At 42.8% G+C, this 144,179-nt stretch overlaps 4 protein-coding genes and 1 long non-coding RNA gene across 13 annotated transcripts in view; 3 read left to right on the forward strand and 2 right to left on the reverse strand.

Moving 5' to 3' along the window:
* Nucleotides 1–36,391: 36,391 nt before the first annotated feature.
* Nucleotides 36,392–42,780, forward strand: PCBD1 (pterin-4 alpha-carbinolamine dehydratase 1). Its single transcript, XM_050959780.1, has 4 exons — nucleotides 36,392–36,511; nucleotides 40,867–40,998; nucleotides 41,470–41,550; nucleotides 42,058–42,780. Exons 1-4 carry the CDS (start codon nucleotides 36,509–36,511, stop codon nucleotides 42,154–42,156), a joined length of 315 nt encoding a protein of 104 aa, XP_050815737.1. The 5' UTR covers nucleotides 36,392–36,508; the 3' UTR covers nucleotides 42,157–42,780.
* Nucleotides 42,781–43,892: 1,112 nt separating this feature from the next.
* On the reverse strand, nucleotides 43,893–96,781 carry SGPL1 (sphingosine-1-phosphate lyase 1). 2 transcript variants are annotated; one of them, XM_050959476.1, is made up of 14 exons: nucleotides 96,764–96,781; nucleotides 77,765–77,930; nucleotides 70,830–70,897; nucleotides 68,790–68,937; nucleotides 64,704–64,783; nucleotides 62,536–62,664; nucleotides 55,743–55,831; nucleotides 54,050–54,155; nucleotides 53,322–53,420; nucleotides 52,033–52,182; nucleotides 50,664–50,902; nucleotides 49,191–49,337; nucleotides 47,278–47,398; nucleotides 43,893–47,153 (listed from the first exon to the last, which is right to left on the reverse strand). In XM_050959476.1, the coding sequence occupies exons 2-14, from the start codon at nucleotides 77,910–77,912 to the stop codon at nucleotides 47,013–47,015; spliced, it is 1,665 nt and encodes a 554-aa protein (XP_050815433.1). In that variant the 5' UTR covers nucleotides 77,913–77,930; nucleotides 96,764–96,781; the 3' UTR covers nucleotides 43,893–47,012. The 2 variants fall into 2 exon arrangements, with proteins under 2 accessions (XP_050815433.1, XP_050815432.1); XM_050959475.1 differs by lacking the exon at nucleotides 96,764–96,781 and adding an exon at nucleotides 96,244–96,317.
* A 4,484-nt stretch (nucleotides 96,782–101,265) lies between these two features.
* LOC127054093 (uncharacterized) lies at nucleotides 101,266–120,330 on the reverse strand. 2 transcript variants are annotated; one of them, XR_007775169.1, is made up of 4 exons: nucleotides 120,249–120,330; nucleotides 107,325–107,410; nucleotides 104,408–104,614; nucleotides 101,266–103,308 (listed from the first exon to the last, which is right to left on the reverse strand). It is a non-coding gene; the product is annotated as an uncharacterized LOC127054093 (long non-coding RNA). The 2 variants fall into 2 exon arrangements; XR_007775168.1 differs by lacking the exon at nucleotides 120,249–120,330 and adding an exon at nucleotides 115,179–115,454.
* Nucleotides 115,757–136,158, forward strand: TBATA (thymus, brain and testes associated). Of its 5 annotated transcripts, none has more exons than XM_050959609.1 (11): nucleotides 115,757–115,854; nucleotides 115,956–116,104; nucleotides 118,788–118,844; nucleotides 122,146–122,393; nucleotides 123,010–123,180; nucleotides 125,019–125,110; nucleotides 126,460–126,624; nucleotides 130,306–130,387; nucleotides 131,610–131,775; nucleotides 132,329–132,378; nucleotides 134,982–136,158. In XM_050959609.1, the coding sequence occupies exons 2-11, from the start codon at nucleotides 116,088–116,090 to the stop codon at nucleotides 135,059–135,061; spliced, it is 1,128 nt and encodes a 375-aa protein (XP_050815566.1). In that variant the 5' UTR covers nucleotides 115,757–115,854; nucleotides 115,956–116,087; the 3' UTR covers nucleotides 135,062–136,158. The 5 variants fall into 5 exon arrangements, with proteins under 5 accessions (XP_050815566.1, XP_050815569.1, XP_050815567.1 ...); XM_050959612.1 differs by having other exon boundaries at nucleotides 123,010–123,090; XM_050959610.1 differs by having other exon boundaries at nucleotides 115,959–116,104.
* A 2,795-nt stretch (nucleotides 136,159–138,953) lies between these two features.
* The window catches only part of LOC127053919 (microsomal triglyceride transfer protein-like), a 40,059-nt gene continuing 34,833 nt past the window's right edge, over nucleotides 138,954–144,179 (forward strand). For 2 of the 3 annotated variants that reach the window (XM_050959338.1, XM_050959339.1), the window contains exon 1: nucleotides 138,954–139,527. In XM_050959338.1, coding sequence (XP_050815295.1) covers nucleotides 139,461–139,527 — 67 coding nt within the window. In that variant the 5' untranslated portion in view covers nucleotides 138,954–139,460. The remainder of the gene's footprint in view (nucleotides 139,528–144,179) is intronic. The other variant, XM_050959340.1, reaches the window with a different exon arrangement.

A 144,179-nucleotide genomic window follows, 5' to 3' on the forward strand; every position in this document is an offset into this window, starting at 1 on the left:
AGAATTATTTGCAGAAATTGTACAGCAAATAGTTCCTAATAAAATATTTGATGACATCATGATTGACTTATGTACAGTTCACCCACAGAAAGAGATTAAATTAATCAAATAAATTAACGATAACAGTTATTTGCCCGGCATACATGGCAACCATGTTGCCCCTGAACTCACTTTCTGAAAGCATCTATGTGCTAATCTGGAATTGACTCTGAATGCAGTTCTGGAGAGGAGGAAAGGTCTGAGCTGGAATTCTGTGCTCATCTAGAATGGACTTTGGTGATGTACCTGCAGCACAGAGGGAAGGGAATTCTATGACCAAATGATGACCTGAAAAAGCAACTTCCATGCTATGGCAGCAGGTTCCTCTCTTTATAACAGAAAAAGCATTCCACGCAGAATATGAAAAACGCAAAGGGTGAACTCACAGCATGGTGGGAGGGGAAGCTAAATTAAGTCACCTATGTGCCCTTCTGATCCTGGGCTGCCCTCCAGTCAAACGGGTGGTGTTGTTAACAATAGCTGAAGCGAGTCCCATCACTTATTCTTTGGCTGGAAGAATAGTAGATGCCACTGAGACCATGAAGGTTGAGAAGTAAAGTGGGGACAACTATGGAAGGATTTTCAAGCTTTATCATAGGTAGAGGGGGAATCTAGAAGAATATTCAGTTAAGAATTTTTTTATTTTTAATCACTATCTTAGTCTGCCTGTGTAGACCAGAAAGAGACAACTCCACCAGACACACTTAACACAGTGAGTGTTTTAGATCTCAAACAAGTTTATCTCTATGAAACTCTGAAGCCTGCTGAAATAGATGTTGCAGCACATAAACATGGCAATGAGAATTTCAAAGAGCCATAGGTCACAGCTCTTGGGCAGACACCCTGCAATATGCATATAATGTTACCTCCTCACCAGAGAACTCCAATGAAATAACCACAGATTTCTAAATCCTTGTAGCCACCAGCAAAGAGAACTCAAATAGCCCCAAACTCTCTTGTAGCTGTGGGCAAGTGAGTCACTATATGTATATTTTCTGAGACTAACGGCAGTTACAAACATTTTGGACACGTATATAAAAGGTGACAGAAAATCTGACGTACAACTGGATTTTTTAAAGGACTATTATATTCTAGAACATATGTCCTCAAATCTGCACAACCTCAATGAAAGTTTTTCATGCTGCTGCTGTTACCAGTAGCTAGGAAATGCATTCTCACATTACAGCACACAAGAGAAAACCCTGCAGTTACAATGAGGCTAAGCAAAATCTGATATGTATGTGAGATGGAAGACATCACAGCATGGTTCAGATACTCCCTAAGCCAGCGTGAGGAGCTCTGGGCCTCAGCCACTGGCTACTTGTAACATGCAAGAAAAGATGAATAACAACCTTAAGTTAATACTATATTGTAATAGAACTATAAAGATGTCAGTCTCTTTTAGATACTTAGATAACTGCACACTAAGCCACATATAAAAGTTCTGCACCAAACACCTATGTACCTGTCTATGTATAAAAACTCTACACTAGCTACTTGTAGCTCTATCAATCTATTTCCCCATATACATGTTTTCTTACCTGTATATAATAATACTGTGACTGAGTGCCCCCTGGGCTCCCAGCAAGCCACTGCTGTGTTCCTGGACAGGTGCAAAAGACAAAGAGGTTTGTATTCAAGCGAGGCACCACTTGCAGCTGTCTTACTCAGCACCACAGGTAAATCACTGGTAGCAAATCTAATCATAGTCCCACATCACACTGGCCTCCTCTCAGGAAGGCAACAGCCTCTAGTCACTTCCTGTCCCCAGCCAGGCTTCTCTCAGTGACAGCCAGAGGTCTGCTTTTCTTCCCAGCTAGCGCTCAGCTGAGCTCTCCCCTTTTAAATCTTCCCACTGAGCCTGGCACCAGTGGGAGTGAGGTGGGCCTGACTGAGCCAGGGTGAGTCTGTATATCTCGTCACAACTATCCTACCTCAAACCTGTGTCTTTTATATGACTTGCGTGTCTGCCTGTTAATATCTCTCTAAAGCACCAACAGTTCTGAAAAAAACAATAGGAAAATATAGTACCACATATTAGAGGGCTAGAGGTGCCCCACAACTCTGACTATTAAATTATTGTTTTAGTATGTCTCCAAGTAGAAAAGTGGTATTTTTTTTCAGCCTGCACATCGTGAAAGGACAGACCCACAGTATAGATAGTACCAATCAAACTGATAAACATTTACTAGAAGAGCAAAAACTAAAAAGAAAAAAAAATTACAGGAGTGGCAACAAAACATTGTGCATTAGTACATATTGGATAGAACCACTAGTATTCTGAATAGACTATTTGCATTTCCCAAATCCCAAATGGATGAATGACATTCACTTGTCCTGAAATGTTTTCCCCAAATGGCACAGTCCCAGAGCCTCTGGGGGACCTAATCAGAGAGTACTAGTCACACAGGAAATTAGGAAAAGTTTGCCTTCTATCTTTCAGGCTTTGTGGATGCGGGTGTCTTGGAGAGAAAGTAATGGAAGCCTACATGCATGTATGGTGAGTGACCATGTTTACATGTATGAATGTAGCAAAGAGTCCTGTGGCACCTTATAGACTAACAGATGTTTTGGAGCATGAGCTTTCATGGGTGAATACCCACTTCGTCGGATATCTGTAGTGGAAATTTCCAGGGGCAGGTATATATATGCAAGCAAGAAGCAGGCTAGAGATAACAAGGTTAGTTCAATCAGGGAGGATGAGGCTCTCTTCTAGCAGCTGAGGTGTGAAAACCAAGGGAGGAGAAACTGGTTCTGTAGTTGGCAAGCCATTCACAGTCTTTGTTTAATCCTGAGCTGATGGTGTCAAATTTGCAGATGAACTGAACCTCAGCAGTTTCTCTTTGAAGTCTGGTCCTGAAGTTTTTTGCTGCAGGATGGCCACCTTAAGGTCTGCTATTGTGTGGCCAGGGAGGTTGAAGTGTTCTCCTACAGGTTTTTGTATATTGCCATTCCTAATATCTGATTTGTGTCCATTTATCCTTTTCCATAGAGACTGTCCAGTTTGGACGATGTACATAGCAGAGGGGCATTGCTGGCATATGATGGCGTATATTACATTGGTGGACATGCAGGTGAATGAACCGGTGATGGTGTGGCTGATCTGGTTAGGTCCTGTGACGGTGTCGCTGGTGTAGATATGTCTATACCAAAATACACAACCACCAGCTGAAGACTGTTCATTAAACTCCCACCTTCCAACTTTTTCTCCAAACCTTTCCCAACACACATGCCCTGCACCTGGTTATCTTCCAGGGATATCTTTATGTAATGGTTTAAAAATGCCATTTTGAAATTTCAGAAATGGTTTGGTTTGTGCTAGTGATACAAATAAAAACATACATGCACACACACAAGAGAGTGTATACTCAGTCACCCAGATCTTGCATTTCTGGGGCAAAGAGTAGTAGTGCCTGGTTCTTCATAAATTGTCTGTGGCAGAGGGCTTGAGTTTCACCCAAGCTGTACTCGCAGCAGAAGTGCTAAGAACTCTGCTATTACTGAGACATGTCCACCAGAGAAGAAGAACTCAGCTATGACAACAGCATTCTAGTGCCCCTCCCTTTCTTTGGTACTATTTCTTATAATTTTTATGAAAATTAAATGAAAAGGTGAAAGGGAGGGAGGGTACAATTCCATTAGATTTCTCTGCTCCAAAGGCACTTTTGCATGGTACCATTTGCCTGCAGGCAATGATAAAGCTACTGATTAAAATTTAAAGGGACTGTCTTTGTACCAAAGGAGAGCTGGAGCAGGAGGGGATATATTATTTAAGTGAGGGACTATGTGTTTTCCACCCCAGCAGCGGCTGTGGGATTGCTGGGCTGCACACACTGCAGCAGAGTCAAAGAGGCAAGTGCCCCGAGACAAGCATTACACTGTAATATATGCTTGAATCACCCATTACTGCACCCTCTGATTGTAACTTTAACAAGGCACAGTTTTACAGCTAATATTCTGGAAAAAGAGTAATATTTTTAACGGCAAGCTGAGAATCCAGCAATAGAATGAGGCTCACCTGAGTTTCTTACCTCATCCATCAGAAGACTAAATAGATTTTCCACATAAAAATACAGATCACATGGTGCTAGAAAAAGATGCAGCTGTAAATGTCCCAAATTCATTTCAACAGATAAAAGACTCCTAAGGAGTAGGAATGCATGTGGTAAAATGGCTAAAAATGATCAATTTTACACCTGCTTGGAAAGTTCTTCATCGTGGCTACATTTGTGGATATGCTAATGGCACCTCTCAGGTGCTCGACTGCAGCTGAGTTTTATATATGTTGTGTTCAGTGCCCAGGTTTTCTAACCAACTTTAGAAAAAACAAAATTAAATTCTAAAAGGATTTCCAGTCGGTGAAAGCCTGGGCCCATTGAAGTAAATGGCAAAATTCCCAGAACATGTTCCTGTTTATTTTATTAATTTCAAAATGTCTTTGAAATTGAAAAAAATATTGACCATCTCTATTTCCAAGGGATCAATCACCTACATTTAAAACTCAATTGCCAGTGGGAAAAGGTATCATGTGAACACTCTGTGTGGTATGGAGACGTGGCTCACTCTGATTTATGAACATTCCATTTAGGTGGAGGGAGGGAGTTGGTCTTATTTTGGAGCTAGACAAAAAGTTCAGATATTGGTGTCATCTTGATTATCATCAAAACCAAAAAGGAGGACAGTAGAATGTCATTGTTGCATTATCATTTCTCCAAAGTTGTTCTTCAGTGCAATAACTACTTAGAATCTTTTCGGTTTTGGTAAATGTTGTATCTTCCCCAGTAATCACAAAGAGAAGCTGCTGAAGGAACTGGGTAATACACTTCTTAAAGAGCTGCTGACATCTCATGGGAAACTTTTACATTTAGAAAGAATTCTCCCCACATGTAGTGTATTTTCTGTGGTTCTTAAACTCACTTTAGTATACAGGAACATTTGCACGAAAATAGCATCTTAAGGGTTTCTTATGGGTAACTTGCAATATATGTTTAATTTAATTATAGTCATGTGTTGAACATCCCAGATTGCTGGGTTACGAGGAGAATGCAGCACATAACTGACTACAAATATTTTCTGTTCATGTTAGGTACCCTAACTGTCTCGATCTCCAGATGCTATTCAGAATGGCATTCCTGGATGCATTAATCTGTTGTCATTATGACTCCCTTGAGACAAGGAGCTGCCTTATTAAGGATAAGGCAAGTGACTTTTTTAATGGTTTGATTATTTATCCTTCCTCCCTATCTGCATGCACCTTAAGAACAACACGTCTTACACATACTGATAATGAACTATCACAAATACTCCTTCTTTTATTTGTCTTTTCCTCAAAAGCTTGAAAAAACAGAACTTGCTGTATGGCAGAGGTTAGTAGATTCCATTGCACTGAGAAGGGAAAGCAAGTTCCAAACAAGTGGATCTATCTATATATATATCTATATATATATCTATATATAAAATGCCCTTTCCCACAAGCCCCTTGTGTTTAAAATAAGGGACTGGCCACTCAAGTACCTTACCTGATCTGAACTATTGAAGTATCATACAAAGAGAAAGGTGATCTCCTAGGATAGCTAGGTCCCAAACTATTTAGAACTTGATTAATTCAATATCTTAAATTGCACCTGGAAATAAACCGGCAACCAATGCAGATCACAACAGAGTTTCAGTGTACTTCATTTAGAAATAAGTGCCACACACATGGGCTGCCAAATTGTATACTGGCTGAAGTTTCTAAATGACTTTCAGATATAGTCTCATGTAGAGTGCATGCCAATAATCTAATCTTGGGGTGACAAAGACATGGTCCACATCCAAAAGAAAAGGCTGCTATCTGGTACCCAAGCCTTCTTTGCCAAACCTGTGTCGCAAATGGCATGCAAACCTCCAACAAAGGAATCCAATTCTTCTGCTTGTTTCCCACTAGCGAATAAGCATTATTTCAGTCATGTCTGGACTGAGTCTCAACCAGCAAGTCCTCATCCAATCCACAGGCACAGGATAAATCATTCAGCTGTACCAACTGGATGCTCATATAACAATAATGCTCGTCTGAGATAAGGTAGCCTATATTTCCTCACTGAATCATAAGTCACAAACCAAACTTCTCCTAGCATCTCAGAACTTTAATGACAGCCACAGATGAAACTCAAGAAGAGACGACTATATTTAGGGAACAAACATGCCTCTGTTGCTCTGTGATGGAAAGCTAAACTGTCTAAAACTGTCATCAGGCAGGTGTGAATCTGAGTTAGAGAATCCTGGAGCAACATACACATTGGAGAGGTGATTGGATCTGCAGGAAAGTGATGTAATTTACTGTAACTTAGATTCCATCTAGACTTAGACACCTCTGAATCAGGCCCTGCTACCAAATACAGTAACCCCTCACTTAAAGTCGTCCTGCTTAACGTTGTTTTGTTAATTAAGGAACATGTTCATTTACAGTTGTGCAATGCTGCCTTATAGTGTTGTTTGGCAGCCATCTGCTTTGTCCACTGCTTGCAGAAAGAGCAGCTCATTGGAGCGCTGGTGGGGGCTTGGAACCAGGGTGGACCAGCAGCCCCCCAGCAGGCTACCAATTGCCAGCAATTCAGCTGTCCCTCCCCCTACTGCCATGTGATGTGCTGCTCCTGCCCTCTGCCTTGGAGCTGCTCCCAGGAGCCTTCTGCTTGCTGTACAGGGGAGGGAGAAGGAAGGGGGCTAATGTCAGGGTGTCCCCTTCCCCCCACTTCTGCCCCCTGCTTACCCCTTCTCCATATAGAGCAGGGTGGGGACAGGACAGGGCTCAGGATGGAGAGAGCTGGCCACAGCTACTGTCTCAAGTTTCTGATTTTTTTTAAAGTCAATGTACTTAGAGTGGGGTGAGCATACTTAAAGGGGTAATGCGCATCTCTCTCACACACAGGGTGTGTGTCTCTGTCTCTATCTGCCATGCTGTCTCCCTCCCTCCATTCGTGCTGCCTTATAGAGTGTGAGGCTACACTCATTAACAATGTGTTAACCCTTGAGGGCTCAGTCGAATGCTAGTTCATTATTTAGCAGTAAGGCATTCCCTGGGAAATATCCCACCTTTTGACTTCACCACCTCAACCAAGTTTCACAATCACCATTGCTGTGTACAGTATTAAAATTGTTTGTTTAAAACTTATACTGTGTGTATATATATATATCGGTTTTTGTCTGGTGAAAAAAATGTCCCAGTAACCTATTTCCTCCCTCTCCCCCCCCCAGCCATTTACATTAAATCTTATGGGGAGTTGGATTCGCTTAACATCATTTCGCTTAAAGTCACATTTTTCAGGAACATAACTACAATGTTAAGCAAGGAGTTACTGTATAAAGAGCCTTCACTAACTGGATTATTCATCATCTAGGCAATTCTGTAGACTGAAATTTTACAGATGCTGTGTTAGGGGAGAAGAAACTTTTCTGCATCTCCTACACAGCCACTGGTTCAGATTTCAACCATGCTTTATACTAGAGTCAGTCAGGCGTGGAACTAGCCTTTCATCATGGTTACTCCAGCCATCTTCCGTTCCCATTCACTCATTGACTTCTGGGGATCACACTACTGATGATGCAAAAGATGATGACTGTGTTTTACCAGACCACCAATAGAATAACCAATGCCTTGGCCACTCTTCCCTGGAGTCATCAGACACTGAACACATAATACCACAATGAGCCACTGCTCTTTGCTTTAAAAAGTAATTATTAAACATCACTGTAAAACTGCAAGTTATGGTAAATAATGGCATTTACCAGACCAGGCCCTCCCATCCCCCTAAAAGGCCAAGTCCATGTTTCAGAGAATTTCCATGCTGTTACAATAGCGAATGCTTGGAGCAGGAGCTGCAAGTCTATGACTTCTGGAGAACTGAAACAAAATAGTGATAAGTTAAAATGATAATCTTCAATGAAATCTGGCATTAATTAAATGTACCACCTTTGACCCTGAAGACCACTACAAACTACGCAGAGGAATCGCTTCACCTGCCAGTAAACAGTCTCCTCTGAGGCGGATCTCAGGAACTCTGTGAAGGCATGCAATGAGACTAGATATCAGTTTAGCAAGCGAGGTAGAGAAGAGTGAAGAATCTCATTGTAACTTCTTGAGGAAACAAATAGGTTAACTGTCTGTACCCCACAGTGGCATTTGGGAATGTAATTACAACAGGGCTGAGGTTTTTGAAACCACTTACGGAATCCCAGATGAATCCTCTAGGTGGTTTTGAAAATCTCTGGCCATAAAGCAATTTGTCCAGGACACTGGAGCCAATGCGTCACTCTTCCTGTGAAAAGTACCGTAGGATTTATTTTAAACAGATGCCATAGCATATTTAATAACTACAAGTGGTCAGAGCTTCTATTTTATGTCTCATCCAAAATACTACATAATGTCTTCAACAGAACAGTGCCTGCTAGTATGATGTTGGACCTTCACTTCAGCAGTGTCTCAGAGGGAAGACGACAGTAAGTCACCGAACACCAATTCTAGCAGCATCCCACCCGAGAATAAACCAGGCCTGACACTGCTTAGCTCACGAGCACTGACAAGATGACATCCTGAGGTGGCACACGGGAAGATTTTTAAAATTAAGATCTATTAATGAATGCCTCACTTACCCCAGCTATTTGGAGCATTCAGCGCGTCGTCATACAATTAATTCATTTTAAAAATAACCTTAGGTTAGGGTCACCTTTAAGCAACTTGTAAGTGGTTATTTTCATGCAAACGTTTGTGTATGTAAAAGAGAGAACAGAACTATGGAAAGAAAATTCATTCTAAGTAGAAAGTTTTTTTCATGAGAGATCAGCAGCTTTTCAATAAGCCTATTCCATGGTTCATCAGCTACTGTCTGTTATTGCAAGGGAGAGGGGAAAGAAATTAAAGAAAAGAGCAAAAGGCAGCAACTCACAAGGTGGCCGATCATGTGACTCCAAAACACAATTTTATGTAGCCAAAGTTAATCATATGACCCCAGTTTTATGGCTGGTGCCTAAAGACAGCCAGAAGATCCAGCCCATGAGATGTTAGATTCTCTCTCATCTCTGCTTCATCAAAGGTATCAGACTTCCAGAGTACTTGCAAGACCATGGTTAATTAAATCAATAAACCACAAGTGAAAGTCTGGCCCCCGGCCACATTTTTACTAACATGTTGTTCAGGATGTTGCATTAACAGCTGTTATTGTATCTGTATGGGGGAGGACAGGCAAGAAGATACAAGGAGAAGGAGAGGAGCTGCTGAATGAACAGTGCAAATCAACTGATTTTCAATTAACAGCTCAAATAAAAATGAAATGCTTTTAGTACTCAACCTCCAAAGTCCCAATACCCTTAAATAACTCAGGTACCTGGCCATTCTATAGATCCATTAAATCAACTTCATTTGTTTTAAGCAAAACTGAACCAGGCTTATTTAACAAGCTCTTCTTCACACTGGGAGTTATCATTTCAGTATATAGAAAGTGCTGTGTAGTGATGCTGGCAAAACATATGTCCTCTCAGACTAGAAATCACTGAAGCTGTTTCTCTTCCGCATTAGAGAGTTTAGAGATAAGCAGCAGCCATGAGATTCAAACTGGGGTTCCCACCTTCCAACCCCATCTATGTAGTGATTACCTATGTACTGGTGTCATAGTTATAGGGCGAATTGCCCTGTAGACCCCTTTTGGTTCTACCACTCTAGGGCTGGACCTTTGGGTGGCACCTCTAGGGAACTGACCAGAAAGTTGATTAAAATGACTCAAAGACAGCATCTTCAAAACAAGACATTGCTTATTCATTCACCCAGAGATATAAAGCACACAGAGCAAAGGGTACAAAAGGTCCACCTCTACCTCTGGGCTGGGAGAAGCAAATGGTGCCCAGCTGTTGTCTCTCTCTCTTTCTGTGGATGTGTCTACACTGCAATCGGAGGTGCCACTGCAGCTCACATAGAGACACCCAAGGTAGTTTTAATCTAGCTACCTCAGGTCCAGAGGTGGGAAGCTGCAGCAGCACACACTTCACTGCAGACTAGTCCTGTGAGTAATTAGGCAAGGTTCTGGGTGGTCTTGAACAGTCTGTGCTGAAACACATGCAGCTACAGCTTCATCACTCCATTACCAGAGCTAGCTAGACTGAAACTAGGTTGGGTGTGTCTACATGAGCTGCAATCACCCCCATTGGGTCTCCTTGCATGCCTATCAGCTCTCATAACACACTCTGACCAGCCTCTCCCAACTCATTCAACCCCCCCATCCCTTTTCTAGGCCAGGAACCTTTCATGGTGCAGGACCATCCTTGATCCTAGGCTTACCCTTGGGAAGAATAAACCACTCCAGCCTAGATGGAGCCAGGTAGGGTGTACTTCCCAATAAACTGCTTCCCTACTCTGATCTGCCTCATTGTTTTGCCTTTCCTGCTTGATTCCTCTAACAGCACCTTTTGATCTAACTCCATAGCAACTAACCCATCAGAAACACACAGAGGCCTGAACTATAGTAATAAAAATATAATATAAATATTTCTAGTTCATCACAGTTGGTTTCAAGGAGACTCCTGTGTTTACCCTTAGCAGTGGCAGTTTCAGGCACCAGCACTCCAAGTGCGTGCCTTCGGCAACTTACCTGCGGGAGGTCCGCTGGTCCTGCAGATTCGGTGGTAATTCGGCAGTGGGCACGCTGAAGCCGCAGGACTGGCGGACCTCCCACAGGCAAGCTGCCAAATCCGTGGGAGCAGGGACCTCCCACAGGCAAGCCACCGAAGGCTGCCTGACTGCAGTGCTTGGGGCGGCAAAAAAAGCTAAAGCCTCCCCTGATCCTTAAATGCCAGATTTCTTGGGAATGCCAAAGGTTTTGCTTATGCACCATGGAGGAGGAGTAAAAGGAGGATTGTCAGTGTTAGGCCATATAATCATAGGCATTGTCTCACCGGATTTCAACATACTCTTTTGTAAGACAGGACACAAATCTGCAGGACTGCCCTGGATGGAAGCATACCACAGCTAAACTCTCATCTGTCCAAGAATGGCTAAGTTAAGGTGCATACGAAAGTTGTTACTACTTCATCTGATCTAAATTTAAAGCACTTAAGCTAACAGAGTCCAAAACCTTAAGTTACCATTTATCATTTCCTCCTGCCTCAGAATTTCTACATTCTGATCTTTCTAAGCGACTGCTTGTGAGATCTGTGTATGTTCAAGCAATGACCCTTCATGCCTGATTTCACACATATTCATGTCCAGTCTAAGCCCACGTCCAGACTAACCCGCGGCATCGGCGGGTTAAAATCGATTGCTCGGGGATCGATATATCGCGTCTAGTCTGGACGTGATGTATCGATCCCCGAGCGCGCTTACATCGATTCCAGAACTCCATCAACCCGAACGGAGTTCCGGAATCGACATGGAGAGCCGCGGACATCGATGCCGCGCCGTCTGGACGGGTGAGTACCTCGATTTTAGAAATTCGACTTCAGCTACGTTATTCAAGTAGCTGAAGTTGCGTATCTAAAATCGATTTTAATACCCTAGTCTGGACATGGCCTAAGGCTATTTGTGCCCTGTCTAAGAACCCCCTCTCCCGATCAGTCTGTGATACAGCCAAGTTCATTCTAAGTCTTCTTCATGTTTAGCTTGAGGTACTTCTTCAAGGAGTCTTCTATGCCCAACATCAGACTCCTCTGTGGGCAATCAAGACACTTGTGTGTCGAGTCTGAAGCATTTCCCCACATTCAAAATGATGTTTGAGCCATACCTCTCCTGATATATAAATAGGGAAAGCAATCATTGTAGAAAAGGCATATTTCAATAAAGACCATAAATCATGTCTAATGCTCCCAACACCTGTTGGCTTTCTTTCCTAGGATATTTTTTCCCCACAATGATGGGTGTCATTCTCATGGTAGAAGTATTTTGAAAATACATTTTCATGTCTCCTAAAAATAATCAGTCTAATGTTCTCTCTCCTAGAGTACCTAGTGTGACTCCTTGTGCTATTCACACCAATCCTTAGCACAAAAATCATCTGTTGAAGACTGAGATGCAACAACTAAGACAGATTTTTCCTTTGCAAAAATGCTGATTGAAGAAAAGCAGGATTATCATTATTTTTAAAAGCTTTAATAAAATAGGAATAAACTTAAGAATACAGGTGAAAGCCCATCCTATATAATAGCATGGTACTAAAATTTTGGAAAATAGTTCCAAATCTCACCCATAACCAGTGTAGTCAGAAAGATAAACTATGACACTGAAAGGGTGGGGAAGGGGGGCGGGGATTGCACCAGGCTCAGGATACATATAACTACTTCTCATCTGCCCCCATCCTTATATTTTTAAGCTCTTCCTCCTTTTTGTGATGTTCATTGTTAGCTCAATGTACTAACTCAGCCTTATGTTTCATGTGCACTATGAAACATGTCATTAACATGAAACACAGACACAAATTGGGAGCATTTGGGCAGTGATTGTCTCACAGAGGGATCCCATTGTGCTTCACAAACCATGCATCTTGAGCAGTGGTTCTCAACCAGGGGTACACATACCTCTGGGGTACACAGAGGTCTTCCGGGGGTATATCAACTCATCTAGATATTTGCCTAGTTTTACAACAGACAACATAAAAAGCACTAGCAAAGTCAGTACAAACTAAATTTTCATACAGACAATGACTTGTTTACACTGCTCTATATACTATACACTGAAATGTAAGTATAATATTTATATTCTAATAAATTTATTTTATAATTAAATGCTAAAATGAGAAAGTAGGCATGTCATAAACAGATAGTTAAGGGTTAATGCCTCTTTTACCTGTAAAGGGTTAAGAAGCTCAATAAACCTGGCTGACACCTGACCAGAGGACCAATAAGGGGACAAGATACTTTCAAATCTTGGTGGAGGGAAGTCTTTGTTTGTGCTCTTTGTTTTGGGTTTTGTTCGCTCTTGGGACTAAGAGGGACCAGACGTCAATCCAGGCTCTCCAAATCTTTCTAAACCAGTCTCTCATGTTTCAAAATTGTAAGTAATAGCCAGGCAAGGCGGATTATTTATTTTTGTTTTCTCAATTTGTAAATGTCCTTTTTTTTTTTGCTGAGAGGATTTTACCTCTGTTTGCTGTAACTTTGAACCTAAGGCTAGAGGGGGTTCCTCTGGGCTATACGAATTTGATTACCCTGTAAAGTATTTTCCATCCTGATTTTACAGAGATGATTTTTACCCTTCTTCTTTAATTAAAAGCCTTCTTTTTACGAACCTGATTGATTTCTCCTTGTTTTAAGATCCAAGGGGTTTGGATCTGTGTTCACCAGGCAATTGGTGAAGTCCCTCAAGGCCACCCAGGGAGGGGAGAGCTTTTAGGGGACAGGATGTGCTCCAGACACTAATTTCTGGATGGTGGCAGAGTTACCAGATCTAAGCTAGTAATTAAGCTTAGAAGTGTCCATGCAGGTTCCCACATTTGTACCCTAAAGTTCAGAGTGGGAAAGGAACCTTGACAAGGCACTTTTTCAGTAATAGTGTGCTTGACACGTTTGTATTTTTATGTTTGATTTTTGTAAGCAAGTAGTTTTAAAGTAAGGTGAAATTTGGGGGTATGCAAAACAAATCAGACTCCTGAAAGGGGTACAGTAGTCTGGAAAGGTTGTGAATCACTGACCTAGAGCACCAAGGAAGTATTAACAAATCCATAAATAGCCTCTCATCAATATATATTCAAGCAGGAATAGAGAATATCATAGCAGTGGGCAACATGCCATGAAGACAGCAGCATTCTGCCCCCATCCCCTCTCCACTGCATCGTCTGCTGGCTGGGGAGATCAAAGTCATTCAAAGACTCATCCCCTAGTTGCCATCCCCCAAAGGGCTCTTCTACATAGTGACCTTTCTGTCAAGAATGGGAAATATGCCACTCAGCCTGGAGAGGAAAGAGCCACGCACTTTGTACTAGTGTGTCGCTGCTCACCCACCCCACTGGTGGACACATCTGATTTCCCATGTGACCAGAGGGAAAGTCTTTTCAGGGTCCTGGTGGGTTTCTACTGCTGCAAGTTATATTACAATACATCAGAGGGCCTTGTTCTCCACATGCCAACTATTCTTCCACTTCAGAAACAATACACTGAAATCAGATGTGCTGTAATTATTATTTTCGGTCTCAAAACCAGGAGGCACAGAGAAGGCTAAAAAATGTCACACAGACTTCTTGCAAACATGACACAAACTGGCTTGGGGGCAAATTAACACAACTGGAAGAATTTGCTTAGTCTCATCAAAATAATGAAATGTGATGTCTGCCAGAAAAGGCAAAGGCAGAAACACGTCCCACTTTGTGGTAGTAGCAACACCCTTTAGACAAATGACTCCCTAGTTTATTTCAAACTAACCCTGGGATGCAGTGCGTTTTATAGGATAGGATAGATCTGTAGCCATATAATTAGATTCATTTATTGCAGAAGAAAGCACAGAAGTCTTTTTTGTCCCCCTTCCCTCCTCCCTGATGAAGTATTGCTATTATCATTTATTTAGTGCCTATGGTATAGTACTGTAGACTCATTGTAGAATAGAAGACTAAAGGGCCCTGCTCCAAAGCATTCACCCCCTACTTAGACAAGATACAAGGAGAGGTTGGGCTGTAACAGAAATCACTGTGACTGAAGAGAGAAGTGTAGCATAGTCATGTTAGAGCCAGGACTTTTGCTTAAACTGGACTTTCTTTTGCATTCTTTCCTTTCTCGTTTAGAGAGCTCAGGTTTACAAAACTCCTCGAACCAGGTCTTGGCCCCAAACTCCATTCCCTTTTTGCCACTCTGACAGCACAGAGGCCATGGGGTGCTCTCCTGCCACGGCTGTTGAAGATTCTCCTAACAATCTTTAACTATCTTAATCAGCTGTCCACCATCTGCTTCTCCCACCTGGTGTAGGCTGCCTTCCTGAGTGGAGAGAGGGACTGGCTGGAAAGCAGTAGAACCAGTCACTGATGAACTCCAGTGATCTCTGGCAAGTGGGTTGGTCCTGAGGGATTCCTTAACTGGCCCTTAGCACAATTTAGAGCAGCTCAGTCCTCTAGTTGTGCCTACAAGCAGAAAGGTGGCTTAAAGCACCTGTTCTTTCCACTCACACACACCCCTACACCCTTGAGATCCTGCACCAAGCACAGTGCAGCCAGACCCCAGGACCTGGCCCTGTGTAGGAGAGTGAGACAGAGTGGTGCTTTAGTCTCCAGTCTAGCTTTATTTAGGATATTACAGTTATGGAAACATGTTTATTGATTAGATGTATGAATTAATAAAGAGGAGCCAGTCAATGTATAATCACAAAGCTGAGTCTGCCTAGAAAGTTCAGTCTCAGCTTTGATCTCCAAAGACAGACCAGCTCAAATATCAGACTTTCAGATCAAGTCTGTGCTCCTCATTCTCTTTTGAAAGGTTTCTGTTGTCAGGTATAATGGTCTATGGTGTATATAACTTGTTTTTTAGATGCATTAAACTCAATTATAAATTATCACCCTGTAACAGGGTTAGCACATGCCTCTCGCAAGTGGCCCCTTTCTATAGCCAATAGTGCCTGCAATCTCTGTTCTTTTCAGCGGGGTGGCACCCACCTCTCACGAGCACCCCCTCAGGCCAACGGATCTCTCAACGGGTCTTCAGTGACTCAGTCCTCTGGCTGAGCCACCTACACTGTCTCCCCTTCCAAAGTACACTGTCTAACCAAGCGTATCTCAAAGCCCTCAGAAATGTCCTGTAGCCCTCCCCAGGCTCCGGCCCTCAGGCTGACCAACAGGGCCTAGCTGGCCAGCTTACATGTGAGGGTTCCTGCTCTGTGGTGGAGCAGCACCTCTAGGGCTTCCTTCCTGGAGGCTCTTTGCCTACTCTTTAGTTCTCTGAACCCAGCTCTCCAGCTGGGTCAGTCTAGATCAGCCCCTCTCAGGGGGTAATAGTTCCACAGATAGTTCCTTCCCTGGGCCTGGCTTAAGTGAGTCCTGGCAGCCAGCCAGAAGCTATTCCCTCGCTTCTCTGGTCACTGCCAGCAACTACCTGCCTTAGCCTTTGCAGCCAGCCAAGAGCACCTACCTCTTGCTCTCTCAGTCCCTGCTAGCAAATTGATCTATCCCTGCCCTTTCTACTCCTGCAGCCAGCAAGGAACACCTCTTGTTCCCCCAATCCCTACAAACAGACAACACTCACTCTGGTCCTGCAGCTCCTTTCATATGAGCCTCCTGGGCCCTCTGGCTTGGAGAATAGTCTGGTCTGGACACCCATGCAGAATTCTCTCATTTTATGGAAACAACAAAAGGAAACCAGCTTTGTCCTAGCCTTTCCTTGCCCCATCCTTATAGATACAAATCCCAGAACCTGTGATATGATATGCATGAAAGAGGAAATTAGCTGAAAAACTTGCTGGTGACCTAACCCTTGCACATTTTTTTCCAGTAGATTTCACCCACAATTGACTCTTCCTTTTTTGGTTCTATGATGATTCCTGGGTTGCTTAGAAGCCCTTCAATCTCTTTCAGAGCTATGCGCTTAAAAGAAGAAATGATTGAAGATGATTTTTTTAAGTATTGTTGAAAGATTACCAAAGCGTCTACCATCTACATTTACCACTAAGAAGCCCACTTTACTCCTGTAAAATTAAAAATATCAAAAAAGTGATATTTTCTCCCCATATTAAGAGCTTAGAAATTGTCATATTGAATTAGACTGACTGTCCACCTACTCTGGTATCCTGTCTACAATGCTCACTACCAGATGTTTGTTCAGTGCTTAATGCAAGGTGTCCTGGTCTACAACTAAGGCAATTAGATGCTACAATAATACAAGTAATAATAGACAACAGATGCTACAACGGAATTTGCAAAACCCCCATAAGTGTCAATTATGGTAAAACTTAACCACTAGGTAAAGACTTTCTTATTCTCTGGAGTTGAGAATTATAGACTATCAGGATTGGAAGGGGCCTCAGGAGGTCATCTAGTCTAACCCCCTGCTTACAGCAGGACCAACCCCCAACTAAATGTTTATGGGTTTATGTCCCTTGTATTTTTTATTGTATTTGATGTAATTGCAGATGTTCTTGTTATTTTTCAGACATTCTTACACTCAGTGATAACTTGTGGAACTCCTTGCCACAAGATAGTGATATAAAAACATTTCCTCTAATCAGTTTTAAAGCCGTTGCCTTTCAAATTTCATTGGATGTGTCCTTGTTCTTATATTATAAAAAGGATTAACAGGGATGCTGATTAACCTCACCTATAATCATTCATTAGCTTCTGTACCTCTGTCTTGTCCCCTTGTTCTTCTAGTTGCTCAACAAAATAATCTTAGTATCTTTTAAATTTGTCCTTTCTTAGGTTTTATTATAGTGCAGTCACTGTAGAATTGAAGTCTTCCCTTGCCTCTAATCATTGTCATGGCCCATCTCTAGACACTCGTTTTTGCTAGATCTTCCTGAGCTCTTTCCCCCTATACATTGGAGATTTTTATGGCAACATTTCCCCCATAAGCATATTTTCATCCGTGGCTTTTAGACCTCCCTTTAGTCTGTGAAAAGAGAAGTTTATACAAGGACAAAACTTGGTGAGGTTTTCCCTGTGTAACTCCTTGGGCTGCAATGGAGATTCACTAGGCGGAAGGCAGGCCTGGGTGTCTCACATATCATTAGAAGAATGTATGGAAGAAACTGCTAATATGATGTCACTGTGACCCCGTGGGAGAATGGGAGTTGGAGATTGTCTTGGGCTGGATTGAAGATTTCAGCTTTCTTCCCTGACAGGGAAATTTGCAATGTAGTTAAAATGAAATGTTGCTGTCTACGTTCCATGTTGAAATATTGATGTATGGATGCATAAAATGTTTTTGAATACATGGTTCCATTCTGTGATTTACTACAACTAAACAACAACACCTCAGAACTTACTCACTAATTGAAGAGCTGAGTGATTGGTTTTTTAATTTTGTAAAACAAGCGAAGAAGTGGGACTGAATTAAACACAATATATTCAGAGATAGTCCTTTGTACCGAACTTTACAGACAGCACATACTTCTTTGCATGGTGCATCAGGAAACCTCCACCTGGGACACTGTTCTAGACAATAAAACAAGCAAACTACTTGTTTTTCCTATGCCATATCATGGAATACTGAGCAAGGTGGTGCAGAATTATGTAGTCATGGCACCCTGCAGTGGCACACAGTCCAGTAGTAATTCCCCGCTTCAACCCAGGAGATGACTACCCCTGAGCGGTACGATGAGACAGGTGGGATGGTGGAAGCATGTGCTAATCCCACCACTTAGACAAAGGTAGATTTTAAATTAGAAGCCACCACCAGATAAGATTCAACCACAGGAAAGTCTAACAAATTCTTGTTTAACAAGGGGGAAGAGGGAACATTCAGAAGGATAGTAGGTGCTGGAACTTTGGGTGCTGCCGCATCCACTGGCTTGAAGCCATAACAGCAACTCAAATACATGGTTTCTGCCCTCAGCACCCCGACTATAAAAATTGTTCCAGCACCACTGATCTTAATTATCTAATTACAGCACATACTTGTACAGCAGCCCCTGCTAGAGCTGCAGTGAGGGCAGGAAGTAGTTCTTCCTGGCACATATTCACCACAGGTCTAACCCTTCACACAAGCAGGGTCCTGTTAGATGGACTCCCAATCTCAAGTTCTTTAAACTAAGGGCCAAAGACCTGACTTCAGTGTCTATTAACTAACAGTTTATGGGCAGATGGAACAGCAGGGACAGCATGGAGGAGAGGACAGTAAACACTTACAAATGAGAGGGAGGGCAGATGCTTCCAAGGGACAAGATGACAATGTAAAGTTCCATTTCTCTGTCATTTTCCTTTTTACACTGTCAATCAATTAACAAGCTGCAGTGAGCAGTCGGGCACTTGATAATACATTATTAGTGCTGACAAGGGTCAGGCAGGGGCACTGACCCTATGACCCAGTCAGCTTCATACCTCTTACAGAACATACACCATTTTCCCCTGAAAGTCAGTCTCACAGCCATTCACTACTCTTTTTCCTCTTCTCCCCCTTCCCGCCTCCCGATTCTTCATCCCCTTCACCCCCGGTTCCTGTGCTTCTTACTTGTATTACCTATTTTCCCATCATTACCCCTCCCCATCCATCTCAGATCCTCTTTCCTTCCCTCTGCTTCCCAGAATTGTTAAAGCAAGAGAAAATTTCCATAAACAAACACACAGGTTAGAAGTTTAGTAAAGAATGTGAGCTTGCGTTGAAGGCTGGGGATAGGGAACCAGGAATCCTAGGTTCTTCTCACACTGTGCCATGGACCTGCCTTGCAAACTTGGGCCAATCACTTTAGGTTATTTTCAGAATTGGTGACTTCTTCTAGGAGTCTCAGATTTTGTGCCCTTTGAGCCAAACTCACCATTGAAGTCAACAGAGTTGCATCAGAGTATTTAGCCCCTGCCCTGGTCTCAAATTGAGTGCCCAAAAATCCAATGGTTTCTTTTGACCTAAGCTTCTCTGTGCTTGTTTACCCATCTATAAAATGTTCCCTCTCTCCACACATGCCAGACCTGCAAATAGCCTGATAGCTGGAGGTTGAGTTCTGTTCTATTTCAGCCACTGTCACTGTAAACAAGATTTTGCAGAGTTTCTTTAACAATCCTGTTGGTCATGCAGGAGAGGGACTAGAATCCCTCTCACTCTTCCAGCATGACGTCACTCCTGTTAGCAATGCAGAACCAAAGAGAAAAGAATAATATAAAAACCTGCTCTCATCAGTAAAGTACTGTGAGAAGATTGGGCACTGAACACACACAGGATGTCAGATTCTGTGTTCCATTGGTGTTCTGCATGGAGCACAGAAGCAAAACGCAGAAGGAACATGGGTAGCTCTACAACTAAAGTCACTAAATCTCCCTACTGCTAAACGTAGCCTCCCAAGTCTCTCATGGGGCGGGATTGTCCCACCAGTTCCCCCATGTTAGGAGAGTGGGATCCTATAATGGAGGGTAAATCTCCCCTAAAGTCAGAAGTCCAAGAGAGGGGACAACTTGGGAGCAACAACCCAGTGCAGGCTCAAAACTTGTCAACTCTTGAAGCCGAGCAGCAGCACAGTGGTGGTACAGAGTTCCTTCATCCAGAGCAGGTGCCTACTGCACCTCAGTGCTCCTACTGTGAGACGAGCAGGTGTCAGGGGCTGGAAGTGTGTGTGTGTGCGGGGGAGGGGGATGGGGTAGACCTGGTGAATGGTAGACTTGGGCTCCTTCACAGGGCCATGACCTGGAGGCTATAATGTCACATGGTTCTGCTACCTGATCCCCAGACATGTTCTCCATGCAGGCAAGAAGGCCTTTCCATGTTTTGCTGCCCAACAGTTAGCTCCTGCTCCTCCTCTTGGTAAAGGCCATGCTGCTTCTCCCAACGTCATGTCATAAGCTCTCTCAGGCAAACAGTTCTTATCCTCGGAGCAATTCTAAAAAGTCCAGTGGATAAAAAGAGGATGACTGCTTTCCCACTCCAGGTTTAGGCCACTCTTGTTTTCTTTACTAGCCCACCACTTCTTCCTTCCATCTGTGATGTAGCTGGACACATAGAACCACCGTTCGCTAGATGCTCATTTGACTTTTCATTTTAGAGCTCTTTTAAGAACCTCCTTTCAAAGCCCCTGCATACAAAGCACTCACTCTCGGGAGAGCAAGAACCCGTATCAACTGGAAGGAGAGAAACTGCATGCCTTCCAGAAGTGACTGAACAGAATAGACTGCTTCCTCTACCTGCTGCCACCAATTGCCATAATTGAGTGCTTGCTATACCAAAGAGTAATGTGCGAGGCCCCTCATGTCCTCTCAGACTATATTGTTACATCAAATATATCCAAATCTGTTCTCACCATTCACGTAGCATGGTTGAGGGAAAGGTAGCCATACTGTCCAAGAAATCCAACTGCTCCTTCCCTGGGTTGGCAATGAGCACCAGGATCTGCCAGCCTGCAAGGTGGATTCTGATAAGCAACAGAAATACGTTAATTTTTTGTCTGGAGGAACATAATTCAGACATCAATAAAAATTGATCTTCCTTCTTGACCTGGACAGACATTCTTATGTTACTGACAAAATGAGGGCAATTATGCATTATTTATCTACTTTTAAAAAGGATACAGTTCTTTTTTTCTTAAGGCTGTACACTGAAGTTCTTTGGGGAAAGAGAGAGAAGGCAGAGTTACTTATCCCCTGTCTCCTTCTTAAAAACATACAATAAAAAAAACCCATCAGAATGGTCAATGTTCATTCAGAAAAAAAAACAAGGAAGGGGCGGGGACTAGGAAAGAGACTGACTTGTTTCTGTCACTCAAGTCACTCTTCCTGGTGTTGAAATCAGATTTAATGAAGACAGATGGACTCATCCATGCTGTTAGTCCCTGGATACTAATGAAAATTATTTAATGGTCAAGAGCTGTCACTGGGAGAGTTGATTAATTAGCAAAGAAAGGGAGGAGACAGAATCTAATGGCATCCCAACTGCTACTAATAGAGTCAGATACCATAGCCATAAAGATAAGGAGGATGTAACTGCAGGATTACAGCTCACCTTCTCTACAAGTAACACAGGCAACAGGTCTGTATCTCTCTGACCTCCTGCTTTAAAGTGATGTGCCCAGGATAAATTGCTACCTCCCCTGCAATTAATGTGGAGTTTGGATCTGGGAAGCTATATGCTCAAGTGCTTAGAGGAAAGGGGGTGGGTGCCCAGTTTCAGTGCTGGGGCCATCCCTGGATGCTCTAGGTTTAAGCACTCAACTGCGTTCTGACTCTGCTGGTAAATTGGATAAAAGCAAAATGAAAGTTTAAGGAGGAGTGGTCTTGTGGCTAAGGTACCTGACTGGAGATCGGGAGACCTGAGTTCAGTTTCTGGCTTTGCCTGTAACCTGAAGCCCTATGTGAGACAATTTCTGTTTCAGCCCCGCACCCGTAAAGTTTGGACAATTGACAGTTCCTTTTTTCTACTCTGATTTGTCTATTTAGATTATACACTCTTTGGGGCAGGAACTTTTTCTGTTTATGTACAGAGCCTAGAGCAACAGGGCCCTGCTCTCCACTGGAACCTCTATGTGCTACTGCAATACACGCAAACAATGAAACTGAATTCCTGAGAAAGGGGTGCTGTATTTAAGGTGAGCATCCCTAGGAGAACAGACAACAAAATGTCTATGTTATACACACACACACGCACTTGTTAAAACAAAGACCACACAGATGGGAAGTCAGGGACCTGCACACCAATAAAAAGTATTATAGGGCTATTTCCAACCACTAAAAATTGTATTGGCCCAAGATTTAGGACTTGCTGTATTTAATCCTGGGCCAGTGCTAAAATCAACCTGCTGGTCTGATGGACTGGGCTAGTCAGATTCAAGGTCTGATGTCTCACTGATGCCTAGGCCAGAATCCAATGCAATATAGTAACAGAAAACTGCAGCGAGGGAGTTTGGCCTCCTGCCCTGATCAGAAGGGGAGAGACCCAAGATAGCCCCCTGGTGGGCAGAACCAGGCCACCAGTGGCCACCCCACTAGAAACAGAAGGGCAGGACAGGAAGCTGGACTATAAAAGGCTAGTTTCCTAGCTCAGTAGCGATAGGGTTGCCAGAGGAGCAGGATGTCTCTCATTGCTGCTGGGGTCCGGAGCTGAAGGAGATGGCTTTCTGACCAGAGGAGTTACCTGAATTGCTGAAGACCAGCAACACTGATGGACTGCTGCTGGCTGTTTACCCTGGGGAAACTGAGGCTGACCCAGGTACCCCAAACTGGGGAGGGTAGGAAGGAGCCCAGGGATGCCGAATAGGGTTTGGCTGTGGAGTTGTTGTGAACTGGCCAGCGTGTTGTGGGTGGATCCCTGCTGATGGCGTGGTGCAATACCCTGCCATTAATAGGGCCCTGGGCTGGGATGCAGTGGAGTGGGAGGGCTTGCGTTCTCCTACCATAGGAACCCCACCTGTGAAGGGTGGCTACCTGGCCAGGAGGCCTGAATTGGTCTGGTGCTTGCTGGAGCTAGGGCACCAGGTGCATTTGTTGTCGCTCCCTCTTGGAAGCTAATTCCCCACCCTGAACTGCTGGGCTGTATTGGATGGACTCTGCCTGAGATTTGAACTGCCCTGATTGAGGGGCAGAAGGCTAATTAAGGCCTGGGATGATTGTTGACCAGGCCTGCTAAGTGCTCACTGCCCTGATTGAGGGAGTGGGCAGAAGGACTAATTGCTAATTGGACCAATCACCAGGTGGACTCAAGAGCTGTGAGCTGTGCCTCACTTGAGAAGCAGTGAGAGGGCATGACCTCTTGTCTTCTCAGAAGGGAAGAGACCCACAAACCTCCTTATAACTGATTTATCCTCAGCATTCCACTGGTACACCGCACTTATTTCTAGTGTTAGTGGCTTGTGAGCTATCAGACAAACTAAACTCAATATTCTCCAAATGAGAAGAGGATAAACAGAGTTCACCGGTGTTTACTTTCAACTACACTACTGATTTCCTCCTCTTAATTTAATTGGGTTGCTGCTGTACCAGAACAGAACTCATGCAGTCTCTCAAATTTCACTAGGAGAACGTACCTCAGAAGCAATACAAACACCGCGTCAAATTCATATTTGGTACGAATCCTTTGTTTTCAACAAGTTGCATGTAAAATGTGGCCCATTAATGTATCCAACCCTTATGGCACTATCGAAAGCTTTTCAAAGTTTTAATATTCGCATTTTAGGAATTAAAATTTATTGTAATAAATTCAGTGTCACTTACACTTTGGAGGTCAAGAAACAATTTGGCAGAGCAGTCAGTTTTATTAAGCACTAGTCCCCCAGATCAAGGGTCAGGGAGAAACCATTTTTATCCCAGGCTTCATTATATATCCGTTCTGACACTGTGAGGATGACACTCACTGTATCTCTCTAAAAGATCCCATTTGCCATCCATTTATCCAGATCCCACAACTTGGAATCTGCTGAATTTAACTGCACCTTGAAAAAGTTAATGAAACATTTTCACAAACTTATTGCATTTTTCCATTTTTCCACCCAATCTGACATTTGTTTACAAGATCAAAAGGGATGTGAAATTCAATAGCATCTCTTTATCTAAGTCAAGGCACTTTGAAGGATCCATGCTAGTTTTATACTACAGTCTGTATGCCAAGAAATAACTTTTTGAAAAAGCTACTTCCAGCTTAGCACTAATGGAGCTGCTGCATACAGAACATGGGGAATCCTAGGTCAAATTTGAGCTTTGGGCACACAGAGGGCAAATTCAGCTGCAAAACTGAGGACCTGTCTCAAAGGAGCTAATGACCCACAAATTACTTAAACTGACAATTGTAATTATCATTCTAAACTGAAATCAACTTTGCCAGCTTGATCACATATTGAAAGCAAAGGTTGAAATGTTGTACGACACATGCTTGTATGGACATAGATAGATGGGTACAGACGGACATTTCATCAATATCTATTTCATTTACTTTTTCTACTGATCTATTGCAGATTATCGATCAACAGCTGGTTACTGAAGACAGATACTCCAGACAGGAGTGGGAGCTTCCACACTGTTTATTGAATGATGACCCTGACCAAAGAGCGGTCATCGTTAACACTGCTAAAGTGTGAAGAACTTGCTCAGAAATGCCATTTCTATTATTTCAAATACCAGGAAGTTCCCAGTTAAGCTGGAACAGCTAGTGTGCCAGCATCTCAATCCTGGACTCGCTGCTTTCCTAGATCTGTGCCGGTAGCTGCTCTAAGAGTATATAATCTCTCATTATCAGGCCCCTCTCCTTTAGCTCTGTGATCCTTCCTTTCCCCACCAGCATCTCATATTACTGCCCCTATCCTCTCCGAAAGCTCCATTAAGCCCACTTCCAAGGCATGCCATCCTTTGACCTCTTGGTCCCACTGCTGACAATTATGTGGAGAAGAGTAAGTGAAGTTGAATTAGACAAAAATACCCACCCTTTCTTTCACAACCTGTCAGAACTATGCCTTGTGCCTCTCTTGGCAGGTTGTCAGTCTGTGGCCTGATCTAGATTAGAGTTAGATTGACATAAGGAAGTTTATATTGACCTAACTCCAAGCATCTACACTAAAATGTCACTCCTGCTGATGTAACTCGCCCACTACACTGATATAATAACTCCACTTCCACAAGAGGTAGAGAGTCAGTGTTGATGTAGCTAGGACAACGCAGTGTCAGTATAGACACTGCACTGCTCACATTAACTTAAGTCAACATAATTTTGTAGTGTAGACATGCCCTGTGTATGACAGAGTTCCCAAGATGATAGTAAACCATATTTCTCATCTGCTGATGGGTTTTGGGGAGGGCTTAGCAAACTAGTAAGGATCTGATTCCATTCCTTTGGTGTCAGTCGGGCAGCAAAGAACCAATGGAAGAAATTCAGCACTGACCTTCTCCCCTTTTAGGCACTAACACCTCAATCCATGACTTCTAAAGCTGTCCAATAATCTGGTTAGCCCACACTGAACCCTCTGCGCTATGTACATACTCTGATTCCTCAACCTGAAGGCCTGACAGGGTGGATAGCCACAGAAAACTACTTAGCAGTTAGGAAAATTCTCTTCCCAAAGATGCTATTTATCCCTATATCCTTTGGGCAGCTTCTATGTCAAAGGGCCCTTGGAATTTCACCTCCTTCAGCACTAAGCGAACCACCCAGGGAATCACCTCTTTGTAACTAGGGAGACGCTATTTCCCAGAACTATGGCTTCTAACACTTTCTCCAGGGTCTTGGCTTGTATTGTATATGGAGAAAGCTGCAGTAACATACAGCAAAAACTATTTCTTTACAGCAGGGCCTTCAAACCAGTAACAAAGATTATACTCCCAAAGTCATATTTAGTATAGAGACAACAATATGGGAGGCTCTATTGCCACCTAGCTAACTCCTGAGATAATTCTTAACACCAAATATTTTCCACTCTGCTAAGTATGTAGCACTCGAAGCAACCATCACCACTACCACCCTTTTGAATAGTTTAACTTGGTAAGGGCCTTAGTCCAAGCTATCCAAAATAAGTTTCTACTATTAATTCATAACACAGTAAACTCAGCATACAGTAAAGCAACCAGGGGTTTCATAGGCATTTACAGGCCTTGACAATCTCTAGTCCAGAGGTAGGCAACCTATGGCACATGTGCCGAAGGTGGCATGTGAGCTGATTTTCAGTGGCACTCACACTGCCTGGGTCCTGGCCATTTCCGGGGGGCTCTGCATTTTAATTTCATTTTAAATGAAGCTTCTTAAACATTTTTTAAAAAAACTTATTTTACATACGAACAATAGTTTAGTTATATATTATAGACTTACAGAAAGATCTTCTAAAAACATTAAAATGTATTACTGGCAAGCAAAATCTTAAATGAGAGTGGATAAACGAAGACTCGGCACAGCACTTCTGAAAGGTTGCCAACCCCTGCTCTAGTCTGTACTGATGCTGCTCAGGATTGCCCAGTGACTGGGGCTCTGGTGTAGGATTTGGGAGAATGGGGTTTAATTCCCTGGGTTGGAACTTGTCACGGCCTTCCTGTTTGGCCTTGGACAAAGCTCTTAGTCCCCCTCTGTGCTTCAGTTTCCCATCTGTAAAATGGAGAGAACAGTATTTCCCTGCCTCACAGGGATGTTGACAAGAAATGCATTAAAAATGGTGAGGCACTCAAATACTATGGTAACAGGAGGGGAGGGGGTACCTTAAATCGGTAGAAACTAGCACAGCACCACTGTGCTGTAGAAGGTAAGCACATTTCCGAGTCCATCTAGAGAATCAATACTATGACGACTCTGTTGCCGGTGGAAGGGTACAGTTTCTAATTCCTCCTATCTTGTCAGACCTGTAGAAGGGCCTTTTTGTCCCCATAATCTGACATGGGTCACTATTTACTTACTGTACAACCCCTAACAGCAAAGTTATACTGGTATTTTGGATTCTTAGCATTACCATATGTATTTTACAATTTACTTTTACCCTGCTTTGGACAAACAGTGGAGGCAGTGTGGTCCGCTAATACTAATTGAGTTTGTAAAATGCAGCATAAACTCACTAGGACAGGGTAGAAATGGAGCTATATTCAGCTATTGGGCACTACCTTGGCAACTATTGCCAACTGGAACAATTCAGAGCAGCTCCCGGGCTCCTCTTACCTACTGGACAGAGAATCTGAGAACCATAACGAGCTCCTCCTTCACATCACCCCTTGCTGCTTTGCCACACAATCTCAGCAAACCAGAGACTTGGCTTTGGATCTGGATGTAGTTGAGGCCAGGGAAATAAACATGGGACCCCAAGCTGCCATTTTTACTAATGGTGAGCACCTCAAGGTCAGCCTGATATTCGGAAGAACTCAGACTGGATTCTTTCTGCATCCTACATCAGTCTCAAGCAATAAAGCTTTGGAAAGTAGAATTTATAGGAAGATGATATGGCAAGGCAGATTAGAACTGATTTTTGAACTACTACAGCTCTATTGTCTCCACAGTGCTGATAGATTAAAATTTTTTTTTTTTTTTTTTACTACTATCAGTCACTAAAAGAGATAAGACTTAGAAGACACTTTGGGAGCAGATTCGGGCAGTAACAAGGGGCTGTTATCACAGCATTAGTTTTCTGAGCATAACTACTCTTTAAATTCTTAACTGGACTGGTAGAGTTAACTGTCACTTTTAACATGAAAGCTGCACTCTGTTTCTTAAAACTGCCTCTCTCTGCACACATACACCACACACAATTTCAGGGAGTTCTCCGACTTCTTAGCGTTTTTCTGACCCCTTGTGACAGGAAGAGGGCATTGCAACACCTAAATGAACACTTTTCACAAGACAGCCTGCTACATTTCTTAGACTTCTATATTGCTACTCATATTTACCTTTACCGATGGAGTGAGGAGACATACTAAATCCCAGCACTCAGACAAGTGCTACCTTCACAAATTCTGTTCCTCTAATCTATGATCTCCACAGAGAACAGCCTGACATTAAGCAAAGGCCAAATATCAGAAAAGTCTTCCTATCAGTGTGGTCTATTAGTTTGTGTTGTAGTCTCCCACGGGAAGCAGAAGTCTTGTCATTTGAATAATTTAAAACTGGACATTTTTTCTTCAGTCCCACGGAACAAAGATAAACTATATGACGTAGTGGACATTTAGTCTGGCTTGGCTCATCCTCATAAGATTTCAAAACTCAGTTTTCTGAGTCTTAGACAGCAACACCCTGGCTAGTCTGTGAACCAGGGTTATCTAGAGGAGGTGGGAGAGGAAGGCAGACCTTGTGATCTCACCAACAGGCATTCCTACACAACTCAGTTTACCTTTGGAAAACCCCTAACAGTAGCCAACGCCACCTCCACCAGCATTCACATGTTGATCAATGGATCCCAAAAGGGGGAAGATGGGAAAATACACCCTGATTTTACAAATATCTTTTGTACAAAACAAAGTATACCAAACAGAGTGGCATTTTGTGGGCAGCAAAGACTGAATTGAGGGCACCAAAGTCCTTCTCACGCCAAGTCTTTGAAATATGGGTGTTCTAGAAAAGACCCATTAGAACATGTTATCTATGCCCTGCCTGGGCAGGAATGGCCCTTTCAGTATAGTCGTAGGTGTGCTGGAATGGTGCTTTCACCACTTCCTTTGGAAAACTACTCCACTATTGAAAAGTAGCTTCCCTTCTTCACCCCCCACCCCAATGTTCTTTCTAGATTCCTTGGCTTCATTTCATCTTCTTACTCTTTATTATATCCCTTTTACAGCCCTAATCAATTCCTCTCCACTCTTGGTGTTAACGTCCTCGACTCACTTGCAGCTGTATTCCCCTTTAATGCAATATATTAAATCTAGTTTTGCCCAGGGGAAAGACAAATTGATGCTGTGACCCCCGGCACTACCAAGCCCCCCGTCTGAAATTAACACACACGTTGTGTGAGTTGACTAGAGAAGTCCCAGTTTGTATCGGTCTCCAATCTGTTTTATTCATTGCTCTGATGTGAATCCTGAGTCCTCAATGACTTTGGTGAAGTGACTTGACAAAAGAGTGCCTCACAGGGAAAATTAACAATTAATCTCTGTTTATCTGGCCCCCTTGGTCAGTGTAAAGTTGTCACAACTCCCATAAATCCCCAAAGCTAAAGAAGTCCTCCGATTAAACCTATTATATCCCAGTTACAAATACAAGCAGAGGGGTCAAAGGTAAATGCACCTGGAGATTAAGCTATCCACACCTCTCTAACAGTAGCCCTTCCAAGTCGGTATTGAGGTATATTAGGGGGCTAGTCTGGGGAAGCTTGTATCTTTGCTGACTATGCTGTGCCTTAACTCTGATGGCCTTAATTCCATTATACGGACATTGATTGATTATTCAAAGATCCTAATATAGAAGTAACTTTTGAAAATACATGCGTGCACACAATACAGTTCTTGAGACTCTAGTAGAGGTTGTTTATCTGCCTGACTAAAAACTCTCTTCTCCCCTCAACATGTGAGCTACAATCCCTCAATGGACAAACAAAAGGCAGAATAGAGTCCTAAAAATCAATCCTTTCCTCCCACCCAGAAACGCACTCCCCCTCTGTGCACAGAGAATAACCCCACTGCCCTCACTGCCTCCGCTAGCTCAAGGCCAGTGATTGAAGCAAAGTGTGATTATTATTCCACCTCACAAAATGGAGGGAATTTGAAGGGGGGTGGTGGTATACAAACATCATCTACTAGGAAAAGAGTGACAGTCTTCAAACAAGAACAGTTTATTCAAATTTGAACAGCAAAATACTCCACGTGATCCTTAAACCAGGATTACAGATGGAAAGTGGGTAACTGATCATCTTAAATATTGGGGCCTCTTTCCCTTTTACAAATGTCATTTTCCAGGAAGAGAGGTGAGCCAGGCATGCCCATTTTAATTAAAGTATTTGATTTCAAATACAATTTATAGTTCATCCCCAGTAGAAAGTGCATGTCACCTCACCTGGGAGCTTTCACAATGGGGAGCTGAGCTAACTAGTATGACAAAGTCCTTCCCCTGTTCCGAGCTTCATTGGAATGCAGTGTGAAATATTCATGCATCTGAAGAAGTGGGTATTCACCCACGAAAGCTCATGCTCCAAAACGTCTGTTAGTCTATAAGGTGCCACAGGATTCTTTGCTGCTTTTAGAGGTACTGATGTTCACAATAACTCATTCACCCCTTCAGGTCTGGCAGATGTCAACATCAGTGAGTATGGATCATGTTACAACATCAGAGGAGGGGATCCTGTGGGAAACTGGCAGAAGTTCTATCCCTATAGCAACAGCAGCATCAATTGTATATTACTTGGGGTTTGAACTAGTAAAAATTGCCATTTTCATCAGCACTTGGGACTATGTTATGCCAGACAGGGGCAGGCCTGTTGGATGCCAGGGGGAGCTCTGGAAGGCATTGTGCATCAACCTTTCCTTTGGTAGTGGTAGATACTAGATGGAATTGTCAGTAATAATGCAGAAGAGGCAGACATGTTCAATAAATATTTCTGTTCCATATTTGGGAAAAAGGCAGATGTATTCTATCATGCAATGAAATACTTTCCGTTCCAACAGTAACTCAGGGAGATATTAAACAGCAAGTCCAGATAACTTGCTGTCAAAAGTTGTTTTAAAAGCTGGCCAAGGAGCTCTCTGGACAACTAGTCCAGATTTTCAGTAAGTCTTGGAATGCAAGGGAAGTTCCAGAGAACTGGACAAAAACTAATGTTGTACCAATATTTAAAAAGGGTAAGATAGCATAAGCCAGGTAATTATAGACTTGTCAACCTTACACAAAAACCAGGCAAAATGATACTACAGTTGCTATAGGACTCTGTAGGAGTGTAACTCACCTCATAGTTGGGCATGACGTAGCCAGCTGTCCTCCAACACTCACTGTGAGCAGCCCTTCCAGCCCTGCAGTGCTCTGCTTCTTCTCATGATGCAGCCCTCCATTCAGGTCACATTCATTCTCACCTCTTCTGAGGTGACAGAGTCCCCTGAATTATAGTCCAGTGATCTTACATCAGGTCTTCAGCCCTCAGCTCTGGACCCAGTCATCCTTACACCCCTGGTCTCTGTGCTTTCAATAGTCCTTATCCCTCGTAACAAGGTGTTTCACACCACCCTCCTCAGCGGCCATTAGGGAAAGCCAAGCCCTCCCTGTACTCAGGTTCCCAGTCCAGGGACGAGTAGCTAAGATCTGTTTCCTCAGACTCCTTGCTGGACTACTTCCTACCTAGCCTTGTCTCTAGGCCAGTGGTTCTCAAACTTTTGTTCTGGTGACTGCTTTCACACAGCAATCCTCTGCATGCAAACCCCCCTTATAAATTAAAAACACTTTTTTATATAGTTAACACTATTATAAATGCTGGAGGCAAAGCGGGGTTTGAGGTGAAGGCTGACAACTCGTGACCTCCCATGTAATAACCTTGTGACCCCCTGTGGGTCCCAACCCCCCGTTTGAGAACCCCTGCTCTAGGCCCTTTTCTCCAGACCCTTTGTGGGCACTTTCAGCAAGCACCATTGCCGAAGACTTTTCCTGGAGAACCAGTTCCTGACTTTCATGGCCCACCATACAACTTCCATACCCAGATGTGGCCCTTGGGCCAAAATGTTTGCCCACCCCTGATGTAGACTCTATGTAGATGCACTCAGAGCAGTCTGTGGTGGGAGACAGTAATCCATGCGGACACTAACTCAGCATCCCATTGATTTCCCCATGAATTCTGCCCCACTTCTAGCTGCTGGCAGCCACAAACTTTCCCCATAGAAGGAACTGCAGATAGGCAGTTAAACTTCAGATAAGGGTGTATTTTCCAAGCCCATCTCATAGACTCAGACTTTAAGGCCAGGAGGGACCATCGTGATCCTCTAGTCTGACCTCCTGCACATTGCAGGCCACAGAACCTCACCCACCCACTCCTGTAATAGACCTACAACCTCTGGCTGACTTCAAATCATGATTTAACAGCTTGAAGTTACAGACAATATACCATTTACATTAGTTTAAACCTGCAAGTGACCTGTGCCCTATGCTGCAGAGGAAGACTAAAAACCGCTATAGGGCACCAGCCCCCTCCACTGGCCATAAGTTTGAAAACCTCTGTGGCACATGTGGGTGGCTTGCCATCGGAAGCCTGGAGTAAAATATGCCATAATTCTAAGGTTCCTGAATAGCCACGTCCTCCAGAATGTGGAATGCCCGAAAATATGGAGAAGGCTTTGGTAATAAGTTCACCCCTGCCCAGAGATTTCCCGCTCAGCAAAGCTGGTCTTCAATTTTAAAACAAAGCAACAATACATTTTAAACTTAATATTTTTGTGCATTCTTTTCACTGTGGTTAACTCGGGTGCATCCACAGAGCTAGTGGGAACTGAAGCGTTCCTCTCAGAGTACACTGAAGCTCAGTTTTATGGTATCATTTTTTGGCCTTGAGATTCCCCAAGGCACTTTTGTCTGCAGATGCACAGACCTGTTTTGAAGTAATTGAGACACTAATGCACTGTTTGATGTCTGCATTTAGGCTTTTTGACCCCAGCTGCATCGGCAAACGCCAGCAGCTCCCTCGGATTCAGAACTGTTACGAACCGGTCCTAGAAGAAGTGTTTCCATGATGAACTTCTGGAGGACATTCTGGACAGGGCCAACAAGCAGGTGCAATACTACAGGAAGAAGGATTTGCGGCCTGTGGAAAGGCAGAAACAGGCTGCAGAGCAAGACGATGGAATTGCAGCATGAGGGGAGGCTTGTAGTGCAGTTTCTGGAGCAGGAACATCAGTTGAGAGAGGAAGATAAAGTGCAGCAGAAAGATCTGTTTGAGAGGCTGCTTACACTTATGGCCACGAGCGTTCTGGCTCCTACTGCACCTACACCATGGCCTGACTTCCAACCATGGTACCATGGGCTGCAGACCAGGAATACGCCGAACAATTCCATGGTTGGGTGGCCTATGCAATTGAGACTTAGGAGCTGAACAGGGCAAATATATCCCGTGCAGTCCTCCAGCCCAGTGCAGGCCCTCACACCTGTGGAGTGGCACTGTTTACAATAAATGTGCAAGGAAGAGAAAGGAGAATGGGGACACACAAACATTAGGGGATGTATTTGTTGGCACTTTTCAATGTTTGATTTATGCACTTTGTTTTATTAATGGTGTTGATGTTGATTTCTTACTGGTGTTTTGGTGTGGCAATGGTAGCTGGCCTACCTGGCAATGGTTTAATATTGAGTTTGTTTGTTTTTAAATACATCCACGTTCACAGATAAAGACCTATTTTATTAAAGATGTTTATCGTCGTCACATCACAACGTGTATTTCAAATAACAAAGAAACATACAGTAAGGGACAGCTTGGAAGAAATAGCCAAATAATTTCCAAGTATTTTTATCTACAATCAATAGTGTAAATCCACAGTTTTTGCCACATGTCCTCCTCCCCACTGCATAAGTGATCGTGTTATCCACAATGACAATGGATGACAATGAGCCTCCCTCCCCTAATACACATACATTCATGTTTATAAAGTCATGTCATCCATAAGTATAATGCATGGCAATCAACTCTCCCCACCCATTTTATTGCATGATGTGGCCTCAGTTACTGTAAACATTGCAGTAACAATCCTAAACATAATATTCTTCCCTCTACGATTGGTCAATGCAACTCCATAACGTGGGAGCACAGAGCATCCCTGATGTATGTTGCCCAGGTGCATCCTGCCCGAGCTATGATGGGTGCACTTTCTGGCTGAGTGTAGTGGTTCACCAATCCTTTGCTGTCATAGCTCCATTTCAGGGGCAAATAGCTCACCTTTGGATTCACAAAGATTGCAAAGAGCACAGCAAGCCACAATAATACAGACGGCATTGATGACACTAATCCAAATAAGTCCATTACCAGCGCCATTCTGAACCTACTGAGAGTGTAACTGCACCTCTTGAGATCAGGATATGGTTTCATAAGTCAATGTGAAAGGAGGTACATAGGGTCCCCTCAGGATAACAATGGGGACAGTAACTCTGTTTATGACAAGGTCCTATGGTGGGAAGTGTCCTGCTATGAATGTAGACAATCATCAGAAACCCCCTAGTATCGTGAACTTTTCCAGTGCAGCTCACGTTGGTGTCTGTAAATCAGCCTGTGTATACAATGGAGTAGTGTCATTTGTGGTTTATGTGCTCATGCCCTGATATAGTTTGGAAACCCCATTCTCTCAAAACCAGCAGTTACTTCAAGGCTGTTGTTTATGCCCACCATCTTTGGTGGAATCACACACCAGATTGCCTGAGAAACCTCCTCCACCATCTTACCCTCAGCTGACTTTCCAATGCCAAACTGGTTAGCAAGAGGCTATTAGCAGTTCAGGGTAGACAATTTCTAGATGATAGCAACCCACTTCTGGACTGATATGGCTGCCCTCATGTGTGTCCTGATGCTGGAAAGTCAGGGCAGGCTGGTCATAAAGGTCCAAAAATGTGGCTCTCTTCATGAAAAAGTTTTGGAACCACTGCTGGTCGCCCCTGGTCCACATGATGATGAGACCCCACCAGTATATGCATATGGCAGTGCTACAGAAGCACCAATCTACATCTGGGGCATCAGCAGTTATACCAAGAGTTACAAACAGCATCAGCCAGTTCCAGTCTTCCATGCCTGTATTATTCTTATCTTCTGTCAGGAACCTTTGGTAGATCAGAGGCGGCCACTGGAATGTCCACCAGCATCTCATGGATGATCTGCCCATTTCCTGAAACAGAACTGGAAAGCCCAAGCAAGAGAAGCCCTCCAAGTGGTGACTTCTCCACGTTGCTGGCTCTGGTAGCCACAAGCGTGCAGATTCAAAAGGGGTTAGCAGGATGTGTTGGCAGCTTGCAACAATTTCCTGTAACATGCAGGATGGAGAGTCAAGTTTTCCTACACTGCACCAGGAGCCAAGGCCTACTGAGACCACAGCAGGGGAGAATGCCAGGAAGCCTGGGATATGGTAATTTGACTTGGATCTGCATGGGGATCTGGAGCTCAGGTCTGGGGGCCAGGTCCAGAAACTGTAAAACCTTTGATCACCAATGAGTGGATATGCTCCAGTGCTGAGCTTACAAACTCAGAGTCTGCAGACTTGAATCTCACTAACCCTGACATACCCAGATGTCCCAACTGTCTTTGTCAGAAGTTCCTCTGCATTTTTCACAAGAGCCAGATTTTAGCCTTGGTCAAATCTAAATGTGAACAATTCCATTTTGTTTCAATAAATTCCACCTACCACCTAATAGGATATTGTATTCTTTATTTCCTGCCTACATCATCATATAACATTGCTTTGTCCAGTCAAACACTTGCAGCATTATACACCAGGAATGACTGCATTTCAGGAGTGGGCGATGTAATGATTAACTCAAGCTCTACTTTTTCCAAAACACACACATTTACTTGGGGGATAGGGAAGTGTTTTAAGTTGTCCAAGAATGTTTTAGAAAAACTGTGCAGTAAGTATACACATAGCTGTACATAAAACTCCAAGACTGTTATTTTTATTTGTATTTCATTAGAGCCTCAGTGGCTTCAGCAACACTGAGTTAGAATAATTTTCAAATGAACAGATTGTGAGACTCTTGTTCGTGGCTCTGCCAAAACAAGAGCATTTGAAGTTGCCATTGAAGGATCTGTTGAGATCACTAGTTGGATAAAGTTGAGTGCATATAATTTCAGTCTCTATTGGTGATGGAAGTGAATGCCTTATGGATGTGTACTATTCACCCTGCAGACTCTTCCCTTAACTTATTTACATGTTTTTAAAGAGGTTGGGTAGGCTGGCCCCTATTGCCATCTGAACCGTCCCCCCTGAAGTTTTCATTTGTGTTAATTTTCAGAAACTGTATTGTGCAATCCCAGGAGAGAAGGGTAAATAAGATGTTATCACACTATCTCGTGATCAGTCAAACCACCCTCTTATGTAATCATATGTATCCCCACCAACAACTGTACATGTAAGCTTTCTGTTTTAATCATCCTGTTCTTGCTTCTTCTGTGATGGCAGAAACGGTTAGTCTCTGTCTGAGAAAGGAAAGGTGGACATAGACTGTTGATGCTTCTACAGAAAAAAGATGCAAACACAGGGCAATTTAGCATATCTCAATCGCCAGCCAATAGGTCCTGTTGTGTCCATGACAGAGTGCGGAGAAAACAGGCAATCTCTGCCCTTTGATTCTGCTATTGGTAAATCATTAGGACCTGGGCAGCAGCTGCAGCTGTTTGTAGTGGGTGGATTTAAAACACTTACCACGCCTCCACTCCCCCCCCGCTCCTCCTTACCATCTGCAAGAAGAGCTCAGACACAAGCTGTGCCTCTGCCTGTTGCTCATCTGGTCTTTCGTATATATACACATGCATTTGCTACATCTGAATACCAGTTACTGAGTCCACAGGCAATCTACAGCCATGGTAAGTCACGGCTTCAAAGGCCAGACTTTGCTTTGCAAGTAATAGCTATGCTATTTGGAAAGGCGGAAAGGTTTAAGCCAGCTGCTCTATTGTACAAGAGGAGGGAGAAAAGAACAAAGCTTTATTCTTCAGTAATGACTAACGCAGGCAAACCTATAGGCAGCTGCTCCAGTACTAAGTGGTTGTTCACCAATGGGAATCTCTCGGGGGGGGGGGGGGTGTTGTTGGGCTTCCCTTTCTGCAAAGCAGTTACGAATAGGAGTACTCCCCATTAACACTCCATCAGAGATGCAGCATTCACTGCAATCACTTTATCTTGTGAACCACATTGGTACACATTTATATAACACAGCTTGGTTCACTTATATACAGTCCCACTGACTCTTGCATAGAAAACCTTTGCATTTTTTTCCCAGATGCATAGGGCCCGGGCTCTGGTACAGCTAAAGCAGGGATGCTGCAGGTTGGACTTGTATCTTATTAACAGAGCTCCATGGGATCCCAGACTTAGAATACAGAAATTGCAGATCAGGGCTAAGGGGAATGGGCAGAGCACTACAATAGCAGAGGATGCTGCATGTCAGGGTTGAGATGCACTGCTCTGGTCACATTGGTCATTTACAGCCCTGCTTGCAATATATCTACCTCTAGCCAGTAATATTGACTTCTCACTTTCATAAGCACCAAGCAAACTCTAAAAGGAAATTGCTGGATTTGTGTATGTCTTTTTTTCTTCTTCTTCTTAAGGTTCACGTGAAATTGCAAAGACTAGTCGAGTTGGTTTCTGTGCACCATTGTGTGGCAAGTCTGCTGTTTCGGATAAGAATAAACAACATGGCTGCTGGAAAATCCAGCAAAACATTTTAAGATTTTTTAAATTAGCTGTAATGGGAAACACGTTTTAACCAGTGAGAGCATGTGGAAGGCATTAGCTGGCAGTACTGACAAAGAAGCAGCCTAGTGGGGCCAGACTTCAGGACAGACAATTAGGACACTTCTAATACTGTCCAAGGGAGAGAGGAGGCTGCACAGGAGCATTTGGGTTTAGAGAACTCAGGCAGCTTTGGTAAGTAGGAGGACGGCAAGTTTGTGTGCCTGTCATGACGGGAGGCAGCAGGAGGATTCAGAAGCTAAAGGTTACTAGGACCAAAGGCTATGCCCTATCCTATAGCAAGTTCTAGCCTTGATAAGGGAGACTGGCTTTAGTGTTTTGCCTCTTTGCCCAAACCTGCTATGGCCCCTCACCCTTTGTCTGGGGTACTCCCAATTGTTAAGCTAGGATTTAGAAAATCCCATAGCTTCATTACAGCCTTAATTCAATAGGGAAGTAAAGCTCCGTGCAGAAGCAGCTGGATTCAGAATCACAGGTGAAGGAGGGTGAACTGCCTAAGAACTGCCAGGCTCAGATATACCGGTAGGCCAAGGGAAAGTCAGCCAGTCCTGTTGGAACAGGAACACGGTTCATTTCGGTATAGGCAGCTAGGACATACCTGCAGAACTGAGGACCTGTCATCCACCACAGTGCATTTTATGGTGATGCAGTTTCTGTTACAACAGCTGCTGTTTTGTAAGAGACTATTGCACAGTGGGGGACGGGAAGCATGGGTAAGGAGACCATAAGGGTCACGTTCCCATAATAAAGGGGAAAGTACACCTGTACCCTGCTTAGTCATCACTAGCTTATCTTGTTTTCATCATAGTCCCTCCCCTCTGTACCGCTTGTCTAGAAGCCTGACGCACGTCCATAGTGACAGAGTGACAAGACTATAAACCTGTTCGCAGCTGTTCAGGCATCCAGGTGTCTCTAGCCATTTTATAGCACACAAAGAGGAAAGCAATAGCCTAATCAGAGCCACACACTGGTCAGACAGTTCTTCCTCCATTGCTGCAAGTCAGATTGGAGGAATCGTACTTGCACTCCTGCCTGGCAGCCTGGAGCCCTAACCACTAGATTACCGGGCAGCCAGAAAACATTTCAAAAAGTGTTGAAATAACCTAAGTGATTCTCCCCCTGCCTCACTCACAAACATGCAGCATATGGGGTGTGTTAACAGCTTTTCCCTTCTAGCTAGTATCTATGCCGCACAGGAGAAAGTGTCTGGTTCTGATGGCGTTATGGTAAGTCAGCTTCCACCCCGCTTTATCCTGGTTGCTAAGATACCTAGAATAAGCTTATCTAGAGATCACACAAAGGACATTGGCTGAGGTTTTACTGTGCTGAGCAGTGTTTACACTGCATCTTCAATAATAATAAAAAACAAATCCCTGCCTCAGACCACACAACAAAGCAGCCTGATGGGGGACAGGGCTGAAGTGAGCAACAGAAATACAGGGCTACCATTAAAAAGTAATGCTTCTGTGAGCAGGGAGAGTGTTTATAATTAGCTTGTTGGTAGACAGGTACGAGGAATGCTTTCACAAAATACATTTTGAATGTATCACACACTTAAATTGTACCTGACATTGATCTGTATCTCAAGAGAAGTTATGAAATAAATTCAGTAGCATCACATTTAACCTAGTGTTTCATCTTGCATTCTCTCTGATACAGTTTATCCATAGCCCATCCACTGGTTTTAACTTAAGTTTGGGTCTCACTATAGGGCACACATACCTGTACCTCATCATAACTGGTTAGTGGGTACATTTATGATAAATCCTGTCTAGTAGAGGATTATAGTGTGCCTTTGCCTACATGCAAAATTATAGTCCAGTGTGCTTAAACATGGGCATTCAAAGCGTTTCCATACAGAATGGCTTGTGGAGCACAAAAACACCCTCCAAACACACACACACACACACACAAAGAGAAACCCACAATACTAGAGAAATAGTATCTGCTCAGTGACTAGCCTTTTGGGCTCTGCATCCTCAGACTATCTGAATCAGAGAAAACCATGGTTCTATTTGTGCAGATGATTCAGAAAATAAATACTAGTATAATTGACCAAAGACTAAGATGACAGAGGGGAGTTTAGACTGAATAACACGCTCCAAGTAGCACACACAAAATGCACCATTTTAAGCAGCTATCAAAAGTTTGAGACTCTCTCAAGGCATCCTGGCTATTCACCATTTAAGATTCCACAGCTTACGTAAGTATGTATATGCAATTCCAAAAATACATCAGCTTCAGCCCCAGCAAAGCTAGGATTTTTAAAAGGCAAATTATAAAACAGAGCGTCATCTAATCTGCAAGGATTTGGGTTGCTGAAATAAGGCTCTGACACCAGCTCACCTATTGCTCCTGCCCTCTTCAATAGGCCCAGAATAGGTGCTATTGGGCAACTCCCACGTCTCCATTTATGCTCATCTTAAACTGAAGCACGCTCCAGCTTATCTTGGCTGACTTACTCCACCCAAGCGTGATGTGTTGTAAAACTGAGTCATGAAGAACGGCAGTATTATTATAAAAAACAGGAATAGCTCTAGCCAACAATAATGAAAGACAATGCAAAATAATCACTCCTCCCTCCAAATTTTGAGTCACAAATAGCCTCCCTTTATTTACTGGTTAGATGGAAGAGGCATTCTGAAACTTCTGCTGTAATGTAGGAGCATAATATGGAAAAGTTTAAGCACTGGTTTAATCTGACCAATCACAAAATGTTCCTCCCAAGATCCAAAGACACCCAGGGAGAGCAGAGTGGGGAAAGCAATCACTTAAACATTAACAGAGCAATAAAATCTGTTACTATGAAATGGTTTTTCCATTCATGCAACTTTCCCTATACCCTCCTGGAAGGAACACACTGCAGTTTGGGTAGGATGGCATATTGCAGCCAGCTTTCAAAGTAAATAAATCTTGGTTAATTTGAGAATTCCCTCTCCTAACTCTGAAAGGGGCATTCTGTACCAAAGCTGCAATCTAGATAGATCCTTTTGTGGAGAGTGCTGGATTGCCTTTTCTTCCCTTCTGAAAATTTTTTAGTTACAAAGAACTCGTAAATATCTATCCCGCTGGATAATTTAGTTTTAGTTTAGTTGAAGTTTAAAGTATATTTGTTTGGGAGCCTCTCAGCAGTACATAGAGATGGTTCACATCATACAGCCATCACTCATTTTAGCCCAGTTTGTAGTACATGGTGAAGGCAAGCTCAGCCCTGAAATGACTGGAGTGCTGCAGGTCGTGACCAATAAGCATTGGTAACCGTAAAATAGCCTAAGGGGCTTAAGTTACTAGGTGGGTGCTTCAGCTCATGACAGAAGTAAGGAAATATACTTTATCTGTGCCTCACTGATTTGAGCACCCACTTTCTATTTACTCAGAGAAAGGAAGTCTTAGCTCTGCTCAAGCAAATGTCAACAGCCTGTGTCTTCTTGGTCCATTCTTCTACTTTTTCTCTCTCTCCTAGGCAGGAAAAGCCCACAGGTTGAGCACTGATGAGAGGGAGCAACTGCTGCCAAACCTAAAAGCTGTAGGGTGGAATGAGGTGGAAGGGAGAGATGCCATCTTCAAAGAGTTCCATTTCAAGGACTTCAGTCGGGTACAGAAACTGACACCTACATTCATACTGCCAGTGGTCTGCATGTCAGTTTAGGGATCCCACCCAGGAAGTTAATGCTCATTTTATTTAAACTGTTTTCATCTGTTCATAGATGTTTAGACCAGAAGGGAGCATTCTCATCTGTTCTGAACACCTGCATAACACAGGCCATAGAATCTAACCCAGTAATTCCTGCATCCAGTTCATAAGCTTCTGGCTGAGCTAGAGCATTGATTACTGAAGATATCCAACTACTCAACCAGACAGCCAGTCTGTTTTTTGCAGAACTTTTCCCACACAAAGAGGTGGACATCTGTGGAAATCTTAGACAAAGGCAATGTAGTGTTTTGTGTTTGCCTGAATTCCCAAAAAGGAAAGTTAGTTAATTCCATCAAGGATATGCCAATCATAAATGTGAGCCACCACTAGAGTTGGCTTACAACTAACTTGTCTTTTGTTCCTTCTGGGCAGGCCTTTGGGTTCATGACCAGAGTCGCTCTGCAGGCAGAAAAACTGGACCACCACCCTGAATGGTTCAACGTTTACAGCAAGGTAAAAGATGGCAGTGGGCAGTTAGATCTTGTAACATGGAAGGTGCTTCAGGTTTAAGAATGGATAAACAGTATAACATTTTTTGTTTGTAGAACAATGGGATGCTGGGCCATGACTCAGGCCCTTAGGTGCTATGCAATACAAATAAATAACACTTAGCAGTTCCTTCTGTTAAGAGTGAGGAGGTTGTTTACATGTAGTGAGGCAAAATATTTCTGCGCTCTGTCAGACAATTGTAGAAGTCATGCCTATCCTCAGTAATAGTATTGTGGTATCATAATGAAGCTCTAGTAGTGGATCCAACTCACAGAAGCTGGAGTGCCATGAAGTTTGCACCCATCTCTTGTTTCTGCTGTCCCACTATTAGAGATTTTATGGGTACTGCTGGGGAAAACGTAATGGAAGTACTTAACACTGCTTCAGATAGACAATCATTTACAATGTTGGGATAAGTTTAGAATATGGCTGCTTTTTCCGTCAACTGCAGGTATTTTTGTTTTGTTTTAGGTTCACATTATCCTGAGCACACATGAGTGTGCAGGCTTATCAGAGCGGGATATCAATTTGGCCAGTTTCATAGAGCAAGTTGCAGCTTCTCTGTCTTGAACAAGGCTGGGAGTACATAAGCCTGAATTGGCTGAACCGCCACCGTCTCCTCTCTCATTCTTAACACTGTAGTTAGAACCACTTGCCAGTTCCATGCAGTTCCTGATCCAGGCAGAAGACAATGCTATGCTCAGCTCCTCTTCCACCACAGCTCAAAGTTTCAGAGGGAATAAGCTGTCCTAGTGTAAAAATACTTCCTACTTTTCAGTCACCAGGAGCAAAGTTGCCTTTTTTTTTTTGATCTAGTGACCACCAGTGTAAAATTGCTTGACCTCTGGCACTTTTGGCATATCTGGCCTTTAGCGGAAGAAAGTAATATTATACAACTGTCAGTGCAAGCAGTTTGAGTTTACTGTTACCTAGTCAGTTGTGTGCTTGCTTCTTACTTTACAATTATACTGTTGTTCTTTTTTTTCCTACAGTGAAGCCTATGTCCCCCGGTCTCATCTGTTAGCAGACCAGTGTCTGTAATGTGCAGTTTGGTTACATTTGTAAGCTTTGTTCAAATATATAATATCAGGTATGTAGGGTTACCTATGTTGCAACCGGCCATAATACAGAGCTGGGAGCCAGGAATGTCAGCTGAAAATATCTAAGTGTTTACAATAAAGTTCTCATAACATACCAGTTGTCAGACTGACTGAACAAACTAAGTTGAAAAAACTAAGCAAATTGTTCATATTTACTCTCTCTTCCCATTCCTCCTATAATTCACTCCACATGTCTCCAGGTCATTGCACGGGGAAGGCTTCCTGAGGCATAACTAACTTCTGGAGCAGTTGCATGTGTTTTTATATGTCTGTACCTCAAAGCGAAGTGGTCAAAAAACTACAGAAAACAGGGTCCAGAAGGGGACATCATGAAACGGAGCTGGTAAAGCTAGTAGTAATATTGTAGTAATATTCAATAATTCTAAATAGGGAAAGGTATCCTTGGCTCACAGGGTTTGAAGAGGTCAGTATTCAAGATTGTAGTGTAGGTGTGGTAGGACTTTGAAAAACAAGAGAACACGTAAAAGAGCACAGTGTAGTGTTAAGCATAAAGGCACTCTGCCTTTAAGCCAGAGTATGATGAAAGCAGTTTGACTCTAAGGGTATGCCTACACAGCAATTAAATCCCATGGCTGGCCCAGCTCAGCTGACTCAGCCTGGCGGGGCTCCGGCTGCAGGGCTGTAAAACTGCTGTGTAGACGTTCACGTTCAGGTGCTGCTGTCCAAGCTCTGGGACCCTGAGAGTGCGGGAGAGGCTTTTATTCCAGCACAGACTTCCCCTAAAAGGTATTTTGGCACTGTAGTACTGTCACCTCTCGTGGATGCAACAACATTTGATTTTGTCAAGGCAAAAACCACAAGATCAACATTCTAAGAGGAGCTCTACAAGTGGCTGACTCAGGTCTAACCCTTATATTTGTCTAACGCCAGAATTCACTATAGAAAATCCACAGCTCCTTAATATAGCCTTCCTTTAATACCCTTAAACACCACATGTTAAGAGCAGTCAGAGTCAATGCCCTTATCTGAGCAGCAGGAAGAAAAGCAGTTGCAAAGCTGTAATTCACATTAATGAACAGGAAACCACACCAATGCACAAGCCAGGAGCAGTGGCCTAGGCTATGTACCAGCACTGAAAAGACACCACATCCCTGCAAAATCATGGCTGGATCACCAAGGATTCCGGCGAGTGGTTTAGAAAACCCTTCTTCAATAAATACAGTGGGCTTGGATAATTAAGTGAACCATTTTAATACAAAAAGGGCTCTCCACTACAACATTTTGCCATCTCTTCAATAATTTCAGTCTACAGAGTTTTAACCAGTAATAGGTGAGAGTGAATGTTACAGAATATCAAATGCTGCCCTGGAGGCTCCTTAAAAACAATGGGTGCATATTTAACGTGTGTCATATTCTCATTATATGTATTTTAATCTTTCTGAAAGTATCAAGAAAGCGCAGATGGAATCAATGGCTCAGCAGTATCCACTGCACCCTGACGCTTCACATAGGATATAGTGTTCCTTTTGGCAAATAGAGGTCAAATATCTGCAAGCAGCTACCTTCCTTATGAGCCCTTCACAGGCACATTAATTCCTCTCCACCCTGAAACATTGCCAGTGTTTAAATACCTTGTTTGGAAAACAAAAACAAAAACACACACACAAAAAACACTTACAGGAAGATGGAATTTGATATTTTGGGAACCTCCTGCCCCTAGAAAGTACCATCAAGTTTCAGATTACAATCCACTCTGTAGAGTTTAAAACCCAGTAAATAATGTATTAATGTCACCATTTTTCTAAAAACAGTATGCATGATAAAGCAGATACAGATTCTATATTAAAATGACAAAGGCAAATAAAGACTGCATATTAGTAAAATACAGTGTGCAGAACAGATTACATTTACAGTCTAGATCAAATGTACATAAAACATAGTCCAAGAGTCACAACAATTAACAGTACGTGGAGCCCAGAATGGAGTACACCGAGACAAATAACTCTTCAAGTACATCCAAAAAAAAAGAATTGAAACACTGATTTGTTAGCCCCATGTAATTCCTGGGGAAGAAGATGAGAAGGATTGGAGAGGGTTTTTTAGAACTGTTTTTCCCTTTTTTTATGTCTGGGTTGGAAGTCAACTATCAAAATAGCTGGGAATTTATACAGAAGATCCCTTTCCAAAGCACAGTATCTTGTGAAAGATGTAGTGATCCTCAGATGGCAGGATGCTAATTAGTAGGTCCAATACATGTTGACTAAGTCAGCAAGACACAAATGGACTATCTGGCAATTTGAATTAACTGTTTCAAGAAGAGGCTGAAAAGAATTCTCTGAGTAAGTAGGTATGTGCCCACCTTATCTTACTGAAATCTGTAAGATGGCTAAGATGTACTGACTCAGAGCACAGAATAGTAGATATATTTTAAAAAGAGAATATCCTTGTCCACAGACTTTGAACCTAGCACTAAGCTTGCTTTAGCAATGGCTTGTAATTCACTCTCACTTTGCACAGCTACTGTGCGTTTCAGACACGTTGAGTCACTTAGGAGCAGTTTGGATGCAAGCAAATCCAGTACTGGAGGCAAAGGGGGCCCTTCTTTAAGATTTACAGCCCCCTTCTTTTTTTTCTTTTTTTTTTTTCCGGGAAGCATTGCATAATGCAACCACCTCTTTTGAGAGTTTGCATGTGAAGTGCCTAGAATATGCAGAAATGGCTCAAAAGAATGAGTATTGGAAAATGCACTCCACTCTAATTATAAGGCTCTATAGGGCTAACCACACCAACGATTAGCATCAAAAGCTTTTCTAGTTTGTTCAGGGGGCTGCAACCATTTTACAAGGCTACTCAATGCAGTCTGCATAAAAGACAAAGTAATGCAAAAAAGTAGGGAAGGTGGGGCTAATTCTTGATAGAGACCCCCTCCTTAGAACCCAAGAACTTCATACCTTCAATATTAATTAGATACCACCGTAACACCTCACGCTCAGCACTATATCAACACCTTTATAACACTGAAAACACTTGGCTCAATAAGACTATTAGATTGAGGGTGGAGTGTACTGTACCTGAGTCCAGTTTGCTACGGATTATTTTCAACATAGTACCATAAGGACATGACCATGGCAACATCACAGTCAGCAGCTGATCCATCATACTCTTCCTGAAGTCTCAGGAAAAGCTAGAGCAGTATCAAGGCACACTGGTGAATGCCCGTTGAAAATGTGCCTTAAAAGAGAGTCAGTGCAAAGAGCAGACAGAAACCACTACTTTCTTTTACAAAAGTCATCTCTTCATATTAAACGATGGTGTAAAAAAAGTTAACTTTGGTGCCATATGTTTGCACATAAATCCCCAGCCATTACACAGAGCAAGGCTCAACTGATTTCACTGCAGCATTTTAGGATAGTGCAAAACCTTCAAGTTACATACAATAAAATTATAATTTTGCTCTCCTCCGGAGTTGTGCAAGATACAACAGCATAGGTGGTAATTTAAAAGTTCTAGAACAAGAAGCAGGAGAGCAGTGATACTGTATAAAGAGTACCTTCAGACTCTTTTCCCTATCCTACCCGTTTGGTTTAAAATGAATTTTCTACTTCTATTGCAATTTATATAAGACTCAGGAAGAGTTGCTTACATTAAGAAAGTCATCCAAAGAAATTACTATTTATAAATTGACAACTGTATCTAACTGGATCTCCGTATGTAGAGAATTCAAAGACTGGATTGGTGAATCAATAAAAGGAAAGACGATTATGTTCAGAGTTAGCAAGATATAATCCCCCATGACACAATTTGGTAAACACGGTTTCCTACAGTAGTTAGCAGTATGGTTGGAGGAGTCATTGAATACTTGTGTTCAATTCACTTTCTACCTCCAGCTTCTGGGGAGGTTGCCTCAGTGTCTCTATGTTTCAAACAATTACAGAGAACCCAAATCCTAGTGGGGCATTCACTATAAAAAGATCCACAGCTTTTCTTCCAGGAAAAGAAATGGTACAGAACAAACAAAGACAGAATTCCTGAGGAGTTAGGGGGTTGTGGAATGGACATTCAATTGCCATAACAATGCCATTCCACCCAAGCTTTTAGGACTAGTCTTGGTAGCTAACTAAGGTGATACAATAGAAAAAATAAACCTAAACCAACTATTGAGAAGTGACAAAGACAGTTTAAATTACTCAAAAGTTGATTTCAGAAAGTAGAGGGATGAGACAAAGAGAAAGGGGAGGAAAGTTCAGTAGAGAAAGCTGCTCCCTGCATTTGCAGGATCAAAGACAGTAGCTTAGTATAATCTCCTTCCTCCAGGAATTCAGAATACCACCTCAGAGCTGGCTGGCAAAGCACCAGTTACTACATTCAGGAGTGTCCAGGAGAACCGTTCATGTGTTTGTCACTGGAAGGGATGTCTGTGCTATAGAGGCAGTCCAAATATGCATGAGAAATCTCTGATACCATGTTCCTGTCTGGGATGGACTGCGCCATTCCATAGATGGCACCCTATGGTTAAATAAACAAAAAAAAAAAATTACTACACAGGAAAACTTTCCCAACAGGGATGTGTGAATTTGGAGATTTAATCATTTCAATCCAACTTCACTCTTGTTGTACAGGATCTCCTTACCATGCCAGTGGTCTTGGCTTTAGGGTCCTTCATGATCTCTAAGACACAGTCTCTGACATCCTCCAAGAATTGTTCTGCAATGCCAGGTTTTGTGTGCAGCTGCGTAATGCAGAGATGGATGCTAAAAGCAAAGGGGAGAAGAAAGACAAGCCATTTCACAACAGAAAGGGCAGAAAACTATTCCTTACATTTTCAGAGTAACTAGGAGGGTTTAAGTCATGCTACTCCCCTTGGCTGATGAGGCCTCTTTGAAAATTTAAGGTATAACCTGTTGGGTCTGCCATTACCCATACTTAGGTGTTCTAAAGAATAATCAGGCTGATTGATTTTCAAAAAGGAAAAGCAGGTAACTCACTGCTATTGCCCCTTCAAATATAATAAATCCAGGGAGTTTCCCGGACTTTTGAAAGCTGAGCCCTTCTTTACAGAAATGGCAGTCACACCTCCCTTTGCAACCTCATCACATGTTAAAGACCCACGCATCTTAATGCATGTAACTATAACATCCCACCCTTCTCTAGCTAATCTTTCATCCTTCCCCTCAACACACACACTTTAGGAAATGTTTGTGTGGATCTTCATAATGTATTTCCCTCTACTTTCTTACATACTTTAAAATATTTTAAAATCTCAACTCGGATAACTATTATTAGTATCTGAGCTAACATCCATTGAAATGAATGGGGCAGCTCACACCTCAGAGCTATTGTTTCAGCTTCTCTACAATCTCACCTCTATCATAGCCTCATGTTTTGAAGGTTTTCTTTAAAAGTGATTTTTTTTTTTTAATTGCAAACTGAGAATCTGGAGAACAAGTGAGATGTCTGTCCTTGCCTCCCCCCTCAGGTAATGCTTCACATCCTCGAGAGGCATGTGCCCCACCCTTTGGGAAATACTCACCAAGTTCTAGCAGATTGTTGTATGTAATTAACTTTTAACACAAGCTCCCTCAAATGCTCTGTAATTAGTGTGCATTTTCACTAGGAAGTGTGTACTTACCTTGTGTTAGCCAATACATGTTAACTAACGTGAGACAGAATTCTAGCAAGGACAAGAAAGTTTGTAGTTTTCACACATGAGCAGGTTGAGGTGAAGAGTAGTAGGAAGCCCAGCGTTTTCCTTGACCTAACTCATGTTCGAGCTATGAACTGCCTTGGCTTCCTTAAGATTTTAATGTCCATGCTTTGATGAGCAGTGAGGACAAGGCCTAAATGTAAGTTGTCAGCAGATGTGCATAACCAACTCTTGACAAAGCAAGAGGGGCCATTTCATACATAGGACATAAAAAGCAACCGTTTTGTTTACTTGGGCTATTCAGACAGTTCAAACACAGTAGGCTAAATGGGAATATTTACATACTGTAGAAATCCACAAAATTTTGCAACTTTCTAGGCTTCCAGAAAACTCTAGGAACTAGTATAATTTAGGTTCCCCTCCAACTTTGCACCTCAGTGAGTTTTTTTCTCTGTATTGTGCAGTTTGTTTGGTTGTGCTTGTTTTTTTTATGAACACATTTTAGAAGTCTGCTTTCAGAGACTCTTGGCTAAGGACTATAGACAACTACAATCTCCTGAAAACCAGAGATCTCTCTCGATAGACAGTCAACATGGTGTAGAGACACATACATGTGACTGAGTTTCAGGAACTCTGAAATTCTAATCCAGACTGCCATTGACTCACTGTGCGGCCTTGGGTAGCCACATAACCTCTCTGACTTGATTCTCACCATCTGTACAGTGAGGGTGCTACTTATCTACCTTCTGCACAGGGATGTTGGGAGAACTGGCTATAAGAAGTGCTGTAAAGTTGCTCTTCTTGGATCTAAAGGTATTTCTTGACCACAGGTGTATTTGTCCATCTGCTAGGCTTCAACTGGCCTAAATTAATAGTTCCCATTTTGGCAGTCAACTCACCTTGACGGGAACTGCAGGACATTTAAGTTCCATCCTCTAGTGCTTAACAAATTTGACAGCCGATAGATGTCAAAAACATCTGATCCAATAGAGATGACAGACACCTCAGGTTTCCCAAAGATTTGGATGTTGTCAATTTTCCGCAACCTTGAAACAGTTAAAAGTGATTTATTTTCTCAATAGTAATAGAAGAAAACTATTTTGTAGGCCTTCTCAGGTCCAGAGGGAGGGAATTCCATAGTGCTGAAGCCATAGAGTGAAAGATACAGATAGTATCCATGGCACCAAATCCCTCAGGAATGGGTAACGGTTCAGGGAGTCAGTATGTAACTAGGACACAGCCTGTTAGCCTAAACTTAACCTATGCCCACAAAAGGTAGATTTAGTGATCTACATTATCAAGTGCTGCTAATAAATCCACTAGAATAGAACCAAGATTATCCAAACCCCGCTCATCCAAAACAATTATGTTTCCCAAGAGTCTCAGGTACATAACGATGACTATCTCCCTGTCACTTCTTGTGGGGGAAAATGAACTTGTGTATTTACGATGTTTACTGAAGGGCAAACATTTCTCTCCCTCCCTCCCCCTGCCCAAGCTTTCTTATCAGGGGAGCCAATTCACTATGGAAGTTACATGTTATGGTGAGACAGGAACAACTTGGTCACTCAATAGACACCCATGGGATGGTTACTGGTGCAAGACATTAATTTCTCAAAAATTTAAACCTTTCATTTAAAAAAATTTAGCTCAAATGATTAACAGCAACCTGCTGAACAAAGATACTGTTATTTTCCTCTTGTAAGTGTACAGACAGCTTTAATGCCTGTGCTTGCTGCTCATCGCTCTGCCAAAAGCAACAGAACAAATCCTATGGTAGCAACAAAACTGTCTAGAATTACATGGCTGCTGCTGTTGCAGCTAACCCCTCAGGAAAGCTATGAGACCAACAATCAAAAGCACTCAGACAAATAGAGGCTGCGAAGAGAGTGGGGTAGCAAAGAGCACAAGCCCTTTGGGGTCAAAAAGCACCAAGATTGTCTTCAGAGAGAACAGCTGCTCCTTCTTTCAACCAGTGGAGTGGAAAGTTTCACATTTCATAACCCATTAGCTAGTGGCTGATACAAAAGACAATGCCCCCAAAGCAAGGTTCAGGGACAGCAGTTTGGTAGAAATTCCTACACCTTTTCCCCTCCTCCCACCCCAAACTGTAAGTTGCAGGAAAGGGCTGTGTTTGAACCAAGGCATTATTGCTAACTTTGCTATCAGAGACCTGGTCCCCTCCTCACCCTCATCCTTTGCATGAACTTATCGGTGTTTGGATAAGCCCACACCATATCGAGTAACACTGGACTTTGGGCTCTAGCTTCTTCAGTCTGGGAGTAGGAGCTAAAGAACTTTGGGAGGGGTTCTATGTTCAAATTCCAGAAAGGGTCGAGAGGAATGACAAAAAATAAAGCCAAAAAATATACCCTGATTCAATGAACCGTGCAGTACTAATGATCTTCTTAGTAGCCTCAACATAACCGTCTTCTCCCATGTACATCATGGTTGCCCAGCAAGCTGCAATGATGCCACCAGGCCTGGAGCCAGCAATGGTGGGGGAGGCATAGATGCCCCCTTGCCAGTCAGGTGCAACAAAGAATTGATAGTGCCTGTATTTCTTGTCACTGTACAATATCACTGAAGAGCCTTTTGGGGCATAGCCATACTGCAAGAGACACACGACAGGCAGAGTATGTATGAGCATGTACACAGGTAAAAGACTACAGATAAATGCAAGCTCACATTAGATAAACACTGGCATCCACATTCCCACCCTTTCTCATGTCCTGAAGTTTCCAAATATAGAAATAGTTCATTTTAACACCTCCCCTTCCCCTGCCTTTCCTGGATATCAATGCTACTTTATGGTACAGTGGTGCACCAGAAAAATTTTGACAAGCTATGGCAGAGATCCAATCACTCAGGCTACCTGGGGAGAAATGCCAAAGCATAGCAGGAAGGAATCAACTTATTCTCTGAACCATGATTTTATATCTTCCTCTTATTTAGTACACAGCTATAGTATTATGGGGTCATAAAATTGTCCATTCTCGTTCTACCTGTTGAATTTACAAGATATGAGAAGATAAATATAGAAAAATATATTAAGTACAAGTACTCGATGGACAAAGAAGAGTTTCAGAGGACAAAGAAGAGTTTAAATCCAGCTTCAACACAAAGTACACAGAATAATGAGATACTGCATAAAACAGAATTTCCTCTCTTTATCTTCATTGATGGTTTCTTTGTGTGTTAAGGAACAGGGCTAAAAAGGGGACTAAACAACACTTACTGTACCCATCATGAAGCACATCTTTTCTGAACTGCAGCAGTGAATCTGAGATGTTCTTACCTGCTTTGGAATTTGGGCCCATAAGAAAAACGGGACGTTTAAATAGATACTGTTGCAATACAGTATGATTGGACCACACCCAGGCAGAAAAATGTTACTCCAGATGCCTGAAATCAACCCCTAACGCCAGCAAGGTGCTCATGCACGTGCATTGGTTCCCTGGCAGTTCCCACAGCCACACACAATTTTATTCCTGTTGTATTTCTGCCACATCCTCCTCTTAGCTCAACTGTAGTGGAATGCAATGGAAGTAATACAAAGTGCTTTAGGAATGCTAAAAACAGGGTTGACATCAGAACTCTTCCTTGGATGTCCATTATGGCAGGCCTGGCTACTCCACTTTTAAACAGTAACTGTCTCCTATAATTTCCTACAGAAAGTGGATCTGGTGCAAGCAATACCACTGAATTAGATAGACGCCCCCAACTGCTTCCCCTTCTCACCTTGTGGGTATCTGCAGAAATGCTAGTCACACCTTCCACACGGAAGTCAAATGGATGCTGTAGCGGAAATCCTGCCTTCTCCATGAAAGCAATGAGGAAACCACCCAGACAGGCATCCACATGGAAGGGGATTCTATACTTCAGTGCCAGCTAAACACAGACAAGAGGTTCTCAAGCAAAACCAAAGAGATAAATTTAATAGCGTTCTTGGGACAGTTGAGTTAATTTGGTATTTCACATTTGAGACAGTGTTTGGACTCTCCAGAACAGTCCAGAAAGCATTACTACATCAATTCTCAAGTAGTAGAGCACTTGGTGGGGGGGTCCAGAAGATCTGGCTGACCATATGATGTTGTTTCTCTTGCTTCTAGATTTAAAAATCCATTATGAGACTGCTAAAAATGTATTACATGTCCTGTTATTGACACAGGAATGTAATGTGACTTGAATGGGAGGTGGTGTCCACGATACACTATTAAGGCATGGTCCACATTAAAAAAAACAAAGTTAGAGTCCCCCTGATTTGTAACACTAAAAATAAAGTGCAATATAAATCAAAAATGTATCTAATATTCTCTCCTCCCACCACTCAGCTATGAGCCCACTTAAAGGTATTTCTAAACCCTTTGATTTCCCTCCCCCAGTGGTTTTCTAATCATATTTATTTAAATAAAACTGTTTCTCCTCCACCCCAACTAATCCTCCTGCTGCTCTCCCCACACTTGGTCCTGCAGTGAAGAAGTCTAGTGCCAAACAACTGTGAAATAGCCTATGACAATAAAGCATCTTCAGCAACAGAAGAAGGAAGATACAAGAGACTGGCAGTGTATTCCATTTTTGAAGACAGAAGCATGCATTTAAAATTTGCCGTTTTGCAAGAATCCTCATCAGCATGACATATCACTGTCTGAAACAGCTCAAGTTTTAAACAACATTGACTAGCCAGTTTTACAACAATGGTCAGTTGTCATTTCAAATACTTAAATCCTACACTCTTCGGGCAAGTTGTAAATGAATATGTAATAAATTACACTAAAACCTGACAATCTGATACTCTCCACCCCGCCCCAAACTGCTTCCCAACCTCATCACTGTTGATTAGCAGCTGATCTGCTTCAAAACAGTTGCCATATTTCCCACTAGCTTGTTGCTCCTTCTACCAGATTCATTCAGCAGTGTCACAATTCTGCATTTACATCCTTTTCTACAAAGGAAACACTTGCCCAGGATACTCAAGTCTTATTTAACCCCTCTTCCCTTCCAACCCCACATTTCAAGGGGCACTCTACCTTTGCCACCTCCGCAATTGGGTCCATAACTCCATGGGGAAACTGGGGAGCTGAACAGGCCAGCATAGCAGTGTTCTTTGAAATTGCCCTTCTCATTGCCTGAAGGTTTAAAGAGAGAAGATAATCACACACCAGTTTCCAATTTCCACCCTTCCAAAAAAATGAAGCTACTAGATTAAGATAAACCAAAACACAAGAGCCTATGAACAGTGTATATAGGAAGAGCTTTGTGCACAGGCTGTAGATGGGGTGTTCATTTCTGCTTTCTGTAAGAACTCTCACTACAGTAGTCTGTATACTGTCACTTCCATTTCATAGCTGTTGCAATGAAGTAGCGCACTCAGCACTTCAATTACAGACGTAGGAGACCAATTAAGTCCATTAACCCAGCCCCTGCAAGTTCAAGATTATATCCCAGGTTCTCTAATATTTTGTCTGAAACCCAATTGAAAGTGCTTCTGCAGTGCCTAGACACAAGGAGTATATTCAATTCTAAATTAAGGTGCTAGGTCAAAGAAACAGTTTAAATCTAAATTGTTTACAGCATACCCAGTGTAGAATGCAACAACAATTATTTCTGCTGCAGTTTTATTTGCTGTTCCGGTTAAGCACTGTTCATCACCACCATCTCTATCGGCCCATCCCCAAGAGGCAGAACACTGCTATTTCAGGAACACTGCTGAAAGCTTTCCGAAGAAGAGGTGTCTAGTGCTGTCTAAGAGCAATACCTGAACATCCACTTGCATGGTCTTGGTCAACGGTATGTGCACAATCTTCAGTTCAAAATAATGAGCTGCTTTATCGAATGCTGCATGAACACTCAATGGAACCAGTCTGAAAAGAAGGAAAGGCAATACTTCAACCAAGGAATGTTAAGGTTGAATTTGAATACCTATCCAGGTGCAAGCCAAAATTCATACAGCAGGCATTTTTATACCTTATCCCTTGCAGGCAGGATACTCAGCCTATTGGCATGATTTAAAAAACAACAACCACCAGGAAATGCAGGCCAAAGATTATTTTGGGCACACAGGCCCTGTGCTTTTCTAACTAAAATATACAATGTTCCACCATTCACTTCAAACTTTAAAGGGATAGTTAGAGAAAACTGCTTCAAAAAAACTATTTCTCTTTTTATTGACTTGTATGAAGTAAATACAAAACTCATAATTCTCCAGCTCTTTATTTTAAAGTTCTCTTATCTCTTCCAAAATGAAGTCCTGTTTATAAAAAGTGTTGAAAATTGTGCAATGTCACTGAGGTTTGCTCTGCAGGATCACATCAAAATACAAACACGTGGGGATGCAAGTACACCAAAGGAAAGTAACATGCAATCTATAGTAAGTCCAATAGATGGCAGTGACTGAAGGCTCAAAAAGATTAACCAAAGATTAATTAACGTGGATTCATGATGCTTCACAGTTGTTTAGCAATCTGCAACAATGTTAGGAAGAGAGCTCCTTCCTTCAGGCTTAGAAATTTGGAATAAGACAAAAGAACACTATTCTTATCTCTATTATAATATTTCCTCCACAAGCAATTTACCAAAGAAACGCTTACTGTTGCTTCATGAGCTTTAAAAGAGAGTATGAAGAAGAAATCACTGGAGCCTGATGATGTAGTGCTCAATACAATAGTCTTTCAAATTCCAGCTCAAAACTCCAACACCCTTTAAACTCTGCTCCAGAGAGGTCCAAAGCTGAAATGGTCTGGGTTTTGTTGGTGAGCATTTAGGTACTGGCAAAGCTTTTGGGGGTTGAAAGTGGAGATGCTTCTCACCTATCTCTAATTTTAGATTCAAGTGTGTCAATGCCCCCAAACATATATACTCAAATTCAAATTTGAAGTGATGAATCATGAGCAATGCTGTTCATGTTAACGTCACCTCAGACTGTTGAAAGCTTGATGTACTATTTTGCATTATTTCTTTCAGTTTCGGTTTTTGTCCTAGGTTTGGCCCTCAAAGTTAACAGATGAATGGAGGGGGACGTAAGAGATTAAGGCCACGTCCAGACTAGGAATTAAAATCGATTTTAGATACGCAACTTCAGCTACGAGAATAACGTAGCTGAAGTCGAATTTCTAAAATCGAGGTACTCACCAGTCTGGACGGCGCGGCATCGATGTCCGCGGCTCTCCGCGTCGATTCCGGAACTCCGTTCGGATTGATGGAGTTCCGGAATCGATGTAAGCGCGCTCGGGGATCGATACACCGCGTCCAGACTAGACGCGATATATCGATCCCCGAGCAATCGATTTTAACCCGCCGATGCTGCGGGTTAGTCTGGACGAGGGCTGAGAGTGAAGAGTGAAGCATATCACCTGCCCCAAGCCAGGGCTGGGAGGTGATCATTTTTCAGGAACAATAAAATCAGACAAATCATTGAAAAAAAAAAACAAGCCATGGAGGTAGCTACATACATTTCTGGGTGCTTGATTCCTCTCTCGTAGGCTAGATCCCTGTAGGCTTTACAGGCCATCAAAATGCTCTCAGTCCCACCAGAGGTCATCTATTTTGAACAGAAGAAACAAATGAAACAAAGTACATTTGCAGAAATGGGGGTGGGAGGGGAAGGGAGGAGTTGAGAGGTTAACATGCCAATGATCTGAGTGAGGTTTCAGGCCAGAGCGTCATAAGAAAGGCTCAGTTCTACAAGTGAACTGGAAACCAAAGAAAAGATTAAAGTAGCTTTCTAGTGCTTGAGGACCATGACAACACAAAATGTGTATCTAAAACACAAGTTGTCTTCATTCTGAAGACAGGTGGCAGAATAGGTCACTCATTCACAAGTTGGTAGAGATGGTTTTACCACAAATGAAACTACAAAGAGCAATAAGGCACCTGAGTGGTGCTTTCTTCGATCACAATACAACAACAACCCTACAGACTTCTGGTCTTCATAGCACTGCACACCAATGTCACAAAGAGCTTTTTAGAGTGTTTCAGTTATTTACAAAGGAGAAAGAGAGGTGATCACATGGGGAAAAAGTGTTTAATACAGACAAGTAATTGTTGTGTAACCACAGCCACCTATATAGTTAATTCTGCCTCCATTAACTTTGGAGCATAGAGGCATAAGTATGAGAGAGAAAAAGCATAGACAAAGCTTTAAAGAGAACATTCCAGGGTGCTCTTGTGGGAAAAACCAACCATTTAATTTTCATATTAGTCATCTTAGACTGTAAGCTATTATTTGCTGACCGCCTGGTGCATACAAAGGTCACTGCTATCCTGGGTCAGGGGTGGCCTAAAGGTTCCAGTTAACTGGGCTAAGGTGAAGGGGGGATTCAATTTGCCTTCGAAGATCTTTATTTTTGGATCATCAGCCCTGCTTACCAATCCAAGCACCACTAATGGAAGGTAAATCAGAAAAAAAGGTAACAGTCAATGTTTTCATGCCTTAAGATGTATTGCTGGTCTGCTACAAAACCCCAAAAAGCAACATCTGCAAAACTAAGTGGAAGTGCGAATGTTTGACAGTGACTAAACACATACAGATATCACGAATAAAGGTCACAAACAAAAAAAATCCCCCTGTATTTATTCCTGCTGCTCTTCGTGCCAAGCAGCAACAGCTGCTTCAGGCAGTATCCACACCAGGGATCTGAAGACAAAATGTGCTCTTCATAATTTGCAAAAGCAGCAACCGAAAGGCTTGAGGTAATACAGCTTCAAATTGGGAGGGGGAAACCGCTGTGTTTATTGTTAAGCAAGCAGGTGGTGGCAGGAATATTATAAACATGCTGTTTCATAAGCCACGTCAGCCATTCCCAAATTCTTCTGAAAGCCCCTTAGCCCATTTTTTTTTTTATTTGGGGGGGGGCGGAGGGAAGGACGGGGGACTGCTGACACATTTGGAGACCTCCCTACTTAAACGTAGTATTATACTAACAGAATTGTTCCTCTTTATTATTAGTTGGTTGTATTTCAATGAACATGACTTATTTATTGAAACACCTACATTCTGCTACTTATTTACCACAATCTTCCATTTATATTATTAGGTGCTAAGTGGTTTACACTACCAGGTCCTGGTGCTTCGTTGAGGAACTCCCAATCTTGCTTCAGCCTCTCCTTCACCTTTGGCACAACACCACCACTGACAAACTGAGCAGATACCTATTTGCTGTGAAGTTTAGCTTGTTGCACCCAGCATGCCAGGCCGCAGAGTCCTTAAGATTTCTGTCAGCATAGCTATAGTCAGATATGGATGTTAAAGGTTTTCTATGATCCTAACTGACATGGCTATACCAGCAGAAGCCCTAGTGTTGATGCAGATATATCAGTGAGAATGTCCTTTTGCCAATAAATCTTATTTTGTTTGGGGAACCGTTATAAACTATATCAGCAAAAACACTCTTTTGCTGGTATAAGCTGTGCCTCCACTAGGCGGATATGCCAGTATATAGCTATACTGGCAGACTGTTTCTTGTGTACACAAGACCTGAATCATGTCATAGGATCTCTCTTCCTCTACTGTCTGCGGTGAGCTTGGCAACTGGCCAGTGCAGGGTGATTCAGCACCAGCTCACAGCCTTCTTAGATATTTCTCTCTGCTTCCTCCAAAGGAAAGTCAACAGTAACAGAAGTTGTCCAATATGAAAGGATTAAAATCAGACACTGCTTTTGTGTTTTTCCTTCCCTAGTACTCTAGTTTCAGAAACCAGTGCAGAAAAGCACATGCAAAAAAATCAAGAACAGAGGTGTGTTTTGGGAAATGGAGGATAAGAAAGAACAGAATCCTTCCACCTTTTCTAAAATGTGTCATTTGTTTCCTTATGAATTCCCTCAGAACTTCAAAGTACCTCTTTATACATCTGAAGTTAGCGTTTAAAAGTGAAAATTGGTTAAACATCATGAGTTAGATTCTATCTTTGTCTCATTCTCAAGGGAAGAAAAGCTTATGGGTCCTTACAAGTTACTATGACCCACCACCCTAAACATATGCCTCTTCCATTTACTTCTGCATTAAAAAGAAGAAACCCACCTGACCACTATCTTAAGGCCTTTCGCAGAATTGAGGATTCCAGAGTTTAATTGTTGACTAGGAAATAAAATCTTTAGAGATGGGAGACAAAGCTGACAAAAAATCCTCAAGGTTTTCCAGGTTGTACTAGCCCCATGAATGATATCAACAAATTGTAGTTTGTTGCTGGGGAAGCATGTACACCAAAATCCAGCGCACAGCTATTCCATGGTGGCAGCATCATACAAGGCCGCTACAAGCCAACCTCCTGTCCATCCCACTACTTACGCCTCACAAGGTGATCCAGTCTCATCATTGGTAGATAAAACCCCACAGAACCGTAAAAGGGCAAGTCTTAGATAGGTTCACAAGAATGGTGCTCACATTTCACTTTTAAAAGCCGATTTCCAGTGTGAAGCTAGCTACCTGACAAAAGTTCAAAGTACTGGAATTTGGAGAGAATGGTAGAACGAACAAACATGCCAAGTTTTAGAGAAGATACAGGGGTGACTCATTTTCTTTCCTCTTTCTGCCTCATGTACATACTTTACGCAAATAACTTAAAGACACAGGCAAAGCTTTAAAGGGAAAAAACACCAGGACTTTATGGTAGCAAAAACGTGCACACAGAAGTCAGCAAAAGAGCTCCGGGTTGACTGCTTCTCTCCAGCTGAGGACAGGGTGGGCACGTGGAGAAACATGAATGGAGAGGGTTTGGTTTTGTTTTTTTACAAGTGTTCCACTCTCCTCAATGACACTGCACTCAAACCAAGTGTTAGTCTTTAAAATGTCATGGATTTTGCTGACCAACGGGGGACGGGGGGGAGAGGGAGGAAGGAAATTCATTAACTGAAGTTACATGGAAAAACCCCTCTTCACTGGAATTACAGGGGAAATCCATAAACATTCTCAGAAGGACTTCTACAAAAAGAGAAAGCTTGCCATTGAGAATCCAACCCAGTATCATAGGAGAAAGAAATCCCTAGACTATGCAGTGAACATTACATGATTCAGAACTGATTGTAAGCCTCCATCTGGAGTGTCTTGTTACTGCCCCCTAAAATTAAGGGCCGCAAAAAAGAGAACTGATTAAGAAAAAACTGGAAACATGTTTTCCTGTTAGAAAAGACTAGCCTGAAATATTTCCAGAAAGATGAGCATCATCTTAAAAAGTAATTCAGGGGGGGAAAAGGTGAGTTGAAAACTACAAAGGATTAGCAATAGTAGTATTTAAACATCAGGGGAACAGTTTTAGGAATGTGTCCAGAATGAAGGCAACTCCCATAAATAATGAAAGTTGTGCATCTAATTTAACATTCGCTACACTGATAATTTACTCAATTTTGTTTTTACACTTGTCCAAAGCATCAGTATCATTGAAAGTGCTGCAAGTAGTCATACATGATTAGAACTGGATTTCTCTCAGGATTTCTTATTTCTTAGAGTAACAACGAAATCAATTTGACCACAGTGGAAAGCAGTTACAGAAATAAAAACTTTTTCCTATATATTCCCCGGCCACTGAATTTTTACTATGTTTATCCAACATGCTCCACCTGAGGGGGCATCACTGAAATTGTATTAGCAGTCCCAATTCCCAACTTCTGATTAGTAACAACAGTGGTCACCTCATCCAGAGCAAAAGAAACCAGACAGTAATGTCTCCAGACATGGCCAGACTATATGTCTCAAAAACAGCAATTATGGCCAACAATTTCAGGAGCAAATGTATATTTTAAACTACAAGACTGTAGGTAGAATAAAAGTTAATCAGAGACTTTATACATTAAAAAGGGACAACAACTTTCAGACTACTCAAGTTTGTTTAAAAAAAAAAATAATCACAGAAGTAGATTCAAGCACAACAGCTGTTGATGGTCTGCCTCATTTTGTTGCCTCAGACCCCGCCTCAAATATTTCTCTTTTAAAGTTTGAAAGAGCCACACAGAGGGAAAGCTGACTGCCCCATACAAGGTCAGTAGTGTCAAATACATGAAGAAACAACGTGAAGGCACAGATAAAAATGCTTTTTCCTGGCCCTTCAGAGACAGTGATTTTAGGTGTTAATCTGAACAACAGAAGGTGGGGGGAAAACATGCAAGTCTGAAAAGTCTTCGAAGAAATATTCCTTTAACTGGTTGGCACAACTCTCTGGAATGACTATTTGAGCCATCAGAAATCTTGATGAAATATTTAGGTACAAAACCTTACCTAGAAGTTACTGTTCTGAAATTATGACCCACTTCTGACCCTTTGAGACAGTCTGTCACACTATGTGCTCAAAACAACATCTGGCCTCCACATCACCTCTCCGGGGCCTTCCTTTAGCTCTGTGACACTTCCCGAGGATCGTGAGGCACCAAGGGGTCCCTTAGTCACAAACTGCTAGTTCCATTTTTGAAATCTGCTGTTTCAAAAGCACCTGTCTTGTACATTGGGGGAACTCAATACCTGCAAGGCTAGTTTCAGAAAGTTAATTACAGGGTGAGGTCAATTTTATTAGTTACTGGCTAACCCCTTCAACTCTTCCACTGGCCTTGCATATTGGGTAACTGTCCAACGAGGCAGTATGTAATTTCCACACCAAATTTAACACTTCCCTGAGTGCTCTGCTTAGGCTTCTGCTTGAACCTCAGCAGGGCTTATGTCTTATACCCCAATTTGCAGAGCTTCAGGGCACGCTGCAAGGCCCATTTAATTACTCAGGCTTTAGTGAAGAGGGAAGGACATGTGCTGGTATTTTAATTAGGGGGTATTTGAGGGGCTTAATGTCATTTTTATAATTTATTTTCTAGTTACAAAGAGAGAAGCATCTGGTGTACCTTATATGTGACTTGTATTTTCATTTACATAATAGCATTTAGACCAAAAGCTAGACACTTCTTAAAGCTATCATGAACAATTAAAAAACAAAACAAAAACCTAACCATTTTAGGTGTTGACATTTTGTGAGTGAAGTTCTCCAAATGCGAGAGAAGTTTGCAAAATTCTGCTAAGTACATGACAACTATTAAATTAGAGACCAATTAAAACCACAACTGTAGAGGGACATTGGTGTGATCCAAGCTACCCTCCTGAACATTTAGTCAATGTTCTATGCAACTACAAGTCAGTATTGATAAGAGGTGGGGGGTACATGTCTTTCAGACACAAAGATTAAAAAAAAAAAAGAACACCTTCAACTGGCCATATAGTATACCAGCACAGTCACCAGCAGCAATTGTGTGGCAGGTTCTAACAAATTAATTTATGATTTGCCACCAGTACCTTGCCCACAATAGAATAAGTTCTCTACAACTTACAAACACCGCCAACTTCTTACTTGTATTGCAGTAGTGCCAAGAGACGTCAATTATTGACTAGATGCCACTGTGCTCGGCACTGCACAAACACAAATGAATAAATAAACAAACAAAACAAACAAACAGTCCCTGCCCTGAGAAGCTTACAATCTAACTTTGAGACAAGAGGAGCGTAAGAAAATATGTGTTGTATTTTTATGGAAAGGATCCATTTGTTAATACAACAAAAAGTGTGAATGTTTAGAAAGTATGAAATGAGGGACATGGACTAAAACTTGTTTTGCAAGCAACTAATTCAGTCAATGCTTTCGAATTGTTAATTTCAGTGCCTGTGAGCTTCAAAACCATGCAAGCTAACTTGTTCAGACAGCTTACAAGTTGGGACAAGGACAATATGTACCACACCCTGTTGATCAAAGCTATTTAATACCCTCGACTGCTTCTTAGTGGTCTCCAAGCCAACCAGCCGGAATTGTTTGCAATCCTAGTTTTGGCCTGCTGATAGATTTCTAGATTAGAGCAAAATTAAAGAAAACCTACCCGCCCTCAAACACACCACCCCAAGCCAGTTACATTTTAGAGTCGGTTGTGTCCCTTCCCCCATCTAAGGCCTGGTCTACGCTTACAATGTTTTGCCAGTATAGCAATGTCAGAAGACATATGCCCATTAAGACAGTTATGTGGCTATGCCAGAGTAACTTCCCTCTTTCCGGGAACTGGTATAAAACTGTACTGATGAAAGAATTTGCTGATATAGCTACACTGGAAAAGCCTCCTAATGGAGACTCAGTTTATACTGGCAGAATTCTTTTTAGTGTAGAAAAAGCCTAACACGATATACAGGAATAATCTTAGCACAGCTAGTAGAAAAGGAAGTGTGCAGAGTCAAATTAGGAAAGTTCATATGTTTAAGGGGTGCTCTGATTTAGCTTCTAGATTACTTACTACTCCACAGGAATTAGGTCCCCCATTGAAGAGTGTGCAGGCCATCCTCACCACTTCCGCTTCCATCTTCCTCAGGCCTGGGAATACATCTGGATGAAGGGGATTACTCCATGCAAACTCCTCATAAACCTTCAGAAAGAAAGGAGCAAGTCTGTCTTACACCGATATATTGCAGAACAAGATCTGGGTTATTGTTTAACAAGTTCTGCAACGGGAATAATCAAAGGTGGCAATACAGACAGCATTACAAGTGAGCTAATTCAATGAGCTGTTTTCAGCCACAGTAGCAAGGAGCATCAGCAGCAGCAAGTCTTAGGCAACCCAAAGCAGTGTTGTGCAGACTTTAGATGTAGTAGGAGTTTCTACAAGTAACTGAAGCTACAGATGTGATGGAGACACTCACACGGTCTACCCACTGTGGTTAACTCCAGAATTGCCCTAGGGCACATCTGGCCTGTGGTATGATTATGCAACAATGACATGAGGAATGGCCTATTTCAGTAACAAATGTTGTTTAAATAAGTTATAAAGGTGCAAATACACCTGTTCTCAGCTTACCCCTATTTAAAGAAAACAAATGGCTGCTTTACAAGATGAACTTATACAAGTACCAGCTTTTATTCTTTAAAAAAAAAAAACGAGCAACTAAAATTCTCATTAGTACAAGAAATAGTTGATACATTTGTTTGAATAATTAACTTTAGAACGAGATCTACAACAGTAACAGACAAGTTTGTGGCCACAGGAGAATTCTGGAGTAACTATAGGCAGATGGTTCAGCTGGGAAAACAAACTCTTAGAAGCAGTAAGACCAGGGCCGGCCCCAGGTCACAGAGCGCCAAGCGTGTGCTTGGGGTAGCACACCACGGGGGGGGCGCTCTGCCGGTTGTCGGGAGGGCGGCAGGCGGCTCCGGTGGACCTCCCACAGGCGCGCCTACGGAGCGTCCGCTGGTCCCACGGCTCCAGTGGAGCATCCGCAGGCACGCCTGCGGGAAATTCACCGGAGCCACGGGACCACCGGACCCCCCGCAGGGAAGCCTGCAGGAGGTCCACCGGAGCTGTGGGACCAGTGAGCGGCAGAGCGCCTCCCGCGGCGTGCCGCCGTGCTTGGGGCGGCGAAACTGCTAGAGCCGGCCCTGAGTGAGACTGTCCACCTGATATGCATCAAAAGTGTTCTCAAAAGCTACCACTTAATACCAAAGTATTTTGCAGCCATAGCTTTACATGACAAGCAAAAGCTACTGCAGACCTGATTCTGCTGTCCACTCGCCAGAACCAATTCTACTGAAGTCAGTGACAGCATGATCAGCCAAAATACAGAACAAGTGTCCACCTATCTAGAACCAAAGAATTTAGCAAGATTTCCTGAAGAAAAGCTGTGATGGGGTTTATACATTCAAGCACCTGAAAGCAAGGAAAATTAACAGGAAATAGGAATCAAACACTGGGTTAAGTATCCAAATGGAGCTCATTTCATTTACTAAAAAGGCTACCTCCAGAAGAGGGCTGACTAAGGGAAGGACGTTCTTTCTTCCTGGGAGAATAATTTCTGACCTAGGCAACTAAACAGGTCTTTGGGCGGTTTAGAACTCTTTCAATCTTCCCAAGGAGAGAAGTTCCTGGCTATGACACAACAGGAACTTGGATGAAGCAAGCCAGCCTTCTGATTTTACTACCATCTGAATATTGCCTGCATTATACAGTTTGTTACAAGTGTTCATTTGCCTTGGCTGCACGGCCCAGCTCAACAGGCTGTCCCAGTCAGAATGTCCACAGAAGCCTAGTCCTGGAATAGGTAGCTGCAGGCCAGATTCAAGGTGCAGTCAGCCAGTGTCAGTTTACCCATTCCCTTGTAATTTGTTACTTGCTTTATCATTCCAAATGTTTTACCCAATCTGTTCTTGAATATCTACAGTGACAGTCCTTTGACAGCCACAGCCTTTGGATATCTATTCCATGACACACGTTTCGCTATGACTCTCCTTCCTTCAGCCATATCTATCCCAATCTTTTCCTTTAGCTTCAGACCAATGTTCTTTGTTCTACCATCTTCCAAGACAAGATAAATAGGAATTATAAATAGGGAATGAAGGTGTTTATGGATATTCATCCCACAAATGTATGTGTGTGAATCACACATAAATTATACCTCTTGAACACTTATTTACCTTCACTAGCAGGTGAGTGAGTTTCTCTTCCCCGCTGTATACTGTCCCAGAGACTTTCCCATCCTCCCAATGTACTTTACCTGAAAAATAAGAAGCATGAACACCATATGTTTGCATAAGCAGCCATCCTGATATGAAAGCTACCCAAAAGTGCACAAAATAGCATCTATCCTAGTAGCAATGCATATAACAAGTGTGATCCTCTCAGTTACTGATAAGCACTAACAATTCCCTCCATACTACCATTAAAATAGCTCAGAATTACATAAGGAAACTCAACTTTTTAAAATCATGGCAAAGAAAGTAACTTAACTGTAGTATCTGAGGGTATGTCTACACTACCCACCAATCCGGAGGGTAGCGATCGATCTATTGGGGATCGATTTATTATGTGTAGTGCAGACGCGATAAATCGATCCCCGATCACTCTCCCATCGACTGCTGAACTCCAGCTCAGCGAGAGGTGGAAGCAAAGTTGATGGGGGAGCGGCAGCCGTCAATCCCGTGCCACGAGGACATGAAGTAAGTGATTCTAAGTTGATCTAAGATACACAACTACAGCTATGAGAATAGCATAGCTGAAGCTGACGTATCTTAGATCGATCCCCACCCCTAGTGTAGACCAGGCCTGACTGACTAGCAACTTCTAAGAATCGGCAAGCCCTATGTATGATTGTCTATTACTGGCTCATAATGTAAAAGGGCTTTGAAAAAAAAGCTGTGGTTAGTATGTTACTTCCAGACTATACTTGGGTAGAAGCATTCAGAATGTAAAATGCTAAACCCTTCCTCCAGCTTATTTCCTGCTTCCCTGGCATCAGGATGATTAGAACAAACAACATTTCATAGCAGTACATTAGAAGCCATAAGTGTTCCGTCACATTTTACTGAATGCAATGGCTATAAAATATGCAATAGTTGAGCAATGTGCAACTACAACAGAGTATTTGTAGTAAATGTAAACAACTTTGCAATAATTCCCATTCAAGTTCCAAAAACTTGTCCACACTGCTGGATTCTATTCACTGAAGGTGGTAACTACACCAAAAGAACATTCAGCAATGTTACAAGATACTTGAAAAACAGTTCAAACCAATCTGTACTGCTAAAATATGCAATGCAAACTCCAGCAACTTTTTTCACCTAAAAATGCATGCAAATTACTGCAACTTCCGAACATAGCAGGTACGTCTGGCAGTACTAGGGCTGCGCCCTTACCAATAAGCACCTCCACATGTTATCCAGCATCCAACTGGGTAACCCTCTATCACTAAAACAAAGCTGTAACGCAAATACACCATTTCAGGGAATGTTTTCAATAGGATTCGGTTCCCCACTTTACCCGATACCATCTTCCTTTTAAAACCCTAAAAAAAAAAAAAAAGTTCCTCTTCCACTTGGAAGGGATAACTTTCATAACTCAGCGAGTGTCAACTTCACTTGCATACACAGGACTCAGGACCAAGGCTCCCCCCCAAAAAGCTTTTGGAGAAAAGAGAAGTAAATAATAAAGGTAAAAACAGACTGGGGTGGGGGGAGAACTGTAGTAGTAGGATTTTATGTTTGTATTAATATAATTTAGAATGAAGGATAAAGAAGAATAATGTAGCATGTATTAAATGTACTGGTGTATGATTTGATCATATTCAAAAAGGGTGGCTGGCAGGATAACAGGAAGGAAAGCCTAATGGACCATTGGTAGAGCTATATCAGCCAGAATCTGTGTCTGGACTGATTTCAAGGCAGTGACAGACCTTTGAGGGTCACCAATTTGTTGTAGGTTTAGCATTTTGAAATAAGTAAAAGAATGCCATGATTGTTTTTCTTCTGCATTGCAATTTGATGTTCCTGTTCAAAATGTTCTGTGTAAATTAATTCTGTTTTGTGTGTGAATGAGGAATGTTTGTGTTAAGAGATAAGTGTGAAGGCCATCGCTGAACCAGATGTATGAGGGAGGAATCAGAGACAGATGCAAGGGCGCCAGGAGGCTGCAACACACCTCTATTGAAATGTCAGAGGAGGGCAGATTGACAACTCTAAAGATGAGACAGGCACCTATCAATGGGAAAGAGATAGCTGTGATAAAGAATGAGAAGGACAATTTAGGAAAACAAGCACTTGTCAAACAACAATTGATTACAGCATGATGGAGCAAAACTCATTGGCCCCAGTGAAGGAAAATCACTATATAAACAGGGTGCCTTGCCATGAAACTTTAGGTTTGTCCTGCCAAGACTTCCCAGGAGCATCATGTCATGACCAACGGAACCTGGCTCCTCCCTACTGGCGATCAACCTAGCTGGCCACTAGGTTGATCGGACTGGTAACTAAAACATCAACTGGCAGGACAGTGTGCGTATGTGACTGAAAATCTTATGCTAATTGTTGCATCTTCAATATATGCGGTGTGTTGCCTTCTCCCCTAAAAAAGATTGCTTGAGCTTTGTATAAGCATAACAGAACCTTTGAGGGTGTCTGAGGAAAAAAGCATTTTGAAAATAGAAAATTGAGGACATAGAAAACAGATATAGAAAAAGAGGACACAGCAAGCTCTAGAAAAGTTTAGAGAATAGGAAAATAGTAAGATTGATTTTACTGAAGTTTTCCTACATGCAATATTGTTTATTTCAGATTTAGCAGTGCCAAACCATTTTGAGAAGAAAATCCCAACGCCAGGAATAGTACAATATTAGCCAGCCCTCCTAACCAGATTCTTTTGGAAGCTGTAATCCCCCACCTCCCTACATTTTCTGATTAGAACGTGGCAGATACGTTAACTAGAGTAGAGATTTCAGATGACAGAAGCAACTCAACAGCGAAGTTTCAGATGCTATCTACGTGGAACTAAGCCAAGAAAACACTATGGCACATAAACTACAAGTCACAGTGACAGAGATAAGCGAGAAATTCCATGTAAGCAATGTTTTGTACTTTGCTTGTTGCTTTACAAAACAAACAAACCATGGTTCTGGCAAAAGCTTAGCATTTGGTTAATTGCTCTAAAGCATATTCAGACCTGACTCCAAAATATTTTCCAAGCTACAAGTGTCAATCAAGAAGAAACTGTCTGGCTTTTCTGGGCCAAAGACTGCGTGTTAGGACACTGTACCAGTATAAAAAGAGACCTCACTATTTCAGTTGGGGCAGTTAAAGTGTTTTTCCCCCCACTGCATGCTCACTGATTTGCTGCGGTGGGGTTGCTCATTAGAGAAGGACTGCTGCAGCTGATTTATTTCCCTTAGGATTAGAGTTGGAGGAGAAGGGAAGAAAGTGCATTGATGCATCTGTTTTGGAAAAAAGCTCCCAAGAAGAATAGTGGTCAGACAACCAGGAGACTATCCTTTCCTCCTTACTGTGACAGACTGGTCAGTGAAACAGAATAAAGACTTTCCAATTACCTTTGTTACCATTACTCTCAAACCCAGATTGTCTGCATTATATATCACTACCATGATGGAACAGAATTACTTTTCCATTACCTTTAGCATTAGAACACTGGGCACCTGAGTTTTTTTATAGGATTCCTAAGTAATAATTAATAACTGTAGTTAACTAGAAACATGAGGACTGGTATTAGTCATTTACAGGACAGCATCAATTAACATTGGATGAACACCAAGAAAAATATTTAAGCTGAAACTATTTATAGCAGTCACCAGAGTCCATGTTACCTTATAGGTGTGTAAACATATAGCATATTAGGCCTATGAAGTAGACCTGCATACATAGGCGCCAACTCTGTGGGTTCTTAGGGGCTGAAGCACCCCTGGAAAAAACAGAGGGTGCTCACCCCCCCCCCGATCAGCTCCTCCCCCACCCTCTCAGCGCCTCCCACCTGCCGTGGATCAGCTGTTCAACAGCATGCAGAAGGCATTGGGGGGTGGGGGAAGGGAGATGAGGTGGAGCAAGGGTGGGACATGCTCAGGGGAGGGATTGGGAAGAGGAAGGGCAGGGATGGGTGATTGTGGGAAGGGGTGGAGAAGGGTGTGGCCCGGGGGGGGAGGGTCAAGCACACACACCCCCCCCAATTCAGAAAAACAGCGCCTCTGCCTGCATATATACACCAGTATATGCTCACTGTCATACCCATAGAGCTGTACTCCTTCATCTTCTCTAGTAGCACAGGTTGGCTCATGCCTTGCGCAGGCAATGCTTTGATATAACCCTTTCCATCATTTAGGAAGTGTAAACCAGAGGCTACATCATCCAAGGCCTTGTTAAACTGCTTCTGTATCTAAAAAGAAAATGAAATGAAATGCCTTCAACAATAGGCTGCACACATTTTATGGTACACAGAACATTCAGTGCTAATACCTGGAACAGTGAGCTCAACACTATGAACTGTGTTAACTTCTTAAACTGATACTGTCAAATACTGTGCACGCTCATTTCATCCTCTAATGCCTATTTAGAATCTTGAAAATAATTCTGTTTGTCAAATGTAGCAAAGCAAGACATTGGGCTCCCCTCCACCCCAGCCTTTTTATGGTGTTCAAGACCATGACAATATAAACAGCTGATTTTATACCAGTTACAGTTTCAAGATGGATTACTTTATGGACCATCTCGCTTCAGAAATCAGATATACGTTTAGAAACTCTGAAAAAATGTTGCCCAATAATGTAACACAATGAAAGAACACACAGATAAGATTAGGACACTTTCACTTCTCCCCCAATCTACAGTTTGAAGGCCCAGATCTGCCCTCACAGCAGCACAGATCTCTCTCCCAGAAGCATTATCTAATATAGCTGTTGAGATATCACCAGTAACAGAGACTTTTGAACATTGGAATACCTGGCCATCAAGGCCTCTTGTAAGCAACATGATAGGCTTGTGTGTCAGACTCTACTGATCAGTGGACGCACTAGGCAAATGAGACACTAAACCATTTCTTTGCAATGGGCCAACATCACAGTAGCACTATCCTGAAAACGTGGGTCATGTAAAAATAAGGAACAGTTGTAGGGAGCCCACGACTACTTTGCCAGTAAGCAAGGAACAGACATAAATGGAATATAATATTGAGTTATGAATTCATCTGCCACAGCTCACTGGTTATGACAACCAGGTCAAACGATGGAATGTATTGGTCAGGACATCAGCATGAGCACATCAACCCTTTTAAAAGGGGAGATACCTGTAGCTTATAAGAGCTGGATACGAGCTTTTAAAACTAGTTCCACGTATCAGTAATAATGCCAAGAGAAGATCTGGGAGAGAAAGCATTCTTTATCATGCTAAGCCAGTGTTTTTCAACCTGTAGTCCCCAGCCCCTTGAGGTTTTGCAGACTTTGTTTAAGATTTCCCAAAGAGGTCCACACCTCCATTCAAAAAAAAAAATGTTAGGGGTCTGCAAATGAAAAAAAAAGTTGAAAACCACTGTGCTAAACCATTCATCTGTTGCATCAAAAGACAAACTTAAGATAAACTTGGCCCCTGAATCCTTCATTTTATTTAGTCTATCTATTGTGACTGATGTCCTCAGGGCAGGGACTGTATCTCGTATGTCACCAAACAGTACTGTCATTACCAAACGCATTTTAAAAGAAGTTATATCCTTCCTGATGCTAAGAATTCATGACAATTGCTGAATCTTGCAGTAAATAGGTTTGTTTCAGTAAAAAACACTCCATTGTATTTCTTGTTTTAATGATTACATAGCTTCTGCTCTCTTAAGAGGAGAGTCCAAGCTATTCCTAACACAGATAGGAGTTTTAAACCAATCAAAGACAAGGAAAATAACCTCTTCATCTTGCATAACACAAGATTCACTTACCACATTCATGTGGAGGACACAAACAGAATGGCAAGTTAGGCAGAAAAATAATCCAGAGTAAACTCTGTAGCCTTCACCCACCACCTAAGGCTATTTTTAGAAAGCCTGGTAATATACAGAAAGGACCTGGGGAAACTCAGCCACTTGGTATTACTGGCAATGAAAATGTCATCTCCCTTTTCTGAGGCCAATACTGCTACAGAAAGATTACTTGGACTGTAAGCTCTTTGGGGCAGGGACTTCATGTTTATCCAGCGCCTAGCACAAAGGTCTCCTGGGCATTATTGCAATACAAATAGGACAGATAGAGTTGGCTGAATGTTAAGGAAAGCTGTTCAGATACTTACTATGGCGCCAACAAAAGGCAGTTTTCTTAGAGTTTTAAAGAACCATTTTTTACTTCGTGATGTTAAACCTGAGATAAACAAGAAACAAAAATCAAAATTGAGCAACTTGCTCTGAACTAATAAACCAAAAAAACCCCTAGAGTTTAGTATTGCTGATATATGGCAAGAATTCTTGGCTAAATGAAACAATGAAGAAGGGATTGAGGTGCAGAGATGTAACACACTGGAGAATGAAATTCAAACCTGACTCAGATTACATGCAAAGGTGATTTAAGAGCCTTGTTTAGTCATTAGTAGGCATTTGTCTAACTCACCATATATATATTCTTGCATTATTTGGCATTCTGGACAGGAAAGCTGTAAGAGGAATACCAAAGGTGAAATTCTGGCTCTATTAAAATCAATTGGAGTTTCTCTCTTGACTTCAGTGGAGTCATAATTTCACCTCGTGTCCAGCATGTCTTGGGTGAGACAGGAGGAGAACAAAACATGAATAGCACCAGCCTGCATCACCTGTCTGCAGAGTTCTAAATACGGGGGAGAGGGGCAGGGGAATGACCTCACTTCTGTGAGGACCACTATTCAGAAGAGAAGGAAGTAGATGCTAATTGAAAGCATTTTTCCATTTCATATGCAGAATATTATTGGCCAGTGATTGCACTCTGACAACACAATCTCTGCTTTTTGCTGCAAATGGTCACAGCAAGTGGCCAGGTACCAGGAGAATACTGGCCATGTATTCTGGTTAAACTACTATCTCCTTTTTGGTGTGGACAAAGTCACCTGATTTGTGCCACATATATCCAATTTTCCATCTGGATTATGTAGAAATCTCATTGAAATCCAGATTCTGCTTCTGACCTTTGCTGGAGAAGCAATGATAGGGTTAGCTATGCTCAATACCATCTTTGGAAAACAGTCTCTCGACAGCTATCAGGATTTAATCCAGCACAGGGATGCCACAGATCCTTCAGCCACCGAGAAGTGACTTAAGGTTAGATCAGAGGAATTAAAGACACCATACTTTACACACACTTAGGTAAACATTGGCAGCAACAGATAACACTTTCACAAAGAAACATTTGAAACTATCTTAAAATCTCGCTCTAGAGACTTCACAATCTTTATCTTTGGGATGGTCTACACGGGGGGAGGGGAGGGGAAAAAAAAATCGATCTAAGATACGCAACTTAGTTTGACTCACCTGGCCATCCTCACGGGGGCAAGTAGACTGCCGCGGCTCCCCCATCAACTCCGCTTACTCCTCCTACCTAGGTGGAGTATGGGCGTCGATTCGGGGATCGATTTATCGCTGTAATAACCTTAGTCCCAGATTTGGACCTTAGCGTCCAAAATATGGGGGTTAGCATGAAAACCTCCAAGCTTAGTTACCAGCTTGGACCTGGTACCTGCTGCCACCACCCAAAAAATTAGAGTGTTTTGGGGCACTCTGGTCCCTCTGAAAAACCTTCCCTGGGGACCCCAAGACCCAAGTCCCTTGAGTCTCACAACAAAGGGAAATAATCCTTTTTCCCTTTCCCCCTCCAGATGCTCCTGGAGAGATACACAGACACAAGCTCTGTGAATCCAAACAGAGTGAATCTCCCTCTCTGTTCCCAATCCTGGAAACAAAAAGTACTTTCCTCTTCACCCAGAGGGAATGCAAAATCAGGCTAGCCACTTCAACACACACAGATCTCCCCTGATTTCTTCCTCCCACCAATTCCCTGGTGAGTACAGACTCAATTTCCCTGCAGTAAAGAAAAACTCCAACAGGTCTTAAAAGAAAGCTTTATATAAAAAAGAAAGAAAAAATACAAATAGTCTCTCTGTATTAAGATGACACAATACAGGGCAATTTCTTAAAAGAATATTGAATAAACAGCCTTATTCAAAAAGAATACAAATCAAAGCACTCCAGCACTTATATTCATGCAAATACCAAAGAAAAGAAACCATATAACTTACTATCTGATCTCTTTGTCCTTACACTTGGAAACAGAAGACTAGAAAATAGAACTACTTCTCCAAAGCTCAGAGAAAGCAGGCAGCCAGAAAACAAAGACAAAGACACTCAAATCCCTCCACCCAAAGTTGAAAAAATCCGGTTTCCTGATTGGTCCTCTGGTCAGGTGCTTCAGGTGAAAGAGACATTAACCCTTAGCTATCTGTTTATGACACGCCCCCCAAATTGCAGACAGTGGGGAAGCTCACTGCCGGCGATTTCCTTCTAGAACTTGAAAATAAACAGATTAATACAACACATACACCTTTACATATACTCCTAAGTATATAACTAACAGACTTCTACATTTTAAGAACACTTTTTAACTACTGAATTCTGGGAAACTGTCACGGGAGAGTGCATCAGCAACTTTATTAGAAGCTCCTGTGATGTGTTGAATTTCAAAATCAAAATCTTGGAGAGCTAAACTCCAACGAAGAAGTTTCTTGTTGTTCCCCTTGGCAGTATGAAGCCACTTTAGTGCAGCATGGTCAGTTTGTAGTTGGAACCGCCGTCCCCAAACATATGGGCGTAGCTTTTCCAGGGCGTACACAATGGCATAGCATTCCTTTTCACTGACTGACCAGTGACTTTCCCTCTCAGACAGTTTCTTGCTGAGAAACACGACAGGATGGAAGTTGTGATTTGTTGCTTCCTGCATGAGCACTGCTCCTATACCACGCTCAGATGCATCCGTGGTTACTAGGAATGGCTTGTCAAAATCCGGGGCCCTGAGCACAGGGTCAGACATGAGCGTTGCCTTAAGTTGGGTAAAGGCCTTTTGACACTTATCAGTCCACTTAACTGCATTTGGCTGGGTCTTTTTGGTCAGGTCGGTCAGTGGGGCAGCGATTTGGCTGTAGTGTGGTACAAATCGCCTGTAGTATCCGGCCAAGCCTAAGAAGGATTGGACCTGCTTCTTGGACCGTGGGACAGGCCACTTTTGGATAGCATCCACCTTGGCCTGTAGGGGGTTTATGGTTTCTCGACCCACCTGGTGCCCCAGGTAAGTCACTCTGTTTTGGCCTATTTGACACTTTTTGGCCTTAACAGTTAGTCCTGCCTGCCTGATGCGCTCAAAGACCTTTTCCAGGTGTAGTAGGTGTTCGGGCCAGGAGTCTGAAAAAATGGCCACATCATCGAGGTAGGCAACTGCAAATTCTCCCAGTCCAGCTAGTAGACCATCTACCAGCCTCTGGAAGGTGGCGGGTGCATTTCGAAGGCCGAAAGGAAGGACATTGAATTCATACACCCCCGCATGGGTGACGAATGCTGACCTCTCCTTGGCAGGTTCATCTAGCGGTACTTGCCAGTACCCCTTGGTTAAGTGTATTGTAGAGATGAACTGGGCACGTCCCAACTTTTCCAATAGCACGACTTCTGCTTAACATGCAAGCCACAAACTGCCAGAGAGAGCAGAAAAAAAAATTTCTCTCTGGTTCCCTTTTAAAACCAACTGCTTCTCTCTGCTAAAAAGCCCTTAGCAGAGAAAAGAAAAATATAATATTTCTACTGGCTTCTGGGTTCTGTCTATCTCCCACCAGCTGCCACTCATGTAATAACCTTAGTCCCAGATTTGGACCTTAGCGTCCAAAATATGGGGGTTAGCATGAAAACCTCCAAGCTTAGTTACCAGCTTGGACCTGGTACCTGCTGCCACCACCCAAAAAATTAGAGTGTTTTGGGGCACTCTGGTCCCTCTGAAAAACCTTCCCTGGGGACCCCAAGACCCAAGTCCCTTGAGTCTCACAACAAAGGGAAATAATCCTTTTTCCCTTTCCCCCTCCAGATGCTCCTGGAGAGATACACAGACACAAGCTCTGTGAATCCAAACAGAGTGAATCTCCCTCCCTGTTCCCAATCCTGGAAACAAAAAGTACTTTCCTCTTCACCCAGAGGGAATGCAAAATCAGGCTAGCCACTTCAACACACACAGATCTCCCCTGATTTCTTCCTCCCACCAATTCCCTGGTGAGTACAGACTCAATTTCCCTGCAGTAAAGAAAAACTCCAACAGGTCTTAAAAGAAAGCTTTATATAAAAAAGAAAGAAAAAATACAAATAGTCTCTCTGTATTAAGATGACACAATACAGGGCAATTTCTTAAAAGAATATTGAATAAACAGCCTTATTCAAAAAGAATACAAATCAAAGCACTCCAGCACTTATATTCATGCAAATACCAAAGAAAAGAAACCATATAACTTACTATCTGATCTCTTTGTCCTTACACTTGGAAACAGAAGACTAGAAAATAGAACTACTTCTCCAAAGCTCAGAGAAAGCAGGCAGCCAGAAAACAAAGACAAAGACACTCAAATCCCTCCACCCAAAGTTGAAAAAATCCGGTTTCCTGATTGGTCCTCTGGTCAGGTGCTTCAGGTGAAAGAGACATTAACCCTTAGCTATCTGTTTATGACAATCGCGTCTTGTCTAGTTGCAATAAATTGATCCCCGATAGATCGATTACTACCCGCCGATCCGGTGGGTAATGTAGACGTGGCCTTTGATACTAGTAGGACTCCTTTACTTTGCTTCTTTTCTTCATACTATCTATCTTGCAATCTTGAGACACCAACAGGAGAATACAAACTCAGCTAACTTTAGCACTAATGTTCTGTAGTAAATACTTAATAGCTTAGACTTTGGAAAGAATTTGTATTACATGCATTGTTGATGATCTGCTGTTTGTTTGTTTTTTCCTAGGAATGCAAGTTTCTTCAATTTTTACTGTATACTTACATAACATTCAGGATGTTTAATCTAAGATTTCCCAACACTATGATAATATTTAAAAACAAATTATATTAAAAATAAACTCAGGTACTAGTACTGTTCTAGCTTGAAACTCAGAGCCAAGAAATCTTCTGCTTATTCCTGCTAAAAAGAGTGTTTTTAACTATTCAATGTACCTTTCCCTCCCCTGGGAAACTGTGGGAGAAGCATAAAATTAAACATCAAATTAATATGCTGTTACTCCTAATAACAGCCACTAAAAACTACTACATACTCCTATGGGACTCATAGGGCACTACGACCTCCTCTCTCAGATAGGTCCAGTGATCTTTATCACCACCTTGCCACAATAAAGAAAAATGCACGGCAATAGACCAAGAGAGCCCACTTAATTTTTACAGTTCAAACAAGGAAAAAGGCTCAGAAGAGATGAAAGCATGTGGGTATGTACCTTAAATAACTGACTCTCAGACAGTAAATGTGTATGATTAATGGAAAGGAAAGGCTGCCCCCTTCTTCAGCCCAAGATGTGTTCCGGACAATCCTCCACACCTGATGCTTTGCTATTGTGTCATGATTTCCCCATCATGAACCTCACCAGAGACACCTTTGAGTTCTGTGCTATTTCTGACTTTTGATCCACAGGCGTGACCAGCAAATGAGTGTTTAACCAGCAGTCCAATGGGAGGGGAGGAGCAGGGCAACTTTTCTGTATCACACTGGCACACTCTAGACTGTCTTCCACCACTCCCTAATACGGAATGGTTTAGCTACTGAAACTTTGCCACATCTTGACCTTAATATGATAACCAGAGATTTTACTGGTACATTCTGGGTTACGTCAGAAGCCTGTTTATAATGTTGTAATGCATGGCCAAAAAGGGTTAAACATCCTACAGGATGAAGAACTTACATTCAACCCTTAAAGACATATGGGGAGATAATGTTTGTGTTTTAATGTATTTCAATAAATATGGGTAGTGGTCAACAATGTAATCAACAGACCCTGTATGCTGTATTCTGATAATTCAGAGATCAAAAGAACATCCTAGCATTTAAATGAATTGTAAACATGGGAGATCACTGTACGCATCTCTTTGAAAGGTATAGCAAATCATCTGTGAATGGTGGAGAAACAGATCATTGTCTTATGTTAATCTGTGAGAATAATTAACAATGATTCTTAGGAAATGGGGGCCTACTGCTCCCCGAGGGACTCCAACTCTGTCAAAGAAGGCCTGAAATTGTATAAAAAATCCTTGGGTCCCAATCCTTTTTATCTCAGATCTGCTTAAGCTTCAGGGGAAGTTTGAGTTGCAAGACTGAGGTCCCAGTTCAGCTGGAAACACCTTGAATATAATATTGGACATTGGACTACAGACAGTCCTCGACTATATGAGGAACGGCACTTATGACATTTCTGAATTGACACCCTGATTCAACTTACGACAACTGGTTTCAACTTTACGACGCTTGGCCCCACAATGAAGTGCATTGTGGTTCCGAGTTACGACATTCTGATGTACGATGCAATTTTCAGGAACCCATTGTGCCGTAAAGTCCTAGGACTGCCCACATAACCTATGGACTAAATTTTAAAAGAACTCTGTGCAATTACAAAGCTCAACATCTCTGCTATGTATCTGAACCTCAAAAATTAGACTCATGTCTGTATGTATATTGATCTCTTAATCATACTCTCTCTCCTTCCCTTTTTAATAAATTTTAGTTTAGTTAATAATAATTAACTGTTAGCATGTATTTGGGTAAGATCTGGAATATTAATTAACCTGGGAGGTAATGTGTCTGATCCTTTGGGACTAGTAGAACCTTTTCTTTTATATGATGAAATAAGATTTTCAGAAATCGTCATAACATTTTACTTGGGTACCTGGATGGAGGCCTGAGACTGGGTCGCTTTAAGGGAACTGCGTTGTTGGTTTCTGAGCAACCAGTGAGGTAACAAAGAAGCTGTTTTGTGCTGGCTTAGTAAATTTAAGTATTGAAAATATCCACCAGTTTGGGGGATCGTCTGCCCCATTATTTGCAGGCCACTCCTAATTGAGCGACCTCGGCTGGCCCCCATGGAGATCTCACAGATGTAAAAACAGAAAAATATTTACATGAGAAATAACCCTGTCCCCACAAGTGCGTTAGAAAACCCGACTCCAGAGAGCCGTGCCAAGGTACTTACTCTCTGGTTGGAAGAGGATACCGTGCAGCCACACCACCACCAGAGTAGAAGCAAATGTCGAGCCAATCAGTTGCCAGGGTTCAATTCCAGCACACTGTCCATTCACAAAGCTCCTTGCTTTTTCTAAATACATGAGGATGATTTCCATATAAGGAACAAAGATGTCCTGAGGGGGAAAAGAAAAAAAAACCACACACACACACAACATATTAAAGAAGGTAAGCCCACCCCACACTTTTTCAAATCACTACAAACAAGGGCATTGAAGAGTTGTTCCTAAAATAGACAATAACTGCCTCCAAGTTAGGTAGAGCTCCTACTGAAAAGAAGGTATTCAATATTTACAGTGTTGCCAACTCTCAGGATTTCATCATGAGTCTCTTGATAATTGTTTTCCTTAAAGCCCCAGCTCCTAGAGTCTAGGGGATACATGATGATTTCAGCCTCCATTCTTAAAGAAAAAGTAAGTTTCCAGCCTTTGTGGCTAGGGAGAAAACTTCAAAACATGACCCTGGTGCATCCTAAGGCTCAAAAAGAAGGCAAATAAAAAACACTAAATCTATTATTTTTACATAATCTCATTATTTTAAAGCCCCTCTCATGATTTTAGAACATTTGGGGTTGGCAATACTGTGACATCCCACAAGCAGGACAGGCCGTCAGTTGTCATGAGTTGTGTTCCTGATTAGCATAGGAGCAGCAAGTGCTAGAATATGTACCGTATATACTTGTTCATAAACCGAATTTGTTTAGTAAAAATGGGAAGCACCAGAGAACAGGGTCGCTTATGACCAGGTATACAGAGGGAGAGATGGGACACAGCCCCTCCCCTCAACAGAGGGAGCAAGAAGAGGCAGCAGAGCCAGAAGGGAAGAGGTGAGGCCAGAGTCTCTTCACTTGTGGCCATGGTGCTCTGCCCCCAGCCTTCAAAGCAGCTGCAGCTCCGGGGCTGGCAGGCTGTGGCCGCGACGCTCAGCCCCGCCCCCCAGAGGAGGCTGTGGCCGCGCCGCCTGGCCCGGCGGAGCGCACTGCAGCCATGCCGCCCAGCCCAGCCCACTGAAACATGCTGCAACCACACCACCCGGTCTGGCCCACTGGCTGCGCTGCCCAGCCTGCCGGAGCAGCTCCAGCCAGGCCACAGAGATCCTCCCCAGCCCTCCCCAGATGGGGAGCATGAGGGAGGGGTCACAGGGTTACTCCTCTGACTCCCAGCTTCTCTCCCAAAAAAATTGTTCCCACCAGTTCCTCTCCTGGCCCATTCGGGTAAGCAGGTGGTGCACCAGGACACTTTGTTTACTTAGGCTTACCTCTGCTAGACACCACAGCTAGAGCCCAGCTCCCCGCTCAGGGAGCCAAGAAATTCTGGTGGATGCTCCTCTTCCCCCACTCCCATCCAGGAGCAGAGAGCCAACAGCCCAGAGGGGCGGCTGGGCCCCCACTGGGGAGCTGAAAGTCCTGGCTCCCAGGACCTCCCCCCGCATCCCCTTTCAGTGGGAGGAAGCGCTCCTGATAAGGATACACACCAACAGAAGAAGGGTGTGTATGGACATCAGCCACCGACTTAGGGAGTGTCTACACTACAGGCCTAAGTATTAACAAGGTGCTACACCAATGAGCTCACAATACTGAAAGACATCACTGTCAGTGGTAGGATGGCTACAGGCATACACAAAAATGCTACAAAGGCCTGCTCAGCACTGCCTCTGGTCCACTTTACCATAGCCAAGCAGGTCCGTGCTCTGCTCCGCAGCTCAGACTTGTTCTTTAACTCTTAACCTAATTCAAGTCATTATAAGCAACTGCATGCCAGGGTGTGGTACTTGCTGCAAAAACTCCAGTGCATTGTTACAGGACAGTATTTCCAGAGCTACACTTCCAGTTCTATTTTTATCAACTATTAATAGTTAATATTGATGCTGTTAACCTTACCTCACACAAGATTTTCTTCCATTTCTAAAACTAGTTGTCCATAATCGCTCTGCAATGAGGTAGCAAGTACTGGGAGGGAGAGGATTTTCCCCTGCTCCCCAACCATTTTCCTTTGGTTTACTACCTTTAAAAAGTAACTTCAGTACAGGAAGGAAAGATGATTCAGCCAGGAGAACCATGAGAAGGGGACAAAAAAAAACAAGGCAGGTGGAGACCAGGATAGGGAGGGAATGGATATGGAGTAAGTAATTCAAGCATTATTTATTAATTCTGAGCTTCTTGGATGGTAAAGTGTTGAGCATTTTTAATATGTCGACTGATAATATATTGGGCTTCCCTGTCCAAAAGTAATCAGCAAATTAGAATGCATCACTAATTTTAGAGTTTAATAGGATTAAACCAAACGGTATAAAAAAGAAAGATAAAGTCCACACTAATTCATTCCAATTGGCACTGGACTGTTTGTAAGTCAAAAGCAGCAAAGAATCCTGTGGCGCCTTATAGACTAACAGACGTTTTGGAGCATGAGCTTTCGTGGGTGAATACCCACTTCCTCAGATGCATGTAGTGGAAATTTCCAGGGGCAGGTATATATATGCTAGCAAGCAAGCTAGAGATAACGAGGTCAGTTCAATCAGGGAGGATGAGGCCCTGTTCTAGCAGTTGAGGTGTGAAAACCAAGAGAGGAGAAACTGGTTCTGTAGTTGGCAAGCCATTCACAGTCTTTGTTCAATCCTGAGCTGATGGTGTCAAATTTGCAGATGAACTGAAGCTCAGCAGTTTCTCTTTGAAGTCTGGTCCTGAAGTTTTTTTGCTGCAGGATGGTCACCTTAAGGTCTGCTATAGTGTGGCCAGGGAGGTTGAAGTGCTCTCTTACAGGTTTTGTATATTGCCATTCCTAATGTCTGATTTGTGTCCATTTATCCTTTTCCGTAGAGAGTGTCCAGTTTGGCCGATGTACATAGCAGAGGGGCATTGCTGGCATATGATGGCGTATATTACATTGGTGGATGTGCAGGTGAATGAACCAGTGATGGTGTGGCTGATCTGGTTAGGTCCTGTGATGGTGTCGCTGGTGTAGATATGTGGGCAGAGTTGACATCGAGGTTTGTTGCATGGATTGGTTCCTGAGCTAGAGTTATTATGGTGCGGTGTGCAGTTACTGATGAGAATACGTTTCAGGTTGGCAGGTTGTCTGTGGGCAAGGACTGGCCTGCCACCCAAGGCCTGTGAAAGTGTGGGATCATTGTCCAGGATGGGTTGTAGATCCTTGATGATGCGTTGGAGGGGTTTTAGCTGGGGGCTGTATGTGATGGCCAATGGAGTCCTGTTGGTTTCTTTCTTGGGTTTGTCTTGCTCCACTGGCCATCACATACAGCCCCCAGCTAAAACCCCTCCAACACATCATCAAGGATCTACAACCCATCCTGGACAATGATCCCACACTTTCACAGGCCTTGGGTGGCAGGCCAGTCCTTGCCCACAGACAACCTGCCAACCTGAAACGTATTCTCATCAGTAACTGCACACCGCACCATAATAACTCTAGCTCAGGAACCAATCCATGCAACAAACCTCGATGTCAACTCTGCCCACATATCTACACCAGCGACACCATCACAGGACCTAACCAGATCAGCCACACCATCACTGGTTCATTCACCTGCACATCCACCAATGTAATATACGCCATCATATGCCAGCAATGCCCCTCTGCTATGTACATCGGCCAAACTGGACACACTCTACGGAAAAGGATAAATGGACACAAATCAGACATTAGGAATGGCAATATACAAAAACCTGTAGGAGAGCACTTCAACCTCCCTGGCCACACTATAGCAGACCTTAAGGTGGCCATCCTGCAGCAAAAAAACTTCAGGACCAAACTTCAAAGAGAAACTGCTGAGCTTCAGTTCATCTGCAAATTTGACACCATCAGCTCAGGATTGAACAAAGACTGTGAATGGCTTGCCAACTACAGAACCAGTTTCTCCTCTCTTGGTTTTCACACCTCAACTGCTAGAACAGGGCCTCATCCTCCCTGATTGAACTGACCTCGTTATCTCTAGCTTGCTTGCTAGCATATATATACCTGCCCCTGGAAATTTCCACTATATCCATCTGAGGAAGTGGGTATTCACCCACGAAAGCTCATGCTCCAAAACGTCTGTTAGTCTATAAGGTGCCACAGGATTCTTTGCTGCTTTTACAGATCCAGACTAACACGGCTACCCCTCTGATGTTTGTAAGTCAGTGTAGCAATGCTATTTTCAACCTTACCATAGTTCTACACCCTGTTTCCTAGCAGAAATGCTAGCTAAATAGACTGATCCATACAGCCCTTTTAACCCTGCACTCTGCAACACTTGGCATGTCCCATATGTTTCACACTTTCCTCTGAGCAGAGCATACAAGGAAGCATGTTTGCACAGGCCCTAGGCAACGATTCTGTGTGTCTTCCATTCTGTCTTTTATGCAACAACTAAGGTTAAGATTGTGTCATGGTTATTTTTAGTAAAAGTCAGAGACAGGCTGCAGGCAATAGACAAAAATTCACAGGAGGCCCTGACTTATCTGTGACTTGACTAAAAAATAACTCGGGCTGGGGGGGAGGGGTGGACGACACAGGGTTCGGGGGGAGGAATGACAGCTGGAGTCCCATCGCCATGCAGGAGTGGCAGGGCACAGCCCTCACTCCAGCAGCCTCAGCCACCCACGCGCCAGGGGCACATGGCCCTGACCTCAGCCCCAGAGCGAAGGGGAGGTGCATAGCTCCAGCCCCAGGTCCAATTGCTGACAGCCAAAGAAGTTACAAATGTCTGGTAAAGTCACAGAATCCATGACTGCCACAATCTCCATGACTAAATCGTATCCTTAGCAATAAGTCAAGTTCTACTTTTACTGAGGGTCAAAGTTCAGATACAACTGTACCATTTGCTAGTTTCTGGACACTAGTACAGAGATGCAGTGATTAAATCCTGCACACCACAGTCCTCTGCCTGAATACAAGAAATAACAATCCCCTCCTTTGTAATCTTGTTCACAGACTGGTTGCATTTTTTTTTTTTGCTTCTTCTTCCTCCAGCAACACTGGAACTACTGACCATATGTGCTTAAAGGGAATATATTTCTAGCTTTACAAAAGTCAACCGACCACCTTCTCCTCCATAACCCACTCTCCAGGCTGGGTAAGCTTAGTGACCCGGACAGAATTTAAATTAATCTTTATATAACTACAGAACCTTGTGGAAAAAACAAAAACCCATTCTATCCGGATTTGCATGTTCTGGGAGCAACACAAGAGGCTTTATATTTGAGGGTGTGAGTCAGTCAGCTTCTGTGATGATTTTATGCCTTAAAAACTCCAAGTCACTCAAAACTCATGAGCACACTGATATGTTCTTATGTTTCTAATTGCCTGAAACAGTCCCCTAAAGGAGAAATTCACCATGAGATCATTTATTCCCTGCCTTCCAGAAAAAATGATCCAAATATTTGATAAAACATTCAATTATTTACATCATTAGGACTTGCAATATTCACTTTTTTTTTTTTTAAACGTAAAGGCATTCAGAAGCCTGGGCAATTGAAAAGCTTTTATCAATAAAGATGAGGAAGACATCCTGATGATCCTGCTTTTTAAAGTCCATTAGTTGGCTGGGTTCATTCCAGGTGTAGCACTCATGCCATCACAAACATACTAATATTAACAACTGTTACCGTCTTCCACCTCAAAGGGAATTACATTCAGACAGCACAGTAAAAATCCATCAAAAGAAAAATCATACATCTGAGCCAAAGCTAACCAGATTGGACATCACAGTTGTGCAAGAGAAGTATTTTCCTGGCAATGAAGTTTAAAACTTCAGTAGGTCCCTGTGCACCAGATTAACAGGCCATACAGGTGATAATGTGGAGAACCTTGCTCTGCGCTGCCACAGCGAATACTAGAATGTAGGTTCCCATGGGTATCAAAATGACAGCATTTACCAACATTAAATTCACTTATAGGAAGAACTAAAAATCTGTCTCAAGGAAACAGGATTCCCCCCAGTAGGATCAATAAAATTGTTTGAGGACTAAGACTAGCTTTTTAAGGAAGTATAGATATTTTTTTAAGTACCAAGAGAAATTCTGTGCTCATTACATCATTAAGGGTATGTTTAGATCCACTTCTAGAGTCCAAATTGTGTATTTTACAGATACCCACATCTCAAAGTATGTTCCAGTATGATAGAATGACAATTTCAGCATTTGGGAGGCACATTTTCTGGCTTAGCATACACAGAATACTTAAGTCATCTCATCTTAGTGCCCATTTATAATTCCTATAATCATCTCAAAATACTGAATAATTTTTCTTCAAAACACTGAAAAACAGGAACTGAATAATATTTTCTGATGTTTCAATAGACATTAAGGCTAACACAGACTTTAGATAAAAATGAATGCAAGCTAACTAATGAATGTTGTCTGAAGTAGTTTTTTGTTAGACATTATGGCCTAACTTGATTATGTTACCATGTGTAATACCTAGGACTTTGTTCATACTTTATTTGGTTGGTGTGCTATTATTTTTCAGTTCAATGTCATTGGGCTCCTTGGGGTTAAATGAAAGACAGCAAATGTAGAAATAGTTTTGGTCATGACAGTTTAAAAAGTTTAAACTGTGTTTACAAACTAGCCTGTTTTGAACTATGATGTATTCTTCACACGTGACAGGCATGAAAATGCTACTCACCTGTCAACTTGTAAACTCCAGTTTAAATGCTCAGAGTGTAGTTTTCAAGTAGGAAAGCCTTGTTTACACATCAAGCTATCTGTTGCTGCCAATGAGTGTCAGCAGCAAACAGAGCTGGATCAATGTTGAAGACAGTGTAGTGCAGTCGCAGTATCATAGCCAATGAAGTTAATCTGAGGTGTGATTCGAAAATTTCATGAACTGTGGCTAAATAATATTCACTTATTTTTCAAGCTTATATATTATCTGATCAGACATTTCTTATGTTTGAGTATTAAGATTTAAGTTGATCATGTTCCTCTTATTGTCTCACTTTAACAAACCTTGCTTTTTAGACAGATATTGTATCAGATGTGACTACTCAGAGTAAGAATTTAAAACATATACTGGCCTAAATATTGACCCTACTAGCTAGGTGACCTCTATTTACAGCTAAAAAAATAAGTCCAGGTCTGCATTACAAGTTTTTGTCATCACACCTGTGTTGGTCGAGGGTGTGATTAACTGACCAGCTGTGCCAGCAAAAGCCCAAGAGTTTAGCCACAACCTATACTGGCAAAACTGCAGTTATGGCTGATTTTGCCCTGGGAAGGCCTGGAATAAGCAATGCTGGCAAAAGATGTAAGCAGCATTCATAGTAGGAATGCTCTGCCAGTACAATATACCAGTGACGTGTTGCTAGTGAAGACCTGACGTCACCAGGTTTTCAGAGTCTCTGCCTCAGACAGCCAGAACTTAAGAGTATAAAACTAGAATAATTATTGTTCAATGCTGTCTGCTATTCCAAAGGGAGCTGCATATGTTATATCGAATTATGCCTGAGTAACAACTATATTCCTAAAAAAAAAAAAAAAAAAAAAAGAACAGGAGTACTTGTGGCACAGAATCACAGATTATTAGGGTTGGAAGGGACCTCACGAGATCATCTAGTCCAACACCCTGCTCAAAGCAGGACCAATCCCCACTTCCCTAAATGGCCCCCTCAAGGATTGAACTCACAACCCTGGTTTAGCAGGCCAATGCTCAAACCACTGAGCTATCCCTCCCCCCATAGAGACTAACAAATTTATTTGAGCATAAGCTTTAGTGGGCTACAGCCCACTTCATCGGATGCATAGACTGGAACATACAGCACAAAGATATTTATACACACAGAGAATATGAAAAGGTGTACGTAGCCATACCAACTGTAAGAGGCCAATCAACTGAGATGAGCTATCATCAGCAGGAGAAAAAAAAACCAAACCTTTGAAGTGATAATCAAGATGACCCATGGAAGGTGTGAGGATACTTAACATGGGGAAATAGATTCAATTAGTGTAATGGCCCAACCATTCCCAGTCTCTGTTCAAACCTAAGTTAATTGTATCTAATTTGCATATTAATTCAAGGAATGCCTACCCGAGGTCTTTAATGAAATTAAGCAATATCTTAAATATATAAAAAATAATAGTTAAACACTTGTTAGTCTGCTGAAGAAGTATTATTCTAATTCTGGAGCTACATGTTGTAGGTAGAACTGGTATGTTAGGCCCCAGCTCCTCAGGAATGAAGCGACTTTGATAGGAAAAGCATGCCCACTTCATGCATGTGTGCCATCTAACTCTGAACAGTGTGTCATATGACTGGAGAATAGCTAACACTGTGACTATATTTAAGATATTTAGAATACATTGTGAGGGAAAGAATAATTAAATTCATAGAAGTAAATGGTAAAGGGGGATGCAATGCAACATGGGTTTGCAAAAGATAAATCAGGTTATTCTGGCATGATCTCTTTCTTTACTAGGACTATAACAGCGTTTAAAAGAGAACTGGATAAATTCATGGTCCATAAATGGCTATTAGCCAGGATGGGTAAGGAATGGTGTTCCTAGCCTCTGTTTGTCAGAGGATGGAGATGGATGGCAGGAGAGAGATTGCTTGATCATTGCCTGTTAGGTTCACTCCCTCTGGGGCACCTGGCATTGGCCACTGTCGGTAGACAGATACTGGGCTAGATGGACCTTTGGTCTGACCCACTACAGCCGTTCTTATGTTCTTTGAGAAAACAACTGATTTTTTAGATAATGAAAATGCAATAGATTAATATCCTTGGACTTCAGTACAGCATTTGATGTGGCGCCACATAGGAAATTAATAGATAAATTAGGAAAGATGGGGATCAGTACAAGATGTGTAAGATGTGTAAGGGAAGAAGGCAACAGGTTGTGCTGAAAGGAGAAGCATCTGTCTTGGGAACAATCTTATTCAATATTTTTATTGTGACTTTGGTATAAAAAGTAGGTGTGCACTAGTAAAGTTTGCTGATTATACTAAGCTGGGAGACATCATCAATACAAAGACAGATTGGAATGTCATACATGAAGATGGGGATGACCTTGAAGACTATGGTGACAGACATGGGATGAAATTCAATAGTACAAACTGCAAGAACATGCACTTTGGATCTAATAAGAATTTTTGCTACAAGCTAGGGACTAATCAGTTGGAAGCATCAGAGGAGGAGAGAGAACTGGTTGTGTCGGTCTATCAGGATTACTATGAGCCACTAACATGATGCAGCTGTGAAAAAGGAAAATGTGATCCTTGGATGTGTCAGGCGTGGCATTTCCAATAAAGATAGAGAAGTATTAACGCTATTATACAAAGCACTGGTAAGCTCTCACTTGGAATGCTGTGTACAAGAAAGATGAAATTAAACAGGTGCAGAGAACAACTGCTAGGATGATCAGGAGAATGGAGGAAGCTGGAAGAGCTTGGCTTGTTTAGTCTTGCAAAAAGAAGGCTGAGAAGGGATAGGATTGCTCTTTATAAATACATCGGGGGTAAACACCAGGGAGCAGGAAGAACTATTTACATTAATGGAGAATGCTGGCACAAGAACAAATGGATATAAACTGGCCATGAATACATTCAGGCTGGAAATTAGAAGGTGGTTTCTAACCATCAGGGGAGAGAGATTCTTGAACAGCCTCCCAATAGAAATTGGGGGCAAACACTTTAATTAATTTTGAGAGAGAGAGCTGGACACATTTTTGAGTGCAACTCTATGACAGGGCTGTTCATGATGGTAGGGGGCAGGGCTCAACAACCCTGGTCACTTTCAGTTTATGTTACTAAAACTCACGCTTCAAGGTTCCAACTGGCCACCAGCAGGGATCAGGAGGGATTTTTCCTGTACCCACCAATGGATTCTCAGAGGGATGTTTTTGGTTTTTTAAGTCTCTTTCCTCTGAAGCATCAGAAGATTGCCACAGCTGCAGACGGAACATTCAGGGGGTGGGCCAGGGCTCTGAGGTGACAGTGAGCATTCCCTCAGGTGCTTGGTTGGCTAGTTCCTGCTCAAATGCTCAGGGTCCAATTGATCACCATAGGTGGGGCTGGGAAGGAATTTTCCCCTAGGTCAAACTGACAGTGACTTTGGGAAATATTTCACCTTCACCTGCAGCACCTTGGTACAGATATCTTGCCAGAATTATCTGGGTATTTCTCACACTCGTTTCGCTGCCATTATGCAAGACTCAGGCCCTGGTGCTCCTCGGTCTCTCCTGTTCTCTGCCTGTGGTACATAATAGTCTAGTCTCCTGTGCACTGTAATATCTTGGTCTTGATTGCTGGGTTTGGCGCAAGGGTAGATAACGTCTGGCCCATCGGAACTTTTAATCTGGCCCTCGAGCTCCTGCTGGGGACTGGGGTCGGGTGCTTTCTGTGTGGCTCCCGAAAGAAGTGGGATGTAGCCCCACCCCCACCCCAGAGCCTGCTCCCCCAGCTCGAGCTCTCACCCTCCCCCCAGACCCCAACCCCCAATTTCATGAGCATTCATGGCCTACCATGCAATTTCTATACCCAGATGTGGCCCTCCAGACTAAAAGTTTAAACCAGGGGTGGGCAGTGTGTGGGTGCTGGATGTATTGGTGGCCTGTGATATATAGAGGAGGTCAACCTAGGTGATCTGGTGGTCTCTTCTGGTCTTAGATTTTATGACCGACACTTATTCAGTTACGTGAATGTTAAATTTATTCCCAAAATTACTACACTGAAATAAATATAAAAAGCTATCATTTAGAAAGAAAAACTTCTTTGCCAGATTACCTTTAGCCCACCACAGAATTTAAAGGTACAGAAGCTGAAAGAACCCCCATATATACCAACCACTCCAGCAAATCAGGATGACTGGCTATGCAAGGCCATTATAGGTCAAGCACAAAAATATATGGAGGCAGAATAAACAGAGCAGTAAGTAAGAATAAAACAGATCGAAGTTCCACTTTACAAAGAAAAAACAATATCATTAAAAGCGAGACAGGGGCCAACTTTAAGCATGTCCTAAAGAATGTGTAATTATATGAAGTGCCCAAGGGAACCCAAGAGCAAGACAAAGATAAGTAAAGGCTAAGATTTCACAAGCAAAACCAAAGATTTTGATCAAAAAGTCAAACCCCAGAAACCTGTCAGCCCTTACAGTTTTCCCAGATAGAAAGCTGACAAGAGACTAAATTCTGACCACCTTAGATAAACAAGAATTATACTCCAATTGCAGAGTGACAGCATTTACTCTGAATTATCAGCAAATTGCTGTGTATGCTAATTTACTAAAATAAACTGCATTTTCAAAAACATACATTTCTCAGAGGTAAAGTTTTCAAGAGCACCTAAAGGACAGAGCCCAAGTTACTTATGAAAATGGACTCAGCTTCATTTTGAAAGGCAATGATTTTCTAGGTGGCACATCCTCTCTCAACAGACTTGGTAATATTTAGAAGTGCCTAATTCACTTTTGAAAAAGGCACATAGGTGCCAAAGCCACTTAGGCAGTTCTGAAAATTTTACCCCATTTTATGAAATAAGAATTTCATTGCTCTCTTACAAACAACAACAACAAAACCCAAGACACTACAAATCATGCCAGCTGTCAATAGGCCAGGCCATATGCTGTTCTCAGAAAAACACCCAATTTTGAGAAGACTTAATTTCAGTTTCTCCACTCCACAGACTTCACTATAAAACTGAAGAAAACACAAAAGTGTTTCTTATAGTTCTTTGAGAGAGCCCATTTGACAGAAAGACCATGAGAGCATTTATTCTATAGAAAGAGCAGCTAGGCCATTAAATACCCTAGAACAAAACTGCAATTTAAAAAAAAAAAAAGTTTCTTTAATCTCTTAAGAGAAGAGGAAAGAATTAAAATATTTTGAGTATGCCATTATTTACAAAGAGATGGCGAAACACAGATAAGAATTCAGAGACATTATGTTGTTGAAGTTTTTTTATTAAGTTTCCTAATTTAGTCTTACTTCCAAAATGGGCTCTGCAGTATGAGGAAGAGGGAGACGTCTATGCTGGTTTCATTAGGTTCTGCAGCACTTCGACAATTTAAAAGATTTTTCTAAGGAACAAAATAATCCTGTGAGAATCACTGCTTTCACTCTGTAATGGCTGAAATAACCAAGGCATTGTCTACACGAGTTGTCAACAAAATTTATGTTGATCAAAAAGTGCCATAATTACATCCCTATTGTATGTTCACACTATGCTCCCTCTGTGGCCAGAGTGCAACTACAGTCGGTGCTCTAGCATCGGCAATAAGACCAGTGCTCTGTGGGTAGCTATTCCACATGTGAGAAGGCAGAATGAATCACAGCGCATCATAGGTACAGGCTCAACATCCCATGATGCATTATTTTCTGTCCTCACATTCCATGGATTTCCAACTGCTTTTCACATTTTTAAACAGCCCCTGTTTACTGTGCACCCACCATCTCTGTGCGAAAGGATGGATCCTGCACTGCTCTCTACTGTTGTGGTAACCGTTAACACATTGCACACGGTCATGCGGTACATCATGAGCTCCCAATATGAACAGGAATCAGAGTTGCCTGATTGTTGTATGCCATAGAAAGAAACAACACCAGATTACTTTTGGCATTCATGGAGCACCTGCACACAATGAAACATTGTTTTGGGGCTCAAGAAACAAGCACAGGGTGTTGGGATTGCATCATTATGCAGGTCTGGGATGACAAGCAGTGGCTACAGAACTTTCAGATGAGGAAAGTCACCTCACTGGAACAATGTGTGGAGCTCGCCCCAGCCCTGCGGTGCAAGGACACCAAAATGAAAGCAGCCCTCTAGGTGAAGAAGCACGTAGCGATTGCAGCGTGGAAGCATGCAACTCCAGATTGCTACCAGTGAGTTGCGAGTCAGTTTGAAGTTGAGAAGTCGAGTGTTGGGGCTGCGTTAATCCAAGCGTGCAAGGCCATTAATTGCATCCCGCTACAAAGGAATGTGCGTGAAATAGTGGATGACTTTGCGGAAATAGAATTCCCTAACTGCAGTGGGGTGATAGATGGAACACATATTCCAATTCTGGCTCTGGACCGTCTTGCGATGGAGTACATCAATAGAAAGGGTATTTCTCCAGGGTACTGCAGGTGCTTGTTGATCACCAGGGGCATTTCACTGGGGTGGTCCAAGAAGGTGCATGACACATACATTTTCAGGAACACTGGCCTGTACAGAAAATCGTAAGCATGGACTTTTTTTTCCAGATCAGAAGAGTCCAGTGAGGGATACTGAAATGCCAAGTGAACTTGGGAGACCCCTTACTCCCATGGCTCATGAAGCCTTACACAGGAAACCTGGAAAGCAGCAAGGAGCACTTCAACAATAGGCTGAGTAGGTGCAGAATGACCATGGAATGAGCGTTTGGCAGATTAGAAGCGTGCTAGCGCTGCCTTTATGGCAGATTAGATCTAAATGAGGAAAATATTCCCATGGACACAGGAGCCTGCTGCTTGCTCCATAATCTTTTGAGGCTAAGAGAAAACTTGCCCCAGGAGTGGAGCACTGAGGCAGGTCCCCTGGCTGCTGATTTTGAGCAGCCTATACAGGGGCTATTAGAGGGGTGCAACAGGGTGGGAGGGGGCAATTCAAATCAGGGAGGCTTTGAGGCAACATTTCAATAATGAGCACCAGTAACAGAAATCTTCCATGCCTCATTAATCTTATTTTGCCTAAAACTTGTGATGATTCCTGAGTAGGATTTGTAATAAGCAAACGATGAAACTGCATGTATGCTTTACTACCAGCAGCAATCACTATGTGTACTACACAAATAAAGATTGGTTTCCTTTCAGAGAGTTTGTTTTTATTAAACACCAGTTAACACACACAAAAGCTTTGGTGGGAAGAGAGGTAATGGTGCAGGGCACCGGAGGCTCTCACAGCTGTGCATAAGTCCAACTATCATTTTGGAAGCTGTCTGAAGGAGTGGAGTGAACGGCATACTGAAATGTTCTGGAAAGTTGCAAGAAATGTGAGAGAGAAGCTTGGGGAGGGAATGGAAAAACAATTCTGTATCGCCTGCGGGGGGAAGGGGTGGCAGCAGCAAACATGCATCTGTTCTGACTGTAGCGTGATTATGGACTTCAACATCTCTGTTTACTCCTCCACCACTTTTATTATCTGCTCATGGGAATGAGCACCTCACTGTCCTTTCTGTCCCACCTTTTCAAGAACAAGTTAAGATAAGGTACTCTCAATGCACTCTTAGAAAAAAGGGACTACGATCAAAACAGATTTTGATCATACAGTGTGGCTTCTAGAACACAAGGCCGTGTGATCATCATCACCCTGGTCATATTGTGAAGTATTTATGTAGTTCAAAAAAAAAGTTAGCAGGACAGTTAAATGCTGTTCTACTGTTGGACTCTTCCACGGAACTTGCATTCTGTGTATTATAAGATTGAAGACAGTCAGACATATGCCAATCCGTAAGTAATATGCTACACCTAGTAATTTTTCAAGAGATCCTAATCCAAGAGCCGCCTAACCGGTGAAGTTACTTGCTCCATCACTTTTGGCAAAAGAAAAAATAGGTTCTGTTTGTGTCAAGTGACCTCTTGCACATGCCATACTTTTGTGTCAGCCCTCGCTATTGCAAAGTTTCCTCAATATAATGTGGTATTGCTCATATCCTATAAATGGATATATAGGCAAAACCAGACATTACTTCACCGAAATTCTAACACTAAATAGAAAGCACAAGTCACATTCCCCTGCTATGCAGATCTGGCCACCAGATCACAAGACAAGGACAGAGAGAGATAAGAGAATGAACAAGTAGGATCATATCAGCCACCATAAAATCTTTTGTTCTACCTTCTGTAATACTCTATATTTGACCTTGAAAGGGCCCATGGCTAAAAAATAAGAGCATGGTAACCTGGTTTAAGACGACGTTTGGTCATGCATCTAGTATTTAAATGCATACCCAGGACACTGCTATTGCAAAATACTCTGGTATACATACTGTCAAGGTATTTTCCCCACTTTGAACTTTAGCGTCCAAAAAGTGGGGACCTGCATGAACACTTTTAAGCTTAATTACTAGCTTAAATTTGGTACGCTGCCACCAGCCAGAATTTAGTGTCTGGCACACTTTCTGTTTCCCCAAAACCTTCCCTGGGGAACCCAAGACCCAAATCCCTTGGATCTTAAAACAAGGAGAAATTAACCATCCCTCTCCTCTTCCCCCCAGACTTTCCCCTTCCTGGGTTGCCTTGAGAGGCTTACACAGATCCAAACTCCTTGAATTTTAAAACAATGAAAAATCAATCAGGTTCTTAAAAAGAAAGCTTTTAATTAAAGAAAGAAAAAGGTAAAAATTATCTCTGTAAAATCAGGATGGAAAATGCTTTACAGGGTACTCAGATTCATATAGACTAGACGGACCCCCCACCCCCTAGCCTTAGATTCAAAGTTACAGCAAACAGAGGTAAAAATCCTTCCAGCAAAAAGACACATTCACAAATTGAGGAAACAAACATAAGACTAATCCGCCTTGCCTGGCTATTACTTACTATTTTGAAACATGAAAGACTAATTCAGAAAGATTGGGAAAGCCTAGAATGATGTCCCATCCCTCTCAGTCCCGAGAGCGAACAATGAACCAGAAAAAGGCACAAAGACTTCCCTCCACCAAGATTTGAAAGTATCTTGTCCCCCATTGGTCCTCTGGTCAGGTGTCAGCCAGGTTTACTGAGCTTCTTAACCCTCTACAGGTAAGAGAGACACTAACCCGTAACCATCTGTTTATGACACATACAGTACAATCAGAACACTAGTAATGAGGGAACAGATACTGTGTAAAGTATTTTTGACAGCTGATTGGATTTTGAAAATCCCACACTGTCTCTCAGACTCCTTTTTCCAAAATCATTCAACCTTTGCTAAAAGGTAAGCAGTTTGCATAGCAAGTGCCTTTGCAGGCATACACACATACATCTGAGCTCCTTGCTTTCTGCATATAGTTCCCCATCCCCATTCTACCCAAGGGAATCACTGTACTAAACCCTACAGAGCATTTTCACTCTCTCAGAAACACTCTTCCTAGAACATTGTAAAACTCGCATTTAAGGATGCTGCCCAGCACAGCTAAGGGGAGATAAAACCAGCCATCCCACTCAATGTCAAACAAGTCAGCCAATCACTATATTTACCTTATATACAGAAAAGGAGATCAGAGTCATATAAGAGAGTATGGACATGGCTACAGTGGAAACTTCAAAGTGCTGTCGCAGGAATGCTCCTGCAGCAGCACTTTGAAGTGAAAGTGTGTGATCACACGTGAGCGCTGGGAGAGAGCTCTCCCAGCGCTCCTGGTAATCCTCCTCCACAAGGCGATTAGCTCCCAGCGCTCAGAGAGTCAATCTACACTAGTGCTTTAAAGTGCTCAGACTTGCTGTGCTCAGGGGGGTGACAAGTGTAGACAAGCCCTATGTGAAAATAAGTTGAACTACAACAGAGTAACATTCAAGTAGTAATAGCTGTCTTTGGAAAGACAGGATTTTGAGTTTTAGGACACAGTTCCTGGCAATCGGGTTTATAAAACAACCCATATGCTTGTTCTTCAGCCCCAATTCCCAAATTCTAGCCCTGCTTTTAATCTCCTCTGGATATCACCTTATCTGATACTCCCCAGGCCACCACACAAAACCCCTTCTGTTTGTTGCTACAGAAAAAGTTCACTTTTATAGCAGCAGAACATAGCCCCAAGACAGCATCAGATTGAGAGAGCCTACTATAAGGGAACATTGCAAAATTATACCTTTTAAATAATTAAGTACACAAAAGCAGCAAAGAATCCTGTGGCACCTTATAGACTAACAGACGTTTTGGAGCATGAGCTTTCGTGGGTGAATACCCACTTCGTCAGATGCACCCATGAAAGCTCATGCTCCAAAACGTCTGTTAGTCTATAAGGTGCCACAGGATTCTTTGTTGCTTTTACAGATCCAGACTAACACGGCTAGCCCTCTGATACTTAAGTACACAAAACAGGCCATAGAAATGAGCAATGCATGACATGGTCAAATGACAGCTTACTATCCCACAACACTTAATAAATAAAACTAGAATATGAAGAAGGTGCAGGTGTGTCTGAAATAAAGAGGAATCAATCTTCAAAGATATCAGTTTCACTGATATATACTGGTGTGGGGGACAAAAGGGGAACAATGGATGAAAAAGATCAGTTTTGTCTGTATTAATTGCCTAGATGGCCAAACCCACTTCAGGGGAAAACGGCTGTGGAAGCAAATCCCTTGGAGGGAGAGGAAGATGGCAGGGGTCCCAACCCAGTTAACTCTAACACAGGACGTATTCTTTCTGATAGGTGCTCTTGCCTTACTGACCAAGCCCACCACTAGAAGTGCTTTGGAAGCAGTGGTTTCACAAAGCATGACTTAATTATTCATACATTTAACAAGCCCCAGAAATTCCAATGACTTCCCATTCCTGGATCTAAGAACATAAGAATGTCCATACTGGGGCAGACTAAAGGTCCATCTAGCCCAGCATCCTGCCGTCTGACAGTGACCAATGACAGGTGCCCCAGAGGGAATGAACAGAACAGGTAATCATCAAGTGATCCATTCCCTGTCGCCCATTCCCAGCTTCTGATAAACAGAGACTAGGGACACCATATCTGCCCATCCTGGCTAATAGCCATATATGGACCTACAGTCCATGAATTTATGTAGTTCTTTTTTGAACCCTGTTATAGTCATGACCTTTACAATATCCTCTGGCAAAGAGTTCCACCCAGGTTGACTGTGCCCTGTGTGAAATATACAAAAACGGCAGTTTGCAAATCCTCATCAGAACCTGAAATCACTCTGTAGCAATAGGACAGGACTGCCTTTGTCCAATATGGTTTACTCTTCTAAGGCCACAGCTACACACAAAGTTGCACTGGTTTAACAAGAGTTATGAATTTATACTCATGCAACTTCACAGGTAGAAACACTTATATATTGGTTGAACCCCAGTTTATTTTAAGTGCAAGCTACACGAACACATCCGGTTTTAAAACAAGGTAAGAGCGTGCATAGATACACAAAAACTCGCACCGATTTCACTAAAGTCAGATTTCCACTAAACCAGTACAACTTCTACGTCTAGACAAGATCTCTGCTGGTACAACCTCACTGCATAACCTCCTGGTGTGACCGAGAAACTAAAGACGCTACCACCTTTCAGAAGCCAGGTTAAGCCCACGGTCGTCACCAGCTCCCCCCGAGAGCCCCCTCTCCCCGGGTGCGGCACAGCGCCCCGCGGGGGGGGTCACACCGCCGCAAAAGACACACGGACACTTACGACCAACCGGGCCGGGACTGCCCCTGAAGCCCCCGCTAAAGCCCAGGCGACAGCCGGAGCGTGCGCGGCCCGGGAGAGCGGGGGCCCCGGGCCGGCTCACGGCGATCCTCGCCGCCAGCTACCGGGGGAAAGGGCCAGTGCTCACCATCTTCGCCGCCTTCCCAGCTCCGCGCAGGGGCCCCTCGGGACTGGATTCGCCTCCTCCCCGGCCCGCCCCACGCTCAGCTCAGCCCACCCGGGCGCTGCGGCGCGGCGCGGCGCGGCTCGGCTCGGCGGCTGGCCCCAGCGCGCAGGCCAGGCTGAGATTGGGAGCAGCGCCACTCGCGGTGCCTCTGCAGCCGGCCCGGAAATCGCCCCATCGCCCGGCCCCCGCTGCCTCAGCGCTCGGAGAAAATGGCCCCGCCCGCCACCAGGGAGGCGGCCGCAGCGCCCCCTGCTGGGGCAGAATTGATCCGACGACACTCCAGCCGCTGGGCACCCAATTGAGCCCAGGCAGCCCTGCGGGGCCCCCCGTTAGCCCCTCGCCCCAAGACAGGGCAGAACCTACAGCTCCTCAGCCTGGCCTTGCTTTGAAGGGGTGGTGAGTTGGTGTCACCTCTCCCCTGCAACCAGCCCCCGTGCTGCTTTATGCAGCCCCCTCAAGCCGGGTTCTCCCTGCTCCTCACCTAGCACAGCAGGTCAGGGGCTACCCTTTCTTCCTGCAGCCAGGGTGGGGACTGGAGGTTACCGGGGGTTGCAGCTGCTTGAAAATGTTCAAGTTTTTAGATCACAAACTGAGCTAACTTTCCTCAGGGGTGCTCTGCTCCAGCACCTGGCAAAGCTCCTGCGGGCTACGGGCAGTTCGCCCAGTTTAAAATAGCCCACCAAGACTAATGCACTAAAGCAGCATCGTGAAGGGCACTGGCCTGGTATAGATACACAGGGAGCACAGGGGTTGCTGAAGGCCATTGTGCATACACCATGCCTGACCTGTACCATGCTTCTCTGTCCAGCTCAGGAGGGGGCCATTATCTGCCTCCTCCCCACCCTTCTCAACACCTCTTTTCTGTCTCCCACATTCATGTTAGTGTCAGTATTGACTCTTCTCTTTATCCAGCCTCTTGCACAATCCTGTCAATGCTTTAACCTAAATCAAACCGTTTGCTGATTAGCCTCATTGCTAAAACTCTTGTTCCAGGTCTAGATTCTCGCTCCCAGCTTGATTAATGTGACCTCCTCTTCTCCAAGCTCCCTGCCTCTCACCTCTTGTTCCCTTAGTATGTCACTATAATAGTGCTGCTAACAATCATACATGCTGGAGGTGTGAGCAGTCTACACCCAAATGAAAAAAAACTAGCCCTCAGTTGTGTGCAATAGAATAATCTGACAAAGAAATACCCTTACCTTCACTGGGTTTTATGATGTGAGATAGCTATAGTACCCTCTTCATACTTTATCCACCCTCCTTCAAATAAAAGTTGTTTGCTTTTAGGATTAAAGCAGAAGACCAGTCTTCTCTCTTTCTTTATATTAGCCTAGTCAATCCCCACCCAGGCTTCCACAGTTTACTTCCTTCTTTTGTGCCCAGCTCTTGAGCCTGGTAGAATATGCATGTGCTCCACACTTTTTAGCCCTTTCCTAGCTGTTTCCATCCCTGCAGAGCTAACAGGAAGATAGAGGGTTGAGATGGGGCTACCAATGCTCAGACACTTGGGCCCTGAGCCTGCCATGAGCTCTGCACAAATGGACCCTGACCCCGCATTAACCTGATAGCAGGATGGGGAGCTTGGGTGATATTTCAACACTTTAATTGTGGTCATGGATAGGCTTCAGAAGTACAGAAGGATTCTTCCCAAAAAGAGGGGGGCACATTTAGAAGGGGGGTAAAATGATGACGTTCTTATGTGACCTGAACTGATTTGTCTTTTCAGCCCTACTTTATTTTACTGCTGTTACTAAACCATTGAAAGAAAACTACACCGCCAGACATGTTCCTTCACTTTCTAGATAAATTCATGTAGCTGGGACAACTGTTAGGAGACAGAGGTATCCCAGCTGCAACAAAGTGCTGGATGGATTTAACTATCAAACTCTTGTCATGCACTTGCCCTATGATATCTGGGACACTTTCAGAGGGTCTCCAGGGTTTAGGCTCCTCACTACCACCTGCCCTTAAGGGGAGGAAGTCTTGTCTTCACCAGTGGGATGTCAGCTCCACAACTTCACCGGCCACCGGCACCACAAGCACTCCTGAATAGCCCTGTGGAGGCCCCGCCATCTCTCTACAGGTTAACAATAAGCATACACCAGCCCCCAAGACCTGAGCAGCTCCCTGGAATGTCCAGACCCTATTCCACTGGACACTTACAGTATTTAAAGATCTACTGCTTCCAAAGACACAGCACACCCCAGCTCACAAATTCCAGCTCAGATCACCATTGTACTTACCACACAGCACTTAGACATGCTTATAGTGAAATCAAAAATAGGTTTCTTTAACAACGCATAGGGATTCAAAGTAACAGTAAGTAAATTTATTGGAAACAAATGGTTACATGTAAAATAAAATCATAATTAAGTCTAGGCTCAGAATGCATGTTAACAAGATGCTGTCATGACTAATAATGTTTTTCTCACAAGCACTTTATAAGCAGGCTGGCTGTGACCCCACTTTTATGAGACACAACATGCTATCATCTTGCCTCCTCGGTGAAGGATCCTGTGTTTCTTTGCATTTCCTGATGCACCAGACTAATCCTTTAATTTTAGTCATAAAGAGGACACTCCCCTGATGATTGTGTTTTCCTGTAAATTTTCTCTTGTAGATTTTGCAATCTTTCAACTGGTATCTGGGCCAATATACAAATAGGCATCCTTGTGAGGCAGATGATACACAATACTCGCAGGGCCAGGCACAGAGATAAGGATCTGTTGCCTCCTGTCTAAAAGGAACATGTCCAAGGTATGTCACTTCCTGGTGATCTGTCTTAACTTTCAGACCTTAAGAATGTAATTTTTAGTTTAGATATATAATTCCTTAAATATTACCCAAACATACATTTCACTGTGATTATGACAACCAGTGAACTATTATGCATATATCTGACCCAGAGGATTCCTCTAAAATCCTACATTCCCCATGCCCTCTGCCAGTTGATACCAACAGGTTACTGGGCCACAATACCCCTCTCCCTTTTTAGAATGCTGTTATAAGAAGCAAGGTTTAGAAGAAAGATTTTGAAACTGGAAATTTCAGCAACACTTGATCTTTCTACCATTCTTTTGAGATTGTATGTAGGACTTCAGTTTGCTGAAGAATACCATGAAGGTGACCTCAAGATCCCATATCAGAGGTAACCTGCTCACTCCAATGAGAAATAAAGCTGGCAAGATAGGAGAAAAAAAGGAAAGAGAAGTGGCAAGCAGTAAGATGTGTAATTGGTCAATCTATAAGGATGGATTTAAAAAACAAAAACAGAAAGAAAGAAGACAGTGTATAGTGGAAAGGGTACTAGACTGGGAATCGGGAGACCCCAGTTTTATTCTTGGATTTGCCACGGAACTTGGGCAAGTCACTTTATTTCTCTGTGTCTGATTCTCCACCATCTTTTAGGTCTCATCTTTATAGATTGTAAGTTCTTTGGGACAAGAGTTGTCTCTTATTCTGTGTTTATACAGTGTCTATTATGATGGGGCCCTAATTTTAGCTGGCATCTCTGGCCATTACTGTGATATATAGTAAGTAATAATTACTGAGGGCAACATCAGGTCTCACAACAAAGCTATTGGAATTACATCAGTCAAACATCAAATGGTTCAGGCTACAATTAGAAACAAATGTTAGTCAAAGTCAAATTTAAGATAATTCAAAAACAAAAACCAGTACTGTAGAAAGTTAAGGTTGCTAACCTAAGCATAATACTAACTTACTAAAAAATGGGAATCAGCAATTAAGACATCAGTAAACAAAATCCAAGCATAATTCTCAAAACATAATGCATACGCCTCAACCCCATGTTCCCAATGCTAAACATAGCTCCACAATCTGACTATAAACAGGAATTGCAACCTTTACTTCAACTAATGATAGCCTGTAGGAGATGCAAGGAGGAATGTGTTGGCTTTTTAAAATACATTATGAGTGTGTCATATATTACACCAACCCCATTTCCTTTTAATTTACTCCATATTGATTGACTAAAATTACAGTGTATGTGGCTCTGGGTGTGATCCAACCCAGCTACAGCCACTGTGAGCCACTCTGGTAGCACAAAGAATCTGTACAGTCAGCCGATCTGGACCCCCAAGGATTCCCTGTGTTGGCTAAATCCCTTGCACTAATATTTAAATGAGAAGTCAAGAATATGTAATTACATTGTTCAAAACTAGGATCATGCAAAAACCTTGGCACAGATGCAGTTAAATAGTTCATACACCCACTTTACAGTTGGCACCACACACAATTATTTTGTTTGACTACCACAGGAAAACATTTTAAATTTAACCTGAGCCAATATTAAAATATATTGCCTCATAGTGTTATCTCAGGTGAGGCCTACAGATACTCTGAACCTCTTTGACCCATTTTCCTGAGAGAATCAGAGGCCCAGTGGCTAGATTTCACACAAACACATACCCTTTATAACATTTTCACGTATCCAATCAAAGAACAGAAACAATATCATGTGACCAAAGTGCTAATGAACACCTCGGGCAGACAATGTTTGTAAACAATTCATGGGCTGAAATTTATTCACAAAAATCTGCAATATAATTTCTATGGTTATTTGAATAATTTCAAGTACTAGATTAAATTTAAAGTGACAAATTCAGGAAAGATAAAGGAACATAATTAATTTGAATGAATTGTACATTGCAAATGGTTTCTACAGCTCTAGACTAGAATGTTTGCAATATGAAGTCAATCCAACTAACCTAACTCAAAACACTGCAGCTTTCCTATTATTTACAGTAACTCCCCACTTAACATCCTCTGTCTTAAAGTTGTTTCAATCTTAACGTCCCTGCTCAGTTACAGAACATGCTCCATTTAAAGTTGTGCAATGCTTCACTATAACGTTGTTTGGCAACCCCCCCATCAACTCCCATATGCCCCCCCACAGCGCCTCCCACTCGCCAGCAGACTCTGCCAATCAGCACCTTCCCCATCCTCCCCTCGCCTCCTGCTCGCAGCAATCAGCTGGCTTGTGGCGTTCAGGAGGGAGAAGGGAGGAGCAAGGATTCAGCACACAGGCTCCCCATCCCTTCCCTGCCTCCCAAACACCACAAACCAGCAGATTGCCGTGGGCGAGTGGGAGGGGAGGGAGGAGTGAGAACATGGCATGCGGAGTAAAGGGGGAGGAGGGAAGAAGAGGCGGGTTAAGGGTGGGGGCTTGGGGGAAGGGGGGCATGGGTGGGCCAAGGGTTGAGCCCCCCGCCCCTAGTGCTTGCAGAGTAGGGGAAGCTGCCACTGCACAACATGCTTCTCCTAGCCTACAGTACCTTCAGCCTCCTTGCCTGCCTCATTGTCTCAAGTGCCCGAGCGCTTTGTCTGTTTGGGCTAAGGCGGGGGCACCTCCTAACTATAGTACTGTACTGTGTGGCAAAAAAAAATTTCCCTGGAACCTAACCCCACCATTTACATTCATTCTTATGGGGAAATTGGATTTGCTTAACATTGTTTCACTTAAAGTCGCATTTTTCAGGAACATAACTACAATGTTAAGTGAGGAGTTACTGTAGTTTATTTGTTTTTTCAGTGTAATTGTGCAATCTTGGGGAAGACAGGAGGTAGGAGTAATTGATTATAAGAGCAAGATACACTGATGCTCAATTTTTCCTCATTCCCTCCTCCACCCTGTGTTGTTATTCTCACAGACTGCCACACTACATGGAATCACATTGAGATCAGTGGGTCTCTGTGCTGGTGAGTGGTCTGTCCACAGGCAACCAGTTGCAGGACTACAGCTTAATTCTTTACACAATTGTTATGCATTCAAATTAAGCAAATATAGGTCCTCCTGATCCTGCAAACACTTATGCTTGTGCCTAAGTTATGTACTGCAAAGTCAAAGAGACTACTTGCAGCACATAAAGTTAAGTCAATGTGTAAGTCTTTGCATGAGCATGGCCATAGATTAGATAGGACTAATTCTAATTGGTCTTCATGAAAATCTATAGCTGATTAACACACCAATGCAAATAACATTCAGTCTGTTTTAACTACAATCTTCCAACTGATTGGCATTTGATTTATAATTAAAAACAAACAGACCATTAAAGCTATTTTCTGTATTAGCACAGTTTGAATTCCATTTATTTCAGTAACCATATTTGGGGGGTGATTAAAACAGCAATAAATGTGGCTTTTTAAAAGGTTGAAGCTTTCCTCCTTGTGCCACTGTTCTGGACTCATGAGTTGCTCAAAGTGCTGAAATGAGATTCATCCAAAAATGGATTGAAAACAAATACAACATTCAGGTAGATCAAATATTTATATTTAAAGTCCCTAGACATTAAAAAGGTCATAATAAATTTTAATATTTCCTGAGAATTTAAGACCTGAATTGGTTTAAAGATTATAGTCACGTACCAGGAAAAGACAAAATAGGTGTAAGTTTAATTCCGGATTTTAAAAAAATAGCTAAAAAAAAAATCTCTGCTCAGTTTCCGAGAGCCACATGCACCTCCTATCATAGAAGTTTTCTGCCTTTGGTTTCCAGATAGATGACAATCTGACAAGTGCAAAAACATAACAGAAACAAAACACTGACAAAGCATTTTAGAATACCCACACAGTACGAGTCTGCAAAATGATTAAGTGTGGAGATGAAAGCAAGAGAAGTAAAAAGGATTCAACACCTTAAGTTGTCCAGGGTGCTCAGTCCTTGATGAGCCATGTAAATTGCAGTAGATAGATGATGGAGAAAGTGAATTGGGTTCAGATTTACTTGTCTCTTTGCCATTTTCTCTTTTTCCACTATATTGCTATACAGTTGACAAGAATATTACCACTGGTCAACCCCAAGTATTCAAAATTCATAAGTCAGGCCCTCAAAAAAACATGACATTTTGTTTTTCAAATAATAGAGTTGGGAATATTCTGTATTTGCCTTCTAATTTCCAAGCCTTTAGATTGTACTCACTTCAAGTTTTCTTCTGCTGATAAAAGCACATCCTCTTCTTGATGATATTGGAGACATTAACATCACTGACATGAAAGCACAAGATTCTGGAGACAAACATGGTGATTAGAAACATACACTTAGATTGTTGCAAAAATTGTATTGTGGTTCTGAATTTATAATGATGCCACATTTGTCACTCTCACCTTTTAAACTGCAGCACTGAAACTTTTCCCAGTGATTTCTTCAGAGCTCTGTATCAGTAAGAAACTTTCCCACAGTCTCTCAGGACAGAATGGAAACATATATAGATTGTAAACTCTCCAGGTCAGGAACTCTTTATTATGTGTGTTTGGTATATAAAACAATGGGGCCCTGATCCCCCAATCAGGTCCTCTAGGCACTACCATAATTAATAACGCAGACAAATTATCTTCTCAGCTCCCAGCCTGAGTAACCAGGCCATGAACTGAGAAGATCATAGATCATGGAGCAACAGCAGAGTCACTCTGTTCTAGAGGTTGATTTTCATTATCATGGCTCCACCTGCACTGCCCCCAAAACAGACTTCTTGCCTACATTGGGTTGCAAAGATCCCCTGCAAATCTCTGGCTTCTTTGTGTTTGCTCCCCCATGTTCTGGGCATGCACCCACAATGAAACCACACTGATCCTGCTGTGTTAGAGGTTCTTTGCATCTATGGAGGTATAAAGAATGATCTGACCCTTAGTCAGTTTTTGACATTTATGTCCAGCGTATCCATACAGTATTACCATTTGTCTATTCAAGGCATCAACTGAGGGAGAAAAGGAAGGGGTTCTTAGATAGGTGGATGGGGGTGGACCATTGATTGTTTGTTCTCACACCATAAAGCTCAGAACCTTGTTAATTATGAAGCCCTGACAGCTGGACTCTGATTGTTATAGAATATTGATTGAGAGACTTCTGCCACTGCCATTTATTAAAAATAGTCATCAGTATCAAAATCTCCTCTTCACCCCCATGGTTTCATCAATACTTCTTATTAAAACATTTTTTCTAAACTCTCCTAATCACACAATAAAAAGAAAAATTGTTAACCCTGGCACTGCAGACTAATTCCAACCCATGAGCAGTCAGTGATAAATTGTCCAGAGAGAAGAAGCCACAAGTGAGCTTTTGGAAATAGTAAATTAAGCTGATTTTTACAGTAAAAGAGCATCTTACCCAGGTTCCAGGTCATGTGGCTGACATGGCACAGCTGATTTCCACAGCTGTAGTTGCCTGTGTGCAGAAATATGTCAGGTCAGAGGTGTTTGGGTTGGTCTCTTGCACCTCTATTATTCATTGTCGCATTTCATTGTGATGAGTATCCAGTTCTCATACCTTTCCTGATCTGATGCAATTTGGCATAATTCCACAAATTTCCGTGTTCTGAGAAGAGTAAATGCAACAATAGCCTCAGTGAGTCATGTCAACAAATTAGCAGAACCTAAGGGCAGTAATCTGCCCTCACCTGCTGGAGGCAGTATTTGGTGCAGGGAGGCTTCATCAGCTGACTAAAAGGAATTATATGATTGGCTGAGAGGATCGTATAATTGGTTAAAATTGGTTTAGAGGTGCTCGCCATCTGTCTTTTACAGAAAAACCAACTAGGAGTTTTATTCCAAAAGTAAGCGGTGGGTCAGGTAGTCTAGATCTCTTTACTCTAAGCACAGGAAAATCATTGTCTTGTTTAGAAAGCAAATTAAATTGGATGTGATTTGGTCCTATTATGTTCAGTAGCCGACGTGCCTCATTAGTTTTGCCACAGAATCTACCTCTAACGTACAAAATACATTCCAACTGCAGGCAAGAGTCATGAATGGTCACATTTCTAATATTGTGATGTCAGTGATCTGTGGCTTTTTGGGAACAGATTCTCAAATGATCCTGCTTGACTCTCCAAAACACTTGGTTAAATTGGAAAATGTGGTTTCTGATGAGCCTGCCTACACTAGTAGTAGATACTCAAACCATCATTGCTTCTATCTGTTTGTCTAAGCAGGATGGAATGTCTCTAATGTTACACTCTGTGTAACAGTAGGTCAGATTCCAAAGTACAACACTGGGTCTGGCCTAGTTTGGCAATGCCCTGTCACAGGAGTGACAAACGAAAAACCTGCCCTCTTCTTCACTCATGGGCTGGGAACACTACAGAGGCAGTACACATTCCTATAAGGTATGGATTGGGTCTTTCCAGACACATCATCTTCCCTTCTCATCCTCTGCTAGGAGTGGCAGTGGTGAGCGTCAGAGGCAATTTTTGTAAATCAAGGGTTCTGATCAGTTGAAGACAGTAATAATTTTATTATTTAGTCATATTAACACCAAATTAATTTAGCTTTAAGACCACATTCCTACTGCAGATTATGGAACTTAATTTTAAAAACCTGGTTATACAAGTGTATGAAACTTCTGCTATAGCTCCCACTGATGTAACTCAAGGACAGCTAAACTCAACTTATTGAGCTCTCTCAGAGAAACATGACATGCCCAACTCTTCTAATTGAGTTAACCTGCAAAAGAGAGGTTTGTAACAGAAATGCTGATAGACACTTAACTCTAGTGGGACTATCAAATTTTAGAATAAGGTGTTTTAAAAAGGAATATGAACAATAAGGACCAAACAATGTGTCATGTTTAAGTCATCCCTTATTCCATTCTCACGCTCAAGCAAAATTGGTAGCTTTATTTTGCTTCATTCTTGTCAAAGATGGGTGGTCACTCAAAGGAACTAGCGCAAAGTGGGATGAGTAACTTTTTTCCTCCCTTGGAAGCCAGATTTTCTAAACTGTCTTTCTAGAGCATGAAGTCACTTTTAGGAATAAATCTGAGAGCTGAAGTCCCATGACAGGGTTTGACATCATACCAAATCCTAACACTGCAGTATTGCACTCAGAGGGTCACACAGTTTGAAGTGTCATTCTTCACTCAAAGACACTAAATGATGGGATTCTGCCATTACTTCAGGGGCTGTAAGCAACCTACATGGGTCCTGGAGAGACCTTTCCCCAACATCAGCCATAGGTGGGCAAGGCTGCCTTAGGTGGACCTTTGCTGGCCCCTCCCCCTGAAAACCCAGGGCAAGTGAAAGTCAGAAATCCTATGGCCTACTCAAGAGTAAGGGAAAATGGGGTTTAACAGCCAACAATATTTTTAGCTATTACTTTGTGCATAGCAAATAATATCCTGGCTTACAGTCACTACCCTACCACTATTTCATTGCTTAGCTAATTATACACATGGTGTTAATACATACACTTTAATAGTGTATTTTCAGGAAGCAAGGGGAAACTGTTCAGTATGGAAGTGCTACTTCTCCAGAGCTGAGCTGGCCTGGCAGCAGACAGTTCCAAATTTAAAGTGACAGGAGGAAAAGAACCATAGATCCCTGCTATTTTATCCAGCTTTATGTGCAAGACTCATTTTTCCCATAAAAGCTCCATTTCCAGTGAAAGCATTTTGCAGCAGACAGCATCACTGAAGCTAACATGGAAAGCTATACTTCAGAATACCAACAGTAAGGGACAGCATAGCAATCGCTATTCGATTACATAATAAAAAAAGCTATAACAAAACAGTCCAGCATTTTCTAGACATACCTGGTGTGTGTGGAATATTCTATGCAGAATGCATATGTTTTCATTGCAGCTCTGCCTAGCCTTAGCAGAAGAGCAAGGAGAATGTTTGCAGTTTTTTAGGGTTACATGCTGCTAGGTGGATGGCCAGTGAGGATTGCTGAGACTGAACTTTTTGTTAAGTTGTTGGGTTTTGTTGTAGTTAAGAAAAACTTTAAGAGCCTTAGAACTATCAGCTGATACACTTAGAAGTATGCAGTTATAGACCAGCTGTCAGGGTTACCCTCATCTTCCTGTGTAGTAACCATGCTTTTTACATCTGGTTTAAGGCCCTGATCCTGCAATGAACTCTGCATGGTGACAAGCCCCGCTGGAGCCAATAGCTGTCCGCAGAGCTCCTCTGTAGTGTCAGTTCCTTAGACTGCAAGCTCTCTGGGGCAGGAAGCACACCTTTCTAGACAACTGTATTGAGGCCACAATCCCAACTGAGACTTCTGGGTGCTGATAAAGCAGTGTGCACTCACCAGCCAGGGATGGAAGAATAAAGTCCCAGCTCCAAATCTCTTCACATCACTTTCTTCTGGGCTTCCTTTATTTCCAAAAAATGAAACTAAAGACAAGACTAAATCAACTCCAATTACTAGGTAACAACCAGCCACGGTCTTGCCACCTGGAAAGAGAGACAACACACCCTTTCCCTATGGCAGTCTTTCTCAACCTTTCCAGACTACTGTACCCTTTCAGGAGTCTGATTTGTCTTGCCTACCCCCAAGTTTCACCTCACTTAAAAACTACTTGCTTACAAATATCAGATATAAAAATACAAAACAGGGTCACAGCTCACTATTACTGAAAAATCGCTTACCATCTCATTTTTACCATATAATTATAAAATAAACAATTGGAATATCAATATTGTACTAACATTTCAGTGTGATACTGGAGCCTGTTTTTCACTTGTGAGAAGCCTGCGCCTCAGGCATTGGCTTCTTAGCTTCACAGGGCCCCCTGTGGTGTGGAACTCTGGGCCATTAACCTGCTGGGCACCCCCTAATGCCAGCCCTGCACTTGAGACTCCCCATAACCTGTCCTGTGACCCCTTTGGGGGCTGCAACCTCCAGGTTGAGAAACACTGACCTAGATGAGTTGAATACCCATGGAAAACCTCTGAGTACTCCAGGGGTATATGTACCCCTGGTTGAGAATCACTGTCCTGTGGTAACTTCCCCTATCCTACCTTCCTTTTCCCTTTTATCACTTTGCCCAGATCAACCATCTGAGAGGCAGGAACCTAGTAACTCCTTACATGCCAGAGAGCCTTTACATCTCATGACAATGCTAATGGAGCAGAAAAACAGGCTCATCCCTATTGTATTTTGAAATTGGAATAATATTTCATAAATACTTAAAAAGAATCATAGTTTGTGGCTTACATTTACTTTAGCAGTTCTTATGTTTTAGTGCTTAAAGATGTAATGGCATGTAGGGATGATTAAATACACACTTCACATATTTGAGGGCTTTATCACCAAATATTAGTTATTTTTTCAAAAAATGCACAAATTCTGAGCCACCAAATTGGTTGACTATAGCCTGCAAATAATACTGATCCCATTTCCCAGTATAGCAGATATAACTCATGCACAGGTGACGATAATGCTTCTTTGATGAGCATTAATGTAATTGGATATCATTTCCAGCTAAACTGTAGCTATTCACTAGGGAAGAACACTTTCTTAATATATGGTTAATTGCTGTTGCTGGTATAGCTACAGGAAAGAGATCAGACAGGGAATAGTCTCAATACTTCAGATGAGGATTTGTCAAACTCTATAGCTCCTGAATTAAATGAATGTTTATGCTCAAGCTACTTTTAACAGGAGACACTTATGGCAACAAGCGTGTTTATGTTGATTACTTTAATCTTGCTCCTGTAAACTGTTGTTTTGATGTTCTTTAAATTATCAAAGGTGTTTAAAGGATTCTGCCTAACATACTTTCAAATTGTATCTTTCATGTGAATCCTATCAACTTGTTTAATTGTGAAAATATACATGAAATGCAGTGGGACTTGGACTGGTGACTCATGCCTCTCATAATTCTTCAGAATACAGGGGAGCAAGAATTTTTGTAACTGCATTTGAAGCTTTTCAAATTTAATTTTCACTCTAAAACATGAGCTGCTGAAGTAGGCTGTTTTTCCATTTGAAGAAGGAAGTCGGGGAGGTGGGAAGGGAAATGCCCAAAGCAGCAGTAAACTTGGGTGAAAGGGCTGGAAGTATGTCTCTCCCCTGTATATAACACATCATATATGAGCTGCACTTACACCAGCTGTCTGGTGGGGTTCGTGATAAGGCAGTGCCAGCCTGTGGCTCTGTTTTTGGTAACAGAGAGCACTGGCAAATGAAAAATGATTCTGGCACTGACTTCTCTGGCTGCCTTGATGTTTGTTACTGGAATGTGCATCTGCACACAGTGAGTATAGATTACACTGGTGGATAGAGTACCTTGTATGATTGTTAGGATGTCCTCCCTAGCAAGTAACATTATATCAAGCACAAAGAGGTGATCGATTTTGTTATTAGAGCACACAGGCTGTAAACAAATGCAGTGTTGATGGTAGCATGTCAACTGAAAAGTAAGGATGGAAAAAGAGTAAAACATGCACAGACATGATGGTTTACATGCTCTCCAATTACGCCTATCTTCGCATCCAACACGTTGTTAATAGCAGGACTAATGGACTGTCCCAATGACTTCTAGAGTTAAAGGAACAGTCTACACTAGCAAATGTGGCACACCAAAATATAAACACAAAAGTCCTTTACTTTGACGTTCAAAAAAGCATTTTTCCATGGGCTACACGAAAACCAGTATATTCCTTTAGCTGGTTTCATAGTAAGAAATTAACTAACACAACCCAGAACTGTAAGGGTACTTAGAGACTTTCCAAAGTGACTCATGATATGGGGTGCCCTTTGAAAAAGGCCTGATTTGTTTCAGATGATAGGTGCTCAGTGCTTTCTGAAAGGGGAGTCCCTTGAAGAAGTCTCTACTTAAGCCTTCATAATAAAATATAATCGTGATAATCAATGATATAAGTACGTAAAAGAAAAAAAAATTGCCCACAAGAAAATCAAGTGAAGAGCAGAATAAATGTAGGTCTTCCATGGGGGGAGAGAAATGTCAATCATCCAAAAATACCTCAGAGATAAAGAGGATTGCCCATTATATTTTTAAAATATTCTTTAGGATCCTGAAATATCAATTATGGTGTTAGTTACACTTACATCCCTTTCTATTCCGCTAAATCCTGCTTATTCAAGTCCTATTTAAAAATACTTGTATTCTCCCTATTCAGCAGGAGAAGGAGGTTAAACTTAAAAGACTCTTCAATTATATATGAAAAGGCAGATCTGCTGGCAGCTTGGAGATGAGTAGCTGCATATCTGAGAGCAGGTGAGCACTTATACGCTTCCTGCTATTACATATTTAAAACCCAAAAGGTGCTGTGCAGTAGCAGTACTGTACATGTTAGCTGAGGTTTTAGTTTTTGCTGAAATATAAAAAAAAAATCTAGCAATGAAGATCTGTTCTTCAACACTTAGTAGGTTTTGCAGATCCATTCAGCAGAGCTTTTCGTGTTGTTCCCTACTTCCCTGACAATTGGCAGTCTGCATCCTCTCTCCTAAGTACTTTGGGCCCTAAGTTTCATTGACCATCAGTTTTACACTGACTTGGCTTTTAAACTGTCTCCAGTCTAGTACTCTACATTCCAAGGAAATCGCATAGTAAGACTTCTCCCTTCCTTCTCCCCCTCCTCCCAACCCTACCCCCACCCCAGCCAACTGCTAGTCTCTCACCCTTGCAGAAGGGCATTAATGATCCATTGTAAAGATCTTGTTAAACAGTCTCTTACTAAATCAAGATCCCAAATCAATAGCAAAGAATAGATTGGTTTACAAGCCTATGTTAAAAATAAATTAATAAATCGTTGTATCTCCAATTGACAGGACTGGAATGGTTTCCCTTGCAACAGCTGAGATTGAACCATGCAGCAAGGATGGAGCATTCACAGCATCTTGTACAATTGTGTTAACATAGATGGTCACGTCTCAAGGTCCAAGAAAAATGATCAATAGCTTCTAGATGCATTACAATAGAAAAGTCTCCTGAGAATTATTCGTTTCAGAGGTGCTTCACTTGCAGAATATACCAGATTTTTGTAGCATAATTCAAGTAGTCCGAATACTCTAGGTCAATAATCAGCTGAAGTGACTCAATATCTTGGACCAGAAAATGTGTCCCAGATATACTAGCTCAACTGAACAAGCAAACCAACTCTCTAGCCCTGAATTGTGGAGAAGGCGGCAAGGGGATATCAGAGGCCAAAACTATAGTAGTAGAGAAGAGATCAAAGTAGCATGGAATAGCTCATGGAATTGTTAGAGTCCCTTCATAGTAACTGTCCTTTGACAAAGACAGCAGTGTACAACTTCACATCCTTCAAGACTTATGGATGAGCTCTGTGAAGCTTGATAGCTTGTCCCTTCCACCAACAGAAGTTGGTCCACTAAAAGATATTACCTCACCTATCCTGTCACCCTTCAAGCTAGTCACTCAGCTCATTCAGCCACACACTGCAGAGCACACTGCCTTCTAGCCCCTACTAGCCCAAAGAGTAAAGGACTGAAACCTGTATCCCATATCATGCAGCCACTATGCTACCAATTTAGCCACCCCCAATACTTACTAATGCATCTATAGTGAAGTATAAAATATTGTTACAGATGGAGATTTTGGATGACTTGAAATGTAATGACCTCTGCAGTTCACAAATACTACTCTTTTAAGAGAATATGTCTTCATCCCAAGCTTGCCCCTGTCGCTGCACTGTGTGGTAGAAGAAATGAAGTCTCATGACACAAGTTACAGACATTCTGCTTTTCATTTTGGTGCCTGGTGCCACTTTGTTTTCTGTGTGACCTGTGTTGAGCTGTTACTGTGATGTCCCAGTTAATACTGTCACCTCTCTAGCTTCACTGGATCACATAGTTTCCCTGTTGCTGGCTTCTTTTCCCTTCTGTCTGTAATAATAGCAGGGTATGTCTACACTACGGGATTATTCCGATTTTACATAAACCGGTTTTGTAAAACAGATTGTATAAAGTCGAGTGCACGCGGCCACACTAAGCGCATTAATTCGGGGGTGTGCGTCCATGGTCTGAGGCTAGCATCGATTTCTGGAGCGTTGCACTGTGGGTAGCTATTCTGTAGCTATCTCATAGTTCCCGCAGTCTCCTCCACCCCTTGAAATTCTGGGTTGAGATCCCAGTGCCTGATGGGGCAAAAATCATTGTCGCTGGTGGTTCTGGGTAAATGTCGTCAGTCATTCTTTCCTCCGGGAAAGCAACGGCAGACAATCATTTCACGCCCTTTTTCCCTGGATTGGTCTGGCAGATGCCAACCATGGAGCCCTTTCAGCTTTTTTTTACCGTCACCGTATGTGTACTGGATGCCGCTGACAGAGGCGATACTGCAGCGCTACACAGCAGCATTCATTTGCTTTTGCATGATAGCAGAGATTGTTATCAGTCGTTCTGTACCATCTGCTGCCATTGTAAATTGGCAATGAGATGACGGTTATCTGTCGTTCTGTACCGTCTGCTGCTATCATGGGTGCCCTTGGCTGAGGTCGGCCGGGGGCGCAAAGGCAAAAATGGGAATGACTCCCCGAGTCAATCCCTCCTTTATGGTATCTAAAAATAGAGTCAGTCCTGCCTAGAATATGGGGCAAGTGTACTAGAGAAGCAGTGTATCAGAGAGCACAGCCGCTCCGTGTCACATCCCGCAGAAATGATGAGCTGCATGCCATTCATGGGGGTGCCCCTGCAACAACCCCACCCGTTGCTTCCCTCCTCCCCAACCTTCCTGGGCTACCGTGGCAGTGTCCCCCCCATTTGTGTCATGAAGTTATAAAGAATGCAGGAATAAGAAACAGTGACTTGTTAGTGAGATAAAATGAGGGGGAGGCAGCTGCTATGATAGTCCAGGCAGGACATTAAGTGGTGTGGGGGAGAGGAGCCTAGCCTCCAGCTGCTATGATAGTCCAGGCAGTACAGAATCTTTTCTTTACACATGAAAGGGAGGGGGCTGATTGAAGCTCATCCCCCAGTTGCTATGATGAGGACAGTTACGAGCCGTTCTGTCTCATCTACTGGGAATGACCAGGAATCATTCCTATTTTTACCCAGGCGCCCCCCCTGGCCGGCCTCACCTGAGGCCAGCCAGGAGTATTCAGCAGCTATCAAGCATATTGTACTGTCTGCCACCAGGGAGGGAAGAGGAGCGGATACTGCTTTTTACTGCCGCAGCATCGCGTCTATCAGCAGCATTCAGTACACATAGGGTGACATTAAAAAAAGTCAAGAAACGATTTTTTCCCTTTTCTTTCATGTGGGGGGGGAGGGAGTAAATTGACGAGCTATACCCTGAACCACGCCGGACAATGTGTTTGAACCTACAGGCACTGGGAGCTCAGCCAAGAATGCAAATACTTTTCGGAGACTGCTGTGGACTGTGGGATAGCAGGAGTCCTCAGTCCCCCCTCCCTCCCTCCATGAGCGTCCTTTGATTCTTTGGCTTTCCGTTAAGCTTGTCACGCAGCACTGTGTAGCCTGGAGATTTTTTTTTCAAACACTTTGGCATTTCGTCTTCTGTAATGGAGCTCTGATAGAACAGATTCGTCTCCCCATACAGCAATCAGATCCTGTATCTCCCGTACGGTCCATGCTGGAGCTCTTTTTGGATTTGGGACTGCATCACCACCCGCGCTGATCAGAGCTCCACGCTGGGCAAACAGGAAATGAAATTCAAAAGTTCGCGGGGCTTTTCCTGTTTACCTGGCCAGTGCATCCGAGTTCGGATTGCTGTCCAGAGCAGTCACAATGGTGCACTGTGGTATACCGCCCGGAGGCCAATACCATCGATTTGCGGCCACACTAACCCTAATCCGATATGGTAATACCAATTTTAGCGCTACTCCTCTCGTTGGGGAGGAGTACAGAAACCAGTTTAAAGAGCCCTTTATATCGATATAAAGGACCTCGTTGTGCGGACGGGTACAGCGTTAAATCGGTTTAACGCTGCTAAAATCGGTTTAAACGAGTAGTGTAGACCAGGCCGCAGTCTGTAATAAAAATCTAATGCTTCCTACAACTTCACAGTGCATTACTGAGCCTATGTTTCAAATTGGCAGACTTTAACACAGTGGTAGCATGCAAAACAGATGAATGTCAATACATATTCATGCCATGGGCTAATAATGCAGCAGCAGAAACACAAGAAAGATCAACATTCCATCTAGTTCTGCGTTCTCTCCTTGACAGGAACATCTACCGAATGCTGCAGAAAAGGGTGAAAATGCCCAAATGTGTAGCTGTGTGATGTGTTTGTGTTGAGTTGGTGGGGAAATTTCTTCTCATTGTAGCTGATGATCAGCTCATGCACTGAAGCATAAAGATTGGTAGCTGATGTAAATCTTATCCTAGCTTGTATAACTGAAGGTAAAGCAGTGGAGCATATCCATACTTTGTGCAATTCTCGGTCCAATTAATATAGCATGAGGACATGAAGGAACTTAGCTCGTTGGAACATAACACAATTTTAGGAACAAGAAAAATTATTTTGTCCTAACAAGCCTGCTAATGTTATGTAACTTTCAGCCCACATTCTTGCAGTAAAAGTCCAGATTCTAAATCCTAAATTCATGTCTACTCTTTGCTGTGATGGCCTCCTATGGCAATTTTTGCCATATATTTAGTATTCACTGAGTGAAATTTTTCTGCTTGAGAATCCTATTTTCTCTCAATCATTAAAAAGTGAGTCAAGATAATTTACTCTTAAACACCTTGTTCAGAGTCTGGAGGGCCTCCCACTAGGTCACCTCCAAATCTCCGCCTACTGGAGGCATCAGACCATCCTTTTATTTCCAGATTTCAGTCTCTTACTGTTTTTCCAATAGGCACCATGAACTTCTCTCTCTGCCAAGTGTGCACATGTTGGGACTGTTTGGTGAAGGTAAGTATGACTGGATACACACCTCATGCCACATTCTCTTTATGGAATATATGTTTCTCTAAGGTGGCAGCTGTCCAGGGTAGACTGTGCTTCATCTGTTTAAAGATCTGCCTTCCTATTTATATGCAATGTGTATATGCAATAATAATTCCAAAGAAAATGCATTACACTTTGCATCCTTAGGGTTTTTAAATTAGCAGGAAAAGTTCCTGACCTCAAGAAGTACATTTTGCCCCCATAGAATTGAAGTACATCTCTACCTTGGTATAACGCTGTCCTTGGGAGCCAAAAAATCTTACCGTGTTATAGGTGAAACCGTATTATGTTGAACTTGCTTTGATCCACCAGAGTGTGCGGCCCCCTCCCCACCCTCGAGCACTGCTTTACCGTGTTATATCCGAATTCGTGTTATATCGGGTGGCGTTATATCGAGGTAGCAGTGTACTGATTATGCCACTGCTCCCAGAAGAGAAAATTAACAACAGAATGAAAAACAAATATCATTAGGAATTCAAGTAGCCTACTCCTTTCTCAAGATTAGCTGTTTTACAGGAGGCATATGTGATTTGGCTGTAAGTCTGTCTGTTTAGGTCTATGAGTACTTAGCTTCAGATGTGCAGTGCTGGAACTTGCTTCTACCACTTTGACACACCCAGCTAATCTTACTTGCCTCTCACATTGAAAACCTCAAGATGTAACTATGGAGAGCAATTGAGAATAAGATTAGTAAGATAAAGAGCAAGGGGGGTTATATGACTGCCCCGTTTGGGGGTGGAGGAGGAGGGGAAATTGAACACTGGGAGAAAGGGGGGGAGGCTTGGCTGCTGTCACCAAAAGTGTAACCTAGCAACCTGAACACAATCAGGGACAAAGTAAACAGACTTTTTAACAGAAGTGAGGTAACTTTGCATGTCTCCCTCCAGACCGTGGGAGCAAAGGGGACTCATTCCCCAAGCTATGGTAGCAGTGTAAATGGTGAGTAGGTCCTTTATATATATTTAATAACAGGCACATTTCTGGCTTTTACTGCTTTTCTTTGCTCAAATACCACAGTCCTAACTTTCCCTTTGAAACAGCAGCCCTCTGAAATGTAGGAAGCTGGGGAGAGGAAGCTTCTAGCAAGTAGCCCTGATTTATGCAAATATGTCCAAACAAGTTATGGTCCCAGGCCACCTGTGTGTGAAAAGAAAGGTACACTCGCACATAAAATGGCTGGGATGGGCAGGTAGGTAGCTTCATAATTCCCAAAGTCTGAGACTTAGTCCTGCTGCTTTTATAGCCCTCGTGTTTGAGTGTCCACTCCCCCACATTACCTTGGTTATTATTGTTTGTGTTTTTCTTATCTCATGCCTGAGCCTACAAGGTATTCAGAACTCTCAACTCCCATTAGCTTCAGGAAGAGTTGACAGTGCTCAGCATTTTGCAAGATCAGGCTAGTTTTGTTTCTCAGCTCTGACTATTTACATGATTAGCAGAGTCCCTGCTGGCATTATTTTATGTATTTATTTATTTGCATTACCGTTGATCTTGGTTGGGGTCTCCAGGTACAGAGCCCCATTGTGCTAGTCGCTGTACATAAATGTAGAATGAACCAGTCCCTGCTCTGAATAGCTTACAATCTATATAAATAGATAAGATAAACAAATGATGGGAGAATATAAGTACCATTATCTTCATTTTACAGTGGAAGAATTGAAGCATAGAGAGATTAAGTGTCTTGCCCCAGATCACACAAGAGATCTGTGGAACAGCTAGGATTTGAATGTAGCTCTGCTAAATTGCAGTCTACCAGCTTAATCACAAGACCATCCTGCCTGTGCCTTCTGGGCATACTACTATTCGGAAGGTTTCCCCTGAATTAAAATACATTTTTAGGGAGTTTTCAAAGAGTTTTAGAAATGAGGGGTGAAAAGATTTATTAGGTCATCTAATTAAAGTACAAACATACACCAATCCTATACACCTCAGCTGGGAAACCAACTATATGTCTACAGCTCACAATTTTGATTCATACAGTAGATCCATCACAATAGTGAAACTGCCACAAGTCTGTTTCACAAGGGGAAGAACAAGCCTTAAATTACTGGGGAGATGAGGATCAGCGCCACCCAGGGGGCAAGTGTGGCAATTTGCTCCAGGCCCCGCAGGGGCCCCCACGAGAATATAGTATTGCAACTTTTTTTTATGGAAGGGGCCCCCGAAATTGTTTTGCCCCAGGCCCCCTGAATCCTCTGGGCAGCCCTGCAGAGGATTTATTTAAATGAACTTTAATTAAATAACTCACAGTGACTTGTTAAGGTGTCAACTTGGACAAGAGGAGACTAAGGGGGGATATGATAGAGGTATATAAAATCATGAGTGATGTGGAGAAAGTGGATAAGGAAAAGTTATTTACTTATTCCCATAATACAAGAACTAGGGGTCACCAAATGAAATTAATAGGTAGCAGGTTTAAAACAAATATAAAGAAGTTCTTCTTCACACAGCGCACAGTCAACTTGTGGAACTCTTTACCTGAGGAGGTTGTGAAGGCTAGGACTATAACAGTGTTTAAAAGGGAACTGGATAAATTCATGGTGGCTAAGTCCATAAATGGCTATTAGCCAGGAACGGTAAAGAATGGTGTCCCTAGCCTCTGTTCACCAGAGGATGGAGATGGATGGCAGGAGATAAATCACTTGATCATTGCCTGTTAGGTTCACTCCCTCTGGGGCACCTGGCATTGGCCACTGTCAGTAGACAGATACGGGGCTAGATGGACCTTTGGTCTGACCCAGTACGGCTGTTCTTGTGTTCTTATGTTATGTTCTTATGTCATCTGTCTGATGACTGGTGAGGGCTGGCTGGATTTCTTATGGCCCACTGTTTACATGTGACTGCATTGTTGGGGTGCTGCTGAATATGAGGGGGGTATCATAATCTCCTCCTAGGCCTGATCACTGAGATCCACACTACAGTTTGCAAAATACTTCTTTAAACTTCACTTGCTTCCTGCCCAGCTGCCTCTTCAGCACCAGGCATTCTTTAGAATTACCATGGGGGTGGCAAGGTGGTGGTTTGGCCTAGGTAGGGCATGGACAAAATAGCTTTCAAACAGATATTCAAGCACTGACTTTTAAATAGCTGTAGTTTCTAAACTCCTAGCTAAAGAAATGCTCAAGCAAATATAGATAAATTATATGTCAATGATCTCCCCAGTGGGCTCCCCTTCAGTTACATTTGAAATGATGAATTATGAAACAGAGGGTAGAGGGAAATGATAGCATCTAAAGCATCTTCCTGTGGTTTGTTCTGCCCTTTTTTAGTACGTGTGGCGTGTTTGAAACAAACCTATGCCCATGGGTACTGAGCAATGACTCCCACTAATCCCTGATAAGCACCAACCCACACCCAGGGCCTGTTGTGTGATTTAGGGATTCATTGTGCAGTCACAAGGTGACCAGTGTCATGATTCCTGAGGGAACCCATGAAAGCCCTGAGGGAGTAAGTCTTTGTTTCTATTTGTAAATGTTACTTCAGGAAGCACCTGCCAAAACAGTGTGGTATAATAATACTCCTCCCTTACAGAACGTTTTATAAACATTCACTAATCCTCACAACACCCCTGTGAGGGAGATACTGTTAGCCCCATTTTACAGGTGAGGAAACTGACACAAAGAGAGGTCAATGGTTTGAGTGTTGTGAGAGCTCAACACCTCTCAAACCATGGTATAAGTGAGTTCAGGAGCTGAATGTACCTTAAATTATAGCAATGGTGCAAAGAAAGATTCTGTCTCCCCACACAACAGATGCAGAGTGTCTCCATAGGTATATAGAACACGTACATAGAATCCATGTGTCTGAATTCCCAACTGAACTGTGCAGCTACGGATGCTGGAATAATCACCAATTTTTCTGTGTTGTCATAGAATCACTAAAATGGCAACAGAGATAAAAAACTTGGAACCTGTTCTTCAGCAGCTGGAGTAAGTACCCAAGTGCCATTCCCTGTATTTGGAAGAAACATCTAAGCAGCAATGCCATGAGTGAGCAGGTGGGAAAGCAGCAGCTTGTACCCCTGGAAACAGTAACTGAGCTGATGGGGCTTCTAACTAAAAATGGTCATATGGGGTGGTGATAGGTGTTTCATTGCTGACAGAGGGACGCCTGCTGGGCCCATCTCCATCAGGCAGACAAAAGAAACATTCTGCTTGAAGTTTGGCGTGTTAGCTTTCTAGCTAATAAACCTGTGCACACCAAGTTTCATGTGCAGTGACATAAACAGAGTTCAAGTTACATTGTGTGGTAACAACACTGAGTGACGTACAATCAAAAAGTCTGGTTTTGGTTTTCATTTTGAAACCATGGGTGATAACTACAGAGGCAGCATCCATTCCCAGAACTAAACCTGGGTGAATCGTTCATAACAAATAATTCACAATGAATGTCACCTTGTTTCCTGTTCCCACTTTGTTTGCAAAAAGAGAACATTTTTCCGAACTATATTTTCAGTATGAAATTATTCACTGAGTAATTTCTGCTGATAATCCTTGGTCTGTGGCTTGTTTATGAGCAGTTTGTTGGGGATGTTCAGTGCCTTCAGAGTGAGCTGTTTTATTTAGATGCCCAGGGCTAGATTCTCTATATGTGAGCTGGCTCTTTTACACTGTCCTTGGGACAAAGGAGGCATAACAGGATTACTGGGGATTCCCCTTTTGTAGGTGAATTCCAGGCTGGTATAGAAGCTGAGTAGTCAGTTGTATGCCACCTCTTCATGCCCTGCTCCAAAGATAGGGGGCACATCAGGGAGAAGAGGCATGTTGGGGTAATTCTGAGACAGCAGAACAGCCATCTAAGGGGCTATTATAGCTGGGGTAGGTTACAACAACTGGAGGCTATTCTTATACTTACAGGAAGGGATGAACTGTCCCCTGGCTGCCCGCAGCCTCAGTGGGGTGTAAAGGTGGCTCTAAACCAGGGCTGGGCAAACATTTTGGGCTGAGGGCCACATCTGGGTGGGGAAGTTGTATGCAGGGCCAGGGCAGGGGGTTGGGGTGCGGGAGGGAGTGCAGGATGTGGGAAGGGGTGCGGTGTGGAGAAAAGTCTCAGGGCAAGGGACTGGGGCAGAGGAGGGGTGCGGGCTGTATGAGGGGGCTCAGGGAAGGGGATTGGGGTGCAGGAGGAGTGCAGAATGCAGGAGGGGGCCAGGGCAGGGGTGCAGGAGGGGTGTGCACTGTGGGAGGGGGTGTATGGGGTACAGGGTGCAGCAGGGAGCTCAGGGCAGGGGGTTGGGATGCAGGAGGGGTGCGAGGTGCAGGCAGGGGGCTTAGGGCAGGGAGTTGGGGGGCAGGGTGCAGGAGGGGTTTGGGCTCTGGCCTGGCACAGCTTACCTAAAGCAGCTCCAGGGTGGCAACGGCACGCATCAGGGCCAGGGCAGGCTCCTTGCCTTCCTGCTCTGTCCCTGGCCCCGGCTCCAGGAAGCGCTGCAGCCCCTGTGGGAGGGGGGAGGAGAAGGGTTCCTCATGTGCCGCTCTTGCTGTGCCTCCAGGTACCTCCCCCAAAGCTCCCATTGGCCGCGGTTCCCCATTCCCAGCCAATGAAGCTGCGGGGGGAGTGTCTGGATGTAAGGTCAACACACGGCGCCCTCTGCCCCCAGCCCCACGGGCCGCAGGGAAGTGGTACCGGCTGCTTCTGAGAGCGGTACGGGGTCTACGGCACTGGTGGGGGCAATCCCGCAGGCTGGATCCAAAGCCCTGAGGGGCCGGATCTGGCCCGCTGGCCATAGTTTGCCCATCCCTGCTCTAAACCACCTTTTTCCCAACACCCCAAGTCTTGCTCATAGTACATAGAGTATGTTTCCATTCCCTGATTGGATGAGCACAATGCTTAGAATCAGGTTTCTGATGCTAATACTCATGATAATGAATTCAAATGCACTTTCTACAAAAGTTGCCTGAAAAACCTGCCATTTCTACAAACATGGCTGTCCATCAACTTGTATTTGTGTGTAAAGCAAACACAGAAGGGCTCTCAATGAATATTCAGGCAAAATTCAGCATTTACTCAGCTCTACTCAGTAGTTAATAGCCCCTGTTTGAAATACTGCCTGGGCCTGCAAATCACTTCCAAAGAAACCTTCCCTGCTCACCATTCTTCTGCTGCAACAGAGAGCATTTTGAAAACTTTGTTCCTGCCAAAGCATAGAGCACTCTGATACTTAGTGGGCTGCCATCGGGAACTACGTGGGGAGTCCTAAAATGGTCTTTTTTTGTAGCACTTCAAAGGGATCAGAGCTGAGTTAAGATGATCATGAGGAAAAATCAGAACCCACATATTCCTGGGTCTCCTATGCTTCTGATCTAGGAAACAGAACACTGAGGCAGACACTCCAGTAAAATATGATGATGTTTTTTTCTAGCTAAGAAATGCAGTGAAGCATGAGTATGATGCTGCAATAGCTCCTGCTCCTCATATTAGCGTTGATGCTGATAATGCTAGGAGTCATCTGATGAAATGTCAGCTAATGATCCTCTGAATGGAGGAGTTTTTGTCAGTTTTGAGAATGTGATCTCAGTGCTGTGGTAAAGTTGTACTTGTAACCTTTCCTGTCTCAGCAGATGACAGATTAAGAAACCATGACTCTGAGTCACTCATCAAAGCTGCCAGCTGGGGCAGTTCTCAGTTGTTTTTGTTTTCATGGGGTTTTCCTCAGAAGGCTCCTTTTTCTGCATGTCAGCAGAAACACAGGAGTCTGTGTGGGCTTGCTTCTCAGCTTCCATACTCATGTGAGCTCTTGCTGGCCTACAGGTAACAACAAAGTGTTCGCATAAATACAGAACGGACCTGTTCAACACACGCAGCAAACTTTCCTATCAGCTTCTCTTCACTCGGGTATTTCATTCAAGCTGTTTTTCCTCAGTAAATTTGTCTAGAGCATTAAGTGCATTTCAGGTGGGTACAAAATTCAGATCCAAGATTTCCCTTTCTGTAAATGAAACATTCTAACAAAGTCTGCCCCAATGTCAATAAGGGAGAGGATTTCCTCAGTTTGTCGCAATCCCTTGGGATGTGGAGGAAAAGAATAGGTGATGGTGGATCTCTCTGCCTGGTCACAATGGCCTTGGGGTGAAATCCGTGAGAGGAAGATAACCTGCACTGGAGTTTGGTGCTTACTCCGAATGGACTCTTACTCTGCCTTCCATGAACCTGACTTGTACCTAAGATACAGACATTTTCATAAAATGTGATGGCATGCTGGTAAGTGGTTTTCTTCTCTTTTTCGCCAAGAACCAAGTGTATATCTGCTAAGGAGAAGATGGAGATGCTAAGGAGCCCAGTTGCTGGTCCAGTCAAAGGAAAAGACATCACAGCATTAGCAGGGAAACTCAAACACGTGGCCCTGAACACGCCACTGCGGTTTAGTACGGAAGCCACGAGACCCCAGTCAAAGAACAACTCTCGCTTTGGCAACCTCAGCCACCATTCCTTCTTCTCACGGCACAACCCCCATCCTCACCGAGTGACCCACATCCAAGGTATGGCCTTAGGATGGAGGGCAGGAAACGGGAATTGAAGGCATTAATTATGTGGCCATTCTTTGCTGAGAAGCAGAGGTCAGATGGGGTGGGAGGAAACGGAAAAAACCATGTAATGCTTCAGCACAGGCCTGATTGCAGAGCACAGTGGGATATGAGGAAAGTAGCAGAACTCTGACTGTATAATGTTTCTAGAGTAAGTGTTGTCCTGGTAGTTATTCTGAGCAGCTGTGATGATCTGAGACTCCTTAGGTTAATCCCATGCATGTCTTTGCTCCATCCCAGGACCTAGTTCAGAAAATCAGCTACTGCATCATCTGGATAAAATAATCCCAGCTGTGTATTTGCAGTAGTGTAATTCATCCAAATTGTGTATTCCCTAACTAAATAGAGATCTATAAACATAGGTGCTTCAGGAATCCATTCAGTATTATTGGGGCCAGGAAGGAAAATTGATCTATGTATGCCATAGCAGAACACATGCACCTACAGATTTATTATTCAGGCAGAAAGTAAATGCTGTGTGTGTTACGCAAGGTGAAAGACACAATTTTCTTGTGTGCTTCTTCCATTGAGTTACTCACTGATATTTGCCTCTTTTCATTTTCTTTTGTAGGCTTAAATGGCGTCCCCATCTGTATCGTTAATGACGGGTGGTCTGTGCTGACCCCTCTGTCGCCTCATCCAATGATAAAAGGCCAGCTTTCTACTACCGTATTGGGGGTACCAGGGGCTCAGATGCCCATTGGAGATCCACATAGTAATCTGGTCCCCAGGTTAACTGTAGGTTAGTGTGCTGTAGACTGCTTGATCAGGATGCCCTGTTAGATGGCCTTTTGTCCAATTAAGTGGAATTCCTTAATTAACAGAATTAGTCATGCTGTACCTGAAATGGTTCTCAAATGACTTCACTTGTTTTGACTTGCTACAGGACTGGAGGTAGATCAGGTCTTACACTGACAAAAGACTCAGACTGATTATTTTTCCTGCCCCTCTGAGCTGAAGTGGTTTTGAACCAGAGGAACATAATGCCAGGTTTCAGAGACATGATGTATTGCCACACAGCACTGGTGGAAAAGCAGATTTACCCCGGCAGAAGTCTTCCTGTGGCATACAAAAGCACCATCAGCTTCTCATTTTTACAAGGGCCAGATAACCCTATTTTAGAACCACTTAATCGCTTGCACATATCCTAAGCAAGTGGAATTATCATGGCAATTAAGTGATGGGCCATGCCATTAAATATCATCATCAGGTTTAAATTGGTTCCTTGCAAACAACCTAATTAACAGTATCTCAAATAAATGGAGTGAGAGTAATTATTTCCTAACCCAAAAGCCTCTTATGTTAGAGCAGTGATTTTCAACCAGGGGTACCCATAGCACTGGGGGTACTCAGAAATCTTCCTCATCTAGATATTTGCCTAGTTTTACAACAAGTGACATAAAAAGCACTAGCAAAGTCAGTACAAACTAAAATTTCATACCAACAGTGACTTGTTTATATTGCTCTATATTCTATACACTGAAATGTAAGTACAATATTTATATTCCAGTTGATTTATTTTATAATTATATAGTAAAAATGAGAAAGTAAGCGATTTTTCAGTAATAGTGTGCTGTGACACTTTTGCATTTTTATGTCTGATTTTCTAAGCTAGTAGTTTTTAAGTGAGGTGAAACTTAGTGGCACACAAAACAAATCAGACTCCTGAGAGGGGTACAGTAGGCTGAAAAGGTTGAGAGCTGCTGGGTTAGAGGTGCCTGCTTGTCCTTTCCCATCTTTCAGAGATATCACTGTGAGCCCAATGCCCCTTTGTTCTGGACTCCTCCGCATTCTCCAGCAGCTTTATTCCTGGCAATATGAAGCCATGGGTTCTCCCTTCAGCTGGAAGGCATCAGACCTCAGACATGCACAATGCTTTGATGTTGCACCAACCACCTGATACAACAGAACCCAAGAAGGGGGCAGGGTGTCTGATTCTGAACTGCTCATCTTGAGCACGAGGCTGTGGCACACAGGGCTCTCACCATGATTTTAGGGTCTCGTTTTTAGCCTTCTGTACCCCCGCAGCCCTGATCCTCCCTGCAGAGCCCAGAGCCCAAACAGGAGGTTTTAACCCTGGAAAAGATCAGAGATTTGAGAGATTCTCCCCTCTTCCCTCCCCTCCTCATCCTCTCATACAGCTCTGCAACAACCCTCCTGTCTGTATGAGCCTCTATCTCCTTCCTGTATTATACTATGAAGTTTGCACATGCATGTTTGTGTTACCTTTAGGGCTACTCATGGTGTGAAATATGGGAAGCTTCCTTTCCACTCGCTCTCATACAAAGAGTATCCCTGCTCAAGATACAGTACATCCCATAATACATTGTAATATATCCAGTGGTTGTAGCTACCGTTTATTTGCATCTCATTTCCATCCATGCTCTGTAGGGGAACTGTTGGCCTCAGGATGAGAGCATGCAAATTCTTTTCCACAGTGAAAATAGGAAGTCATGGATGCCTAGGGGGAGGAATTCAAGGTGTGGTCTCTGTTTAGACATATGCAGGGTTTATAAGTGCTGTAGGAACTAAGTGGTGCTACTATACTGAGCTTTCTCACGTGTCTCCTCTCTCTCACAGGCTCGTTGTCAGATGCATGGAGAGAAGAACTGAGGGAACTCGCTGCCAGAGTTAGTGCTTCCTCCTCCACTGAAATGGAGCAGAAGGAAGTGGTGAGTTTTTCATACTGCGAGCATGACACTTAGGGCTGCTTTGCTATTGAGTGTCATCTAACCAACACCTGGAATGAAATAAAGAAATGGAGGGGAGGGAGCAGAAAAACCTGAAGAGAGTTTTTCATGAGGCAGCTGTATCTCTACTGTAGGTCACGTGTCTGTTGGTGACAGCATCAAGACTTGAAGGGTCATGTGTAAATCTATTTTGTAAAGATGGGTAATTTAAAACTATTTACTCCTAATCTAAACAAGGCAAAATGTGCAATGGAATGTGACCTATGCCCAGATCTGGAGATCCCCAAATTTTGAAGATTGACCGAAATCTGAACCCAGAACGAAATTTTGCGATGATTTATTTGCTTTTATAATGTGCTGGATCGTAACTTCTGGATCTCTACTATCCCATTCTCTGTGGTGTTTAATATCTGGAGCCAAAGTTTGTAGTCTGAGTCTTTAACAACCACACAGAGGGGATCACACCAAAAGGAGAAGTGGGTCAACACTAGTTTTTCACCTCTTGACACATAGGCTCAAATCTGCTTTAGGGGGAAGATGAAATTGGTTTCAACTCTTGTAAAAGCACATCACAAAACAATCGCACAGCAGCACAACTGTTAATCTCCAGTGGAGGGAGGATCAGGACCTACAGGATGTTGCAGGTCAAGATTACGAGCCATGAAAGATCATGGCTAGACACAGCAGAGGTGCTTTAAGTCAGGATCAAAGGACACTGGCAGTGCTGTGGGGGCCAGAGCTAAATACCAATGCATATTACAGATCAGGATTGAGGTGCATATGTAGCACTGCGCAGAGGAAGTTTACACAACCTCTGCATGCACTGTATCAGCTCCAGTGAGTGCTATCAGTCACTCACTTTCAAGAGAACCAAATTCAGCACCCTGGATTAGCATTCTTTAATACTGGGACCGGATAATGTCAGTGTTAACTTATAAATGATTATAGCTGCATAAGGACAGCTATGGGTTTAGATGCAGTGTTTGGGTTTTGACCATTCAGTTGTCTGTCTCTTCTGACTGACAGCAGTAGGTGGTGCACAAGTTTCAATTTTAAATAAAACATTGTTTGCAAAATCAGTGCACAGTTCACAGCTGGAGAGAAACACACCTCCCAGATGAGCTTTTAGTACCACATAGTAGCTTCACTTTACCAGCAGCGGGTACATTCATATTTTTGGCAACAGACAGGCACCTCTTTGATGAAGATTTCCCCTTTTGTCACAACCTTTTTACACTCAGTCTTGTTCTAATCATATTATCTTCTGTGCAACCCCTGTCCCACTCTCAGCCCTCTAATCAGAAAGCATGTGTGCATTTGCATTTTAACAGGCGGAAGAGCCCCGGAGAGCAACACAGTACTCAGCAGAAACTGGGCGCCTCATCCCACCTTCTTCTCGGGCAACAGTCCGCCATACCCCGCAACAGTTGTGCCGAAATAATGCGAAGAACAAAGGCAAAGATGCTGCCCTTTCTTTCCAGGACCAAGAGCTGGTAGTAAGTAGAATATAATGAGAAAGAGTAGCTACACTTGGTACTTCCTGCTGCTCACTTCTTCTGTGTGACTGTTTTTCCTTTAGGACTGTCGCAGTGTAGGTACACTCCATCCCGTGTGCTGGGTCAGGTATGGAAAAAAACTGTATAGCACCCCTTAGATCTGTGTTCATGTCTCTGACTATAAAACATGGTACTACGGCCTAGTGGCTGAAGTCAGTAAAGCAGCCCTTCCGCTCAGGGCAGCTTGGCCTAATGGCCAGAGTCAATAAAGTAACCCACCTCGGTGGGACTGCATGGCCAATTGGCCCGTTGGGGAAGGGGGCACCACTTAGGGGTGTTTGGCATGATACCTCTCCAGCGTATCATCAAGGATCTACAAACTATCCTGAAGGATGATCTCTCACTCTCACAGATCTTGGGAAAGGCCAGTCCTCTCTTACAGATGTGCTTCAGGTTGCCCCAGCCTGAAGCAAATACTCACCAGCAACCACACACCACACAACAGAAACACTAACCCAGGAACCTATCCTTGCAACAAAGCCCATTGCCAACTCTGTCCACATATCTATTAAAGGGATACTATCATAGGACCTAATCACATCAGCCACACCATCAGGCGAAACCTTAAATTAGAGTGAATAAATGAAGACCCGGCACACTACTTTTGAAAGGTTGCCAACCCCTGATCTAGACTGTTCTCAGTGGTACCAGATGATATAATAAGGAATAATGGTCTCAAGTTGCAGTGGAGGAGGTTTAGATTGAATATTTGGAAAATCTTTTTCACTAGGAGTGTGGTGAAGCACTGGAATGGGTTACCTAGGGAGGTGGTGGAATCTCCTTCCTTAGAGGTTTTTAAGGTCAGGCTTGACAAAACCATGGCTGGGATGATTTAGTTGGGGTTTAGGTCCTGCTTTGAGCAGGGGGTTGGACTAGATGACCTCCTGAGGTCCCTTCCAACCTTGATATTCTATGATTCTGTGACTTCATGTACCCATTCAGAGGCCCTCACAACAGAGAACATCTGCTGCATGTAGCCACACATAGGAAGGCTTAATACTTTAGCTGCTTATTATTCACTGTTCTGAAGTGATAACCGGGGCAGACCTGCAGTTTGACATTTTAAGAGTGCCTGCACTGAAAGTTGCTCACCTTGGGTAAATGTCCCACACACGTCAATATTTTACTGACATTTTTATTCATCATCTATCTATCTATGGATATATGGGCCCATATCTTCAGCTGGTGTAAATCAATCTCATTCCATTGGCGTCAATGAAGTTGCACCTATTTATGCCAGCTGAAGATCTAGCCCATGGCATCTTCAAAAAGACTGGAACAGAGACACTACTGTTATATCGATGTTTTTAAATTTACTACTACAAAGACTGAGTGAAATCCTGGCCTCTAAAGTCAATGGGTCCAGGGTTTCATCCTAAAAGTCATTAGATAATAACTGGTTTTAGAGTGGTAGCCATGTTAATCTGTATCAGCAAAAACAATGAGGAGTCCTTGTGGCACCTTAGAAACAAATGTATTTGGGTATGAGCTTTCGTGGGCTAAAACCCATAGATACTACATAGAGACTGTCTGGTTTGACCAACGTATATGGCAGAGGGGATTGCTGGCATATGATGGCATATATCACATTCTATTCAAGGGACACCATCATAGGACCTAACCATATCAGCCACACCATCGAAGGCTCATTCATCTACACATCTACCAATGTGATATATGCCATCATGCACCAGCAAAGCCCCTCTGCCATGTACGTTGGCCAAACCGGACAGTCTCTATGCAAAAGAATAAATGGACACAAATCAGACTTCAACCTCCTGGACACTCAATTACAGACCTAAAATTCGCAATTCTTCAACAAAAAATCCTTCAAAAACAGACTCCAATGAGAAACTGCAGAACTGGAATTAATCTGCAAACTGGACACCATTATATTAGGCTTGCATAAAGACTGGGCGTGGATGAGTCATTATACAAATTAAAAACTATTCCTCCATCCTAAGTTTTCCCCTCCTGTTACTCACACTTTCTTGTCAACTGTTTGAAATAGCCCATCCTGATTATCACTACAAAAGTTTTTTTTCTCCTGCTGATAATACCCCACCTTAATTGATTAGTTTCATTAGAATTGGTATGGCAACCCCATTTTTTCATGTTCTTTGTATATATATCTTCCTACTGTATTTTCCACTGCATGCATCTGATGAAGTGGGTTTAGCCCACGAAAGCTTATGCCCAAATACATTTGTTAGTCTCAAAGGTGCCACAAGTACTCTGGTTCTTTTTACGGTTAAAACTATGTGCCTTATTTCTAACTTGAACTGGTCTGGTTTCAACTTCTAGCCCTTGGTTTTTGTTCTGCCTTTCTCTGTTATATTAAAATGCCACTTAGTACCTGTTTTTTTCTCCCCATGAAGATACTTGTACATTGTAATCAAGTCATCGCTCAATAATCTTTTAGAAGAACTAAACAGATTGAGCTCTTAAAGACATTTTCTCTAACTTTCAAATAATTTTGTGGCTCTTTTCTGCACCCAATTGACTTTTTCAACATCTTTTTAAAAATGTGGCCACCATAACTGGATGCAGTATTCTAATATCAGTCTTACCAATGTCATATGCACAGGTAAAAATCACTTCCCTAATCTTACTCACTATTCCCCTGTTTATACATCCAAAGACTGTATTAGCCATTCTTTTGTTCCTGGATGTATGACTTCACCTTTGGCTGAAAAATTTGATATTTACTTCGAGATCATTAATAAAAACGTTGACTGATGACAGGCTGGACAGGGAATAGAGGACTGACGTGTGTAAACAATGGGAAGGGAATAAACACTGCTCTTGTAGGAGTCATTTCCTCCCTCCCTCAAGGAGACAGGTTTATTCACTAGAAGTCGTTTTGTTCCCACATCTTGGATTTGATATGATTTTGTTTTTAAAGGGTGAAGTGACAGCAGACAGCACCAGGTTAATTGCAGAAAGGCAGCTGAAAGAGGTACTAAGAAGAGAGATTCATGAGAATCTGCAGCAGTACCGAAGAAACATTTTGAAGTTCATCTCCTTTGTAGGCTGGGAGGAGAATGAGAAGTTCCAGTTTAGCATGTGTAGCAAGTGTGACTAGGCCTGCCCCTGATTTGCTAACTCTAGGCACAATAGATAGAGGGAAACAAGAGATGGTAAAAAACAACACAGAACATGAGACATGAGTTCACTCCTAACTGATAATGTACTCTCATGTGGTGCGTTAGAGTACCTGTATACAGGGACACTGGTCAGGAAGGAGTGAGATGCAGTGTAACAGAAGAACCAATGTCCTAACAAGTTTAGTCCAATTTAAACACTGACTCAGTGATCAGAGCCTTATCCTAGTCTCTGTTGGGGAGGAGAGGGAAATATCTACCCTTGCACACAGTAGGCTTTGATAGATCATCCTCTACTGCTTTTATTATATTTTCAAATGTGTAGGTTAGACCCTGGGCAGGGAACAGTAACTCATAAAACTAAAAGACAAAGTCTACACCTGTACAGTGTCTAGATAAGCAAGGTGCCTGTGTATGCATACCCTAATGACCTCCTGTTTTCCTGTGTTTCAGGTACAATCAGTGTCACTCTGACCTGATCATGCTGTCACTTTCTACTTTGCTCTTCTGCCAACAGATTTTGGAGCTGCTGTGTCAGATCCTGCAGACAGACTCCTTGTCAGCTATTCAGCAATGGCTGCTCACAGCTGGTCAGAGGGGTGAGGAGAACTTGGAACCTCAGCTTGGTGCCTGGGCAAGAGGAATAGACACCCACTTCTGTTCTCAGAGTTTGGCACGCTAATTATCTCTACTTCAGCAACCACAAGTTTATTCCCAATACACGGTTTACAGCCTTTCAGATCAACCTGAGTTTGTGGAGTACACATTTTTCTATGAGGGAAAAGTTGCTTCTGGAGGAAAGATTCCTTTGTATGGAATCTATTAGGATTTTCTAATGACCTGGTTTGCAGTAACTGGTGAAGAACTAAGGATATGAATTTTGCTTGGTGTTCAGGGACTCAGATGCTGCAATGATGAGACTGGTATAGAATCTGGACAGATGGATGGCATGCATGGCTTTCTAAAAATTCTCTCTCTCTAGTCTCAGTTTTTTCTTCATTCTATCTTTCCTGCCAGTGATTGTCTTTTGAGTCTCACTGACTGTTATTGAATATGGCCCAGCATCAGAGTAAAGGACTGTTTCTACGTAAAAGTTGTAGGCCAAAATTTTCAAAATAAGGCTCCTAAATCGATACCTGATTTCCTCAGGTGCTGAGCTCCCATTGACCTCAATGGGAGCTTCAGGTGCTCAGTACCTATGAAAGTCAGATCACTTATTTATCTGCTTAAATATTTCTTTAGAGGCCTAGCTTTAGGCTTTTATGTTTGAATATTTTGCTTCTGAGTTACAGGCTGCAGCTTAAGGTAATGCTGCTGAATTCAGGCTTCACTACTGAGTTCCAATATAAAAATGCAGCTGTAGGAAGATAAATATTGTTGGTCAGATTGTATTGATTGTATTCATTTTAAGGGTATTTGTTCTGAGTGTGTACCAGTTGAGTAGGGGAAATCCCTATTTCCACAGAAAGGGAATAGCGGGAGCTAGAGTGTCTCTTCTATCTTAGGTTGCACTGTAGCTCGCAGCTCCATGGACCTGTATTGCAGCAAGAGACCATTACACATGCCACTGTCCCAAGAACAGGGTATCACTGGAGTCCTGCTGTACTTCTGATTGATCAACTTCTCTCTGCTCTGCTTGAACACATGCTGCATATAGGGGGTGAAGAAAGTGACAGAATCCATGGCATAGGGAAATCATTTTGTGACATTCAAATTTTTCCAGATTGGAACTTCTATCTCTCTCTCTATCTCTCTCTCTCTCCGTTGTAACAGGTGAGATGTTGTTTCTTCTGCTGCCTACTTGTCTTCCTCTCATTACAGAAAAGGATCTTGTTATGAGGATGTTGCAGACTGCAACTGCCAACCTACAACTGGAGCCCAAATGCTTGAGCACAAACCTGGAGCAGAGACTTCAGTCCCAGATGTCCCAGACTGCAGTGGGCCTGTCCTCCAGAGGGCAACACTTGGGAAGGAATCATCCAGTCAGGTTCTCTCATAAAAACTATTCAATTGGATGTTCACAGTGTGACAGAGAACTGAAATATTTCGCTTACTGAGGGCTGGAGACATGTTGGATACATTAGTTTGCATATACTGCAGCAAGAAGAGAGAAAGAGGCCATTACACAGAAAGAGATTCATCAAGCAAGCAATAAAACTGATTTTGTCCACCAACTTAGCTCCCCACTCCCCATTTCAACTGGTTTAACTGAGGGCCTGATCCAAAGCCCATTTAAGTCAATGGCATGGCTTGGAGTCGTTGCTCAATGGGGGTCCATTATTTCAGTAGCACATGGGTCAGAGATTAAGGTGGATTGGTAAAATTGTGCAGAGGCTTGGGTTTCAGTACTTGTATGTGGACTTCCAGTCAATAGCATGAGCAGAGTAACTAGAAGATAAAAATACACATAAACACAGGAGGTGAATGGCAAAGTGGCAGACTAATGCAACCTTTCATTTTCATGAGTACCAGGTTTATTCAAAATTTAGAATTTTAGAGTTAGAAAAATACTTAGTTTTCTCTGCATTTCTTTATAACAGATTGTCTCAGAGTCAGAAGCAAGAACCCATTCCAGAGGAAGACAAGCCAGGTAAAAATATTATAATAAATAAATACTTTGTATTTATTACATACTCCCTTTGAATCCAAGGGTCTTAAGACATTTTATAAACATTAATTAATTAAGCAGCAATAGACCTTTGAGGTAAGGAAGTATTTTACCCATTTTATGAGTGATGCCTTAGAGAAGTTAAGTGATTTTCCAAGAGTTACACAGTGAGCTAATGGCAGAGCTAAGAATAGAAACCAAGAGGTCCTGGCTCCCAGGCCAATGCTCTAACCATTTGATCAGACTTTCTGAACATTCACACCTTACTATGAGAGTAAGAATATACTACAGCTAGACAAATAAATGACAGCAAATTCCTTGAAGGCTATATTTTGGTAACAAAGAGTAGGAGTTCAGAGAGCCTTTTTGTGGTTACCTCGGAGTGAACAGTAATGCATGCCCTGTGAAAGAATCATAGAATATTAGGGTTGGAAGAGACCTCAGGAGGTCATCTAGTCCAACCCCCTGCTCAAAGCAGGACCAATCCCCAACTAAATCATCCCAGCCAGGGCTTTTTCAAGGCTGACCTAAAAAACTTCTAAGGAAGGAAATTCCACCACCTCCGTAGGTAACCCATTCCAGTGCTTCACCACACTCCTAGTGAGAGAGTTTTTCCTAATATCCAACCTAAACCTCCCCCACTGCAACTTGAGACCATCACTCCTTGTTCTGTCATCTGGTACCACTGAGAACAATCTAGATCCATCCTCTTTGGAACCCCCTTTCAGGTAGTTGAAAGCAGCTATCAAATCCCCCCTCATTCTTCTCTTCTGCAGACTAAACAATCCCAATTCCCTCAGCCTCTCCTCATAAGTCATGTGCTTCAGCCCCCTAATCATTTTTGTTGCCCTCTGCTGGACTCTTTCCAATTTTTCCACATTCTTCTTGTAGTGTGGGGCCCAAAACTGGACACAGTACCCCAGATGAAGCCACACCAATGTTGAATAGAGGAAAATGATCACGTCCCTCGATCTGCTGGCAATGCCCCTACTTATACAGCCCAAAATGCCACTAGCATGCCATCAACTCATATCCAGCTTCTTGTCCACTGTAACCCCTAGGTCCTTTTCTGCAGAACTGCTGCCTAGCCATTCAGTCCCTAGTCTGTAGCAGTGCATGGGATTCTTCTGTCCTAAGTGCAGCACTCTGCAGTTGTCCTTGTTGAACCTCATCAGATTTCTTTTGGCTCAATCTTCTGATTTGTCTAGGTCCCTCTTTATCCTATCCCTACCCTCCAGCGTATCTACTCCTCCTCCCAGTTTAGTGTCATCTGCAAACTTGCTGAGGGTGCAGTCCACGCCATCCTCCAGATCATTAATGAAAGTTTTCAGTCTGGCTGGGATTTGGGCATCGGATCAGGATAGAATTTCATCCTTAGTTTTGGTGTGAAAATTCTGCTAAGTGAATAAGAGAAGAATTTGCCCAATCATAAATCCGTGCTGGTAGAAATAAGTAAACTAGGTTTTTAAACAGTAATATGTTGCGACTTGCCTTTCTCCTGAGCTCCAGTTTTCAAAAAACAAAATACTGTATTCAAATCCAAATAAGCAAACCTGGCACCTCCTCCAAAGTTCAGTTGTTCCAAGTCTTGGCGTTTATCAAAATGAACTCAGTTATGAGCAATTTTTGTCTTTTCTTGTCTGTCTGTCTTTTCTAGCTAAATAAAGTGTATTGTTATAACCACCAAAAACAGTGGGAAACATTTTCAAAAACTCTTGAGACTTACAAGCCTAAATCCTATTTTCAAAAGTCATTTTTAGGCACTTAGACACAGACAGCGTCTCTTAGATTCAGATTTTTAAAGGTATTTAGATGCTTTAAAATGCAAATAAGCACCCAGCTGGAATTTTAAAAGTAGCTAAGTACCTAACTCCCATTGATTTCAATTGGAAATAGGTGTGTAGGGGCTTTTGAAAATCCTACTAGGTGCCTATCTACCTTTGTAGGTACCTAAATACTTTAAAAATCTGGCCTTTGGGCTCTGAAAATGTTATCCATATGGGCGAGGAATTAGCTACTCTGTGAGATTATAACTGATTTTGACCCACATCGACATAGGCACTGACTCCGTGGCTGCTCTGGGGCTGGAGCACCCATGGGGAAAAATTAGTGGGTGCTTAGCACCCACAGGCAGCCAAGCTCTTCTCACCTCCTGCCCCACCTCCTCCTCCTCCGAGTGCGCCGTGTTCCCACTCCTCCACCTACCTCCCAGTGCTTCCCGCCCAGCTGCCGCCAGACAGCTGTTTGGCAGTGTCAACAAGCTCCTGGAGGGAGGGGGAGGAGCGGGAATGTGGCACACTCAGGGGAGGAGGTGGGAAAGAGGCAGGTCCAGGGAGGGGATTTGAGGAAGGGGTTGGAATAGGGGCAGGGAGGGAGCAGAGTTGAGGTGGGGACTTGGTGAAGGGATTGGAATGGGGATGGGGAAGGGATGGGAAGGGGAAGGGCAGGGGCAGGGCCTCATGGAAGGGGTGGAGTTGATGTGGGGCCAGAGGCAGAGGGCGGGGTTGAGCACCCACAGGAAAGTGGGGAAGTTGGTGCCTATGCACATTGACCCATCCCAAATTATTTTTCATTTTCATTTTCAGTGCATATGGGTACTGCAGAAGTTCTCCAGTTCCATTTATTCCGGGATGGAAAGCAGAACCAGCCAGATCCACCCAATTAACATGGAATCTTCTCTCATTCCTGATGGAAGAACCTCAAGAAGTGCTAGCCCATTTCCTGCTATAGCTGCAGTGTTTTACTCTCATTACTCATCTAGTGAAAAAGTGTTCTGTAGAGTACATGAAAAGTCATGCAATATCCAGTATCACCTAATCTCTTTCTTCACTTTGACATCATATGTTGAGACATGGCAAATTTAAACAGAATTTGTTTAATGACTGTGCCCTAGACATTGTCATACTGTAAAATGGGTCTCTGTGAAATTCTGAATGGCCTCATAGCTGTAGATGCTTAAAGTACTGCTTCTGCTATGATCCAGCTGGGTATTTGGTTCAATATGCAGAATCACAAAGAGAATATGGCTGGGTTTTTTTCAGTGATTTCAAATGCAGGAGGTGCATGGCCCATAAGGTGGATTGACTCGCTGATTGAAAGATTGGCCGTTAAACATTTCAGTCCTTCCTCTCAGATCCCATGGGTAGCATTGAGCAATTGCTCACCATTCCAAAGGACTCAAATCAGTTCTGTCAGTATTTCTTTAAAGCCACTGGCAGAGGCAGAGCCATTCTGAGTGGTAGAGTCATCGATATACTAGTGATTCTCAGCTCTTTGGCTCCTTTTCACTGAACACAGCTGCTGCCTCATTACTTTCCCACTACATGCCAGGAGGTAGCAATCTAGATGAAGAAGAACTGGTTGGAATTCAATCCAAATAAGAGAGAAGTGATGTTTGTTCTCAGAGGCATTTAGAGGATTGGGTGGAAACACCACCTATGGAGGGTGCATGTCTGCATTCTGGCAAAATAGCTCACAGCTGCTTGATCTTACCAGATCCATCACTGCTGCTCTCCACTTCTCAGGTAGCAGTGGTGGCCTGCAATTCCTTTTGTCATATATGGCTGTATGATTTTTCTTCTAATGTGGACCTTAGAACAATCTTCCATGTCTTTGTCTCCGCCAGGCTAGGTTACTGAAATGTGCTTATTTCTTTGGTAAAAACATTATTGCATATCAATTACTTGTATGAAGACTGTACGGCTCCTAGTATTTGCCTGTGGTCCTTTTAGGAATAAACTATCTGCTTGTGTAGCCAGCTGATCTCCGTGACTCCTGCCACTCTGTGATCAGCTTAAAGCGTCTGGAAGAAGCAGAGCACAGCACAGCACTGCAGACTGTAACAGCGCTATGGCCACTGCAGTCAGAGCAGAAACTGGAGATGTTGAGAGGCTTAATTAGGGTTTCTGAAGTGCTTTGATGAAAGGTACCATAACACTGTAATCTTTTGTTCCCATTTCATGTTGCCACCGAGGTTTCAAATTACTGCAAGCATTTGCACCAGAATATCATGGAAATTGGAGGTTCTTGCTACAGAGCTTCTGTCCAGTGGGCCACAGAACCAAGCAGAAAGTAAACTGGGTCTGGTACTTTATGCACATGCAGAGAATTCAATAGCAAGCTGCTCATTAAGAAGTTGAGGTGCTTTATGGTGTCCACACATCTCTTCAATGCAACTCTATTTCTTAATAAAAGTAGCATTCCAAATCAGAATCACGTTAGCAGGCTTTCCTGGAGACAGAAGAGCAAATCTACAAAGGAATACAATAGTACTGCATGTGATACCTACACAATACCAAGTCAATCTAGTGCCCAGTACTATAAAGGTATGAGATGTTGAACTTCTACGGGCCAAAGCCCGTAGACCAAACCATTAGAATCCTCTGCCCCACAAACCAGTAAGTCCAGTCTCCAACCACATTGTTCATGTGTGTGCATGTATGCACCAAAGGGCTTGCTGGTCTGTAATACGTTTCCTTGCCTCAAACACAGGTGACATGGAAATGAATGAATGAACAGGCATCCCACACCTGGTTGTGTGCTAAAACAGCTTCTGAGTACATTGAGTGATTCCAAACTTGGTGCAGAAAAGGACAATGGTTCTGAGCGGAATGAGGGCTGATGGGAGATGACACGCTTGCATGACCATCCATTCCATGAAGCAAGCTAAGCTCCATTACATCTTACTGTGAAAGATCGGAATTGGGATTTTAACAATCTCTTATGTTATTTAAAAGTGGTTTGCCAGCAGAGCTCAGCATAAGCAGACTAAGCAATTGCTCAGGGCCTGAGCGGCTCAAGGGCCCCCCCCCCATTCACTTTTTAGTATGTGGGGGGGGGCAAAATATCCCTGCATAGGGCCCCTAATGGGCTAGCATCACCTCTGTAATAATTGCCAGACTTTTTACTTTGCACATATATATCACCTTCCTGAGGAGCTCAAAGTGCTCTGCAAAACTTCAAAACACCCTTGTGAGGTGAGTGAATTTTATGCCATTTTTCAGGAAGGGAAACTCAGTCTCACAGAGATTAAGACCTTGTGTACACTGAGCTTTTAGCTACCAGTGTCAAAACCAGAGTAAGCTGCAAATTGCATTGCACCAATATAAACTGTGCATGCACTATGGATTTGAACTAGTGCAGCTGCACCAATGGCTAAAGTCCCAATATAGCCAAGGCCTAAATAACTAGCTCAGTGAGTCCGTGGCAGAGCCAGCAATAATGCCCTGGAACAGGAGTCAGTAGGACTCAAGTCAAGTCCTATTTTGTATATGCGCAATCTGTGGGGAACTGTGCATGACCAGTTCATCACCCTATAACCTATGTTAAGAGTTTGTAAATAAATTAGCTCAAACCTTTCTTCACAAAAATCCCGTTAGAGCTCTTGTTTTTCCCTCCTTTCCCTGGCTGCGCCACACTTCCTTCCCCTGCCAACACATTTGTTTGAAATGTAAGACCCTGTGAAAAGCGAGGCACACTGCACTTGGTATAGTCAGACACAGGCTCCTGAGGGAGAGGGCAAGTGGGTCAGCAGGGACAATGGACAAAGGACAAAGTGAGTGTCCTTTGATCTCAAGCCAAATCCCTAACACACTGCAAGATGCATTCTTTAGTTATCTTTCCTCTCCAGAGGTCATTACTCTCTCTACATACAAATCTCTCCCAAAAACCCATTTCAGTTGTGACTCAGAGATGCAAACTGATTAAGGCCCCTCTGAACTGGGTGCTTGAAGATTAGACATCATACAAAAATATTTCATTGTGTTATTATGGGTGGAATTTTCATAGGAAATCTAAGGGACTTAGGCACCCAATTTCTACTGATTTAGGCTCAGTTTACATCACAGCATTTGTAATCTAGCATGGCCAGTTACCTTATAACCTGTCATATGTGGTCAATCACAGTTCCCCAGCCTTTTGATTATGTGTTTGTCTATTATAAGCTCTTCCTGGCAAGGGACATTCCTCCTTCTGTGCTTGGAGAGCACCTAGCACAGGGGTAGGCAACCTATGGCACACATGCCGAAGGTGGCACATGAGCTGATTTTTAGTGGCACTCCCACTGCCCGGGTCCTGGCCACCGCTCTGGGGGGCTCTGCATTTTAATTTTAAATTAAGCTTCTTAAATATTTAAAAAAACCTTAGTTACTTTACATACAACAATAGTTTAGTATATTATAGACTTATAGAAAAGAGACCTTCTAAAAACATTAAAATGTATTACTGATATGTCAAACCATAAATTAGAGTGAATAAATGAGGATTCGGCATAGCACTTCTGAAAGGTACTGTTCTCCTAACCCTAATGCCCTACTTTTCAGAATTATTTTCTTCTGAAACAGATTACAATTCTGATCATCTTTCACAGACACTTGGTGAAGTGCTGTGATAGAGGCCTGAGATTAATTGAAAGCTTGTGTGTGCGTATGTGTGTGTTTTCTATTCAATAAGCTTCATACAAAGAGCCCAGCTTTCTTATTCCTCTCCAGCCTGGCCCTTTAAGAAACCTGATCCTAGAGGCTGGAACTCCACAGCCCCTGAAAAGAGAAGGAAGAGGAATGATTCTGCTGTTGCTTTTTGGGCCATTTTCTTGCCAATTTTCCTTCCTTTCTTTCTGGTATAGAGGGGGAAGTGGCTAGGAGCAGAGAGCGGGTATGTTTCAGAGCTACTCTTCTGAACCACCAGGCAGATTCAGCAGGGCAGACTCCAGACTGTTGCCTTTTCTCCACCCAGAAATCAATTTTGCATTTTTTGTTGATTTCCTTGTTGCAGGCTTTGGCAAATCCAAATGATTTCCAAACGTTTTATTTCTTTTGCTGCTGTGGCTGCTGCTACTGCTGCTGGGGGTTAGAGCAAGGGATTAATTATTTGCTTCTCCTTCAATGTGTAATTCAGAGATAGGGAGAAGGTCAGGCCTGGTCACCTGACATTGTGAATCCTGTCAATTCTGGCCACTCTGGAGGGGGTTTGTTGTATTTTCCTCTTGCCCCGCTCCCTGCCCTGTCTTTTCTTTAGCCTTCTCCTCTTTCCCTAGCACTCTGTTTTGCTCACACACAAGCCCCACCATGAATTCACAAGCAGCTTCAGGACACATCTGGCTGATTTTCTTTTTCTTTACCAGCTCAGCAAAAGGTAAGAGACTTTGCACTTCAGCTTCTGAAATGGCATGAAATGGGAAAGGATCCTGTGAACCTGAGATACAGGATGCTTGTCACACCTTACACAAAACTCTGTATAATGCCTAGTGCTTACTGGAATTCTAGATCTCAAAATTATAGTCCCAGAGTCAAAGAAGGGAAGTAGAAGGAAAGCTCTGAAAATGCTCATATTTCTAATCTATTTATGAAGATTCGTTAGCATAGGAAGTAACAATAGCTTGTGCATCTCCAGAATTCAGGGACAGGTGGCTGGCTATAACTTAATTTCAGCCTTCCTGATTAGAAGCTTCTCTCTGGGTGCCTGGAAATACAGGAAATACTGGCCTTTCAAGATTCAACGTCATGTAAAAGAAGCCAGCACCAGTTACCTCTGATACACAGAGAATGGTTTAAGGAATTCAGCTAGATTTACACCTATGTATCCCTGGATCTACTATGGAGTTTTCCTTTCATGGAGACTTTGGCATCCTTTGGGGAGAGTTTTAAAACCTGCTTTGCTGGTCATTATAAAGGATCAGATGACAGAATTCCAAAACGCTTCAGTAACCTACTACATTCACAATGAATTGGAAGAATAGTAGGTCCCTTTGAGAATTTCAAGCACAACTGTATCTTTAGATAATGGATTGATTGGATTATTCCTCATGGCAATAAGCAAACACAAAAATCAGAGTCAATCTTTAAGTATATACAAAGTATAAAATACACAAGAAGATTGATCTCAGATAATTCTAGACATTCTGTGTAAAAGGAAAAATTAAAGAATATTAAGGCTGAGGTAGAAAAACAAAAATATTCTGAGGCAAGGCCTCTCCAGCATCTTTATCCTGGCATGCTGTGGTTAGGTAAATGATTAAGTTAGGGACAGGGCGTTATGACTTAGCTACAGTTCTCATCACTGCTACTTTAAAACAGGCAAAAGAGTGGATGAAAGGGGGAGTATGTACTCTCTTCCCTCACCATTAAATATTCTAGGTTGTCCAAGGTAGGATGGAATGAATGGTCATCTCTGTAAGAATCCTTCAAACTTTCCTGAGCATGAACGTATCCATGGAACTGTGCTATAGGACTAGAATTCAGTCCCTGGAAAGAAACCGGCAGCAGTGGACAGGAGTAGGAAATGAAAAAGGGACTGAAGGCTTCTGTTGAGAGCTAATTTCCAAGCTCCCATGTGAAGTCTTGAAGTCCCACAGCAGAGTTTCTGGTTTTATTTACCTTTCAGCAGAATTGTGCAAGCTGATCCTTAATAGATTGTGTGAATTGTACAAGCTAATCCAGTGAATCAACCACTATGAACCCTAGGAAAAGATCTCCTGACACTCAAATATTTCAGTGATGGGGGTCCTACAAGAACCTTCACAGAATACAATAGGAAAAAACTGCACCAAATGAAGAAAGTTTTTACAGGTTTCCACTGGTTGACAATAGCAAATGTTATTGTATTATGATACCAGCAATCTGTAATTCAACAGTTTGTAAGGGATTAAGAAATAGAATGAAGTGTCCCTGTAAATTGTGAGTGGATGGAGTTTACATACAGCACTACTCAAAGGTGAATGATAGGGCTACTTAGTAACTTTACCCCAGGTCTCAGAGACCACAGCAGATAGTGGAAGAAGATCCTCATCTGATATAATTTGTCATAGCTCCATTGTTATAATTCCATTGACTTCAGTAGAGTTATAACAACTTAGACCAGCTGAGTATTTGCTCCAGACTGTATATTCAAACTGGTGATGAGACACTACGGTGCACATAATTAATTTTAATAGGCCCACATTTGGCTGCTAAAGTTGCTGGGAACCTGTGCTGGGTAATTACATAGACCAACGAACTCTTCCATGCAGTGATGTTTTGTTAACAAAGGTATCTTACTAAATTTTCATCCTTAGTCCTTGATAAACCCCAGATATATGAATGATAAGATGGGGAGGGAGGAATCAGGAAATCCATTCCTTTATTTTCTCATTTAAACAAAAACACTTTCCCACAACCAAGGAAAGACGCAGTACCACTGGGCAAACAGACTTATGTGCATTTGCTGGAAATGTGTATCCATTCCTGAAAAATATAGTACGTGTATTGGTAGTGTAGCAGTGTCCTACTTGTATTGGTTGAAGAGGGGGACTGGGGCATTAAGCATTTTCTAACTAAGACTCATTGTATCCACCTATCAGTATTGGTGCAATATTGTCTATTTCATAAAGCAAAGCAATACAATTCAGAAGTATTTTCATGAGCCCAAGGGATAAGTCATCACTGGCAGAGAAGGGAACGAACTCCATCAGAGTTTGTGAAATCAATCCCAATTCACCCTTTGATCTGGTGATGGAACTGTATCAAGGAGCTTTTGATCAACCTTTTACATCCTCTCCCAGCATCCATTAGAGCCAAAGGGAGCCTCTCTGCCCAGGGCCAGCGCTACCATTTAGGCAGCCTAGGCAATAGCCTAGGGTGCCAGAATAAATAGTGGGCGCCGTTTTGCCGGAAGGGGCAGCAGGCGGCTCCGGTGGAGCTGCCGCAGTCGTGCCTGCAGACGGTCGGCTGCTCGCGCGGCTCCGGTGGACCTCCCGCAGGCATCACTGTGGCAGCTCCACCGGAGCCACAGAGCACTGGACCCTCCACAGGCACTACTGTGGCAGCTCCACTGGAGCCGTGGGACCAGCGCGTGGGGCGGCAAAATTGCTGTCCGCCTAGGGCGCTCAAAACCCTAGCGCCGGTCCTGTCTCTGCCTCTCTTCCCAGCTGAATCTGTAGAAGCTGGGTTGATCTTCTCATCTGAAAGTCACCCTGTTCACATTAGTACAGCAGCATCCAAATATACATTTGAGGTGTCACAGTTAGAATCAGGACTTAAAATTTGTCAGACCACTCTGTTTATTAGCGCAGCGCTCTGCCAATAACACTCAGAATATGTGAGTGGCCATGCAAGGCTCAAACAGTCTTATTTATACAGATAAAAGAGCGGGAATTAGACAAAGGGACAAAGAAAGCAAAACAGTAAAATTCACCTGGGGCACAGCATGCATATCCTATTTCCTTACTGTTATCGATCTAAGGCTAATACTTCACCAATTGCCCTTAAACGTTGCAATTGTTCTATGTTAATGTCTGTATTCCTGACACCTGGTTGCAACATTCCAACAATTTTGCTTAAAGGTACAGACAACATTTCTTTAATCCTTTCTATTCTTACAATATAATTCATTCTACTTTCACAATTCCTCCTTTTGGTCAGGCGTACGCCATGACCAACCCTTACTAGGTTCCACAAATTAACCGTTCCTTATCTCTATGTTCATCAGTGATATTCAAAATCATCATATTAGCACTCTGTTTTGGGGTAGTCATCTGGGTGACACAATACTGGATACAACAGGAGATTAACTGAAAGCATACAAAAATCACTAAGATTCCAAACAGGATAGTTAGGGCTCCCTGAAACAACCAGTTTCCTATGCCAGATAAATTGAACAGGTTACTTAGCCACTTCCATAAAGAACTCAGCTCTTCATGAGGAAGATATGCGATTTGTTCTAAGTGGCTAGCGCGATCTATCACCTCGTTGGTATTGTCAGGTATAAACACACAACATTCTTTCCCAATGAGAGCACAGGTCCCTCCTTTGGTCGCCAGCACTATGTCTAATGCTTGACGGTTTTGGAGGGACACCTGTCTGATCACCCATGTTTCTTTGGCCAGGGTTTTTTAACTTTCTCCGGTTTCATTTGCCATTATTTCAGCCACGGCTTGTAACCTTAGGAGTCTTTTTGCGTGGTGTATTACTCCCCCAAGTGGGATAAAGGAAGTGCCAATGGCCTCTTCCCAAGTTAAGGGGCTTATGTTATGTATATACCATTGGGCATCTAGTAAGTCCCTTCTTTTTCGCCTGAAATTACGGAGGCGTTCTCGTGGGAGGGACTCTAGTACCCAGAATTGTGGGAAGAGTTGGGCGGGATAACAGATACCTGACCAGTTAGCTGGTAATACAGTATAAGCTTTGGATCCACAAACCCAATGATGGCCTATTAAGGCCGGGAAGGGTCAGTTGCATCTATTTGTTACATAGGTATCTGCAAATGAGGAGTAATATCCTCCAAAGGGCACAGGGTAATCCTCCTTACGAGGAGTGGTAGTATTTGTATGGCATTGGAAGATTGTATTATTTTTACTAAGATTACTGTAGGGGGAACATGAGATTTATTTTTCTGTTTGATCTCAGGTTGAGAAAAAATTCATATTCCCATACCCAGCCCGCCATTCTTTAGTTTTGTTTGAATAATCCCATACACCATTTGCCACAATATGCTGAAGGCAACGGCTTTTTCCCAGATCCAGCCCTGTCCCATTACACACCCAACACCAATGACCTTTTCCCTCCACCACACTTATCCATTTAGATACATTTATTCCCACTGCGTCCCAAGTGTCATTGCTGTTCCATGTTTTGTTAAATGGACGAGGTCCTCCAGTGAGGTCTGGGGAATTGAGTGGGATAGCCAGGACAGGAACACCAGCTTCAGAGTAGGCTGGGATGTGGCTGCAGACCCAGCATTTAGAAATATTAAGGGTCTGAGCTATCCACACTTGCTGCTGGATAAAAGAATTGTCATTGTGGGCTCCCCAG

This window comes from Gopherus flavomarginatus, chromosome 6 (assembly GCF_025201925.1).
Source record: "Gopherus flavomarginatus isolate rGopFla2 chromosome 6, rGopFla2.mat.asm, whole genome shotgun sequence".
NCBI lineage: Eukaryota > Metazoa > Chordata > Testudines > Testudinidae > Gopherus > Gopherus flavomarginatus.

Coding starts and splice junctions, on each gene's coding strand:
- PCBD1 (XM_050959780.1), top strand. Junction 40,999..41,469: donor ATTTCAAGGACTTCAGTCGG/GTACAGAAACTG, acceptor CCTTCTGGGCAG/GCCTTTGGGTTCATGACCAG. Junction 41,551..42,057: donor GGTTCAACGTTTACAGCAAG/GTAAAAGATGGC, acceptor GTTTTGTTTTAG/GTTCACATTATCCTGAGCAC.
- SGPL1 (XM_050959475.1), bottom strand. Junction 70,898..77,764: donor TATCCTCTTCCAACCAGAGA/GTAAGTACCTTG, acceptor TGTTTATCTCAG/GTTTAACATCACGAAGTAAA. Junction 54,156..55,742: donor GGAATCAAGCACCCAGAAAT/GTATGTAGCTAC, acceptor CCTTCTTTTCAG/ACTGGTTCCATTGAGTGTTC.
- TBATA (XM_050959609.1), top strand. Junction 122,394..123,009: donor CCGAGTGACCCACATCCAAG/GTATGGCCTTAG, acceptor TTTCTTTTGTAG/GCTTAAATGGCGTCCCCATC. Junction 130,388..131,609: donor GCTCACAGCTGGTCAGAGGG/GTGAGGAGAACT, acceptor CTCTCATTACAG/AAAAGGATCTTGTTATGAGG.